The sequence below is a fragment of the Cupressus sempervirens genome, chromosome 7, assembly GCF_028749045.1.
Source record: "Cupressus sempervirens isolate cs-2001-9-10 chromosome 7, ASM2874904v1, whole genome shotgun sequence".
Taxonomy (NCBI): domain Eukaryota; kingdom Viridiplantae; phylum Streptophyta; class Pinopsida; order Cupressales; family Cupressaceae; genus Cupressus; species Cupressus sempervirens.
Window position 1 is genome coordinate 913,892,293 of NC_143124.1, and position 144,179 is coordinate 914,036,471.

Here is a 144,179-nt window from a genome sequence, read left to right on the forward strand (position 1 = left end):
TGTAAGTCAAGATAAATACGTGATTAGATTCCCTAAGTTTAATTTAGCAAGATTACACCTGTATCAAGGCATAAGTGCTAGGATAAACCCTGAGTGTGGTCTTGTGAAACAGTCAAGGATGATACATTTGTAAGTCAAAATGTTGAATAGGTCAAACATAAATGCTTATAACACTATAGACAAACAAATTATACCCACAAGCAGAAATCAAGAAAACATGCCCCATGCCCCCAGTCTTCTAGTCAATGACATCCTTGAAAGACTATTAGGGATGGAACATATAGTAAAGAAATCACCATAGACATCACACAAAGTAGATAAAGATCAGCATAGCTCAGTCGTTTAAGTGTTAAAGTGCGTGTGTGTAAGTCACTTAGCCATTTCTTCAAGACTTGATCCTGATAGTGAGAAATATTGTGACATCGAAGACTATAGGTAAACTATCTGAAAAGTGTTGAAAAACACTTGATGTCAAGGTGGGGGAAGTGTTGAGAAACACTATTTTATGAGTTTTCAAAGAAACCCTAATGCACAAGAATACCTCAATAGGATAAGTAGCTATGCCCCCAAGATAAGGACAAGAAACAATTCCAAGCCAGGAAATGTGTAGCGAAGTAGGTGATTGAGGCTGATAGACATAGGTGCAAGGGTTTCAAGTAGTGTCTGCTTCTAGGTTTTCACCACTTGATAGATTTTTTCAGGACTTTTTTCAAATTTTTTGTATTTTTAAAGTTTTTAATTTTTTTTAGTGACACATCAAAGTGCCTATTGCTAGGTTTTCACTAAGATGATCATTTTTTCAAGACATTTTCTGATTTTTAGGATTTTTTCAGCATCATATATGATTTTTTGGATTTTTTAGAATAATTTAGAGTTACTAGTTCTCAAGCAAGATCACATCATTTTCTCCCAATGTCTAGCAAAGTATAGGACACGATGGAGAAACAAGCCAATGGATAATCAAAGATGCATAAGAAAGGAATGTGAAACAAGTGAAAGTGATCCTCAAGAACTGACTCCTCAAGAGTACCCAAGCTAGGGAAAGAGGTGAAATAGTCATATGAAGCATGTTTTAGATAAGCAATGGAAGTAATGAGAAAGATAGCATGTAGGATAAGCAGTGAAGCCAACAAGTGAGATATCATGAAGTGTGTAGTCCAAAAGAGTAGCCATGTCAAGAGACCTATGAGAACCATGTTTCATTTATTATGATCAAGACCAAGGGGTCAACTAGATAGGATAGCGATGGGATAGAGCAATAAGAATAAAACTCAAGATGGAGGCTATGAGTGAATGGGAGAGCACAATAGAAAATCTCATGGATAAGATAGCTAATATGCAAAGATAGCTCAACATTGTCAAGATCAAACATAGAAGAGGGGATAGATGGATGATGGAAGAATTATGCATGACACCTGTTTGCCAAGTTTTCATCATGGTACTTATCCAAGGTGCCACAAGAAGTAGTTTTCACCATAGGATAAATTTATTTCTCTTTGCTTTTGCTACCAAGGTGCCACAAGAAATGGTTTTCACCAAGGCACATTTTCATTTTTATTTATTTTTTGCTTTTTTTTTTTCTTTTTTCTTTTTGAATATTGAGAAAGAACTCAAGCTGTTTGAATGTAGACAGTGCTCCTATAGAAAAGATAAGTCATGATAAGTGCTCCTATAGAAAAGATAAGTCATGATAAGCCGAGACCATAGAAAGGTATGCTCAAAGATGTTGATAGGGTGATGAAAGAGAAATGGTAGTAGGAAGAGTATATGGAGGATAAGAGTTCATGTATAGAAAGTAAGTGTAAGCTTTAGAGAATTTCATGAGGGTAGCCAAAATATTGGACAAGATCAACATTGACACACACCTTGAAGGGTATTGGAACAATGGAGGAAACATGGATGAAATAGCTTGAGATTTAGATGTATGAGGTGGTAGAAGAGATTTGGAAAAAAGTGGAGTGGAAGGCTTTGGAATATTTTTAGGAAGATTTTTGGAAGAAGATGGAATGGAAGCCTTTGGAAGCTTGAATGTCAACTTTGAAGTATTTTCAATATTCAAGTCTTCTAAAAGAGACTTGGGAATCCATATAGCTTTAGATTTTCCTTTGTATACTTCAAAACACATTTCTTCAATAATGAGTTTAGGAACCCATATTTTCTTTGATTTAGCTTTTTTAATAGTGGACCTTTGCGGTCTCTTTTGTGCATTCTCCTTCTTAGCATTCACATGTCGATTAGATGGGACATAGTGATCTTTCTTTTTCAATGGATTCTTATGTTTATTCTCACTTCCAAAGGACTTGGGATTTGTGGATGAATAAGGATGATATGACTAGTTTAGATGTATAGATGGGTGAAAATTCATCAAGGATGAGTGTCTTTTTTGATCTTGAGGTATTATAGGAGAGCTAGGGAATGAGCTAGGAGTGAATGTAGGAGATGGAGGAACATAAGGCTCCAATATGGATGGAAGGTTTGAATGCTTTAGCTTAGATGGATAAGGACCAAGGATAGATTTAGAAGATGTAAAGGGATAGTGGGAATGAATATCAACATCTTTAGAGTGAGCAAAATGGTCAAAGCCATCAATAGACTCATGAGTACCTTTCATAGGAACAAAATTTTTAATAGAAGCACTTGAAGCTTGAGCACAATTTTGAAGTGGATGTGGAGAAGTAGAACATGAGGGGATGCTTTGATCTGGACAAGTAGCTTTGGATAGCATATGAAGAGAACATTTCTCATAATTTTCAATAAGCTCAAGGGAGATAATGGAAGTGGTATCTTCATCATACTTGGGGGGTGGACAAGATATAGGATATGGAGGGGGAAAATCTTGAAAGAGATGAAAGGGTGCTTGATCTTAATCTTTCTTGACATTTATAGCTTTTTTTTTTTAAAGAGTCCTCTTCACATGGAGCCACTTCTAAGGACAAGGGAGAATGAAGAGTGAATGGAGTAGTGCTTGGATTAGGCATAGTAGTGCATGAAGGTTGAGGATGTTTAGGATTAGTAGCATGGAAAAAGTTTGCAGCCAAGTGAAGGTTAGCTTGAGTTTCTTTTAGAGGTAGCCCTTGAGGATACATGTAGTCAATGTGGAAAGCATTAGGTTCCTTTTCTGATAGAGGCATGTTGGAAAGATTTGAAGTGTTGGGAGATGCATGAGTGTTGGAAGAAGTGGAAAATGTAATGGATCCACTACTAGACATAGGTTCATCAACATAATCTTGCTCAAGAGAAGTATCCTCAGCACATGAGTCACTAGAGGTTCCAAGATCAACAATCTCATCATCAATGAGATCTTGGATTTTATGTTTAAGCTCTATACAATTAGAAGTAGCATGGTCATTAGATCGATGATAGGCACAATAGGTATCCAAGAACAGATTTCCATAGGAGCTAGACTTAGGCAACATGATGAGCTTGGTGCCAAGAAGTGTTTGCAAAATGTCATCATAAGAATGTTCCAAGGGAGTAAAAGTCCTCTCAAAAATATGTCTAGGATGTTCTTTTTGTTTCTCAAGTGAATAGCATGCATCCATGTCTTCATCATATTGGTCAAAGATAGGTTTTTCATGAAAACTTGGCATAGGATCAAAGGAGGTATCACTTTCTTTCTCTCTAAGGAGGTCTTTAGATCTAGAAGATGAAGACATTTGATGGCTTGAAGTAGAGCATGTAGACCTAGAAGAAGAGGATGACCTCAAAGAAGGTGAATTTCATGTAAAGACCTTAAGGAAGATTCATGTAATGATGCAATCTTCTCCTCTAACCTTTTCTCAAGTTTAGACTTCATTTCTGTCATGCACTCAGAGAGATGAAGGTAAGAAAGATCATTTGTCTCTTATAGTTCTTTGTATTGCACATATAGATCTTGAAACTCTTTAGCGGCATGGAGGATATCATGATCATCTAGATTTGGCCGAGGTTTGATAGTACAAGTTTTAGATCCCATAGTTTTAGATGCAAAGCCAAGCATAAAAGATCCTAGAAGATAACTTGATGTTGAAACTATAGGAGATAGAGTGTTCACTTGCCAAGCTAGTAGAGAGAGATTAAAGTGACTTGTCAAACAATATTTCCAAGAAACTTATGACATGAATGACTCAAGTCAATAGCTAGGCAAGATGCCCAAATAGCCAAATAGATAGAGCAAACAGGGTGACAAGTGAACAACTCTCCAACCCAAGAGTGTAGTCAAGAAATCAAGGCAACCATTTCAGTAAAAAGATAACTAGCAAGTGGACATAGACCATGAAGATAGAAAGACCAAGAACACTAAGACCAAAGAGCCACTTTAAGCATGTTCAAAAACTAGAGACATAGCAAATCAAAGTCAAATGATGAAACCTCCCTTAGTAAGTAACACAAGAAAATGTTTGCATTTGACATTTTGACTAGGTTGACAAAGTTTGACAATAATTGATAGCATAACAAATTTGATGTTCAAAAGAAATTTCTTTCCAAACAAGATAGTGACACATGGAGTATTCTTCAAACAATCAAGCAAGGGACAAAGCAACCTTGCATGACACAAGCATATGTGAGGTCTCAAAAGAAATCCCTAGAATTATCTTCATGTGTATGTTCAAAAGATTTTCACAAGTATACCACATTCAAGAACACATCAAGCAATATCTACCTAAAGGAAATGGTTCATTACTCAACAACTTGGCCCACGCTTGATGCTCCTTCGCCTCACACCAAGTGGTTTTCCACAAGAGATATTGGCTTTGTCATGGAAATGCCATAAGCATAACCAAGGGAACATAGATGGTGAGTGTAAAATCTTGAGGTGATTTGGGTAGTCCACTAGGATCGATCCTTGCACCAAGAAGTTGAGCGGCTAAAAAAAGGTAGTTACTAACTTAGGGTGTTTAGATAGGGCTTCCATTCATAGTGTTCCTCTTGCTCCCAATTATGGGACACCTCACCTTGCGATGAGTAATCGATCTCGCGACCACAAGAGTACCTTAAGCATTCTTGCCTAGTGATCTCCCTATGGTCAAAATCCCATAAGCGATCACACTAGGTGAAAACAAACACTAAATATACCAAGGCTTTGTGTCTTTGATAGCCTTGAGTTTATAGTGGGTTGGAAGAGCTGGGTAATCTGCTTGTCCCCACTTGGGTCGTTCCTCTCAGGTTGTCCGAGAGTAGGCCCTCTAAAAGATTCTAAACTACACAAAGAGTGGATCAAATTTTGGAAATCAAGATTTTTGATTCATCACAAGGGTGAAGAGCATACTCTCCTATTCCAATCATTTTCTCCCAAACACACCAGGAAGATTCAGTTACCCCTTGCTTTTGAAACCAAATGGCAAGTCAAGATTTTTGATTCACCACAAGGGTGAAGAGCATACTCTCCTATTACCAAAAGACTCCAATCACAAGTTTTATGTGCCTATGAAAAATGAACAATTAGTCAATGTCACACATGAAAACAAGAAAGCAAGAAAGTTTGGGTTTTTATGCTTTGGGCAGCCCTGCAAATAATGTTAGTAGCCCTTGTGCATTTGAAGTTTTGACATGCGTTCTTTTTATGCAATGTTTCAATTTTTTCACAAGGATGGCAACCTGAAATCACAACTTGTTAGCACCAAAATTTAGTGTGAAATAACATAAAAATCTGCAATAAAAAGTGGTTAATTGCCTCAAATATCCAAGTTATCTTCCAACCAAGTGTATGCAAAGAAAGTGCAAGTTAATCATAAATGCTCTCATTTTTACTCTTTGATTTTGACCTAGTCAATAAGATTGGACTTGTTTGCTATTATTTCGGATCTAAAAATAGAAATAAAAAGAAGATACCCTTGATAAAAATTAGAGAGCTTTCCAAAAATACAAGAAATTCAAAAAAATCTCTTCATTTGTGCCTTAGGGACCCATTTTGTCAAAATAGATCAGATTTATCAAATTAGGTTTTTGATCCCTAATACAACCTCACAAGTCAAAACAAAAAGAGAGTACCCTTCTTAGAATTCAAAAACCTTTCTGAAAATGTAAGTTTTTCTGAAAAATGCACTAATTTGTGATCATAAATGACTTTTTATGAAAAAAAAAGAAAAAATCATAACTCTCACAAATCATGTCACAATGCTCTAAAAATTAGACTGAGACATGTTGGACACATACTAAAACTAAAAATAATAATTTAGAACCAAAATCCAAGTGGTTTAAAAGATATGATCAAATCTTTAAACCAACTAAATTTTTGGCCTTCAAACCAATCTACTTATGGGTTGGCCTTAAAACCAAAGTGATAATTCTACAAAAGCACTTGATTAGATCCAATATGCTGCTGTAAAAAACTAGAGATAATAAATGAAAACAAATGGAGCTAGAAATTTGATTCAAGCCCCACGGTGGGCACCAAAAATGTACACTCAAAAGTGTCCCACTCTAAACTCTTCTATCCGAACGATTCCATGAGTTGGAATGCTCAGATGCCGGCTTAGAGATCCCTATCCATGGAGTGCAAGAAGCTAGTATTCAAGCATGAAGGCTCTCAGCCAAGCCTTAGAAATGTGCTTCTTGCTAGTAAACCATGCAACAGGAAGTTCTTTGAGATAAGAGCAAGAGTGCAAATATCTTCAAGGAATCCCTCAAGTATGCAATGCAAGATGGAAGACTAAACTAGAATGGAAATACAAGATGCAGTTATGCTAGAATATGAATGAGAGTGCTACAATACCATTATTTAAACTATGTGAGATTATTACAAGAATGAAAGCTAAACTAACATGCAACTATGCTAAGAATGCCATATGATCTTATGCTAATATGATGGAATGAGAGAATGTAGACAAGGAGTGAGAAGTTCTCCACAAAGCTCCCAAGAAACTTGTTAGAAAACCTGTAGCATAAAAATATTCAAAAGATGGATGGATGATTTGAGGGGGAAGTTCTCTCCCTTTTAAAGTTGTACGGACGATAGAGATCAAGATAAGATGGTGGATGATCAACGGTAAAATTTGAAAAGAGGAGTGATCCATGTGCACACACAAGTCAACCAATAGAATATAAGTTGACTTGTCATATAAGACAAAAGTCACAAAGCCTTTTCTTTTAATTGCAAAATAGAAAAAGGACTTTATGTGTGCACTTTAAGTGGGTTAGAAGAATGGGGTCTTTTATTTAATTACAAGGGGACATGTTCTTTTAATCAAATAATGAACTTAGGATAGCATAGTCAAACTATGGGTTATAATCAAATAAATTGATTATTAACAATTTGGTCTAGGTAAATGATTAAATTAATTTAGCCAAAATGTTGAAAAGAGGGCTAATAGTCTAGATGACCATTTTTAGGTGATTACAGTTAGTAGCAAATGTAAAAATGTGTGCTATAATGTGCAATCTAATGCATTTATGTGGTGATGTATTGTGGGTCTAATATATGTTTATCTTTGGTGCCATATTTCTAATATTGGGTTTTGTTTAGGAGTATTTGGGGGGTGCCCATTTCATTCAATCTATGAAGGCCATGAGTAACTCAGTGAAGAAAAGAGGTAGAAAGCCTCTTCTAAAAGCTTCTTTAAAGCCAAGAGGGACGAGAAGTGGAGGTATAAAGAAACAACAAGAAGTTATAGAATTGACCAATTATATCAAGGTGTTAGAATCACTTTAGAATAACTTTGGGGGGGGGGGGGGGTGGGTGAATTAGTTATTCAAGGTCCAAATGTCCTATTCAAAATTTTCACTAAGTGTAGTGAGCCCATTCAACCATTCATTCATCCAAGCTTTAACTTTTCTAATCAGCAAGCTACTATAAATCAAAATTCAAGCATAACACATAAGAAATCAGCACATAACACAGTGATTTACATGGAAACCCAATTTGGGAAAAACCACTAGTAACATGCTACTCAATTCTTACTCTTCTGAAGTGATGCCCTGTGAAAGACCTGCCTTGTTAAAGGCTTACAACACACTATCAAATGTGACCTTGTTAGAGGATTTAACCACCCTGTTAGAAGTGGGTCTGGTTAAAGGAATTTGGAACATTCACTTGGAATGCCACCCTATTAAAGGATTTACAAATGGCTATTAAAAAAATCTAAGTCCATAGGATTTCCATATCTAATATAATTTCTAGAGAGTATTATAAAATCTTGACCTAACTACAACATACAACTTATCTTGCAGATTTTAGATCACTTCTTAGCTCATACCCTTGCCTGGCCTTCAATCTTTGCAACTCTTGACAGCTTGCCCTCCTTTCAAACTTAGTCTCCTTGAGTCTTCATGCTCAATGTACCAGTGCAATCATCTCTTCATGACCACTTGTAGAAGTAGAGCCTCTGTGTTCTTCCTTCTCCTAGATGTCTCCCCCTTGACACCCTTCTAACTACTTTGTAGATTTGGCTCTTCAGTAGCAACAGTATCAACAACTCTTTTCTTCTTGGTCTATGACTTCTTAAATAGAAGTATTGCAGTACCTTTTCCCGCTTGATTCTTCCATTCTTTAATTTCAATTCGTATGGATTAGGTAGGATTCATTGCATCTAACCCATATTTTGTTTCCTCTAGAAACTTCTTGAATAATCCTTTAGAATTTGCTCAAAAATAGTTTACATAGGATTTTGTGCCACTAGCTCATCATCCTTATCTTCCAATTCATTCACAAAATTCAATGTAACCACTTTGTCAGCTCAGATTTGGTGAATCTTCATCATTTTAAATAATGCAGCAACTCGACACTATTGAAATACTGATGCTCGACACATACTGTGTTACGCGGCATCAACTATGTTTTTTTGATGCTCGACACCTAAAGATCACTTGACACCAACTAAGAATTTTTTGATGCTTGGCACTTGATCTTCACTTGGCACCTGAAGATCACTTGGCACACACTAGAATTTTCTATTACTCGGCTTCTACTAAGAATTTGCTCAGCTTCAACTAACTTGCTCGACACCCACTAATGATCTTAGTTTAAGCTTTGTATTCTACTTTGTTACAACTTCTTCCTCCAATGTTTCTAAGTGTGACCAACCTCTGTATCCTTGAGTATGTCATCAATACATCATTTAACCATTGTCTTAATTGATCCTTGCACTTCATTACAACATCATAACTCAACCTTTCCCTTAGGTTCTCTTGTTACATCTTGTTGATCAAATCCTCTTCATCAATCAACTAAGTGATAGTACTTGGATATTATAAGAAAATATCATCCCTACAAATAGCAGGTTTGGCATCAATGACAAAACAATGATTGAAAACATTCTTCAACAAAAATCTTCCTCCTTTGCAACAATCTCCCTATTTGGAATTGATGGCAAACCAAAACTAATCAACCATCAGACCAAACTATTCAACCAAATGCTAGCTAGTTTAGAACAGTAAGTCAATATGCCAAAAAGTAATTGTAGCTTTACATCTCCTTCTACTATTCTGATTGCTTCATTTCTACTTCTCCCTCTTTGTTGCTGTATCCTTATTCTTTGTCTTTCACCCTCTGTATTGCTCTGCTTCTACTATTCTGGTCAACATCTCCCTCCATCTTCATTTGATCAATATCTCACAACTTCTCCTATTGATCCTTTTTGTGTTGATCAGTTATAACTATTTCTCCCTCTTTGACAACAATGCCAAAGACATATTAGCATCCTAGTATACAAGTGTAGCTTTTATAGGTTCATTCAATTTCTCCCTTTGTCACCTTGCTTGTGAGTGATTTGGGACTTCAGCACATCAACTATTGTAGGCATGAATCCCAAAGTAAACATCCTTTGCATTAATGTGTAAAATCTTCTACATTCAGCTCATTCGATGTAGGGCATTATTGCTTTTGTTTTAGGTAGCCTTGGCTGGGGGTATCACTCCTAACTTACCTCTAGAATACTCAAAAGCATCTTTAGGTAGTGCTTTTGTGAAGATATTAGCAATCTATTCCTTTGAGCTAACATATTCCATCTTCACTTGTTTGTCTTCCACCAACTCTCTTACATAGTGATACTTGATTGCAATATGCTTAGTTTTAGCATGCATTACTGGATTCTTTGATATATTGATAATGTAATCACCTAAAAATGGTCATCTAGACTATTAGCCCCCTTTTCAGCATTTTGACTAAATTAATTTAATCATTTACCTAAGCCAAATTGCTAATAATCAATTTATTTGATTATAACCTATAGTTTGACTATGCTATCCTAAGTTCATTATTTGATTAAAAGAACATGTCCCCTTTTAATTAAATAAAAGACCCCATTCTTCTAACCCACTTAAAGTGCACACATAAAGTCCTTTTTCTATTTTTCAATTAAAAGAAAAGGCTTTGTGACTTTTGTCTTATATGACAAGTCAACTTATATTCTATTGGTTGACTTGTGTGTGCACATGGATCACTCCTCTTTTCAAATTCCATCGTTGATCATCCACCATCTTCATCTTGATCTCCACCGTCCATACATCTTTAAAAGGGAGAGAGCTTTCCCCCTCAAAGGATCCATCTTTTGAATATTGTCATGCTATAGGTTTTCTAACAAGTTTCTTTGGAGCTTTGTGGAGAACTTCTCATTTCTTGTCTCATTCTCTCATTCCATCATATTAGCATAAGATCATATGGCATTCTTAGCATAGTTGCATTTTAGTTTAGCTTTGATTTCTTGCAATAATCTCACATAGTTTAAATATTTGGTTTTGTAATACTCTCATCCATGTTTAGCATAGTTGCATCTTGCATTTCCATTCAAGTTTAGTCTTCCATCTTGCATTGCATCTTTGAAGAACTCATTGTAGACACTTGCATTCTTGCTCTTGTCTCAAAGAACCTCCCATTGCATGGTTTACTAGCAAGAAGCACATTTCTAAGGCTTGGATAAGAGTCTTCATGCTTGAATACTAGCTTCTTGCACTCCGTGGATAGGGAGCTCTAAGCCTGCATCTAAGCATTCCAACTCATGGAATCGTTTGGATAGAATGGTTTAGAGCGTGACACAATTCGAGTGTACATTTTTGGCGCCCACTGTGGGGCTTGAATCAAGTTTCTAGCCCCATTTGCTTTCATTTCTTATCTCTAATTTTTTACAGTAGCATATTGGATCTAATCAAGTGCTTTTGTAGAAATATCACTTTGGTTTTAAGGCCAACCCATAAGTAGATTGGTTTGAAGGCCAAAAATTTAGTTGGTTTAAAGATTTGATCATATCTTTCAAATTGCTTTGAGTTTCATTCTAATTTTTTTTTTGCAAGTTGTGTATGTATCCAAAATGTTTTAGTCCAATTTTCAAAGCATTTTGACATGATTTGCTAAAGTTATGATATTTTCTTTTATTTTTCATAAAAAGTCATTTCTAGTCGCAAATCAGTGTCTTTTTCAAAAAAACTTACATTTCCAGAAAGGATTTTCAATTATAATAGGGGTTCTTTTTTTGTGTTTTTAATTTTGAGGTCGTATCAAGGATCAAAAACTCGATTTGATAAATTTGGCCTGTTTTGACAAAATTGATCTCTAGAGCGCAAATGAAGAGATTTTTTTAAAATTTCTTGCATTTTTGGAAAGCTCTCTAATTTTTAATAGGGTCTCTTCTTTTCATTTTTATTTTTGGATAGGAAATCATAGCAAACAAGTCCAATCTTGTTGACTAGGTCAAAATCAAAGAGTAAAAATGAGAGCATTTGTGATTAACTTGCACTTTCTTTGCATGCACTTGGTTGGAAGATAAATTGGATTTTTGAGGCAACTCACCACTTTTTATTGCAGATTTTTATGTTATTTCACACTAAATTTTGGTGCTAACAAGTTGTGATTACAGGTTGCCATCCTTATGAAAAAAATTGAAACATTGCATAAAAAGAACGCATGTCAAAGTTTCAAATGCGCAAGGGCTACTAACATTGTTTGCAAGGCTGCCCAAAGCATAAAAACTCAAAATTTCTTGCTTTTTTGTTTTCATGTGTGGCATTGAATAATTTTTCATTTTCTATAGGCACATAAAACTTGTGATTGGAGTCTTTTGGTAATAGGAGAATATGCTCTTCACCCTTGTGGTGAATCAGAAATCTTGACTTGCCATTTGGTTTCAAAAGCAAGGGGTAACTGAATCTTCTTGGTGTGTTTGGGAGAAAATGATTGGAATAGGAGAGTATGCTCTTCACCCTTGTGGTGAACCAAAAATCTTGACTTCAGAAAGTTGATCCACTTTGTGTAGTTAGAATCCTTTAGAGGGCCTGCTCTCAGACAACCTGAGAGGAACAACCCAAGTGGGGACAAGCAAATTACCTGGCTCTTCCAACCCACTATAAACTCAAGGCTATCAAGGATACAAAACTTTGGTAGACGTAGTGTTTATCTTTGCCTAGTGTGATCGCTTATGGGATTTCGACCATAGGGAGATCACTAGGCAAGAATGCTTAAGGTACTCTTGTGATCGTGAGATCGGTTATTCATCGCAAGGTGAGGTGTCCCATAATTGGGAGCAAGAGGAAAACTATGAACGGAAGCCCTATCTAAACACCCTAAGTTAGTAACTACCCTTTTTAGTCGCTCAACTTCTTGGTGCAAGGATTGATCCTAGTGGACTACCCGGATCACCCCAAGATTTACACTCACCATATGTGTTCCCTTGATTATGCTTATGGTATTTCTATGACAAAGCCAATATCTCTTTTGGGCAACCACTTGGTGTGAGGCAAAGGAGCATCAAGGATGGGCCAAGTTGTTGAGTAATGAACCATGACTTTTAGGTAGATATTGCTTGATGTGTTCTCGAATGTGCTAAGACCTGTGGAAATCTTTGGAACATATACACGATGATAGTTATACAGATTTCTTTTAAGACCTCACATATGCTTGTATCATGCAAGGTTGCTTTGTCCCTTACTTGATTGTTTGAAGACTACTCCATGTGTCACTATCTTGCTTGGAAAGAAATTGCTTTTGAACATCAAACTTGCTATGCTATCAACTATTGTACAACTTTTTCAACCAAGTCAAAGCATCAAGTCTTAACATTTTTCTTGTGTTGCTTGCTAAGGGGAGTCTCATCATTTGATTTTTATTTTATATGTCTCTAGTGCTTAAACATGCTTAAAGTGGCTCTTTGGTCTTAGTGCTCTTGGTCTTTTTGTCTTCATGGTCTATGCATGCTTGCTAGTTATCCTTTTGCTAAAATGTTTACCTTGATTTCTTGACTACACTCTTGGGTTGGGAAAGTTGTTCACTTGTCACCCTGCTTGCTCTATTTATTTGGCTATTTGGGCATCTTGCGTATCTATTGACTTGAGTCATTCATGTCGTAAGTTTCTTGGACATATTGTTTGACAAGTCGCTTTAATCTCTCTCTACTATCTTGGCACGTGAACACTCTACCTCCTATAGTTTCAACATCAAGTTATCTTCTAGGCTCTTTTATGCTTGGCTTTGCATCTAAAACTATGGGATCTAAACCTTGTGCTACCAAACTTTAATCAAATCTATATGATCATGATATCCTCCATGTCACTAAAGAGTTTCAAGATCTATATGTGCAATACAAAGAACTAGAAGAGACAAATGATCTTTCTTACCTTCATCTCTCTAAGCACATGACAGAAATGAAGTCTAAACTTGAGAAAAGGTTAGAGGAGAAGATTGCATCATTACATGAATCTTCCTTAAGGTATTTACATGCATGTGAGTCACCTTCTTTGAGGTCATCCTCTTCTTCTAGGTCTACATGCTCTACTTCAAGACATCAAATGTCTTCATCTTCTAGATCTAAAGACCTCTTTAGAGGACAAGCAAGTGATACCTAATTTGAGCCTATTCCAAAATTTCATGATGGACCTATCTTTGACCAAGATAATGATGAAGACATGAATGCATTCTATTCACTTGAGAAACAACAAGAAGATCCTAGACATACTTCTAATAAAACTTTTGCTCCCTTGGAAGATTCTTATGATGACACTTTGCAAAAACTTCTTAGCAATAAGATCATCATGTTACCAAAGTCTAGCTCATATGGAAACCCATTCTTGGATATCTATTATGCTTATCATCAACATAATGAGCATAGTACTTTAGAATGCATTGAGCTAAAACATAAAATCCAAGATCTTATTGATACCTCTAGTGACTCATGTGCTGAGGATACTTCTCTTGAGCAAGATTACATTGATGAACCTATGTCTAGTAGTGGCTCCATTACATCTTCCACTTCCTCCAACACTCATGCATCTTCCAACACTTCAAAGCTTTCCAACATGTCTCCATCAAATAAAGAACCTAATGCTTTCCACACTGACTACACATATCCTCAAGGGCTACCTCTAAAAGAAACTCAAGCTAACCTTCATTTGGCTGCAAACCTTTTCCATGCTACTAATCCTAAACATCCTCAACCTTCATGCACTACTATGCCTAATCCAAGTACTACTCCATTCACTCTTCATTCTCCCTTGTCCTCAGAAGTGGCTCCATGTCAAGAGGACTCTCAAAAATAAAAAGCTATAAATGTCAAGAAAGATCAAGATCAAGAACCCGTTCATCTCTTTCAATATTTTTCCCCTCCATATCCTATATCTTGTCCACCCCCCAAGTATGATGAAGATACCACTTCCATTATCTCCCTTGAGCTTACTGAAAATTATGAGAAAAGTTCTCTTCATATGCTATCCAAAGCTACTTGTCAAGATCAAAGCATCCCCTCGTGTTCTACTTCTCCATATCCACTTCAAAATTTTACTTAAGCTTCAAGTGCTCCTATTAAAAATTTTGCTCCTGTCAAAGCTACTCATGAGTCTATTGATGGCTTTGACCACGTTGCTCACTCTAAAGATGTTGATGTCCCTTTCCACTATCCCTTTCCATCTTCTAAATCTATCCTTGGTCCTTATCCATCTAAGCTAAAGCATTCAAACCTTCCATCCATATTGGGGCCTTATGTTCCTCCATCTCGTACATTCACTCCTAGCTCTTTCCCTAGCTCTCCTATAATACCTCAAGATCAACAAAGACACTCATCCTTGATGACTTTTCACCCATCTATCCACCTAAACCAGTCATATCAGCCTTATTCATCCACAAATCCCAAGTCCTTTGGAAGTGAGAATAAACATAAGAATCCATTGAAAAAGAAAGATCACTATGTCCCATCTAATCGATATGTGAATGCTAAGAAGGAGAATGCACAAAAGAGACTACAAAGGTCCACTATTAAAAAATCTAAATCAAAGAAAATATGGGTTCCTAAACCCATTATTGAAGAAATGTGTTTTGAAGTATCCGAAGGAAAATCTAAAGCTATATGGATTCCCAAGTCTCTTTTAAAAGACTTGAATATTGAAAATACTTCAAAGTTGACATTCAAGCTTCCAAAGGCTTCTATTCCATCTTCTTTCAAAAATTTTTCTAAAAATATTCCAAAGCCTTCCACTTCACTTTTTTCCAAATCTCTTCTACCACCTCATACATCTAAACCTAAAACTACTTCATCCATGATTCCTCCATTGTTCCAATACCCTTCAAGGTGTGTGTCAATGTTGATCTTGTCCAATATTTTAGCTACCCACATGAAATCCTCTAAAGCTTACACCTCCTTTCTATACATGAACTCTTATCCTCCATATATTCTTCCTACTACCATTTCCCTTTCATCACCCTATCAACATCTTTGAGCATACCTTTCTATGGTCTTGGCTTATCATGGCTTATCTTTCCTATAGGAGCACTATCTAAATTCAAAAAGCTTGAGCTCTTTCTAAAAATTCAAAAAAAAAAAAAAAAAAAAAAAAAAAGTGCCTTGGTGAAAACTTCTTCTTGTGGCACCTTGGTAGCAAAAGTAAAGAGAAATAAATTTATCCTATGGTGAAAACTACTTCTTGTGGCACCTCAAATAAGTACCATGATGAAAACCTGGCAAATAGGCATCATGCATAATTCTTCCATCATCCATCTATCCCTTCTTCTCTCTTTGATCTTGACAATGTTGAGCTATCTTTGCATATTGGCTATCTTATCCACCAGATTTTCTATTGTGCTCTCCCATTCACTCATAGCCTCTATCTTGAGCTTTATTCTTATTACTCTATCCCATTGCTATACTATATAGTTGACCCCTTGGTCTTGATCATAATAAATGAAACATGGTTCTCATAGGTCTCTTGACATGGCTACTCTTTTGGACTACACACTTCATGCTATCTCACTTGTTGGCTTTATTTCTTATCCTACATGCTATCTTTCTCATCACTTCCATTACTTATCCAAAACATGCTTCATATGACTATTTCACCTCTTTCCCTAGCTTGGGTACTCTTGAGGAGTCAGTCCTTGAGGATCACTTTTACTTGCTTCATGCTCCTTTTTCATCCATCTTTTCTTATCCGCCGACTTGTTTCTCCATCGTGTCCTATACCTTGCTAGACATTGGGAGAAAATAATGTAATCTTGCTTGAGAACTAGTGATCTCTAAATTATTCTAAAAAATTGAAAAAATCATATATGATCCTAAAAAAAATCCTAAAAATTAGAAAATGTCTTGAAAAAAAGATCTTCTTAGTGAAAACCTAGCAATAGGCACTTTGATGTATCACCAAAAAAATAAAAAATACAAAAATACAAAAAATTGAAAAAAGTCCTGAAAAAATCTGTCAAGTGGTGAAAATTTGGAAACAAGTGCTACTTGAGACCCTTGCACCTCTGTCTATCAGTCTCAATCACCTATTTTGCTACACATTTCCTAGCTTAGAATTATTTCTTGTCCTCGTCTTGGGGGCACAACTGCTTAGCCTATTGAGGTATTCTTGTGAATTAGGGTTTCTTGGACAACTCACAAAATAGTGTTTCTCAACACTACCCCCACCCACTTTGACATCAAGTGTTTTTCAACACTTTACAGATAGTTTACCTACGGTCTCTGATGTCGCGATATTTCTCAGTATCAGAAGCAAGTCTGGAAGAAATGGCCAAGTGACTTACACACACGCACTTTAACACTTAAACGACTGAGCTATGCTGATATTTATCTACTTTGTGTGCTGTCTATGATGATTTTTTTGCCATGTGTTCCCTCCCTAATAGTCTTTCGAGAATGTCATTGACTAGAAGACTGGGGGCATGGGGCATGTCTTCTTGATTTCTGCTTATGGGTATACTTTGTTTGTCTATAGTGTTGTAAGCATTCGTGCTTGTCCTATTCAACACTTTGACTGTTTTGCAAGACCGCACTCAGATTTTATCCTGGCTCTTATGCCTTGATATAGGTGTAATCTTGCTAAATTAAACTTAGGGAATCTAATCGCGTAGTTATCTTGACTTACATGTCTCTGATGCTTAGATTGGATTTCCACATACCTATCTGATATCGATCATATTCATATCCTCATAGTTATACTAGTGATGGTTGTATGATCTCATGATGTCCCTAATAAATGCTCAATGATGAAATTAAAGAGTCTAAATGTTATGCGCTTCTTGCTGGTAAACCAATTTGCATAGTAGCTTGCATTTTAGGTTCATGTCATTTTTTTCTAGTTGCACATTCCTACATGTGGGAAGAGCTCTCTCTCTTCATCTTTTTCATGGACATATCAGTTAGTTGCTTTTATCTTTTGCTTCTATTTGTCTTTTCACCTTCTTAATCTTTCGCTACATTTCTTTGCTAACCTGTCATCACAAGGGGTTAATAAAAAAAAAATCATCACATACGATCTATCCAAGTGTCGTATTTTCACAAAAACATTTAAATCTATACCACCCATATGAGAGACCAATACACATAAGCATATACACATACATGAGCTAAAAACAAAAGCTGAAACATACATTTTGAGACAAGTACACAAGAATATCGATAAACCTAGTATCTCATATATATATCAAATGTGTCATGGTACATATACAAATGTGAGATCCAAAATTTGGATATATGTCTCAAAAATACATAAGGTACAAATCAAAACACAATGTCATGTCTGACTGCCACCCTCTGCGGCTGGTGCTAGCCCTGGTGGAGGAGCCTGTCTCCTATCTAGTGCCTGCACTGCACCTCTGATCTGCCCGCTCACTCTGAATAATCAGGAAGATCCTATCCTGGTGGTACCACACTCCTATAGGCAGCATAATAGTATGCAGCTCAGGCACCATTATGCGCTGCCTCTCGCCTCGCAGCATCCCGCTCTCGGCGTAGCTCATTTTCTCATGCTCACTCGTCCATCAGCTACTGATCCCATACTGCAATGGTCACCCGAAGTGCCTGCATCTCTGCCTCCAAGGCATAGATCCTCGCACCCTGCTCCTCTCCTCCTGCTGGCTGCTCTGCATGTGCCTCTACCCTCACTGCTCGCTGCCTCCTCAAGGGCACCTCCTCCTCTCCTCCTGCTAGCTGCTCTACAAGTGCCTCTACCCTCACCGCTCGCTATCTCCTCAAGGGAACCTCCTCCTCTCCACCATCATCACCATCAGAATCTGAGGACTCCTCTACCGCCTGCCTCGCCTGCGCTCACATCCTCCTCCACCCTACTCGGGAACTCTCCCCCTCCATCTGCCGCCCCCCTCTCCCTCCTCCTCCGCCTCCTCCTCCTCTACTGCCACCTCCACCTCCCACTCCTGCAGGTGCTACATCTAGATGTGTGAATCGGGGGAATGGGTGTCTCTGCATCTCATAAAGATACCTTGAATTAGCCCCTGCATCTGGCACATCTGGGCGATAATCCCAGGGAGTCGCCACTAGTGCTGCGATATCTCGAATTGCTGTATGATAGTCTAGCATTGGCAACCATCCCAATCCCTCATCTATGTGCATCCGAGCATAGGTAGTAGTCTCCACTGACACCACCTGTCGCTCTGCAAACTGCCGCTATACGCGACTGATCACAAACTGCTCCACAATGTCTGTGCTCCAACCCACCAGCAATCTGCTATACCGCATGTAATCTAACTCCCATGAATCTGACCACCGCTGACACTCCTGGTATGGTCACCATGTGAATGTTTTCAGCTCATCAAACATGCATCTGTAATAGGTCACATCTCCACTATGCCTTTGTGGGATGAAACCTTTATAGCAAAAAATGTATGGCTGGCTGCGCTCTCATGGCTGCACCTGTGGTCGGATCACAGTGATGTGCTCCCAAGCCCAGATCTGTGCTAACACTGCTCCGCATGCCCATGATCCACCCTCATGATATACTATCTCATGAAGCTCGTGGTACATCTCTACCAATATCGCAGGCCCCCATGTCATCCTACGTGGTCGAGAGATCATATCATATACCAGCCGACCCCATCCTAGTGGAAAGCCCTTCTGGCCTCGGTCTGTCACCAGGGCCTGGGCTACCAAAGAACATAACAAGCTGGGCAAAGGATAATCATATCCATACTCAGTCATCAATCTCTCCCAACTCAGGTGACGATCCAGAATGGTCACATCCTGGAAAAGCTCCTGCACTAGCGCTCGCCCCTCTGTCGGGGTCGTATCATAGTACACCTGTGCCATCATGAAAACTTAACATCAATACACCTGGCACCCAACATTGAAATGGCTAAATCAACAAACTACTAACCAAGTAACTTACCGGCTCACCGTGACATGACACTCGTAGAATGCGATATATGTTCTCCAAGGTAATCGACGCCTCACCAGTCAGTAAGTGAAAGGTGTTATGCTCACTATGCCACCTCTCTGCCAGCGCAGACAACAAATTGTGGTTTTCCCGAATATGGTGCATCCGTACAACCCACCGCAAGCCCATAGCCACTAGTGCAGTCTGCTCCTCATCGCTCAAATGCTGCACAACGCGCAAACCAACCACCTTGGGAGCTCTAATCTGTAATGCTGAGAATACCTCCTGTCCAGGTAAAACAAGCAAACATTAATAATAGTCACATGATGAAAAAAAGCATTCAGAAAAATAACAAAACTAGATGTACGACACTTTTTACAAAGAGAGTGTGACACTTTTTTGAAACAGTATCGTGCGACACATTTTTAAATAGGAGTGCGACATTTTTATGTCGTGTGACATTTCGCACAATGTTGTGCGACATTTGGGTTTGGCTCGAGCGACACATTTTCTTGAACGGTGCGACACTTTTTTCGAAAAAAAGTGTCGCGCGATAATATTTCTGAGGCCGTGCGATACTTTAAAAGTATCGCATGAATTTTTTTCAAAAAACTTAAAAATGTGCGAAAAACTCACAAAAAGCTCAAAAAAGCAACAAAAAGGTAGTCACTTACCGGCGCCCCATATCGCTCTGGCCGGTTGTGCAACTAGCTGCGCTCGAAACAATGTCGATGAAGAGGAATGTTCGCCTGAGCCATGATGCTATGTGGACCACACAAAATCTCTCAAATCACAAAAAGACAAATGAATAGTGAAAATGACACTTGGACCCCTTTTATAGCCTCCAACCTCATTTTGACCTAATTTTTAAAACTCTTCGAAATTGCGCAAAAATTGCACCCCTAGCTAATTTTGACGTCCTGGATCCATTTTCGGGATTGAAATTGAAATCCGAGTTCATCTTAATGGTCAAAATCAAATTTTAAAATTTTACCTTCTTTTGAGCAGTTAGCTGACCGTTTGAGGTCTAATCTTTGAATCATCGCTGGGGCATCTTCATTTCTTCATGTCTTCATCATTTCTATAATTCATATCTCCTTCTATTCACCTTTTCACATCTAAATCATCTCTCTACTAGATTTGACCTAATTTTTATGCTATATCCTTCAAGGTCAACTCTAGTCAAACTGGGGCATTTTATCGATTTCTTATAAGTCATTCTTGGGTTCTAATCATCTATCTGTTATCTTGGACATTGCTCTATTCTAATTTTCTCATGTCTAGCCAATTTTTGCATCCCCTTACCTCATTTCAATTTCGATCCCGAGGGGGCAGAAATACTCTATTGCTGATTGTTACAGCTATCTATTTCTTAGGAGCATTTGTTTGACCTTATCACTTGCTCTCGATCTATTCGCTTTGCTAGATGTTAGAATTCTTTTCAGATCCTAACATCATCTTCCTAATGTTTAGTACTACCGCTATCAGGCTGTGCATTTAGGACTTGCTATCTATTTTTGCATTTCATTCTTTGGAATCAGATATCTATATCTATCATCGCTTACTTGGCTTCGATTTTCTTTGACGTAATGTGTTCCCAGATTGATCATGCATTAGTCAAAGAGGGGCAAATGTAATCACCTAAAAAATGGTCATCTAGACTATTAGCCCCCTTTTTAGCATTTTGGCTAAATTAATTTAATCATTTACCTAAGCCAAATTGCTAATAATCAATTTATTTGATTATAACCTATAGTTTGACTATGCTATCCTAAGTTCATTATTTGATTAAAAGAACATGTCCCCTTTTAATTAAATAAAAGACCCCATTCTTCTAACCCACTTAAAGTGCACACATAAAGTCCTTTTTCTATTTTGCAATTAAAAGAAAAGGCTTTGTGACTTTTGTCTTATATGACAAGTCAACTTATATTCTATTGGTTGACTTGTGTGTGCACATGGATCACTCCTCTTTTCAAATTCCACCGTTGATCATCCACCATCTTCATCTTGATCTCCATTGTCCATACATCTTTAAAAGGGAGAGAGCTTTCCCCCTCAAAGGATCCATCTTTTGAATATTGTCATGCTGCAGGTTTTCTAACAGGTTTCTTTGGAGCTTTGTGGAGAACTTCTCATTTCTTGTCTCATTCTCTCATTCCATCATATTAGCATAAGATCATATGGCATTCTTAGCATAGTTGCATTTTAGTTTAGCTTTGATTTCTTGCAATAATATCACATAGTTTAAATATTTGGTTTTGTAATACTCTCATCCATGTTTAGCATAGTTGCATCTTGCATTTCCATTCAAGTTTAGTCTTCCATCTTGCATTGCATCTTTGAGGAACTCATTGTAGACACTTGCATTCTTGCTCTTGTCTCAAAGAACCTCCCATTGCATGGTTTACTAGAAAGAAGCACATTTCTAAGGTTTGGCTGAGAGCCTTCATGCTTGAATACTAGCTTCTTGCACTCTGTGGATAGGGAGCTCTAAGCTGGCATCTAAGCATTCCAACTCATGGAATCATTTGGATAGAATGGTTTAGAGCGTGATACAATTCAAGTGTACATATATGAAAGAAAAGTCAAATGATGAGACTCATCTTAGCAAGCAACACAAGAAAATTTTTGCATTTGATGTTTTGGCTTGGTTGATAAAGTTTGACAATAGTTGATAGCATAGCAAGTTTGATGTTCAAAAGCAGTTTCTTTCCAAGCAAGATAGTGACACATGGAGTAGTCTTCGAACAATAAAGAAAAGGACAAAGCATATTTAGGTAGTGCTTTTGTGAAGATATTAGCAATCTATTCCTTTGAGCTAACATATTCCATCTTCACTTGTTTGTCTTCCACCAACTCTCTTACATAGTGAGATTGCAATATGCTTAGTTTTAGCATGCATTACTGGATTCTTTGATATATTGATAACACTTGTATTATCACAATAAAGTATCACATGCTTAGTTACTTCTTCCTTCATACCTTGAAGCAAATGTTTGATCCATACAATATTGGTGCAATTTATGGTAGATACCACATATTCAGCTTCAGTAGTGGACAGTGAGGTGCAAATTTGCTTTTTGCTGATCCATGTAATCAACCTCTTTCCTAAGAAAAGTGCTCTTCCACTGGTGTTTTTTCTATCATCAATGTCACCTCCCCAATATGCATCAGTGTAGGCTCTCAGTTCAAACTTTTCACTCTTCTTATAGTACAAACCAAAGTCATACGTTCCTTTCAAGTATCTTAATATTCTCTTCACTACCATTAAGTGATTTTCTCTTGGATTTGCAAAAAATTTGCTACTATTCCAATAGCTAATGCAATGTCTAGTCTACTATGTACAACATATTGTAGCTTTCAATCATTAACCTATACAACGTCTAATTTACTTCAGCAAACTCATCAGTCTTAGATAGTTTATGGCCTATTGCCATTGGTGTGCTGATTGGTTTTGAGTCTTCTAAGCCAAATGTTTTGAGTAGTTCCTTAATGTATTTGGATTAGGTCACAAAGATTCCTTGTTTCAACTGATGCACTTGTAATCCAACAAAGAATTTAATTTCTCCAAACATTGACATCTCAAATTCATGCTTCATTTGATCAGCAAAATCTTTGCATAAAACATCTTTTCCTCCAAATATTATATCATCAACAAAGATTTATGATATCAAAATGTCTTTACCTTTTTCAGCTTTGATGTACAAGTTGCTATTGTCATCTGTTCTCTCAAATCCTATCTTCACAAGATATTTTTGCAACCTCTCATACCATGCTCTAGGTGCTTGCTTCAATCCATAAAGTGCCTTTTGTAGTTTACAAACCATGTCCTTGTTCTTCTTATCAACAAATCCCTCTAGTTATTCTATGTAAACTTCTTCTTCCAGTATACCATTCTAAAAAGATGACTTCACATTCATTTGGTATACTTAGAAGCCTTTGTATGTAGCATATACAAGTAATGTTTTTACTCCTTCCATTCTTGCAACAGGGGCAAATGTCTCTCCATAATCCAGTCCTTCTTCTTGTGCATAGCCTTTGCAAACTAGTATGACTTTGTTTCTTGTTATCTCACCATTCTGATCAAGTTTGTTTCTAAAAACCCATTTGGTACCAATCACATTATTATTAGTTGGTGTAGGAACTAGAGACCATGTTTTGTTCTTCTCAATCTGATTTATTTCTTCTTCCATGGCTTTATACTAGTCATCATCTTGTAGTGCATCTTTCACTATTTTAGGTTCAACCTTGCTTAATAGACATGATTCACTCTTGAGTCTATTCCTTGTCATTGGTCTGGCATCCTTGTCACCAATGATTTAATCTACAGGGTGATGTCTTCTCACATGCTAATCTTGGCTCGTTCCTTCTTTCCATGTTTGATCCTTTAGCTTCAGAGTCATTTCGTTCTTCTTTATCAGACACTTCATCATTCCTTTCATGTGTACTATTTTTAGAGTTAGAATGTGCATTTTTTGCATTCTATAGCTCAACTTCTGAATGCAGCTCGACATTCACAGGCTAAGACTTAGCAGATACTGAAGTTTGTTGTTGATTCCCAACTTGATTTGTAGCATTGTCTTCAATTGTCATTCCTTCATAGAAGTATACAAAGGATCTATAATCCTCTATTTGCTTTGACTCATCAATTTGAACTTCTACATGCTCGTCAAAATTCACATTTGCACTCTCCACAATCTTGTTAGTGTTAGTGTTCAAACACTTATATGCCTTACTTCTAGTGGAGTATCCAAGGAATATGCCTTCATCACTTTTTGCATCAAACTTTCCATTTCTAGTATATTTTAGAATATAGCATTTACAACCAAATACTTTGAAATATTTAACATTGGGTGACTGACCATACCACAATTCAAAAGGTGTTGCATATGTACCTTTCTTGACTTGAACTCTATTCAGTGTGTAGACTGCAGTACTTACAACTTCTCTCCAATACTTTAGTGCAACATTTTTCTCCATCATCAAGGTTCTAGGATAGTCAATCACTGACCTATTCCTCATTTCAACAATACCATTATGTGGTGGAGTTCTTGGTGCTGATGTTTTCCTTTTGATACCTTTGTCATTGTAGAATATTTCAAACTCTCTTGATGTGAACTCACCTCCTCTGTCTGACCTTGGGCATTTCAGGTTCTTTCTTATTTCCTTCTCAACTCTAGCCAAATACCACTTGAACATTTGAGATGTATTATATTTTTGCTTTAAATACATAGTAGTCATTATCCTGGAATAGTCATCTACAAATAACATTATGCATTTGTCTCCTAGGTAGCTTTTCACTTCTATTGGGCCACATAAATCTATATGGACTAACTCTAGTACCTCTTTGGAAGTGTATGCTTTTCTTTTGAAACTAGACTTAGTCATCTTCCCTAGTTGACATTGTTTGCACATTGTGTTTTCAGGTTTCTTCAACTTGGGAAATCCTCTGACCTTCTTTTTCTTGCTGATGCTAATCAGATTATCAAAATTAACATGACACAACCTTTTATGCCACAACCACACATCATCAAGTCTAACAACAAGACATGTTGCATCCTTCATATCTAGGTAAAATAGATTACTCCTAGTTTGTTCACCTTTTCCTATCAACTTTCCATCAGTGTCATAGATCTTGGCGATTTTGTTTCCAAATTCAACTTTGCAACCTACATTGCCTAACTGTGATACACTCAACAAGTTGTAGTTCAATCCTTCAACATAATATGCATTATCACATGAAATTTTATTTGTTTGTTTAATAGAGCCATTTCCTTTGATTTGACATGGAGCATCATTACAAAATCTAACACTATTTCCATCATATTGAGTAAAGGTAATGAACTTACTTTTATCTCCTATCATGTGATGTGAACATCCACTATCTATGATCCATTTTTCATTCTTGTTCACATAGGTAACCAATGCTATTGCTTCATCTTCATCTAATTCATCCTTCATGGCTACATAGACTACTTCATCATAATTCTCATCAGAATCTTCTTCAACAATGTAGCATCTCTTGCCTTTCTCATTGTAGTCTTTGCTATCATCTTCTCTCTTGTTCCTATACTTGTTTCCTTCTTTGTAGTTCTTCTTCTGTGTACATCTTGCAGCAATATGACCTACTTCATTACAATTGAAACATATGATAGGGAACTTACCTTTGCCTATATGGAATCTCCTAGCTAGTAGTGCTTCTAACTATTCTACATTTTCCTCATCTACATTACTATCACTCAATTCATGTTTTCCTTTTCTTCCCTAATTGCTTGATGTGTCCTCCTCAGTGTCTTTTATTCTCATCTTGGCCTAGAAAGTATATTCAAGGTTCTCAGGTTTGTAATTGTCAAAATTGGATAGCTAAAATGCAGTAAGTCTTCCCATTATTCCTTCAAAGGCTAGTGTGTTTCCTTGTCCACACCTTAGCTCTTGGATGGCTGAAACTCTAATAGCATAGATAGGAAGCAGAGTTCTTAAGTATTTGCTAATGGCTATTTCTTCTTCCAATTGTCCACCTAGACTTCTTATTACACTTACCACTTCTTTCATTCTTGCAACATATTGGGAAACATTTTCACCTTCCTCCATCTTCATGTCATCAAAATTCCCTCTTAGGCTTTCTCTTTTTTCTCTTTGGACATTTTGATCTCCTCCATATATTTTTGATAAGGTTTTCCATGTTTTGAATGCATTGTCACAGTCTTTGATGTCATCATATTCTACATAGTTAAGTGCAAAGGAAATCTCTAACATTGCTTGATTATGCTCCTTTTTTTTGTTCAAATCATCTATAGTAAGAGGTCCTACTAGATTTACATGTTCTATTCCAATTGAGGTTTTTGTATAATCACCTATTGATCCAAGGTGCAATTTCATCAGACTCTGCCATGCAACAAAGTTGTCTTTATTGAGCTTGGGAACTTCTCTCTTAGACATCTTGATCTTTCTGCTTCTAGTACCTTGAAACTAAATCAACATATAGCTCTCATACCAATTGTTACAATTTCTTTAGAATAATTGAAGGGGAGGGGAAGGGGGGGGGGGGGGGGGGGGGGGGGGGGTTGGGGGGGGAGGGGCGTGAATCTATTATTCAAGGTCTAGATGTCTTATTCAAACTTTTCACTAAGTGTAGTGAGCCCATTCGAGCCCATTCGAGCCCATTCAACCATTCATTCATCCAAGCTTTAACTTTTCTAATCAGCAAGCTACTATAAATCAACATGCAAGCATAACACATAAGAAATCAACACATAACACAATGATTTACGTGGAGACCCAATTTGGGAAAAACCACCAGTAACATGCTACTCAATTCTCACTCTTTTGAAGTGATGTCCTATAAAAGGCCTACCCTGTTAAAGGCTTACAACACTGTCAAATGTGACCTTGTTAGAGGATTTAACCACCCTATTAGAAGTGGGTCTGGTTAAAGGACTTTGGAACATTCACTTGGAATGTCACCCTATTAAAGGATTTACAAATGACTATTAAACCAACCTAAGTCCATAGGATTTCCATATCTAATAAAATTGCTAGAGAGTATTAGAAAATCTTGACCTGACTACAACATACAACTTATCTTGCAGATTTTAGATCACTTCTCAGCTCATACCCTTGCCTGGCCTTCAATATCTACAACTCTTGACAACTTGCCCTCCTTTCAAGTGTAGTCTCCTTGAGTCTTCATGCTCAATGTACTAGTGCAATCATCTCTTCATGACCACTTGTAGAAGCATAGCCTCTGTGCTCTTCCTTCTCCTAGATGTCTCCCCCTTGACACCCTTCTAACTACTTCGCAGATTTGGCTCTTCAACAACAACATTATCAGCAACTCTTTGCTTCTTGGTCTGTGACTTCTTAAATAGAAGTCTTGGAGTACCTTTTCCTGCTTGATTTCTTCCATTCTTTAATTTCAATTCATCTGGATTAGGTAGGATTCATTGCATCTAACCCTTATTTTTTTCCTCTAGAAACTTCTTGAATAATCCTTTAGAATTTGATCAAAAATGATTTACATAGGATTCTGTGCCACTAGCTCATCATCCTTATCTTCCAATTCATTCACAAAATTAAATGTAACCACTTTGTTGGCTCAGATTTGGTGAATCTTCATCATTTGAAATAATGTAGCAGCTCGACACTATTGAAATACTGATGTTCAACACATACTATGTTACTCGGCATCAACTACATTTTTCCTGATGCTCAACACCTGAAGATAACTCGACACAAACTAAGAATTTTCTGATGCTTGGCACCTGATCTTCACTCAAGACCCAAAGATCACTCGACGCACACTAGACTTTTCTATTACTTGACTTCTACTAAGAATTTACTCGGCTTCAACTAACTTGCTCGACACCTATTAATGATCTTAGTTTAAGCTTTGTATTCTACCTTGTTACAGCTTCTTCCTCCAATGTTTCTAAGTGTGACCAACCTTTGTATCCTTGAGTATGTCATCAATACATCATTTAACCATTATCTTAATTGATCCTTACACTTCATTACAACATCATAACTCAACCTTTCCCTTAGGTTCTCTTGTTACATATTATTGATCAAATCCTCTTCATCAATCAACTGATCTTATAAGAAAATATCATCCCTATAAATAGAAAGTTTGATATCAATGACAAAAAAATGATTGAAAACATTTTTCAACAACAATCTTCCTCCTTTGCAACAATCTCCCTCTTTGATCTTCAATAATGAGCTTTTCAATCAGATTTCCAACACAAGGCATTGATGAATGGAATGGATAGTTGTGATGAGATGGCTACATGTTCAATACCTTTGCTTGGTGAGCCCATTTCTCTCTCTTTAGAACAATGACAACATTACACCTAGTTTAATTTTATCTAGCCTAGAATTTTCCATTCCCCATAACAATTAGATCTCATTATGACTCCACTACTAAATTCTATGCACTTTTCCCATACTATTCCCCAAGCTCAATAGAATCAAAATATATTTTTGTAGATCCTTCCTTCAAAGAAACAAATTCTCTACACTCTATAATAACATTTCCAACATATCACATTTTCAAGTGCTACTTTTTACAATTCATAGATAATCCTAACTATGGACCTTCAACGAGCCCATTGAACTCCTATAATGATGATCAAAATAAGGAGGCTATGGTCATTTATGACTTTCTAAATACTCACAGCTCATCTGCTACCTTTAATCACAACTAGAACATAATCTATCATGTTCCTTCATATTTAGTTAGCCATCAGAACATGTCGTCACAATTGAATTTGTGATACCTACCCAGTATAGATATGAAGAATAAGATTGTTTTCATGAATGAATCTAATTAATAAGAAATCAATCCACTACCTTGAAACTTGAGGATAAAAAAGGGATCAACCATCATACCATGAAGAACTCCTACATACCATGGTGCTATATCTTGATTATACAACAAAGAAAGATGAATCCAAATATTCAGAAAGTGATTTTTCTAAGTAAATAAAATCATGATATCATTGTTTGAGTTTCTTAGAGCTATTGACACATGCTGAATTCAAATGAAGGAGTTCTAAATCAATGGTAGAATGATATACTTTAGTAAGCTACAAAGACCAACTGTAATATGTTTGAAAATGAAGACACTGGTATATCAATCAAGACAAGAGACCTATGTGTGTATTTAGAAGAAAACCAAATTGGCTAAATGAACTGAAACTAAGTGTTTTCATTAGCCACATTGCTGCAATAGTTTGGTTTTGAGAAACATTTAGACCAAGAAGTGCTATTCTTGGACCCAAAAAACTGATTGACTACAAATCTTTACAACAAAGATGTAAGTGTAGAACCAGAATCAGTGTGCAAAGAACATTAACAAATAAAGTAAACATTCACAAACCAAAAACTAAATTCACATATATGCTTAGACAAAGAAAGCAAACAAGAAGTGTAAACCTCACAAGAGAAAACAATCCATGCTTTCTTGATTCTGTAGATGTGTCCTTTTGCTGTGGATGTATGCTCAAGATGCTCAAAAGTTGCTTCAATGGAGATGGGTAATGGCAAATTGGTAGCTTTGTGAGCTCTCAATTTGGCATTATAAGGGTAATATTGATGTCTTTGGTTCTCAAAATAGCATGGTAACTTTAGCTCAAAGATTGTTGATGAAATGGCTTGGGATGGGATTCAATTTATAGGCTAAGGGGTAGAGGGATGGGGGGCTTAGATGCAAGGATGGATGAAGGCTTAAGGAGGGCTAAGATGCACTCAAAGGGGAGCACATGGATTGTGCTTGTTTAGCACCAATGGGAAGGTGACACTTGTCACAAGGAGGATGAGTGTGAGAGGGTAGGGTAAAGGGTTGGTTAAAGTCATGATGAGTGGGGTTGAGTATGTAAGAGGGATGTAAGAGGAATGAGTGTGGAAGAGGGAAGAGTGTGGAAGATGGGTGTAAGAGTCATGAGTGGGCTTGTAAGAGTTTTTATGTTTTGTAAGAGCACTCATGACTTAGTGGTTGGGTTTTTTTGAGGGGAGACTTTCGTTTGGATTAGGAAAGTCTTAAACTTGTTTAAGGAATGTGACAACATTAGGGGGTGGATTAGACTTGGGTTTAGGATTAGATTAGGGATGTTAGAGATGTGCAAGTGGATGGTATTAATGAGGGTGGGTGAGTTAGTGGCTAAGCTTGGTTAGTATGGGTGGATGGGGTGGATTAGGCTAAATGGAGGATTAGAGATAGGTTAGGGGTTTTTGAATTTGAGGATTTCATTTATCAAATAGATTTATTTAATAAATGGGGATTTTTGGAATTAGATAGAAGAATAGGATTTAATTGATAAATAATAGATTATTTGATTTATCAATTAGGACTATAGATGATTAATTAAATTAATCAACTAGGGGATGACAAAGGATTAATTAAATAGAAATTTAATCAATAATGCCCTTTTTAGATAACTAAATAGGATTACTAAAATAGTGTAATCAAATTTAGGTGTCTACAGTAAGTAACATTGTTTGTTATTGAAACAAAAAAGTTTGTAAGTGTGCCTTGTGCTTGATATCAAAAAATGTAATTAGTTCAAAATTAAAAAGAAATAAGCTAATTGAGGAGCAAAACTTGTCATGGATCAAATTTAAGTTAGAACTCGTCAAACATAATTTGGTTATGGCTTGCATAAAATTATAGAGATTTCTATGTTCATAATAGAAAACATGATTAATTTTTACCATGTTTTAAGAGTTCATTGATAAGGTTTTTGTAGTATGCCACTCAAACTTTGTTAATTCCACCTTTGATTTTGCCATCTATTCTCACCAAAAAACTATAAACTTTTTAAAGAAAGGCACTGTTGATTGCTAGTCGCTTTTATTTAAGGGTTAAAAAGTTGGCTCACATGTTGATATCAATGACCAGGATATGGAAAACCTATATGCATCCAAGCCCATGTCCTTCATTATTTTCACATCTTCCTACAAATCACATAGTCCAAAATAAAACTAGTAACTTCATTAGGAGGCTAAAAACATGAAAAGGAGTAGATTCATGATCTTCCATGGATAGTCCATGGACGGTCTCTCAAAAGTCCCATGTTTTCTTTCATATAAATATTCATTTGAGTAATCATACTTTGGGACTTGGGTCATTCTTAAGGAAGAAGCTAAAATTATTAAGTCAAATTTGAAGAAACTAGATTGCAAAATCAATATGTTGGGACAAATGGTTTGTACATTTGAAACTATAAAAATAAATATCCAAAATCATTAATCCTTGTGAATAATTTCATTTTTCTCAGCATAAAGAGTTGTAATGAGAATTTGATAGTAAAATTCACATGCCGAATTCTATTAATTTTTTAAAAAAGTTACCTCATCCACAATTTCAATAAATTGATGACCATTATCTATATAGATTAGAAAATTACCAAATACTCCATACCTCACTTCATATTTTGATGCAATCTTAGTAAAATTTTTTGCATTCTATTTGGCAATCACAATCCATTTGTCACCATCAACAAGCATTGGAGTAGAAAAATCTAATGTTAGAAAACTGCCATAATTAAAAAAGTTGACATAAGTTTTAGATTAAAACAATTGACATAAGTTCTAGAAAATTTATACACTTAACCATTTCCTTTTCAAGTCATCCTTAAATTGGTCTCCACATCTCCATATTTCAAAGCAAAAAGGTCATAGAGTGTCAAAGCTATAGGGTTCTATAAATAATACCATCTCCCCCATAGAGGAATAATCTATCAAGTTACAGGTGCCCACCCTACTTGTTAGATTCTGATTTGAGAATGCACATGCAGCTACATTCTATATGTATGGACAATAGGAAGGGATAAAAAAATACATTGCATTTACATTTGTTTAATATGTCTATTAAGTTTTTAAAATTATAGACCATCATGAACGGTAGAACTCTAGCTGCTATGGACAAGCAAGCCAACACATAGAAAGTCTTTATTTACTTGCATGTTGAAGACATTACCCTTTCCTATAAGAGACAAAGTTACAATGTTTGTGATGGTCTATAACTTAAAATAATTATTTAAAGACCTCTAAAAATAATGCAAACTTTTTGCATTTTTTCAACTCCACTTGATGTCATATGCATATGAATTGAGATTGCATATTGAACTATGGGCTCCTTCTACATTGCCTAAAACCAAAAGATTCACACAGTTAGTTGTCATGCAATCATAGGTTAATGTTGAGCTTCACTTGGTTTTGAGAATAGTTTAATATTCTCTACTAATCAAAGCCAAAAATGTGAAGGTGAAAACTCATTTGGCCCCATCCCCCCCAACATCTAAATTCCTAGTTAACATCTAAAATATTTAAGAAAGGATTAATCTTTAAAGTACCTAGAAGTTGAGCTACTCTTAGGGGAAGTCCATCTTCATTGTTCACAAGAAATTCATCACAATTCTTTAGTGTTCCTGTACATCTAACACATGTACATCCAAGAACGTCCTCATCACCTCCTCCATAAAATGAATCCAATATTACAAAATACCCCCTAAGAAATAATAGTTCAAGTGAAATAAACACATGAAAAAATGAGAGAGAAAAAGAGGAATCTACATATCAATAGGCATTTCCATCACATCTGTGGCCATGCTATGTGTCAAGTGTGTTTATTATTTTATTATTTGGATTATGGAATATGTATGCAGCTAGATCAATAAACACCTTAAAAAAGATCACTCTATATATATACATACATACATTGCATCTGTATTTTCTTTGCCATTGCTTATAAGAGTTTTTCAAGGTTGGGAACCACTTTAACATCCTTTGCATGGTTTATAGATAATGTCATTATGGAAAAGGCTTCTACAAGGGAATGAGTCTCATGATTATGGCATTTACACAGAAGCAAAAATAGCTTCTTCAACTCTTTACACTCAACTCTTCACTAAAGTTACTCTTCCAGTAGTGAGAATAGTTGCTACAAATTCTTAGGAGCCCAGGGACCTTGAACCTATGCTACATTTTTTGGAGACATGGGATAACTTACTACTAGCTTCAATACTTTATAACATTCTGGATCATATAGTGATGCCCAAGTTAACAATAGTAGTAGATACTTGGGATCCTCATAGGGAGACTGTGCAGATACATGCATGGTTACATCCTTGGCTTCCATTGTTGGGCTAGTGTAAAAGAAAGGAAAAAAAGTTTAAAATTTATTGAACAATAAAAAAAAAAAATTCAATGACCAATCCAACAAAGAATTTCCAAAGCTATAGTGTGAAGTTGGAAATTGTGATAACAAAAAACACAAAATATTGAATTAAAATTGTAGAAACTAAAGAGCAACAAAAATAAATTGTTAAAATCAAGGGAAGAAGGTAAAATATAGCAGTTCAACACTCCAATATTCTATGCACAAAATGGAAATATTGATACTCTATTTTGTAACAAAGAATGCCCTGTTTAAAAGAAAATAAATCCAAAGTTTTATGTAGTGATCTCTAATTAAATGAAATATTTCTCTCTTCATAAACTCCACACAAAAGTTGAATACAAATCATAGTGTTATTTGTTTTTTGTGCTACCATAGATTGCAAATCAAATTCCTAAATTAATTGAAAGAAACAAGAAAGTCTTAGCAACTCCTACACATGTTGTACATGGTTTATTGGACATAAAAAATTGTTTGATATGCATGTGAACTCATGCATTTATTTGTGGACTCTTAACTACTTATTCTGCTAGAAAACTACAATCTAGAGCATAAAACTTATCCTTAACATATGCATGAAAAAAGATTAAAACTGTTGCTAATTATGTGATTGGAAATTTGCATGGTCTTCATGATTTAGCATCATAATATTAATAAAAATTACCATTAATATTTAAAAAAAAAACTTGTACAAGCAACAAATTAGCAAATAAGGGAAATAATCTTTGATCCTCAATTAGATCATTCAAAGAGAATTTTTGGTATGCTTCTTTTATTAAAAAATAAACTTGATTTTGGGTAGCATCATTGCTAAAAAGGTATTCATCTACTCCAAGGACATTCAACGCCTCTTCTCTTTTCTTATTGTAAGAGCTTATAATAGTCAAATAATGCCCAAGTTCCTTGCAAATCTTCATAATGATTTTCCCAGTGCTCCCCAAGCTCAATATTTTACATCTATTCCTTGTCTTTGCATATCTAAAATGCTTAAATAAACACTACATTGGAACCCCAACACAAAGCAAGGGTGTTTCTTATTCTAGGGATTTTTTTAAGGAACGTGAACTACAAATCTCTACGATTTTAAAGAATTGTCATCATATTTACACATTGATAGTCTTAGAGGCACATTCACTTACATTAAAACCTAATCATGAATAGAGATAATTTTCAGTAGCACTGAATATTATAATTTTTTTAATAAATATTTACAATTATAAAAAAATTCTCTTTATATTTCAATTAAGAACAACACTATACCTTTCCCAAGAGAAATCTCCCAAGTGTCAAAGACCAGTTGTAGGAGCCACAAATTTGAATGAGATCAACCATAAATGTACATACAACTATTTTTTGACTACATAGAACTCAAATACTAAATGGCCATACAAATAATATTTGAAAAATGCAAACACTCTTAAAACTAAATGGGTCATGTGCAACATCTTGTCTTAGTTTTAGGTGTCTTTTCTACTATTGGTGAATATGGACCTGAGCAAAGGGATTATGCTTATCTAACTATTAGAATAAGGTAAAATAAATCCAATGTATTTTTTTATTCGCAATCAAAATCAACCTCTAATAGAATAGTTGGTAATTTTTGAACTTAAGGAAGATCTTTTGCTTTATGTTCTCCATCTCGATCCTATAGACACCTAAATTTGATTACACCGCTTTGGTAATCCTATTTAGCTATCTCTAAAGGATCATTAATTAAATTCCTATTTATTTAATCCTTTGCCATTCCCTAGCTGATTAATTTAATTAATCATCTATAGTCCTAATTGATAAATCAAATAACTTATCATTTATCAATTAAATCCTATTCTCCTATCTAGTTCCAAAATCCCCATTTATTAAATAAATCTATTTGATAAATAAAGCCCTCAATATAATAACCCCTAACCTATTCCTAAACCCCCCTTTTTAGCCTAATCCACCCCATCCACCCATACTAACTAAGCTTAGCCACTAACTCACCCACCCTCATCAATGCCATCCACTTGCATATCTCTAACAAGCCTAATCTAATTCTAAATCACCTCTAATCCCCCCTCCCCAAACCTTGTCACGTTCCCTAAGCAAGCTTAAGACTTTCCTAAGCCAAGCAAAGTCAACAATCTCCAAAATATCCCAATCACCCAACTATGAATGCTCTTACAAAGCCATAAAGACTCTTACAAGCCCATTCATTGCTCATACAAGCCATTTATGAAGGGTCTTTACAAAGATATTATCCTTTGAGCCTCCTTTGTTGACTCATCCATCCCCTTTCCTCCATCCACTCACCCTATGACATGTGTCACTCCCTGGTTGGTGCTAAACAAGCACAATCTATGTGCTCCCCTTTGAGTGCATCCTAGCCCTCCTTAAGATTTCATCTCTCCTTGCATCTTAGCCCTCCATCCCTCAAGCCCTTAGCCTATAAATTGAATCCCCTCCCAAGCCATTTAATCACAACCTTTGAGCTAAAGTTATAATGCTAGTTTGAGAAACAAAGCCCTTAACCATACCCTTATAATGCCAAATTAAGAGCTCACAAAGCTACTAATTTTCCATTTCCATCTCCATTGAAGCATAGTTTGAGCATCTTGAGCATACATATCAATCATTTACATAGACTCATCTACCAAGCAAAGAGCTAATTCCTATTGGGAGAGTCCATTCATTTGGCTCACATTCCTAATTAGGGGTTCCTCTTTTGTCTATCTTATATGTTATATTAGTTTTGTTAGTTAATGCTTTGTTCTCTTAATAGATTAGTATTTCTTGTTAACATATTAGTATATACAGATCCATTGCAAGTGAATTGCTAATGGTATTGGGTAAAAAAAATTAGTAGCTTCTAATGGTATTGGGTCAACAAAATTAGTAGCTTCTTGGTCCTTCACCTTTGTATGTACCTTTTTGGGTGCTTCTATCCTTAATGGTATTGTTGATTCCTTTGTTTCTAATGCAAGTGATGCTTTAATGGGTCTGCCAAAAGAATCCTATTTTGGTAGAGTTTGATCTCTTGAATGAAAGGAATGTGTCTAGTAGCATCATCATCTATGCAAGATTGAGGAGACATGTGAAAGATATGTAGCTCGTTGTGTTTGTAGTGGCCTTATTTTTTATTAATTTTCTCAAAAAAAAAAAAAGAAGGCCTAGAAAAATAAGTATGACCAATAGAAAAATAAGAAATTAAAAACCAAAATTTTCCTTTAAATAGAAAAATGAAAATTTAAAATATGATAACAATAATTTTATGAAATTTTCCAAAAAAAAAGAGTATAGACTAGATTGACTTGAAAACTATAGTTTAGGGACTAACAAATAAAATGAAATACATTGCGATAATCCCTAAACTCTCAATGTAAATTATAAAAAGTATTGTTATTCACCAATTTACATTAATACAATTTGGAAAAGCATAGAAAATTGTTATTATGAGTCCTATCTTGTTTCAATTAGACTAGTTTTTATTCCAACCTATACATAACTTTTTAGAAGAAATATAGCTAAATCAAGAACTATATTTATTTAACAAATATTCATATGCATTATTGATGCCATGATAGTGATATCATTATGAATCCAAGGGAAAATTTTTACTGTAATTAACGTTGAAATGGTAAAAAAATTGGATATATATTGAAATTGTCAATTCTAAGGTCTTCAATGTTTGTTTCTAATTTGCATTAATGAATACATTACCTCATTTTTCAACCATAATGTGAATGTTTTAGAATTTAACTAGGGATTGATTGAATAGGATAATTATGGATAGGTTAAGTATTTTGCAATGAGGTTCATAAATATCTCCATTGGCAACAATTAGCTTCCTTAGCATAAAATATATGAGTACTAGGTAAACACATATGATATTGAACGTTTTTAAAATTGAATTATGTAAGTTATTTTTTCTTTGAACAAATATTGAGATTAAATCTTATAACTCATAGTCAAGATAATCATATAGGAAAGGAATATAAATGAAATATTGTTAGAAATATTGATCTAAAACATTGGATGGTTCAAATAAGAATGAAATGGCTGCCAACAAAGGAAGATTCCAAACTTGAGGTTCAATCCCCTAATTGAGTGAGGATTTATATGTAAATTGATCAAGAGAAAAATAATCATATAGTAACACCACACAAAAACTAAAATAGCCCAAGCATATTTCAATATCATTAGACTGTTAACACAATAAATAGATGCAATTATACTTTATGGAACACCACCTAACACAACCCTAAAACCTCATTTTCCCAATAATGGTGAATGAAAAACAAATATTTAAAATGAAAATGAAAAATAACTGGTCACCTCTCTCTAAATAAGCTTATTCACAACTAAAAACATAACAAAAATTAGTAAAGGGATCAATTTGAGTTGTACCATAAAACTAAGGCCATGAAAGATAAGAAGTGAGGTAAGGTGGTTGTTTAGTTCCCTTCTACTGGAATTATTTTGGTAACACTCTCTTCTACACAAGAATGACATGTGAAATATGGTCTATATGATCTACGCAATAACGGTTATGGGCAATAGAATAAATGTCTATGGTTCCACTTTAGACCATTGCTGAAGAACTGCTACATCCATTTTGGGGCTAAAGGTTTATGAGCAACGAACATTCACAACCTTACATGGAGAAATAAAACATGTTTTAGAAGTGACACCAAACACACCTCTAGAAGAATGTATATGCAAGAGACTGCATGACAGAAAAAATAGCTAGACAACTTAGAGGATATTATGGGAGTGACACTAGATGGAATCTAGGAAAGTGTTGCAGTAGGTACTATGACATTGGAATCACTTGCAAGTGTCTATGAGAATTTATAGTCCAAATATTGGGAGGAATACAAGTTTTGCAATTTGTCATGTATTGCATCTACATTTTCTTATAAGAGTGTTTCAAGTATTGGCATAGTCTCGATGTGATGATCCCAAGTATCCATTGCTTATAAAAGTGTTTCAAGGTTTTGAACCACTTCAACATCCTTTGCATGGTTTAGAGGTAGTTTCATTATGGAAGATGCTTCTACAAGGGAATGAGTCTCATGATTATGGCATTTACACAGAAGTATAGCTTGGTTCTTCAACTCCTTACACTCAACTCTTCATTGAAGTTATTCCTCTAGTAATGAGAATAGATGCTACAAATTCCTAGGAGACAAGGGACCCTGAACCTATGCTACATTTTATAGAGACATGGGACAAGTTACTACCATCTTTAGTACTTCATAACATTCTAGATCATATAGTGATGCCCAAATTAAGAACAATAGTAGATACTTGGGATCCTCGTAGGGAGACTATGCCAATACATGTATGGTTACATCCTTGGCTCCCATTGTTGGGCCAATGTATGAAACCTTTATATCCAACCATTTTGGAATATGTATGTAGCAAGGGTAGAACAAAGGCAAGGGCAAAAAGATCACAAGGGCATGGCACAATAATGCAATCACAGAGCTAGGGGATGACCATAGGTTGACTAGAGATTATTACAATATAGTCAAGCTCATTTGATGCCATGGAAAACAAAAAAATAATTTATTAAGTTTAAGATTTCATATAGGGAGGAAGATATTAAAAGTTAGTGTGAAACAATAAAAAGACTGAATAATGAGGAGAATGCATTATAAGCAAAATACCATGGCAACAAAATGTAGAGAAAGGGCAAAAAAATGTAGAGAAAGGGCATGACTAGGCAACTTCTCTACACTCTTGTTCGGAGCTCTCCACAATCTTTCATTTACAAATCTCCACAATTGATCAAATGAGAATGATTAATGTTGTGTTTCTTTTTTTTTAAATTTAAATAATCACATCGATGTCACAATTACAATGCCAATGCTAGTATTGCAACAATATCACAAACAATTGCAAAAAAAAAAGAAAATCACCACAAATTACACTGCCATCGCAAATTTTCGTCGCATTTTGACCCCAAATGTTGTAGTGTGAGATTCACTTGGTATACCTTTGGAGGTATGGATTGTTGGATAGGTTTGGCACTTGTTGTGGGTGCTATTTCAATTATGGATATATTGACAACTATAGATACATGTGATTACCTTTGGATCAGGTGTTTGTGCTTGACATTTTAGTTGGTACAAAATTTTGTGATTCTTTTGTGACAAGTTGGGTGGCTTTCTCTTTGGATGACTTCTATGTATGTTTGGTAGTAGTGGCCTAATAAGAGGTGACATAATTCATGTTTACAAAGTTGGATACTTTGATTTTGTTGAGAGTACCAGGATGGAGCACATGGTGTACTTTGATCCATGATGGTGGATGTACTAGGAGAGATTATTCTTTTCTTCATTTATGTGGCTACAGATTGACCTATGAAATGTATGCAACAAGTGGGAGATTGTTGAGATTATGGGTGTTGCACACATTGCATAATATTGTTATATTGTATTATTTAATTTTATTATGTAATGTTGCACCTAGGAGCACCTAGATGGATGTGCAACATTGAGAGATTCTCATGGGATATACTTGATGAGTTGTATTGTAACATTGTAATAATATTTGATGTAATTATTTAATATTGAGAAAAAAAAATTAAATGTCCAATACTAAATGTGGGGTAAATGGGTTAGGTAGCACATGATTTTAGTACATGGTTTATGTAATACCACTTGGTGGTTTTGTGAGACTTGCTACTATATAAGAAGCCACAAGGGTAGTTGTAGAGACAAGATAGAAGGACAAAAAAGGGTGAAGAAGCAAGAGTTGAGCAGGACACGGCTTGACAGGTTAACCAAGCGAGCATTTGTGAAGGTTGAAATCATGGCATGGGATGTGTGTATTCATGCTTGTTCACATGGATTTCTTGATTGTGGCTATGGCTTTGAAGGTTTCCATGGTTGTATTGCAATAGTATTTTTTGCTAAATAATACATGGCAATGGATGCTTTTGGAGGCTGGGTTTTTCCCTCAATGAGTGTTTCCTAGGGTATATCTTGTGTCATATTTTTGTGGATATGTTTTCTACTCTCTTGCATGTGGATTTTAATTGCATATTCATTTCAGATCTTTAATGGGTTATGTAGAAATGGTTATATTTTTGTTGCAAGTTTCTCTACAATGACATCCTTAATTTTTACACCAACAAAGACATCTTTATCTACCTTAATGCGATTGAACCATCTCCAAAACTAGAACCTAAGAAAGTGCTATGAATAGGTCAAATGTCAACTATCTAAGTCACATGAGGAAAAATAAGGATATTAGAGATTTAGTGACCCAAACCACATCATGGTGGGTCTAAATGTAAAAATACAAGAAACTAGAATTGACATATCTAAGGGTGAAAACCCAACTATGACACCCAACAATGAGATAATTGATACTTTACTTCAATACTTAGAAGAAAGGTCATTCATTTTGATCAAGTCAATCAAAAAGCTTTACATTGGGACAAAGACAAAACCCAAGATTATTCATCTAGCTTAGTCACTAACATCACAAGAAAGGTGCAAATTCATTCAATTCTTCAAGGAAGAACAAATAAATTTTCCATGGTCCTACAAAGACATGCCAAGTTTAGATCCTAATTTGATTCTCCATCATCTTAATATTTCCCTAGAGGTGAAATTGATCAAACATAAGCTTAGAAAGATGCATCCACACATAACACTATTAGTCAAATTAGAGTTGGAGAAACTACTCCAAACCAACTTTATAAGACCATTGGCATATGCTTCATGGATTTAAAATATAGTACCAATTTAAAAAAGGGATTACAACTTACAAATTTGCATTGATTTTTTTGATGTCAATAAGGCGTGTCCAAAGGATGACTTCCCACTGCCCAGTATAGATGTCATCATGGATATAATAGCTGGACATTCCATGTTCTCTCTCATGGATGGGTTCCTTAGGTTACAATCAAATACATATAGCACCCAAAGATAAAGAAAAGATAACCTTCATTTGTGCATGGGGAACATTCTATTGGAATTTTATGCCCTTTTTTCTAAAAAGTGTAGGGGTCACATATCAAAGAGCCATTAAAACTATATTCCATGACATGATGCATACATTCATGGAGGACTATGTGGATGACATTGTAGCCAAATCTCATATATGAGAAGACCACCTTCCAATACTTGGCAAAACATTTACTTGCCTAGAAGCTTTTAAAGTTCAACTAAATCCTAAGAAGTGTGCCTTCAGAGTGTAATCTGGGAAACTCTTGGGTTACATTGTCTCTGCAAAAGGGATAGAAGTAAACCCAAAAAATGTAAAAGCTATTGTTGACATGAAGCCTCCTAAGAATCTGAGCCAATTACATTCCCTCTAAGGAAGACTTCAGTCTGTTAGAATATTTATCTCTTAGTTGGTTGAAAAATGTGTTCCCTTTACTCACCTCCTCCACAATGATGCAGTCTTCAAATGGGATGGTCAGTGTCAAGTAGCTTTTGACCTCCTTAAGACTATTAATGAATCCACCCATGCTGATGCCTCCCACTCAACACAAATCTTTGTTGTTGTATATCTTCCTCACTAATAAATCAATAGGAGCCCTATTGGCATAAGAAAATGACCAAGGAAAAGAAAGATCCATCTTCTATATTAGTCAAACCTTGGTCAATTATGAGCTCAATTATACTTTCATTGAGAAGGCATGTTTGGTAGTAGTTTTTCCTTCCCAAAAACTATGCCATTACTTGTTAACCCATAAAGTAAAGCTCATAGCTAAGATAAACCCTCTAAATTACCTTCTAAGAAAAATAACATTAACAAGAAATCTAGCCAAGTGGGCAATGATCTTGAGTGAGTTTGATATAGAATATGTGGATAGAAAAGCTACCAAAGGATAAGCTATTGTAGATTAGTTAGAAGACACACCCTTCCAAGATTTGAATCCTATCTTAGCAAATTTTTTGGATGCACACATTCTTCATACAAAATCAGTCACATGTAAGCTTTACTTTGATGGTTCTTATACAAATCATCACTCAGGTGTGGGTTTTCTATTCATCACACCTTTAGGTATCACCATTCCAAAGTCCTAAAAACTTTTGTTCCCCTGCACTAATAATGTGGCAGAATATGAAGCATTCATTCTTGGCCTCAAATTAGCACAAGAATGGAAGTTAATGGCAATAGATGTCTATGGAGACTCTCAGTTGGTCATCAATAAGCTTAATAACACATATCAAACTAAAGATGAAAAATTATTGCCTTACAAACATATGGTTGACACACTCAAAGAATGCTTTATTCAAATCACCTTTGAGTAGATTCCTAGAGACAAGAATAGGACAATTGATGCTATGACTACTTTGGCCTCTTTGCTCCTATTACCTACTTGACAACATGAATGCTATGAATTCTTAGTAGAGGAGGTGGCTCAACCTTCATTTACTCAACCTGAATCCCATATCATTTACTTCCTAGACACTCCAAACTCCCCTTGGTATGATCCCATTTCCACCTACTTGTGAGATAACCTTATGTCTATCGATCTATCCAAAAACTAGAGACAAAACTTTATTTGACAAGCATTGTTACACATTGATGGCTAACACATTGTCCTAAAAAGGTCTAGATGAAACTTTGTTTAGATGTCTAGAAAACAACAAGTCTAGATATTCTCTACAAGAAGTCCATGTAGGTATTTGTGGGTCACATTCTAGTGGGTTCACTCTAGCTAAAAAATCCTTAGGATGGGCTATTTTTAGCCCATCATAGAAAATGATTCTATTGATTATGTCAAGAATTGTAAGAAGTGCTAGATTCATGGTAACCTCATTCATACACCAACTTAGGAACTTAACCCATTGGTCACACTATGACCCTTTTATTAGTGGGTTTTTGACTTAATTGACATAATTCATCCACATTCCTCCAGGGGCCATAAATGGATTCTCGTGACAACATAATACTTCACCAAATGGGTTGAGGTTGTTCCACTCACATATGACATCAACAAACAAATTTCCTTGTTTATCCTTAACTGCATCATTTTTTGGATTGGCATACCTCATGCCATCCTAAGAGATATTTTTTTATACTTTAAAAACCAAATAATTGACAAGCTATGTGAAAAATTTCACATCATTCACAATTCTTCTTCAATTTATTATCTCCAAGGAAATGGCTAAGTAGAGGCCACTAATAAAAATATCATCAAAATCCTCAAGAGAATTGTCAAAAACACTGGTCAAAATTGGTATGTACAATTAAATCCCACACTTTGGGCCTATAGAATGATTGTTTGAACACCTACTGGGGTGACCCCCTTTTCTTTGGTCTATGGAAATGAAGCAATTCTCCCTTTGGAGGTTAAAATTCCATCCTTAAGAGTTACCCTACATGATGTTATGATAGACGAAGACTATAGGGTTGCCCACTTAGAACAATTGGAATTCCTAGAGGAAAATCAATGCACCACCCATGAACCCCTCAAAGTGTATCAGATCAAATTATCTAGACATTATAACAAGAAAGTGAAACCAACATGTATTTTAAATAGGAGATATAGTTCTCTAAGAGAATCTTAAAAATTAGGTTGATTGAGAAAAGAGAGGGAAGTAGGAAGCCAATTGGATTGGCCTTACATTATCACAGAGTCTTTTGGGACAAGAACCTACAAGCTTGCCAATCGTGATGGGGAAGAGTTAGCCAAGCCCCTCAATAGCATCCATCTCAAATGGTTTTATGTATAAAGCCTTAAATGACCATCACATATATGGAAAAATACCAAACACAATCAAAAAACATTCATGAAAAATAAAAAAGAAAACTATATAAAAGGGAGTCAAAGATAATACCTTTGATATTTCCCCAAACAACATAAGTCATTCAATACAAAAAAAAAAGGAGCCATGGTAAATCATTCATTTTGTGCCTCTCATGCCATTTTTTCTTCTTTGTGGCTTCTCCATTACTTGCTTCCGCACTATCCAATGCAATTAATAAAGGATAGGAAAAAAGGACAAGGGGTGTTGAACCATAATTAATTATACACATACCTAATTGAGAAATATTTGTGGATTTCAGATCGATGATTTCTTGGCATTAGAAATAACTTACTGTAGAGAAAAACAATTAGAAAGAAGGGAGTGACTTGAAGGAAACATGGAATCTGATTATGTTTTAAGATACAACATGCATGAATTTCAAGAGGATCAATATACAACTCAAACTTGTAAAACATTTCATGGCTCCCATGTGGTCCAAAAAATCCATTTTTAGCCTCTATAAATACCCATGTGACCTTCCCTTTTAGCCTTCTTGCCTATCCCATGTGATCTCAACAATCCAACAAGCCTCACATCCATCCCCTTCATATCTATCTTAGCTAAACAATATGAGATACGTGTGAAAGACTAACATGCATGCCACTATCTATGTACCAACTTGATAAAAAACATCAAAACCATAAAAAACATTAAAAAACACATAAAAAACATAGTGCATAAATAATTTTTATATATTTCAATCCGATGATCCATTGATTTCATGTCAAGCTAGTGTCCGTCTATAATTACTGCTCCTTCGGGATGGGTTTTTGTACCTTGACCAATTTTATATGAAATCAATGGTGAGGTCCTATATTGAAAAACATTTAAATATTTTATGGTAGAATCCATTTTCCTATTATCTCTTAACAAAGATGTCAATACCATCCATTTTGTTGTAGAGATTTAGAAGTAATGTCGTTATGTCTTGAAACATATCTCTAAGCTTGGCAAAATTTGGCATAATGTGGATCATAAAAGAGGGTTTCCTACATCCATCTTCACACCCTTCTCTTCATTAATGTAAACCAAGAAGGATTTTTAGACTTATTTATGTTGCAGAGGCCACAATTGATCAATACTCTTCATCAAATATATCAATGTTATCCTAAAATGACCTTGTGACCCCACACACCATTTCTACAGTTTGGAACATGATTGAAGGTTTGGAAAATTAGGCATCACTTAGATTACCATAGAGATCAATCATAGTTTTTCATCACTATCTAGATAGGTTGCAATTTTGCATACACAACAAAAATGTTGCTAGCAACCTACAAGGCTAGCCTACATCCCAATTGCAGGAAGCAAAGCTAGAGGATGAATACCTAGAGGAGTCTAACCCTTGACCCTTGGCATGAACAGGATCCCAAAATAAGTAAGCATTGAGTTTGAGAGGCTGCCTTTATCACAAATTTAGGTCCATATGCCTTCTTAAGCCCTTAAATGCCTCTTTAGGTCCAAAGCACCTTTTTTAAGGCCCTCCAACACCTTTTTAGGCCATCCAACACCTTTTTCAAGGCCACAATGTCCTATTCAGACCCCATAGTGCCTTTCTATGCCCTCCAATGCCTTTTTTAGGTCCAAGCACCCTTTTCGGGCCCCATAATGCCAAAATGGCTTTTTTCTAGCCTTCTCGCACCTTTTTTAGGCCTAAAATTTTTTTAGCAAAGGACCAAAATTCCTATTGAGGTCCCCACTTAACTCTTTGGGCTTGTACACACCTTAAAAACTAAAATTACCTTTACTAGCCCAAAATGTCAATCTTAGCCTACCCCTAGAGAATAATCACTATTTCCCTACTTAGAAAGAGAGGACCATTCATCTAGATCTTGGCTCTAACTTGTTTCCAAAGGATATCAATATACACATAATTTCTCAATCAACTTTTGCCTATAATTCATGAGTTAGCACTTCATACTTTTTCAACCTAGTGCACCTCAGACTTCTAAATGTAGCACAAGTGCACACATCTTTCATTTATAGCCCACTACTAATTCTTTTTTTTGGCATTCAAATCAACTCTTGGCAACAATAGGTTATAACACACAAGTGAAGGTCAACCTTCCTCTAGATGTCCCTTGTTTAAACATATTTGTCAATTTTGACAACTTTCCGTCTAGTTCTTGAAAAATACCAAAAAACTCAAAAAAATACCAAAAATATCCAAAACAACCTCAAAATACTAAAACATTAAAAACAACCTCAAAATACCATTTAAAAAAAAAACTCTCAAAAATACCAGAAACATTAGACACTTTAAAAAAAATCTAGTAGAGTTGCCTACAATTCTACTCTCGTAGGGTTCCCAACATTGTACATAGATGCACAAAGCACCCAAGATACCCTTTTGTTTGCAATAAAACTCTTTTAAATTTATCATGGGGGCAATGGTACAATTATAATGCATGCAAAACCTAGAGAGACACTCATTATGACCTTCCTCATGAAGGTGGCATGGTGGGATTTTTGGCTGGGGGCATTTCCTCGGGCATCATCCCAGAAGATGAAGCTCCTAGTGTTGATCCTCGATGCACCCAAAAAATATCCATTGGTATTAGGAACTTCCCACTGCACAGCTGAGCATTCAACAACTAAGTAAATTGCTTATTGCAAAATTGCGACTCTTGTCATTTCTTGAACAAGATTGACTAATAATATAGCCCCACGTAATATGTGGCTTCCTGATACGTTGTAGTCCTTTGTATATCTATGAACACATTGTCCACTAGTTTATTTATACTTGATGCAATAATTTCCCATTGGGGCACATCACACTCATGTTGTATTTATTTGACTACCATCGTCCAATGCTCCACACCAACTTTAGCCTCACCAAGCTGCTGTTAATATTACCTCACCTTTTCCTTACTCATTGTCAAACACTCTTGTAGCTACAATGACATTGTGTTCATTTTTTACACTGCATCCTTCAAAGACACTGACCACACTTGTAGTAGCACCAACTCATTCTATGCACTCTCCAAACCTACTTGCACCATCCTTAAAGCATCCTGGAATCTTTGCACCTGTGCTCTCTCAGCCCAAACCCCCATCTCATTTGCTTCTGCTCGTGATCTTTCCACTCGTAGTTATAATTCCAAAGTTTACACTCAAGCTCATTCTTCATTCAAGGCCACTTTGAGACATGTTAGTTTGGGATTTTTTAGAGTCACCATTTCTTTTGTTTCTTTTTCTGATTCACTCCTAGTTTCATTGTTTATTTTGAACCATTTGTTCATCCTTTTGTCAATTTATTACTTTGAGATGCAATAAACAATTTCTAGTGGCCCATTAATAAGCCTTTTACTAATAATACCTCTCTTTCTCTCTCTCTTTGCCTATTATTGACCAATTTTGACCCATAAAACCTCCATGACAAATGTATTGTTTTTATTATGTTAAAGGTTCAAAGTTTCTTTAAGTAATCCTAAACCACTTTGTACCAGTTTCAAATGGTACAGAGTATTTCTGAACCTCTTTGTACTCGTTTCATCAGGTTCAACAGTTCAATGGTTCCTTCCGTTCAACTTATCTTTGTTTCTCATACAACACTTTCTGGTGGGCCCTTACTAGACATGCTATGAAGTTCGATTAAAAATTGCACTACAGCTAGATACCATTTTGGAACTAACACACTTGTGTATAACTTGATCGTTTGAGGAAAGGTGATAGATAATTAATGTTTTGAGATAGGACCATCATTAATAATTACACCAAGAATTTGATTAAAGGAATAAAAGTAAAGATTTAGTGTGTACAAGGCAAAATATCACTTGAGCTTCTTTTCTTGTATTTATTGCTAGATGTCGTAGTAGTCCCATCCTCCCTTTTCTCAGGACATGTAAGGATTCATTATGCTTATCTCATAATTGATGCCTTGTTCCTCTTTTGAATTTTATATGAGGTAAATCATCCATTGTAAAAAGAAGCACAAGTTTCCTTAGGTGATTTAAACGCTAGCTACAAAAGTTTGGAGAGAGAATCAACTTTCATAGTTGCTCCAATTATTGTTCCTTAGGTAATAGGAGATCTTCAATAATTAGTAGTGTGAAAGGTACTAATACGTCTTCAGTGCAGAAAATATGTTCCAAAAGTAAAGCCAAGATGTCAACACCAGCGGGCTCTAATGAAGCCATTTAGGTTGATAGCGAACCTGACAAATAACTAGTTGGCAAAATTATTGACAATCATCAACGAGTCCAAATGACTGTGGGCACATATCCTTAGAGAATAGAAATTATGAATACTCCAACCAAGAGCAATTAACCTCAAAATTTTTTTGTTTCTACTCCAAATTGGTTAGTCACTTCAATTAATAAGAAATGAAGCTTGGCACATGTTTACCTTCTTGTAGATGATATTTTGAGCAATTACACTACTAGGACTCCAAAACCTAAGAGAACTAAGAGTACTGCCAAGATAGTGTTTGAAAATGTAATAGGTAAAAGCATTATGGAAGTGGCTACATATAATCATAAGGAGGGTATAGATGAGCTTGATCTGAGAACCTTTGAAGTTACTCACAAGAACTTAGGAGAAATCAACTGTGAAACAAAAGTGCATTGGGTGGAATCATCAACCAAGCAAATTATTTTGCAATCTCAAAAAGATGGAATTGAGAAGAAAAAGTTGAAGGAAAAAATTAATGCAATGGCTAAATATATAAGATCACTAAAAGGACAAAGTTTAACATCTGATGATCAATCATGACTCACATTTGATCCAAGTGCACTTGAGAATCAACAATTGATGGATGATTTGAACAAGGGGAAAGTTGTGATCACTATTGTCAATGATTTGATAGATCAAGTGGTAAGCCTAGTTGTTAAGTTCATATGAGCTTTGCACAAAATCTTCACTCTTGTTGAGGTCATTCTCAATGAATCTCATCTTCAAGTAACAATCTGGAAAGTAGAAGCTAAAAGGTTGTTAGTCATGGTCACCCAATTGGTAGAGGTAGAAGAATATGGTTCAAGGAAATTCCTAGAGGAGAATCTGTTGCAACACATCATTGCAGGGTTGGTTCATGTTTTATGGAAAAATATAGCTTGGAGTGTGTCTAATTATGGTTTAGCCATCTCTTGTATGCAATCTTTTGAGAAAGAGTTCAAAACTACACTAAAGAGTGTGAAAAAGGACTTTTAGACAATCAGTTCAACCAACTCTGCACCTTTCAAAGAAGGAAGTTCTAATGTTGAGACATTAATCAAGAAGTATGAAGAACCCCTAAACCTGATTTAAAATAATGTTGATCTTACCACATCCGATCTTACTAAAATAGCCAAGGTTGAGGAAATGATAGACATGTGCAATCAACAACTTCCTGAGTAGCTAGACAGTGTGACCAAGATGAAACTGGATAAGGACACATGAAAGAATTGCCTTCAAAGTATAAAGAGTCCAAATGTGACTAAAATTTTTGAGTTAATGGGTAGGTAAAAAGGATGGAAATTGGCACGAGGATCAATCACCCCAGAAGATGATGATGAAGAAGAGGAGCCACTTAAGAAAAAAGTAAATGACTTGCTTTAAATAGTTTATTGCTTTATGTTCATTTGAGATAAACTCTTAATAATTACTTTTTGGGTCTGCATACCCATGGATTGATTATTTCAACTACTTTCTTAAACTATCTAAGAATTGAGCTTTAATGGAGATTCTCAGATAATTCTCTATATATGCATGAAACTTAGCAGTAGTAGGGGTTGGCAATTTTTGATTGATATCAAACTAATTTTTTTTAGTTTAGTACTTACTTTTGATTTTTTTACAAGTATTTTGAATTGTTAGTAATATACAAAAATGGAATGCTTTTTGAATGAATGAAAGGTCCCATAAATTATTCGAAGATTTTATGCTTTGGGTTATTATTTGTTGGTTTATTCTTGAATCAATATTGAATTGTGGAGTTACTTTGTGTTACTAGATCCATGAATAATGTAGATTCTACATATTTAGTCAATCTGTTATTGTTTCTCTTGAATGCATGTGCTGATGGAAAAGCTATGTATTTCCATTGTTATATGTGTTGATCATTTTACTTAATTTTTATTTATCTGATTTTTCCCTCTATCTAAGAATAGATAGGATGCCTTATTGCTTTCTGGTTAAAAGTAATTCACATGTAATAGTACCTTTGTGGAACATCTCACAAGGGAGATGAACCTTAGTAAAATTTAGAGAAGAGTTAGAGAATAAAAATTCTTCAACTGTTGGAATTTTTTTTTGTCTTAAGAATTGAGCACAAAGAGTTTTAATCATTTATTTTCTAGAAAAGACAAATCCATTTACCAATAAATTTTTGGCAACTTCGATGGGGAGTTGAGTAGAGAAGATCCAGTGTTTCATTAAGCTTGAAAAGGATATCATGCACCAACATGGTACTCCCACATTATGATACTTTTCCCGTTCTATAGACTAATATAAGCTTTAACAATACTCAAGAAGATATCATATTTGATTTGAATATAGTAGCTTGGAGAGAAAGAGTAAGTGATAAAAAATACTCACAAGTTGCTAGATTCTTAGAAAGGGAAAAAGAAATTGGTGAATGACTTAGAGGAATCCATGAAATTCAAGAAGTTGTTGTGGTAAATAGATTAACCCAAGAACCAACAAGAAATTGAATAAAAACAAGATTGAGAAAGTTAGCTGGGAGAAGATACACGAGGATAAACAAGGATAAGGGTTTAACTAATGATGACTTTGAAGCTTTGAGATCAATTGATTTCAAACCTGATTATACTCTAAGAAGGAGAAAGAAATTTTGGTCAGTTAGTAGACCTGTATCTTGCCACCTTTAGTATAACCTTCCCTTGTTTTATAGGATCTTTTTATCCCTGGTACTATCATTCCTTTCTTCCTAAGTATTCAACCTTTAAATACTGTCAACCCAAACATGGCCTTTTGGGGTCAATAAAATGGACCTTTCTACCTTGGAGAAATTCTTGGAGCCATGCCTAAGGGCACAAGGGAATTTTTTCCTAAATTTAATGGAGATGGAAAAACCCTAGGTAAAGATCATCTGAGTTCCTTTAAAGCAACATGCAAAACTATAGATTTTCCTATTGAAAATTTCATGGTTTGACTCTTCATTCAAACTTTTACTAATGCTTCTACTAATTGATTTAATCATATTGCACATGCTTCCTTAACAAATTGGAATTCCATGATTCATGTATTTAAAACATGGTTCAAAACTCCCAACGATGGAAATTCCCTTCTCATCCAATTAGAAAAACTCAGAAAAGAAATGCACAAGCCTACGAGGGAATCTTTGGCTAAATAAAATAAGATTTTAGAAAGAATTCCTGCAACCTCAAGACCTAGTGATGAGAATTAGAAAGGATTATTTTTAGGTGCCACACCCCCATATATTTCCTTTGGAATGAGGAGATATGTACCTTCCAATTTAGCAATGGCTCAAAGTTTAGCTATTGGATTAGAGGATGATTTGATAATTATAGGGAAGTGGAGGAAAGATGTGCAAACATCTAGTGCTCAAACCTCTATGAGAATAGATCCTATGGTTCAAAGGTTAGTGAATGATGTTATCACCCTAAAGAAACAACAAATCAGACCTAATATTTATCCAAACCTATACCAAAATTAGGTTGGGTAGAATAACTTTCCTATACAAGGTAAAGGTGCTTATCAGTTACCTAGCTCACAAAATAAGTTGTAGCTAGGAGCTCCTCCTAGGAAAGAGGTAACGTGTTCTTTTCACCTTACCACAAATCATGATGGTGAAACATGTATTGACTGGCTAAGGCATTTGCAAATGACAAAAATTGAAGGTCAACATAGGATTATTACTAAATTGGGGAATCTAGTCTGTTTGATGCAAGCACTTCGACAACTTTCTTTCTATAGTACAAGTTTGATTCTAAAAAATGTGGGGATATCATGTTAGCCACAAATGATCTATCCTATTCTATATTAACAAGAAGTCAAAGAGCCCCAAAGTTCACCTCTGGAGCAAGTTCAAATTCATAAGGTGTGAAAGGGAAAGACCCATCTCAATCTAATAAAGATACCCCTAAAGGCGCTGAAAATACTTTTCCTCAAAAGATGTAAATCCAAATTTGTCTTCCTCTTTTAATATTGTTCAGTTTTGTAAATCTTCTTCTATTACTATATCTAATGCCAATTATTTGAAATCCAATCCCAAAGAATTAGACAAACTAGTTAAATTTATTAAAGGTGAACCTTGTAATAATTCCAAGCTTATAGGAGAAACCTTTAATCCTATTGAACCTCCTTCTACAACTCTTGAACATGCCTCAAAGCAACCTGTAGATGATGAAATTTCAATGGTTATTGAATTGGATAAACATGATAAAATGCCCAATCCATCCTACATCTCATTTTTACTAATTGGACAAAAAACTCAATAATTGTATTATTGATTCTGGCACACCAAACAACATTATGCCTTCTTCTATTGCTAAAGCTTTAGGACTAACCCTTACCAAGAATTTTGGAAAATGTTATTCTATGGATAGTAAGTAGATTCTTCTAATAGGTCAAGTAAAGGAAGCAGAGGTAGTATTGGCAGCGTACCCTAACAAGAGATTGAAGTTAACCATTTTAGTAGCTGAGATACTAGCAAGCTATGAAATGTTGCTCAACTGAACCTTTTGTAAAGACATGGGAGGAGACATTAAAATGGACTGGTCTAAAGTAGTGATTCCAATTGGTGATAAGAAGGTTTTCCTGGCTCCTAAACTAAAAAATAAATATACGGTACTCCCTTCTAAGGATCCAAAATCTCACATCTTGTATGAAGAATGTCAATTTGGTAACTAGTTTATCCAATTTGATGAAGAAATAAGTCCTTCAAAATAAGAGGAAATGTGGAGTATGGAGTTTGATGGGAGTTGTTCTAGTGCTAGTTCAAGAGCTAGAGTCATACTAATTTTTCCTAAAGGAGATATGTCGACATATTCATTCAAATTAGACTTTTCTAACACCAATAATACTTTTTAATATGAAGTTCTTCTTTTTGGATTGCATGGAGCAAAATTGAAAGGGATAAAATTGCTTATAGTGAAAGGGGATGTTGAACTGATTATAAAGTAAGTTCGGGGTCTTAATGCTATAAAGAATGATTGGTTGAAGCAATAAAAAAACCTAGTATGGGATAATATCAAGTTTCCAGAGGCATGTAATATCAAAGCAATCCCTAAAAGCGAGAATTCTCGAGTAGACTCTTTAGCGATATTAGCCTCATTACTTCTTCCACATCTAGAATTTGATCAAAGGTAGGACTAGATTAAGATGGTTTATCGTCCTAGTGTACTTGATAATGTAAATCACTGGTAGGTATTTGATCATGAAAAGAAATAGAACAATTAATGTCTTCCATATGGTGCTTTGTTAATTCCTATTTTGAAGGTTCTTCAAAAATACTAAATGAAAATCACTTGGGGCCCAATGATGAATAAGAGACAGTTCAACTAAAAGGAAATAAAATCCCTCATGGCCTAGTTTCCCTTGAGAATATGTTTTTGTGGAAGAATGAAGGTCTTATATCAAAGAAAGACCCTGATCGTAAGGTAAATAAAGAGTATGATAAGATTGATGTTGGAAGTGGGAATGACCCAAAATGGATCTCTATTGGAAAAACATATTCTTCAAAAGAAAAGGATAAGCTGAAATCATTGTTGATAGACTTTAAAGATGTTTTTGCATGGAGTTATGATGATTTGAGAGATTTTAGGAATGGAGAATATAGGCATCATATCCCGTTGAAGCAGGAAGCTACTCCTTTCAGATATAAATTGAGAAACTACAATCCTAAGGTGTTCAAAGCCATCCTAAGAGAAGTTGAGTAGATGTTAAAAGCTCAAGTTACTTACCCCATTCACCACTCTACTTAGGTAGCTAATATAGTACTAGTACAAAAGAAGAATGGGGAAATTAGAATCTGTGTAGACTTCCATAATCTAAATCAGGCTAGTCTTAAAGATAATTATGCCCTCCTATGATCAAACATTTGCTTCAAACAATGGTTGGCATTGAGATGATGTCAATGTTGGACAGTTTTTCTAGGTTACAACCAGATCAACATAGCTGAGGAAGATCAACACAAGACTGCCTTTATAGCTCTCCGGGGCCCTCTCACATATAATATAATGCGTTTTGCTCTTATTAAAACTGGTTCTACTTTTCAGCGGGCCATGAATTATTATTTTAAAGATCCAAGGGACAAAATCATTGTAATTTATCTTAATGACTTGACTGTGTTCTTAAGATCACTTGAAGGATTTATGTACTATACTTCAGAGATACAAAGAACATGGTATTTCCCTGAATCCTTAAAAATCAATTTTCTTTGTTGAGGAGAGAAAATTGTTAGGACACATTGTGTTGAGAAGAGGAGTTTGAATAGATCTTGAAAGGATAAAGGCTATTCAATAGTTAAGTCTTCCAGTGAATAGAAGTGGTGTGAAGTCCTTTTTTGGATGGGTTAATTTTCTTTGAGCCTTTGTACCAGACTTTGTTGAACTTACCAAAGACATAATAAAAATGATGAGTGAGAGGGAAATGTTCAGATGGAATGGAGATAGGAAGAAAGAATTTGAGGAGATTAAGAGATCCATTTCTCTCGCTCCTGCATTAGTGACTCTTGATTTTAAGAAAGAATTCATCATTTATTTCTATGCCTTTGAACATACAATGATAGGTATCCTTACACAAAGGAATGATCAAGGTACAGAGTCACTTATTGCATTTATGAGCATGCCCTTAAAAAAACATGAATTGAAGTACCCACTCATTGAAAAAAAAGTTTTTGCTATGGTAAAAGTAGTTAAACATTTCACGCTCAATTGTTTATGTTCCCGAGGTTGATGTGAAGAGTATCTTGACTCAGCAAGATGTGGGGTTGAATAAGAGGAATACATGGGTGGCTAAGCTACAAGAATGTGATATTGATATAAAGCCAATGAAGTTAGTAAGAGGAAAAGGCTTATGTAAGTTAATTGATGAGGGCACTACCATTCCACTATAAGAGGAAGAACAACCACAAGTATTATTGATAAGTCTCATTGATTCATGGTTTTCCCAGGTGGCTTATTACTTGACTTATGGAGATTTCCTATAGGGAATGATGCCCAAGGAGAAAATAGATTTGAAACTAAAAGTTGTGAAGTATGTAATAGCTCAAGATATTTTGTATAAAATATGTTTGGATGAAACTTAAGATGTGTAGACAGAACTCAATACAAGAAATTGGTCAAGGCTTTCATGATGAAGTGTGTGCAAGTCATTTCTGTTCTTCTGTCACTGCTTATAAAATCTTTAGAAATTTCTTCTATTGTCTTGAGATGTTTCAAGATGCTTATCTATATGTTAAGGATTCTGAAAAATGTAAACTGTTTATGGGTAAACCTCAACTAGCTACTTTGCATCTTAGACCAATGATTGTTGACGAACCTTTTAAGTAGCGAGGAATTGATTTTACTGGACCTATAAATCTAGCCCCTAGTGTAGGAAACATTTATATCCTAATGGTAACTAATTATTTCACTAAATGGGTTGAAGCCATTCTGACCAAAAAAGAAAATACTCAGGTGACTTGCGAGTTCTTGACAAATGATATTCTAGTGAGGTTCAACATACCTATGAAAATTGTTACTAATAACACCACTTATTTTCCTATGGAGAAATGAGTATGTTCTATTATGAACATGGAATCACTTTGGCATATGCTTTATATCATTTCCCCCAAGGAAATGACCATGCTGAGTCAAGTAACAAAAAATTGGTGTCAATCATGAGAAACTTGGTAAGTGATAATGGCAAAGATTGGCATAGGAAATTGTATGAGCTAGTTTGAGTAGATAGGATTTCTCCTAAGAGGGAAATAGACATGTATCCATTTGAACTAGTTAATGAGATTAATGCACACATTTCTTTACAAACCTTGCAACTTCAAAATTGCAAAAAAAATAGAAGATTCTTTTTTTCATTCATCCTTGGAAAAAAGGATTATGTACCTGACAAAACTAGAGGAGCAAAGGAACAAAATGGTTGACAAAATAATAGAACACCAAATGAGAGTGAAAAAGATCTTCGACAGGAATGCAAGACCAAGAAAGTTCATGCTAGGTGATGAAGTTCTTTTGTGGGATAAAGAAATGAGAAGAAAGGGAGTCACAACAAATTTGAATCCTTGTGGAAAGGTCCCTTCAGAGTACATGAAGTAATTGGACCTAATGTTGTGAGATTGTCTTATTTGGATGGTAAAATCCTGCCATATACCTATAACCGGTAGGATCTCAAATTATTTAAGTATTGAAGGTTTTCCCTTTCTTTTTATATATTTGGCTTAGGTTCCTATTTTTGTTCTTGCTTTTTGTTTTCATTTTTGATTCCTTTCTTTAGGTCTTCTTACCCAAGATTATGAGTTCCTTAGTTTTCAATTGAAAATTAGTCCCCATGCAGAGCCGATGTTAGTTTGGGATTTTTCTAACTTGTCATTTCTTTTGTTTCTTTTTCTGATTCACTCCTACTTTCATTATTTATTTTGAACCATTGGTTCTTCCTTTTGTTAGTTTATTAATTTGAGATTCAATAAACAATTTCTAGTGGCCCACTAGTGAACCTTTCCCTAATGGTACCTCTCTCTCTCTTTTCCTATTATTGAATAAGTTTGACTTGTAAAACCTCCATGACAAATGTATTATTTTTATCATGTCAAAAGGTTCAAAGTTTCTTTAAGTAATTCTAAACCACTTTGTACTAGTTTCAAATGGTATGAAGTAGTTCTGAACCTGTTTTACCCCTTGAATCAAGTTCAATAGTTCAATTGGTTCCTTCGGCTCAACTTATTTTTGGTTCTCATACAACACTTTTTGGTGGGCCCTCACTAGACGTGTAACAAAGTTCAAATAAAAATTGTGCTATAGCTAGATGTCATTCTAGAACTAACACACTCATGTATAACTTGATGATTTGTGGAAAGGTGATGGATAATTAATGTTTTGAGATAGGACCATCATTAACAATCTCACCAAGATTTTGATTAAAGGAATAAAAGTAAAGATTTGGCATGTGTGAGGGAAAAATATCTCTTGAGCTTCTTGTCTTGTATTTAATTCTAGATGTCATAGTAGTCTCATCTTCCCCTTTCTCATGACATGTAAGGTTTCATTATGATCATCTCATAATTGATGCTTTTCTCCTATTTCCAAATCTATATGAGGTAAATCATCCTTTTTAAAAAGAAGCATAAATTTCCTTAGGTGATTTAAATGCTAGTTGTAGAAGTCTGGAGAAAAAATTAGCTTTCATATTTTCTCTAGTTGCTATTCATCAAGTAATAGGATATCTTCAAGAATTAGAAGTGTGAAAGGTACCGATACTTCTTCAATACATAAAACTTGTTCCAAGAGTAAAGCCAAGATGTCAACATTAGTGGGATCTAATGAAACCATTTAGGTTGATAGTGAACCTGACAAAGAATTGGTTGGTGAACTTATTGACAATCATCAACAAGTCCAGATGACAATGGGCACAACTCCTCATAGAGTATAAATTATGAATGCTCTAGCCAAGAGTGATGAACCTCAAAATGTTTTTGTTTCCACTCCAAATTGATTAGTCACTTTAGTAAATAAGAAATGAAGCTTGGTACATATTTTATTTTTTGTAGATGATATTGTGAGCAAGTACATTACTAGGACTCCAAAACCTAAGAGAACTGAGAGCACCACTAGGATAGTGTTTGGAAATGTAATAGGTAAAGGAATAATAGAAGTGGCTACATATAATCACAAGGAGGGTATAAATGAGCTTGATCTAAGTAACTTTGAAGTTACTTGCATAGACTTAGGATTAATCAACTATGAAACAAAAGAGGATTGGGTGGAATCATCGACAAGCAAATTGTTTTACAATCTCAAAAAGATGGAATTGAGAAGAAAAAGTTAAAGGAAGAAATAAATATAATGACTGAATATATAAGCTCACTGAAAGGACAAAGTTCAACATCCAATGATCAAACATGACTCACACTTGATCCAAGTGCACCTAACAATCAACAATTGATGGATGATTTGAAAAAGGGGAAAGTTGTGATCTCTCTTGTCAATAATTGGCTAGATCAAGTGGTAAGCTTGGTTGCTAAGTTCATATGAGATTTGCACAAAATATTCACTCTTTCTGAGGTCATTCTCAATGAATCTTGTCTTCAATAGACAATTTGGAAAATAGAAGTTGAAAGGTTGTTAGCCATGGTCACCTAATTGGTAGAGGTAGACTAATATGGTTCAAGTGAATTCCTATAGGAGAATCCGTTACAACATGTCAATGTAGGTTTGATTCATGTTTTGTAGAAAACACACACCTTGGAGGGTGTCTAATCATCGATTATCCATCTCTTGTATGAAATATTTTGAAAAAGAGTTCAAAACTACACTAGAAAGTGTGAATAGGGACTTTTAGACAATCAGTTCAACCAATTATGCACCTTTCAAAGAAGGAGGTTCTGATGTTGAGACATTAATCAAGAAATTTGAAGAACCCTTGAACCTAATTAAAAATAATTTTGATCTTACCATATTTGATCTTACTAAAATATCGAAGGTTAAGGCAATGATAGACAAGTGCAATCAACAACTTCCCGAGTACCTAGACAGTGTGACCAAGATGAAATAGGATAACAACACATGGATGAACTCGCTTCAATGTATAAAGAGTTCAAATATGACTGTGATGTCTAATTTCATGGGTGTGTACATAGGATGGAAATTGGCACAAGGATCAATCAGCTCAGAACATGACAAAGAAGAAGAGGAGCCACTTAAGCAACAAGTAAATGACTCACTTTAAAAAGTTTATTGTTTTATGTTCATTGAGATAAGATCATAATAGTTAGTTTTTGGGTTTGCTTACCTATAGATTGGTTATTTCAACTACTTCATTAAACTATTTGAGAATTGAGCTTTAATAGAGATTCTCAGACATTGCTCTATATATGCATGAAACTCAATAGTAGTAGGGGTTGGCTGGTTTTAATTGATATGAGACTAAAAACTTTAGTTTAGTACTTACTTTTGATTTTCTACAAGTATTTTGAATCATCAATAACATACAAAAATGGAATTATTTTAGAACATATGAAGGGTCCTATAAACTATTCAAAGATTTTATGCTTTAGGTTATTCTTTGTTGGTTTATTCTTGAATCAATATTGAATTGTGGAGTTACTTTCTATTACTAAATCCATAAATAATACATATTCTACATATTTAGTTAACCTATTATTGTTTCTCTTGAATGCATATGTTGATGGAAAAACTATGTATCTCCATTGTTATATGTCTTGATCATTGTAATTCATTTTTATTTATTTGATTTTTCCCTCTATCCAAGAATAGATGGGATGAATTATTGATTTTTGGTTGAAAGTAATTTACATTTAAAAGTACTTCTATGGAACATCTGACAAAGGAGTTGAACCTTAGTAAAATTTAGAGAGGAATTTTATCTATCAAGCCTAACAAAAATGCAGCTTATTGTTATGCATTCTCCACCTAGACTCTCTCTATGGTTAGCACTTTTCGTAGCTCCTCCACTTCCTGTTCTAATGTGCTACATCCTCAGGATTTGACTTTTGCTTAGTCACACCCAATAATCCCATCTCCTCACTTTTTGACCCTTGTATCAAGATCCCAAGGCTAATCGACTGACTTGCTATGCTAGCTACCTCACCTATAGTAACATTATCTATCTTCCACCACACTTTTCCTACAACTTTTCTAGGAGATTTCATCTTTGCAACATCTGTGGATAATTCTTTGGTGCATTTTATTACCACTAGTGGGATACCTTTCACCCACATCACAGGATCAGCACCCAACTCCTCCTACAATATGTGGTGTGCTGCACTCCCTAACAATATTAACAAAGTTGATAAGGGAGGTTCTTCTACCTTGACTTCTAAGCCCACTAGATGCACCTATGTTGGCTCCATCTGACTTGACTTGCCATGCTCATGGCCCAATGCCTAAAGCTTAGGCTAATTCACTAGTTCCTTGAATGTACAATAGACATGCTTTGTCCTCCACCCTTGCCTCACCCATTCTCCATGACCCACATTCCCCATCTTTGCCTCCTATTGTGATTGGTCTGGTGATCCCACCATGCTAACAACCTTACACTCACTTGTCCTCTCCAACAATTGAACCTAACATAGCTGCAATAATTATTAATTTACCATGCTTCATTTCACATGCTCATGCTCATCTATTTATGGCCATCACTCAATGGGCATTAGACTTTTTCTACCTTGTCACACATTCACTCTATGTAGCTTGTTGCACCAGAACTGGGTACAATCACTGCTAAAATATGAAATTAATTTTCTATAGTGCACCTACTCACCCACTACCTACACACATCTTCCAATGCATCCACCATGAACCCCACTCCAAAATTGACATTGTTGCACACAAAAACTAGTATAATGATCCGTAACTATTGGATTTTTCACTATCATGTGTTTCTAGTACCTTAATGATGTACTTGACTAGGGAAGTCGGGATGACAACATGATATTTTATTTTCCTTCTACTTCCACTATTTTGATCCAGTGATCCTCTGATTTTATGTATTATTGGTGTCCACTTATAAGTGCCTCCTCCTAGTTGGAAGGGCAAGTGTACATCAATTTTTTTTACATAAAATCTCAAGTGAGGTCTCTTATCTAAAATTTGTATATCTGTGTGTGTACCAAGATTATCTCTATGTTTTTTTAAAAGAGAGGCTTCTGTTATTGGTTACCATACTTTCCAAATTTTTTTTTTGCAATGCTTAGAATGATAAACCATTCATATTACCATAGTTGAGCTAGTGTTAATTGTTGGAGGAGGGGTGAATTAGTTATCCAAGGTCTGTATGTATAAATAAAACTTCTCACAACTTAGTGAACCCATAAAACATTCATATTCATGCATGCATCCATAAGATTATGCAATCACTAAAAACTTTATAGGTTACTGTTAAATCAACTTGCAGAAATGTAAAGTAGGAAACATAATAGATTCATCAACACACTTGACACAATGATTTATGTGGAAATCCAATTTGGAAAAAACCACCAGTAACATGCTACTCCTTTTCACTCTTCTGAAGTGATGCCCTGTGAAGGGCCAACCTTGTTAAAGGTTATAACACACACTGTTAAATGTGGCCTAGTTAAGGGATTTCAACCACCTTGTTAGAAGTGAGCCTTGTTAGAGGACTTTAGGCCATTACTTGGAATGCCACCTGATTAAAGGATTTACAAATGACTATTAGGTCAACCTTAATCCAAAGGATTTACCCTAAACTGATACAATTTTTAGAGAGTAATAGTAGATCTTTGATCTAATACAACTTACAACTTCTCTTGCAAATTATAGATCTCTATTCAGTCCTTAATTTTGCTTGGCCTTCATACTTTGCAACTCTAATAGCTTTTTCACCCTTCAAGTATTCATCTTCTTTAAGCCTTCTTGCTTAACATGCCATTATAGACTCTTCTCTTAGGCCACTTGATGAAGCAAAACCCTTGACTCCTTGTCTCCCTTAGGTTTTCGAATATAACAACTTTGCTTCATGACTAGACATTCCTATAAGTAGGAAATTAAGATATTTCCCACTTATTTTCCATCATCCAAATTAGAGTTCAGATGGATTAGGTAGGATATAATGTATCTACCCCATATTTCATATGTCTTCTACAACCTTCTCCTAGAATCCATTTTAATTTTCCTAAAATGGTTTACCTCAAATTCTGTGCCACTAGCTCATCAACCTTATCTTCCACCTGGTTCACAAAATCCAAGAAAATAAACTTGTCAACTTAGATTCAATGAATCTTTGATCTTTTAAATAATGTAGCAGCTTGGCATTATCAATCTTCTGATGCTTGGCACATACTACATTGCTCAACATCCACTGTGAAATTACTCGGCACCTACTAAAGTTTACTGATGCTTGGCATCAACTAAACTTTAATCGACAACAACTATTTTTTGTGACATACACTACAATGAGCTTTTACTTGGCTCCAACTAATTTTCTACTCGGCTTGCACTAACTTTTCTTGGAACCTACTATCCACCCAGTCAAGCTTGGAAGACAAGCTTTGTGTAACTTGTTCTTCTATACTTTCTAAGTGTAACTGACCTTTGTAACCTTAAGTAGATTATCAATACATCATGTCATCACTGCCTTAACTAATCCTTGTACTTCATTACATAATCATAACTCAACCTTTCGTCTAGGTGCTATTGTTACCTTTAATTGATCAAATACTCTTCATAAATCAACTAAGTGATAGTACTTGAATCTTATAAGCAATTGTCTTACCAGTAAATAGCAGATTTGACATCAGTGACAAAACAATGATTGAAACACATAGTATTTTTCAACAATCTCCTTCTTCCAATCATCTTTCTCAACAATGATCTTTTCAATCAAATCTCAACATTAATTGTACTATATCCTCTTTTTTTAGGTGCTTAATGATGATATTAAATATGAATCTCTTTACAAAATGTGAGAGTTAGCTGCATCCATGTAGGTATTTCATATGGGGTCACTTAAAACAATGTTTGGCACACAAATGGGGAATAAATAAGGACTATTGCTCAAAATCATCCAAAGGATTAGTAGCAAAATTGAGAAAAGGTAGAAAATAAATGACAACACCACCACCATCACAATGTGTTTTCATTGCTTAAGTATTGCGGACTTTGTTTTTCACCGACACATTGTCACATTTAGTCACACTTCATTACATCATTATCTCACATTATTCATTTCCTTTGATTACACTACATTATTCCAAGCACCATTTTGCAGCCTTTGAATCTCAAAAGTTTGGGTTATACTTTCCTCTCATCAACATCATTTTTCATCACTGTTCATGTTCCCATTTCTAGAAGTCATTTCCACTTTCATTATCCTTAAATATCATTACAGTTAGTCACATTTCAGTCACCCATTACTTCACATTAATCATTATTTTCATCATGAATGCCTCGTGAACTCTTTGTGTCCTTTGAAGCTCAAACATTCAAGTTGCACTTTCATCTCATTACAATCATTTTTCACCACCCCTTATATCATTTCATATCATATCATTCATCATTTCATTTCTTTCAATCATTCCATTTCATTTTTATTTCTTCATGTTAAATCATTTCATTTTCATTTCATTATCTCATTTTCATTCCATCATATTAATAATTTCATTGACCCCTTTCATCTCATTTCCATTTCATTTCCGTAAATCATTTCATTTTTATTTCATTATCTCATTTTCATTTCATTATATTAACTCATTTTCATTCCATCGTATTAATATTTAATCCATTTCGTTTCACTTTCATTTTATTCAATCATCTTCATTTTATCCAATCATCTTCATTTTATCATGTTAGTTCATTTCATTCATTAAACCATTTCATTTCACTTTTATTTTTACATTATTTCATTCCATTTTCACATTTCATTCAACTATATCCATTGTACTTCATTTCCATTACATCTTCATTTCATCATATTAACTCATTTCATTATCTCATTTTCATTACATCATTTCATTTCACTTTTATTTGTTCATTTCATTCCATTTTTCACCTTTCATTAAACTATATCCATTCTATTTCATTCCCATTACATCCTCATTTCATCATATTACATCATTTCATTTCTTTTCTTTCACATCCATTTCATTTCATTCATTCACTCATTTTTTATACTTCATTACATTCATGCTCATTTCATCTCATGTTCATTTCATCATATTACATCATTTTAATTTCATTTCATCAAATCATTTTTTTAAATTTTCATCATATTACATCTTGTTCATTTAATATCATCACATTATTTTCATTTTATCACCTCATTCCATCTTGTCACATTTATATTTCATCAATCATTATCCATTTTCAATCCCTGCATGTCATCATATTAAATTATTTAATTTTGATTCATTATCAAATTTTCATATAATTAAACCATGTCCATTTCCATATGTTACTATTACATTTTCATTCATCCATATTCTTATATTTCATTTCATACATGCAACCATTTCATTTTTTTTTTGTTATCCATCCATCTACTACATATTATTTCTCTACACTAAGCATTTATTCATCTACACATCAAACACATTAGACATCCATATTACATCCACATACAAGAACATCATAAATACAAAACAACATATGCATATCACACAAAACATCCATCACATTGATGCATATCACCATTTTTTCCAAAGTTTATGTTCATATCTTTTACCTTAAGGTTTTGAGTCAAGTCAAGTGTCAAAGTAACAAGTCAAAGTCTAGATTTCCTATAGGATGATCTTGCTTCTCATCATTCCTTTGAGTTAACTAATGCCAAAATCATATGTGCAATGTATTAGTCCAAAGCTAGGTGATTAGGGTTTTGGAGGGTTTTTGTTATGCTTTATCCCAATGAGAAGAAGGTCTAGATATTCTATTTATTCATATTTTCTTGTTCCTAATAATTTTGAAGGAAAAGATCCATGTTGAGAAGCAATTCTTCATGAAATCATTCCTGAAATCTCTGAGAAACCCTAACTCTATGATCAAGTATTCCATTAAGGACATAACATAGGTATAATGAAGAAATTACAGCCATATACAAAGAAAATACAATAGAGAAACATTAAAGATTGAGGCTTAAAGATAAAATGCAGATTGTGAGAATGAGATACAAGTGGAATCAGTTAAATTTGATGCAAAATGAACATTCAAAAACACAGGAATGGTGAAAGAACATGGTCAAAGTCGGTGAAGGCCAAAGTTGAAATTCAAATCAACAAATCAAAACACATATGAACATCCACATCGTCAAGTCAAATAGTCAAGTCACCTTGGAAATAAGTCATGATTGTTAGATGTTTTAAGATCAATGGATAATATTTTAAGATGAAATTATAAACTATATGATGATGCATCTTGTTGACCGTTAGATCGAAATAAGATCCATGATCATCGTTATGTTGTTATGTAAAGTTGCTCGATCATTATTTATAGCAACATAGTGATGGATCAACATGTGTCTAGTGGGCCATCAACTTTCATAAGGTAAAGTCAAAACTCAATTGCAAACCAAAACAAGTCCATGTCAAATCTTTCCAGCATAAAATGATCTCACCTATCAGCCACAATGTGCCTAGCTGGAGAAAGAGGGACCCACATCGTAAAACAAAGAGATTGATATTATTTTGTGACCATCATGAGATTGGAATAAGATCTATGCATGTCACTTTGTCGCTATGTAAAGTTTCTTGATTGTTAATTATAGCACAAAAGTGACATGAGGACATGTGTACACAGAGGCCCCACCAAGGAAATGTAATGGAAAGACATAAAGAGGTTTCTCATGATATAATCCTGATCATAGGTTCTAAGATCAATGATTGGAGTTTAAACTAGCAATGAATGTTGGAATATGAATCATGCATATTTGGTGCGAAATGATAGAAGATGAAGAAAACATTGTTATCACAGGGTTTTCTGAAGATTGCAAGAAGCTGAAAAGTTGTGGAGTGTTTTCAAGAATATCTCTAATTCAGAGCCATTGATGGAGAAGATGCCACTTGGTCATATTATTGGATAACATCATATTTCATCCTCATTTTATTTTCTATTTATGACTGTTTCTCTGCCAGAATTAGAAATGATAACAATTAGCTATAAATGTAACCTCATTTGATAATGAAAGGCTCCGAAAACCTAATGGAAAATTGGTCTATAATTCCATTTACCCTATTTTCTTGTCATGTTTTGTTTTCCATGTATAGATTAGTTCTACATTAAGAGTTGAAGGACAATTATATGTGATCTTGTGGTAATCAAGGTGGATTCCATTTCATTTTGATATTTGTAGTTAATGTGATTTGATTTTCTTCTATCATATATGATTCTACTTCCTCTCTTGTTTATTTCTTTTCATATTAAGTTAGATAGTTCATTGGGAATCAAAGGATAGATGTGTATGAATCTATTGGTAACTTGTTGAATTATATTTCATTCAAGTCTAGTAGTCAAAGCAATTCCATTTTTCCTTATGTGCATTTTTTCTTCCATTCCTCTTCGCATTTAGATGATTAACACTGCATTCAAAATAGAAGTTAAGGGTCAAGAACCTCAAGATAGTCTATTATAATCATTCCATTGGGTGTGATAGGTTGACCAAATCTATCTTGCCTGAATTGTTTGTGCCAACAAATAATTTGGTTATCCTTTATTGCTCTTAGGTTAAGAGCTTATAATGTCAAGACTTCTGATCTGACAAAAACATATTCATTGCATATCATTTCAAATTATAGGGAGTTGTACCTAATTAATTCAGAGGGAAGTGATAAAATACATACACTAACCCATTTTTTGGTAAGCATCCTTTTGTCTCTTCAAGCATTGGGTACTGAAGAGTCAAGATTATAAAATCTAATAGGAGGACAAACTATTAACCAACAATTTTTGGCTACACTACTGGGGAGAATTCAAATGAAAATTTTGATGAATTTCTTTTCATAATCAGTTACACTCAAAATCTATATTTGAGTTGCAAAGAAAAGACTTGTGGTATTTAGGTGTTTTTCATAAGGACTTGATACTAGTTTACATCCTCAACCTATAGAAGAATGGAGCAAATTCAAAGTTGAAGACTAGTAAGATAATTTTGAAAAAAATCATTTATCTAAACATTTAATAGACTCTAGATTCCAAATATACTAGGAGTGCTAAGGAGAAAGAAAAGATTGACTCAATATATGAAGAACTCAAGAAGGCTAATTTTCCTATCCTAGAAGACCTTTGCAGAAGAGGAAGGACATGTGAAAGGAAATTTGTATCATCTATAGTTGTTCCTCCTAATAGAACATAGAGAAGTCAATCTTTTGCTCCTTCAGTTGTCAAAAATTCCATTCCTCCTAATTTTGATGCTTTGTTGTTGATTGGTAAAAAACTTCTAGTTTCTATTACTTTTCAAGCAAATCAGAATATTGTACTAGTAGTTATGGCACAACCATGGGGAAATTATATTGGTCCTCTTTCCCTTGGGGCTAGTAATGATCTACCAAGAGCATCAAGGAAGAACTTTCCAAGATTTGATGGAGATGGCTCTACTTCTGCAAAACAACACTTGAGTGCTTTCCATAAGGCTTCTGGTGTAGTAAATCCTCAACATGAGGATGTGGTAGTCAGAATGTTTGTAGATACACTGGTGGATAATGCTGCTGATTGGTTTCAAGATCTACCTCCAGGATGCATCACAAATTGGAATACCATGAAACAAAGGTTTGAGGAAAGATACAAAAGCACAGAAGATATACAAACCCTATTATTACAATTGGCACATATAAAGAAAGAAACCTCAATTTCTATGAGAGATTTCAATGCAAAATTCAATAAAATTCTCAAAAGAATTACTCTTGCAAGTGCACCTACTAATGATAATAAGAAAACTTTCTAGATTAGCTCCATGCCACTTGATCTAGGATACCAAATTAGAAGAGAAAATGTAACCAACTTCCAAGTTGCTCAAACACTAGCTGTGGAGATGGAGGATGACATGATAGCCTCTGCTAAGTGGAAAAGAGAGTTTCAATCTGGAACTATGAGCAATTAAGCTAGTACTTCCAATACTATAGAAGCCATGCTTCAAAACTTTTCTAATGAGCTCATCTCATTGAAGAAACAAATCAATAGACCTTCTTATCAACCACATCAAGAAGGTTAGATAAATACAAATGGAGTTAAAGCATTGAAAATACCACCTATTCAATAGAGCTAGCAATTGAACTTGCTCCCAAAAGAAAAAATATGTGTGCTTTTCACCTAAGAGCAAATCATGATGGAGATACATGTGTTGATATGATTAGATATAGATAGATGGTGGATAATAAAGAAAAAACAATTGAATATCTTGAAAGTGTGGATGATCATGCTCCTTGTGGTGACTCTAAAAATTATTTCTTGGAGTATGAATTAGATTCAAAAATAGGAGGTGACTGTTTTACTACTCTAGAAGGACCTTAGTTAATAGTAATGACCAGAGGTCACAAAAATAGAAATCAGAACAACAATTTAGTCCCCATCAAGAATAATGCATCATCAAACAAAAATGATAAAGATAAAGGCATGGTAACTTCAACTTCATAGAAGGAACACAAAGGAAAATCATTTGATTCTTTTGACATAATTCAATAACTTGAAGAGACAAGAATTTAGATATCTCCATTGGATTACTTGAAAGTTAATCTTGATCAATTAAAAAGGTTAGTTGAACATTGCGATAAAGATAAATAACAAGTTAGTATTAATGCTAATATTAATTATCTTAGTAAAGCTAGTACTTTTGGATCTTCTTTGACTGATGAAGATTTTGTACTCCCTAAGTTGTTTCAAGAAGAGCAATCTATTGTCTTAGCCACATGCATAAAGAAAAAGCTAGATCCTTTTTATATTTCTTTGTTTATCAATGGAAATATATTGAGTAATTGCATCATAGATTCAGGAGCCTTTGACAATGTAATGCATGCCTCTGTAGCCAAACCTTTAGGTCTTCCATTAACTAAAATTTTTGCTAGATCTACTCAATGGATGCTAAACAAGTGCTATTGCTAGGACACATTAAAGATGCTCAAGTTTCCCTTGTTGCTCACCCCTCTAAGAGATTGAAACTTACTATTCTATTAGCAGGTATTCTTGCAAGCTATCGATTTCTCTTGAGTAGAAGTTTTTGCAAAGATATGGGGGAGAAATAAAATAAAATTGGTCTAGTGACACTATACAAGTTGGAGACAAAAAGGTGATGCTAAAACCAGAAGAGAAAGAAAAATTCATTGTTTTGAAATTAGATGATCCTAGATCTCAAATCTTGTATCATGAAATGTAATTTGACAATTATATGTTTTTCTTTGGTACACCTAAGATATTAGAAGAATCAAAAGAAAATAAAGGTGATCAATTGTGGACCCTGGAATTTGATAGTAGTTGTGCAAATGCTAGTTTGGGTGCAAGTGTGGTGTTGATATCACCTGATGGAGAAATGACTTGTTTTGCTTATAAGTTAGATTTCAAAAATAGTAATAATACTACATAATATGAAGCTCTCCTTGTTGGTATAATGGCAACAAAAAAAAGGGTGTCAAGATGCTTAAAGCACAAGGAGATGTCGAGTTGGTAGTAAGACAAGTCAGGAATCAATATGCAATGAAGAATTCAAGATTGAGAAAATATTGTAGTAAGGTGTGGGATGAAATTGAGGGTTTTCATGCCTTCTCAATTACATCAATACTTAGAGAATTCAATTCAAGAGTTGATTCCTTGGAAGTCTCTGCATCATTGCTCTTACCACACCCTGACTTCAAAAATCAAACCTATAAAGTAGAAGTTCTATTCATGCCTAATGTCCTTGAAAATGAGTAGTCATGGTAGGTATTTGAATATGATAAACAAAAACTCAAATTCATAAAAAGGGAAGATCCTTTTGAATGTTTGTATTTTGAAGGAAGCACTAATGCAAAAGGTGGTGATTTAGTGGCAGGAGATTAAAAGAAGACATCATGTGATGTATTTCAGTTGAAAGGTAATAAGATTCCACCTCATTTAATGTCTTTAGAGAAATTCTTTGATATGCATGACACATATATAAAGAGAGAAAAAAATAAGAAGGGAAAGACCTATGGTGAATATGATGGAATCAACATAGGGATGAAAGTCAACCCCAAGATGATAAACATAGGCAAGTGTTGCACACTAGAAGAGAGAGTAGAAATCAAGAAATTGCTCATTGAATTTCAAGATGTATTTTCTTGGAGTTATGAAGACCTAAATAATTTCATGGATGGGAAGTTAAAATATGAAATCCCTATTATACCAGATGCAACACCATTTAGGTAGAAGCAGAGAAATTATAATCCTATAGTTGAAGGGGCAATCTTCAAGGAAATTGACAAAATGTTGCAGGCTAGGGTTATATACCCTATTCATCATTCCACTTGGGTGGCTAATATTGTACTAGTAAGGAAAAATAATGGAGAAATTAGAATTTGTGTAGATTTCAGAAACTTAAATCAAGCCTCACTAAAGGATAATTTTTCTCTCCCTAATATGGATCATCTTTTACAAACTGTTGTAGGATTAGAGATGATGTCCATGTTGGATGGATTTTTAGGATATAATCAAATCTAGGTAAATGAAGTTGATTAGTTCAAGACTACATTTACCACACTATGGGGCACATTTGCATACAATAGAATGTCTTTTGGCTTAATCAATGTGGGAGCAACTTTTTAATTTGTGGAATGAATTTGTCTTTTCAAGGTTTGAAAGATAAAACTATTGTCATATATCTTGATGATTTGACAATCTTTTCTATTGGTGTTTGAAAACGCTGGAGGGTTTTCAATTATCCCCATGAGAATATGACATATCTAGGGGCAACTAACTCCCATTCTTAACATATCATTTATGACATAGGGCCAACTATAAGGCTTGACCCTTCTACTTCAAGCTTTGCTAAACCTAGGTGGGTAGACCTCAGATTCAAATGATACCGTACCAGTGCAAAAACATATCCCTGAATCTATTAAGTAGATTTTACCCTTATTTCTCCTAATGACTCATGAAATGACATCAATCTATAGTAGCTAAATGTAGATCTATGAATCTCAGAAGCTGACTGAGGGTATTACATTTAGGTCCTTCAACATGAAAGGGTAAAACATGTTTGATTAATAATGTTGATTTAAACAAACCTTCAGATATGTCATAGTAAGACTTAATGATCATGTAACCAATCAGTGCCTTATCTATTGGGAAAATCCATGAATCAAATGCATGCATATGGATATCTGATACTTATGTATATATTCAGATAAATGATCTATCTATTTACCTTGTAAATAAACATCGATGCTCAATCCAAACCTCATTCTTACATGATGTCCTTCTCAATGAACCTGCAACCCTGTTGATTCCCTTAAGCATTTACATAACTCCTTGAGTCATAAGCAACAAAAAAACAACATACAACCTTAAGGGACTGCAACTATGACCTAAGCTCTTTGTTTAAAGATCATAAAACATTGACAATTCACTAAGACTAGAGACGAGAATCAGAATGAAACTAATGAAATTCTTCTACTCTTTGTATTAATTTCCTTGAAACAATACAACAAAATGCATGAAATGAAAACATGAAAACACCTAACAGATCTAAACTATCTATATATTCCTTCCTACTGCTGTTCACATGAGAGAATTATGCTGAAAAAATGGTGTCTCAGTATTGGGAATACATCAAAACTAAAACCAGAATATGGTCACACAGTAATGTGCAAAATTTTCTCCAAAGAACTAGAACCAATTGGTTTCTCAGCGACAAAAATTGGAACCCCTACAATGAGAAAGAAAGGGATTGATATAGAGGAAAGAATTCTCAGATTGAATCTCCAACTGACAGGTTTCCATTTAGAAATCCTTCCCAAGAAGATGAAAAACCTCTTTCTACCCTCTCTCCTTAACTGAATATCTAATTTGGTTTCATCATTTCTATAATTGATTTGAAAATATCCTTTTTTGAATGATGAAAACTTGTCAAGTCATCAAAATATCTGAAAACTCACTGAAATGCTTGGCAAAATTTGAGTTTTACAAAGTGAATGTGAGAAAAGTGAACTCCAACTGCACTCTTACCAATTTTTACTGATCCTCTAATTGGATTTTTAGTTTTTACCCATTCCACTAAGAAAGCCCCAAATTTCATGTTTCTGGCTATAACTCAAACCAGGAAACACCTGTTCAAAAAAAAAAACTCCATAATCGAAAAGTTCATCTTTTCACAATTTCGACGATATATAATATTGCTATATGAGCCTTCCAGAAATGCCCAAAAATTTGGTTTGAAAAATGTCCTTCTGTTATGAAACTCTGGCTTGTCTACAACATTTGATTTTAAATTTTGAAAAATTTAAAAATCTAAGGTCAAAACTTTATATTAAAAAGAATTGCACGGGCATCCATTTTGCACAAAATAATTTAAGAATTATTTTTTATTTGCCTTCACAACTTTCCTTGCCCTTTGAATCTAAGGTCAAACTTGGTTTGAATAGCTTGATGACACATGTTGAGATAAGATTGGTTGCCTTGTTGCTCTGTCATCGCTCAGTCGCTGCTCAGTCACCCCCTACCTCATCATCGCCACCTCATTGCCACATGGCACTCCATTATTAGTCAAAAATCACATTTGCCTTGTCAGTACTATCTAAACCCGCTGCCACATGTCATCACCACATCAATCCTCGCCATGTAGCTATGGTAGTTCTCGTGCATCTTTCGCTTGGCGAGATAGTGAGGACCGCCGGATCAAGACACATGTCAACATTTGGTGACCTCTGAGATTTCTTGCTGCCACATCATCTTGCTTCAAAATTTGTGCCATGTGGCACCTTGTGGTTGGTTGAGAACCCCACATCATTGCTATGTTGTTTTACTTCCACTGCCTGACTGCCACTTGGCGCTCACTAGTTTGTCGATGGCACTGTGCGGATCCCACGTTGCTTTATCAACACCTCACCAAATTTTGAGGATTTTTTGGCTGGTCGCTATGTCGCTAACTAGAAATCCTTGGATTTTTTGGCTAGCGACATAGCGACTAGCTGAATTTTTGCTTTTTCGGCGCCTTTGAATTGGGATGATGTCATTAGGTTCTTGGGAATATTCATTCAAAATTTTACATTGCCTCCATGTTGGTCAGATGAGTGGGCCCCTACATGAGCTGTAGCCTTTCCAAAAGGCTCTTCTCTTAATACATTACATGTTGAGTGTGAAAATGTATTTAAAGAAATATAAAGTTTCACCACGGGCAATGTAGGAGAATGGCTTTATGGTCTAGTGTCTTCTTCTTCTTTTCTGCATGGGATTCCTGCTCATGGCTTTGTACTATTTCCTTGCTGTGTTAGTTTTTCATAGTGTGGGACTCCCTTCAACATGCCTTTTCTCCTTTGTTCACATTGCATGTGGCTTCCAGCCGGCTCCCTCTTGATTCGTCGTGGACTGCCTTTCTATGTGGACTGGTCCTTTGTTTTGATGCACTAGATTCTCTATGGCGATTGCTTGATTGGCTGTGTCTTCATTTTAAAAATGCCCCTTATTGCTGGATCATGGGCTTCCTTATCTTCAGACAAGGAGATCCTGCCTGCTCCCACCATGCCAAGAGCCTCCATTTTTACACTGCGGCTTATTTTTTAAATCATGGATACTCTTTTAATATGCAGATTCTCCTTGTTGGATTGGCACCGTCCCCACTCTCTTGCTTGCAGATTTCCTTTTAACGATGGCATTGGCATGATGAATCCTCTTTAAAATATGTGGGTTGCTTCAAAATGTGGGCTCTCTATTCCAAAAACTTGCGTAAACTGCTCCTTTGGTTTTTATATGTGTATATAGCCAATTTTTCTTTAACCTGCAGCTAGTCCCATGTCTTTGACTATAGATTCTCCCTCTAGTCCATCGCTTTCTCTCCTTTGATAATCGACTTTTGTTCTATGTGCTACTTTAAGGGTATCTTTCCATTATGTGTGGGCTTTTTTCTAATGCCTGGCATGATTTCCTTCATCAAATTCCCCCTTTTTTATGCCTCCTCTGCTTCTACATGAGGCTCACCTTTTTAACATTGTGGCTACTTCATATTTCATTGACTGCATTTTGTTGACCCCTATTTGCGCAGGCTTTCTGCTTGATGCAACTTTTAATCTTCTTTATTTGTGGCTTCCCAGCCTTTGTTGTGTGCTCCTTCTTCTCACATGCTAAATGCTTCCTACTTTAATCCTCCTCTTGAACATGCATGGACAACCTAAATATTTCTGACAACCAAGAAGTAGTTGCTCCTTTATTATGCTTTGTTCTTCAATATACTACGTGTTCTGCTTTACCTCAATGCGTGGGTTTATTTTATACAACTTCTCAAACTCTTTGTGGGCATCTTTATTGTCTTCATGATAGTGAGCATCATTGTTCCATTGCTGAAGTCCATCAGCACTATAAGCATTTTTTGCATCCAAATAAAATAGTTGGAATTCTGGCCTCATCTTTTGGAGAATTGCAACTAATAATGGATCTTGCTGCCAGTGCTACATCTCTTGGCCTTGTGACAAACTCGGTCAAGAGGTATTCCAACAATAAATCATTCCATATTTTTGGAGCACAAGTTGTGGACTTGTTCCCAAATAAACATAGAACAAGCTTGATAAGAAATGAATTGCATGTATATTTCTCTATGTCTATAGTGGCATTAGCTTCCTATTATTGGCATGATTTCTTCTCCTCTTCACAAGCAGTTCCTTTGGTCTTCTTAACCCCCAGCTTCCTCTTTGATTTGGTTTGTTGCCAAACATCTCATATCGCTTGCATTCATAATCTCCATGTATATTCTTCAAATATCAAATAAAAGTATAAGTATATTAACAACCTTAATGAATTCATTCCCTTCAACATAACCTTGCCATCCATAGAATCATATTGGTTTGGTGGAAACAATCGGACCCCAAAGTGGGTCTGGCTAAAAAAAAAATTTGTTTTCGAACAACTGAACCATCAAACTAACTCACTGATCTATTGAACTGATTAGAATCACATTTGATCATTGATTGATCGTTAAAAACTCATTTTATCACTTTTTGCAACTTGTCATTTTTATGCTAGGAGGTCTCTTGACTGGCCTTAAAAATTGATCCAAACACTTGATCAAGCTTTGAAAACTAGCATATTGAAATTTGTTTCGCATTCTTGCACCCTATTGAATCTTGTCTTATGAAAAATTCAGAGTCAAAAGATATTCACTATCAAAGTTGACCTTTCAAAACTTCCTGCAAGAAAATGTGTCTGAAAACACTAAATTGGGTTCAGAATCAACTTGAAAAACTAGGTAAACTGACACTTGGGAAGACAAAAATTGGGGCATTAGTTCTCTGTCACGAGGAGAGTATAAATTTCCAATTTAGGCTCATGAAGAATAATAGGACACAAATGGCGAGCGATCAAAGTAGGTTACTTGGAATTAGTAGATTGGAAACATTGACAGAAAACATTTTTTGCAAATGGAATTGACCTAAGAAAGTATGCAAATGGATTCGTCAAGATATGAAAATTGGCACACTTAAAGAATCTTCAGAGGAAAAGACAGTGGTACAATCCATTTGACCTTACCTATCATAGATTAGGAGTTATGACATCACGAACAGAGGTTCTAACAAATTTGCATATGTTGACACCAATAAAAAGTTATAAATTGCGTTGGAATCACGTTTGAAAACTGATCAAATAGATTCTTCATAAGCTAAAACTTGTAAAATAACAAGTCTCTAACACCTAAAATGCAACACAAAAGGAATTTTCACATTTTGGTCAATTGGGTCAAAATTATTAATCATCAAACAGGGCTTCCTAGAATTCAAAAATAATTGCAAAAATATGAAAACAGTAACTGACCAATTTGAGGGGTTCGAAACCTAGTCAAACGGACTCGAAATGACTCAAAATATGAAACATAGGTGCTTGGATATGGACACTAGACACTCCCAAAGTGGTGAATCAAAAAACATTTTTGAGTGCGAGATATTCAATGACAAACTGGGCTATTGTACACATTTTGACATGGGCAAAATTGCGAATTTTGACACTAGCTCAAAATGGGACTTCACCGAATGATTTGAGATGGAAAAATAACATTGTGGATCACATGCATATATACAATGAAAGGTGTTAAGCCACTCAAACATCATCTAGGCCTCAAATTGACAAACAACCACATATGCATAAAAAGCACTTTAGGGCACTGATTCTTCAAAATCTTCAAAATGTGACTGAAAATGGACCATGCAATTTTCAGTCCCAACATTTTCTAAGAGGAGAAAATATCATATCAAGGATCTAGAAAAGGTGTTACAAAGATGTAAAGAGCATGGTATCTCTCTTAACCTAAATAAATCAGTATTTTGTGTTACAGAAGGCAAGTTGCTTGGTCATATTGTATCTCAAGAAGGAGTGAAGATTGATCCAAATAGGGTTAAAGTTATTTAGCAATTAAGTTTACCATTGAGAAAAATAGGAGTGAAGTCCTTCTTTCGCTAGGTAAATTTCTTGAGAAGATTTGTTCCTAATTTCTCTAAAATAGTTAAACGTATAGTTGATATGATGAAAGGCAATAACTTTCAAATGGAGCGATGTTAGAAAAAGGGCTATTGAAGATATCAAGGATGCCATTGCTAAAGCCCCTATACTTGTCCATCCTAATTACACTAAGGAATTCATCATTTACTATTATGCCTCAAAACATACTATGTCAACCATATTGATGTAAGAAAATAAAGAGAGAATACAAGACCAAATAGCCTTCATGAGTATACCATTGAAAAATCAAGAATTGAGATATTCTCAAATGGAAAAACATGCATATGCAGTGGTGAGAGCCCTCAAGAATTTTAGATTTTATGTGTTGCATTCTCATTCAATAATATATGTGCCAGATCTCGCAGTGAAAAGTATTTTGACACAACAAGATGTTGGTTGCAATAATAGAGGAGTGTGGATAGCCAAAGTTCAAGAATATGATATAGAAATAAAATCAGCCAAACTTGTAAGAGGAAATGAACTTTGTAAAGCCTTAGTAGAATATCAACAAAGAAAAGAAGAAGATACTCCAAAAGTTCTTATAGTAAGTCTTCAAGATCCCTGGTTCTCAAACATTGCTTATTTTCTAACATATGGTGAATGCCCAGATGGATTAACTACTAAGAAAAGGAGAGATCTAAAAACTAAAGCCTTGAAATATGTAATTCATGGTGATGTCTTGTATAAGAGAGCTATTGAAAAAACATTTTAGAGATGTGTGGATAAAGAACATGAGGTGAAGTTGTTAAGATCTTTTCATGATGAAGCATGTGGAAGACATTTTTCTAGCACTATCATTGCATTCAAAATTTTGAGACAATGTTATTATTGGCCTGGTATGTTTAAATATGCATATAAGTGGGTGGCTAATTGTGAAAAATGCAAGATGTTTACTGGTAAACCTCAGCTGGCTGCCTTACCTCTTAGGCCAATAGTAATTGAAGCTCCTTTCCATCAATGTGGTTTAGATTTTATAGGTCCAATTAATTCTCCCTCTAGTCAAGGAAATTCATACATACTAATTGCCTTAGATTATTTTAGTAAATGGGTTGAAGCTAAGCTAATGAAGAAGACTTCCTTAGAAGTGGCATGTGAGTTCCTCAAAGAACATATTCTAGTTAGGTTTGGAGCTCATATGAAGTTAGTAATGGATAATGCATCTTATTTTTCCTCGTTAGATTTCATTGAGTTTTGCTATGATAATGGTATTCAAGTTGGACATTCCTCTGATTATTTTCCTCAAGAAAATGGGTAGGCTAAGTCTAGTAATAAAAATATGATTAATATTTTGAAGAAATTGGTCTTAGATAATTAGGATGGTTGGCATAAGAAAATTCATGATGCTTTATGGGATGATAGGACAACACCTAAAAGGGCTATAGGTATTTCACTATTTGTATTGGTCTATGGAGTAGAAGCTAATTTGTCATTACATTTAGAACTTGTTGTATGTAAATTAAAGACTATCATTCAAGAATATGTTTTCAAAGATGGATTAGAGAAGAGAATAATGTATCTTACCAATCTGTAAGAAGAAAGAGAAGAGATGGTTGACAAAATTACTGAACATCAAGGAAGGATAAAGAAATTGTTTAATAAAAGGGCAAGGCCTAGAAAGTTTATGGAAGGTGATTTGGTGTTGTTATGGGATAAGAGACATGAGCCAAGAGGTATGCATTCCAAGTTTCAATCCTTGTGGAAAGGGCCTTTTCAGATTATTCAAATGAATCAAGATAATTCCTTCAAGTTGGGATATCCTATAGGGGAAACCTTGCCATGTTCTTATAATGGGTAGGACCTGAAGTTGTGTTAGGTGCAAAATTGAAAGTAAGTGACCCCTACATAGTAGTTAGATAAGTAGGTTTTCCTTCCTTGTTGTTTGTTTTAGCTTAGTTGTTGCTTTCTAGGTTTTTTTTTGTTAGTTTCCTAGTTTAGCTTGTTCTTTTTTGTCAAGTTGTCACCTTTTATGTGGAACCAGAGATTGCTAGAATCCTTTTAAGCATTAGCATGGTTAAATCCCTAGACAGAGCCAACTGTTGCCCAAGTTTCAGTTCATATATTTTGCCTTAAAGTTTTGAGTCAAGTCAAGTGTCAAAGTAATGAGTCTGAGTCTAGATTGCCTATAGGATGATATTGCTTCTCATGATTACTTTGAGTTAACTAATTCAAGAATCATATGAGCAATGCACCAGTACAAAGCTAGGTGATTAGGGTTTTGGAGGGATTTTGTTATGCTTTATCCCAATGAGAAGAAGGTTTGGATATTCTATTTATTCATATTTTCTTGTTCCTAATAATGTTGAAGGAAAAGATCCATGTTGAGAAGTAGTTCTTCATGAAAGCATTCCTAAAATCTATGAGAAACCTTAACCCTATGATCAAGTGTTCTATTAAAGACATAAAATAGGTAAAATGAAGAAATTATAGGCATATATAGAGAAAATATAGTAGAGAAACATTGAAGACTAAGGCTTAAAGACAAAATGTAGGTCGTGAGAATGAGATACAAGAGAAATTAGTTGAATTCAAAGCAAAATGAACATTCAAAAATACAAAAATGGTGAAAGAACATAGTCAAAGGTGTTGAAGGCCAAAGTTGAAAATCAAATCAATGAATCAAAACAAATCTAAATGTCTACATTGTCAAGTCAAATAGTCAAGCCACCTTGGAAATAAGTCACGATTGCCAGATGTTTTGAGATCAATAGATAATGTTTTAAGATGAAATTATATACTATCTAATGATGCATCTTGTTGACTGTCAAATCAAAATAAGATCCACGATCATCATTATGTCACTATGTAAAGTTGCTTGATCATTATTTATAGTGACATAGCGATGGATCAACACGTGTCTAGTGGGCCATCACCTTTCATAAGGTATAGTTAGAACTTAGCCACAAACCAAAAAAAGTCCATGTCAGATCCTTCATGCATGAAATGACATCACCTATCAGCCACAATGCACCTAGCTGGAGAAAGAGGGACCCACACCATAAAACAAAGAGACTAACATCATTTTGTTACCACCGTGATATTGGAATAAGATCTATGCATGTCACTTTATTGCTATGTAAAGTTGTTCGATCATTAATTATAGCAACAAAGAAACATGAAGACATATGTACACAGAGGCCCCACTAAGGAAATATAAAGGAAAGAAATAAAGAGGTTTCTCATGATATAATCTTGATCTTAGGTTCTAAGATCAACGATGGAAACTTAAACTAGTAGTGAACGTTGGACTATGAATCATGCATATTTGGCTTGAAATGATAGAAGATGAAGAAAATAATGTTATCACACAATTTTTCGAAGATTACAAGAAGCTAAAAAGTCATGGGGTGTTTTCAAGAATATCTCTAATTCAGAGTCATCGATGGAGAAGATGCCACTTGCTCATATTATTGGATAACATCATATTTTATCCTCATTTTATTTTCTATTTATGACTGTTGCTCTGCCAGAATTAAAAATGATTACAAATAGTTATAAATGTAACCTCATTTGATAATGAAAGGGTTGAAAAAACTAATAGTGAATTGGTCTATAATTCCATTTACCCTATTTTCTTGTCATGTTTTGTTGTCCCTGCATAGATTAGTTCTACATTAAGATTTGAAGGATAATTATATGTGATCCTTTGATAATCAAGGTGGATTCCATTTCATTTTGATATTTTTAGTTGAGGTGATTCCATTTACTTCTTTCATATATGATTTTTCTTCCTCTCTTGTTCATTTCATTTCATATTATGTTAGATAGTTCATTGGGAATTGAAGGATAGCTTGTTGAATTCTATTTCATTCAAGTCTAGTAGTCAAAGAAATTCCATTTACCCTCATGTGCATTTCTTCTTCCATTCCTCTTCACATTTAGATTATTAACACTACATTCAAAATAAAATTTAAGGGGTTAGAACCTCAAGATAGTCTATTACAGTTATTCCATTGGGTGTGATAGGTTGTCCAAATCTATCTTGCCTGAATTGTTTGTGCCAATAAACAATTTGCTTATCCTTTACTAGTCTCAGGTTAAGAGCTTATAATGTCAAGACTTCTTATCTCACAAAAAAAATTTTCATTACATATCATAGGGAGTTATACCTAATTAATTTAGAGGGTAGTGATAAAATATATACACTAACCCATTTGTTGGTAAACATCCTTTTGTCTCACCAAGCATTGGGTATCGAAGAGTGAAGATTATAAAATCTAATAAGAGGACAAACTGTTAACCAACAACCATAAAGCATATAAAGTCCATGATACAAAAATACAAAAGTCCAACATAACACAAATGAGAAAAAATTGATCTAAATGCTCATATATCAAAAGTTCACCCTCAATATGTAATCATCATCCTTTCGGCGGGTAATCATCATCTCCCCAAGTGACATGTGAAATGTGTTGTGGTTTAAGTACCATGCTTAACCACAACTTTCAATAATACCCTGTTCACCTATAACCATAACATCTGAAGCAAATATGAGAACCTACATCTATCTATCACTTATCGATCCTTGGCCGACAATCTATCAATCGACTCTAATGACAAAGGATATAAATCGTGCACCATGAGATTTTTCCCACACACCTATTTACACAAAAATCAAACCAATTACATCAATCAAGCCATCATAGTGATTATCCTACACAAATCTAGGTCAACAATATAGCAACTAAGCTAATCATTCGATCGGGAATCAATTTTTTGATAGCCTCCACATCTTGAGATGGACACGATGTTTCCTCCACTTCTTTATCTTAAGGCAAGAACATATATCTATCTAACCTATTCGATTGATCCCACATCTCACTTTGTGATTACACTGCTATATTGTTTAGGTTATTATATGAACAAGTTCACAGGTCGACAACAACCTTCTTGTTATCCATTGGACATCAAGATTATGTATCAACCCATGATCAAACATTCATCATGTTCACATTTACCTAGTGGGACCATTTGATATCCGACATACACTACATTTGACCAACCAACCATTTCTCCTCATTGAAACTCAAAAGTACTATTTTATCATTCAAGTACACTATAACATTTCACGGGTGCACTAAAACATGCATAAGCACTATTTGATCCATCACATGTGCTATTACAAAACACAGGTGCTATTCCATTACACAGATGAACTACAATACATGTGTGTGCTATAAAACATTAAATATGCGCTAGACTATTGCTAATTTTTACAATTTTGATCACACTTATCCACAAAAAAAAATGCACTATTGTAACTTATGTATGCACTTTAAGAGATTATGTATGCACTAAAATAATTAAAAGGACTATACTTATTTATGTATGCACTACTACTCTACATTATGCATTATTTTGATAAATTAGGGCACAAATAAATGTATTATTTTGGCCTACAGATATGCTATGTCACATTATGTATGCGCTACAATATTGCGAATGCACTCCAAAAATCATTAAATACACTAAAACATGCAATACAAGCATATACTGGTTAAAATCATGCAAAAATTAAAAAATTCCTACAAAATCCAAAAAAATTGAAATCACAGAGCTTCTCGATGACTTACTGAGGTACCATAGTCATCTGGACGCTTGTATCTATGACCCCTCTTGAATTTGTGCTCTCGCAATGGGAAAACCATCTTCATTGGACTAAAGTTCACAGTGGAGGAAAGTAAAAAGGGAGTGTAAACAAATGAATAGAGTAAATAGTCTTTTGACCTATCCAACCCTAACTTGGGGCATTGTAGGATTTAGGTTTTCCCCTCTTTCACCTTATTTAATGCCATTAGAACTATTTTTTGACATAGGCATTTTTCCATCAAATTCAATGATATCCCTCCTACCCAATGCTTTAGTCATCATTTCCATAGTAGTTTATTTTTTCATAAATAAAATTTGGACTCTCCATATATTGAAAATCACTTTTTTTTTTCAACTTTATTTTTGAGGGGGAAATATACCTATATCAAATCGGGGCATCAAAGTTTTTTAAACATAAAAAATATTCTACCCTAGCCAAACTTCAACAGAAATAAACTAGGGCATCCAAGCAAACTTTTCTAAACACAGGATTTTAAACATCACAATATCAGGATCAGACATCAAATCATCAACAATCACGAACTGTATGAACTTCAAATTAGCACAACATCAATGATTAGATACTCAACAATCAAAATTTTGCCTAGATATTAGAAAATCATGACATTCTTTGAACTAAAATTCTCTACATATTAACTCAAAGAGGGACATTTGTAGACACCCTAAAATTTGTAGGACTTTGGAAACATAATTTACATCAAATCAATAAATATCAAAGGAAAAATAAGAGGAAAATGAGGAAAAACAACCTACTAAGTTATTTGGGCAATTAATTGCCTAATTTCCTAAGCATTTTACAATTCAAAATTCTAAAATCATTTCAAAAGGGCAATTTAATTCAAAAGGGGAAATCAAAAATCAAATAAAAAGAGAAAAACACAAATTGAAGAAAATGCAAAATAAAATAAAATAAATACAGTCATTATCCCCTCAAAAAATGAATATCCATCTTTTTGGAATTAAAAAGAAAAGAAAAAGCCCTTTTATCCTCACAAATAAGTTTGTTGCATTTTTCCTTTTGGGAGTTTATGAGATATTTTCAAACTTTCCATTACCCTGGATAAAAAAGTAATTCTTGCAGCCTCACCCCAGCCCTTCCTAAAATCCTATAAAGAGGAGGGAAAAACAAGAGAAAAGGGCCCAAGCCTTATGCATCATTACTATAGGTGTACTAGAGCTAGTATTTGATAATCTATTTAGCATCATTATTATAGAGGTTTTTAGCATCATTTTAGCATTTGTAAAGCATTATCTAGCATTATCTAGCATTATCTAGCATTGTTTAGTCTCATGCATACACATATCTATATTATTTTCACGTTCTCATCTTGATATATCTTGTATTTCACATAATCTCATATAGTCTTTCATAGATATACTCAAATGGCATAATCCCATTCTAGAACTATCACTAAGATGTTGATCTATGAGTGATTTTAGAAATTGTGGTTAGAGAAACATGAGATGTTCAAGGATTGCTTATTTAATAGTTGTTTCTTGGGTCCAGATTAGCTCACTACTATTCTCGCTATATTTCATACCAAGGTCTCATGAATATGTGTTTCTCTTGTGTATATTAGTTTTCACAAATCTATTGCAAATGTATTAACACTGCGATAATGTTTGGTATGTATGTTCTAAATGCAATAATCCTCTTATATTTATATAAAGAGAATAGATCATGAATAGACATGTCCCTTCATAGGACATGTTTATTCATTAATCAAGTAATTGCTATAATAACTACTTTAATCACACACACACACACACACACACACACACACACACACACACACACACACACACATTATATTAAGTTTTCTTATATAAATTATATCTTATATACAATAGGTTTATCTGTCTAAAGCTATCAAACATCAACACCCCCTCTTAGCTTAGAAGGATATTTGCAAAAGAATAAATATTACTTCAAAATAATATTAAAAATAATAATTTTAATGATATCTCCTTTGATATCTCATTAGATTTTCACCATTTGATATCATGAGTATTGGTCTTCTAGAATATCAATACATGATATCCACCAAGTAGCCAAATAAGGTTTGATATCACATCTGATATCAAGAGTATTGGTCTCCCAGAATATAGACATTCAATATTCACCAATCACTCAAAAGGGCTTTGATATTACATCTTATATCAGGAGTATTAGTATCCCAGATATCAATGATATTGACCAAGAACTCAAAATAAGGTTTGACATCACATCTAATATCAAGATTAAGAGTATTGGTCTCCCAAAATATCAATGATATTCACCAAGTACTCAAAATAAGGTTTGATATCGCATTTGAAATCAAGAGTATTGGCCTCCCAAAATATCAATGACATTCACCAAATACTATTTGAGTAATGGCCTTCCAAAATATTGAGATGCAAGACATTCACCATATACTCAATTTGTTTGATCTCATTATACAACTTATTGTAAGATCATTACCTTACAATAAATTCTGCAAATACAAGTGACATCATTTAGAAGTCATCACTTCTTTATGATGTACATAGGGGGTAGGCCCATTTAAATCACATAGTCACAAGGTATATTAATGAATCACATACCTCTTGACTACTATAATTTATTGATCACTAGAGAATCCATCTCAACATGGTTTACTCCCTTTGAATCAATAAGATTGAAATCACTGAAGGTTGACTGAATTCACATCCTTTGTCTGCTCCCTTTCTTTCAAGGTTGTCTCTAATGAAATGTTAGGCTCTCTCTAAATCTCAATCTCCCTCTTCTTGCAATAACATTCTCAGAGGAAAAGATCAAGGCGCATAACTCTTATATTATGTAACACAATACAACAATAAGAGATTAAGTACAATAAGAGATTCATGATATTATAATTGTAAAATATTTCTCTCTTGTAGTTAAAGGGTGATGTTAGAATTATGAATCCCCATAGGTTTTGGGACTAATTTTGGTATTTGAGAGTTCCCCCTCATCAAGGATTTACTTCACATACTTTTATATTGTACTATCTTCACTTTTTGTTCTATCTTTACTAATATAAAAAGAAATTCTCTATTATCCATTATTCATGAATCAAGATACCCCTTAATAATGAATAATATTCATAATAATGATAATGGTATTAACATTGATAATAATGGTGTCTACATCTTGAAAATAGCATTATTATTTTATTATTACTTATAATTAAGATATGATTATTCCCCATTGTTGATTAAATTAAAGTTAGTTTACATACCAAATTATTTATTATGGCAATTCCACACACACACACACACACACATATATATATGATATAAAAATGGCGTTAAAATATACATGCCCACATTGGTAGGTGGGTCCCACTTGTGCCCATGACAGTTGTAGCCACTTACCTTTTTTGTCCTCGTATGCCCAACATGGTCACTTTCCTTAATGCTCTTGACTCCACACGCAGTGCCCACAAGGATAATAGTTATCGAAGGAGGAAGTTACAATTTTATTATGTGTTTCCTTATCCTTATTGTTAACCATTTCAGCTTACATGTCTCCACTATTTTTTTTTGAAAAAAGAGGGGTAAAAACTTTATTGAAACTTAGAACAAAGCAGTACAAAACAAGATAGGGCCAAAGCCCCAAAAGAATCAAAAGCCTACATCATCTCTCTCTGACTCCATTGATATCCTCTATCAAAATCCTCTCCAATTCCTGACATAATTCCCCTGGTAATTGCTCCCACTCATCAATCCTCCAACCATCGAAGTTCCCAGAAGCCCATTTAGCCAAACTATCCGTCGCATTATTCCACTCCCTTGGGATATGGGAGTATGACACTGAATCCATCATAGCACTAATCTGTAAGATCTGTTGCACTATTAAAGACAATTGCCAACTAACATTCAAACTCTTCCTCTCAAGGAGAAGATTCACCAAAACCTGAGAATCAGATTCGCAAATCACCTTACGCCACCCAAGGGCATACGCTCGCTTCAAAGCATAAAGAATAGCCAAACCTTCCATACTGTTAACAGTCTGCATTCCTTTATTGAATGAGAAAATAAAAGCCACCAAACCAGAAGAATCCCTACCAATCCCACCTATTCCAGCCGGCCCCGGATTTCCCCTGGACGAACCATTAGTATTAATTTTGAGAATGCCAGCAGGAGGAGCCATCCATTTCCCCATCCTTTGCACTTTTTGCTTCGTTTTTCTACCCCTCCTAACACAGGAAGACACTGGAGATATTCCTTTTATTCCGAGCCTATCAACCATCGCAGCATCATCACACTTAAGTGGCAACATTATCTCACTCTTAGCCAAGACTGTTTCCTGAATCATTCCCAAAATTCTATTCCAAACTTGATGAATTTCCAAAGTTTCTCCCCAGAAAATTCTATGATTACGTTCCAGCCAGACTTGCCATAGCAAAAAGATAGGCCCAGCGTACCAAACCTCTTGCAAGAAGGGGGCCATAGAAGGAGGCCTCCCCAAACTCATCCAAAAATCTGCCAGGGAGGAGGCATGAATGCACGGGTGTTTCCAAACATTCCACCAAAGATGCCATAACTGCAGGGTGAAAGAGCACCGGAAGAACAAATGAGAAGAGTCTTCCTCCTCGCTACTGCAAAGGACACATCTCGAAGGGCCTGAGAAACCCCTTTTGCGAATATTGTCCCAGGTCAGGCATCTGTTCCGGACCAGAGTCCAAATGAAACAGTTACATTTAGGCCAAGAAAACCTACTCCAAGCTTTCTTCCACCATGGAACCTCCTCCCCCACCAGCTGTTGGGAGAGCAACTCCTGATACCCGGAGGAAACAGTATAAGCACCCTTGGGATTAGGGGACCAAGCCAACACATCATCTCCCATCAGAGCACTACAACTTCTCCTAGAAAGAATGTATAGGAGCTCAGCACGCTCCACTTCAAAACCAGGAATAGGCCATTCCCTGGGGTTCTTCCAACTTGCCTCCACCAGTTGGCCATGAAGGGAAAAAGACTTAAAGTCTCGCACCCTTGACCAACCAGCATCACAAAATCTCTGAGCCAAAATGTGCAAATGAGGATATTGAGTGACAATGGGAGGATAGCCATCCCAAGCATCATACCAGAACTGTGCCTCTGAGCCACCTTTACAAATCCAAAATAAGCCACCCTTAATAAGAGCAGCTCCTCTCTTGAGAGTATTCCAAATCATCGAACCTTTCCCACCCAGACTATACTGTGGGATATCTTTTTGAGGGATACCAGGAAGATATTTCTGAGTCAAAATTCTGGCCCAAACCTGGTCTTGTTCCACACACCAACGCCAATATAATTTGGCAGCCAGGGCAGTACCAGTAAGCAGCGATTGTCGTAAACCAAGACCACCAAATTGTTTTGGTCTACAGACAACCTCCCAGCTAACAAGGCTCCATTTAGGCGAAGATAAATTACCAGCCCACAAAAATTGTCTTGCAAGGGAGTCCAAGTCCTTGACAAAGCTCATCGGTGCCACCTGAACCATACTCCTATAAAGCAGAAGAGCCTGAATCACAGATTGAAGAAGCTGGACCCGACCAGCAAAGGAAAGCCAGTGGTGGGTCCAATGAGTAACTTTGACACGGAACTTGTCCAAAATATCCTGCCAGGATTCTCGAGACTGCCTACCACTTGAGATCGGAATGCCAAGGTAGAGCAAAGGAAGACTTCCGATTTGGAATCTAAGAATACGAGTGATTCGCCTTTGGATAGAAAGCGGAGTGTTGAAGAAAAAAATAGATGATTTTCCTTCATTAATCAACTGTCCTGAAGCAGCCAGATAAACATCCAAAACCTTACGAATATTAGAAGCTTCACAGATGGTAGCCATGCCCATCAAAGCTGTATCATCCACAAACTGTAGGTGAGATTGCACAGGAAGACTTCCTCCCCATTGCCATCCCTGAAGGATGCCCCTTTCAACATTCTTTTTTATCAAACGACCCAAACCTTCAGCCAAAAGAAGAAACAAATAGGGAGAAAGGGGGTCACCTTGCCGTAATCCCCGAGAAGCACCAAAAAGATCAGAGTGTTCTCCATTAATCAAGACTGAAAAAGAGGTTGAATTCACACAACTCATAACCCACTGGATCCATTCCTCCGCAAAACCAAAAGCTCTCAAAACTTTTTGGAGAAATGACCAACGGACTCTATCATATGCCTTAGCCATATCCAGCTTAATGAACATTGCCTTATCTTTAGATTTGGCCATGGAATGAATAGTCTCAGTTGCCACGACCACACCATCCAATAGCTGGCGACCCATCACAAATCCACTTTGTTCCTCAGAAATTAACAAGGGAAGCCACTTTTTTAATCTGTCGGCGATCAGCTTAGATATGATTTTATAAACAACATTGCAAAGGGAGATAGGGCGGAATTGACTTAACCGGTCAGCCCTTTCCCCTTTGGGAATGAGAGCAAGGAAGGTAGAGTTCAGGGCCCGAAGCATTTGCTTGTTCGTCTGAGATTCTTGAACAACTGCCAATAAATCTAACTTGATAATATCCCAAAATTCTTGGAAGAATTCAATCGGAAAGCCATCAGGACCCGGAGCTTTCCCTTTCTTCATCTGGAAAATAGTCCTCTCTAACTCCTCCAAAGATATGGCACTCATAAGATGCTCTTTCATTTCCAAAGAGACTAGAGAAGGGATACAAGAAAGGACTTGTGCCTCCTCAACTGAGACCTCCAGCTGTTCCTCCCTAAATAAAGAAGCAAAATATTGTACAGCTTCGCTGAAAATATCTTGAGATGAAGAGAGAACCTCACCACTATCAGTCACCAAAGTAGATATGAAATTACCATGACGCCTGGCCCTCACAGAATTGAAGAAGAAAGCAGTATTCTTATCACCTGCTTGAAGCCAGTCAATCCTAGCTTTCTGTTTCCAATAGATTTCCTCTCTCAGCTCCCACTCCTCCAAGGTTTTCAGAGCACTACCCTCTTCCCGCAATAAATACTCTGACACCCCATCCTCCCTAATCAACCTGGTAATATCATTCAACTTAGCTTGGGCCACATATTTTTCCTGAAACATATTTCCAAAGCTATATCTGTTCCATCGTTTAAGCTGATACTTGACATATTGAAGGAGTTTAGCAAAAATATACATAGCTGTACCAAAGGCAGGTCTGCCAACCCTCCACCACTCAGCCACACAACCATATAGATCTGGGTCCCTCAACCACATGAGCTGGAATTTAAAAGGAGACTTCTGAGGTGGCCGATTCGAAGAGATAGCTAACTTAATGGGCTAATGATCCAACCCTCTCCAATCTAATATCTCAGATTTGGATGACCACAATCCACCCACCCAAAAATAGGACACCATGAACCGGTCTAATCGTTCAGCAATGCAACTATCTCCTGTCCTTCTATTATTCCAGGTGAACTGGCCATTACTAGGCTTAATATCCACGAGATTGAGAGCCGAGATATTATCCTGTAGAAGCACAGAAGATGGCTCAAGTCTTGCAATACCCCCCCATTTTTCAGAGAGATCCAAAATAGCATTAAAGTCACCAGCAATAATCCATGGCAGATAAGGAAAAAGGCCACGAACAAAATGAATATTATTCCATGTAAGAGTCTTACCTTGGAATTCAATTGGAGCATAAACATTGGAAAAAAGAACCGACTCACCCGACTCATGGCATAGAGAGACCAAGGATAAGGAGGACCTAAATGAAATCCACCATAGAGGCTAGATTTTGCGTGGGTTCCATAAGCATGCCACACCCCCAGAAGATCCCTGAGCTGCAATGCACTGATATTGCCCGTTCTTCCATAATTTAGGAGCTATACTCATCATACCTTCAACCGAAACCTTGGTCTCCTGCAGAAAAAGAACATCAGGAGAATGACTTCTAACCAATTCTCGAACAGATTTTTGTCTAGGGCCGTTGTTCAAGCCCCTTGCATTCCATGAAATAACAATCATTTTGGGGGGGCCGGGAAATGGGAGTCCAAAGTCTTGACAGATCCTGACTCCACCAAATTCTCCCCAATCATCTTAATCTTCTCTATGTCCTTCTTGCGCCCACCTTTGCCACTTTTCTCACAGACCCCCTTCTTGGCATCCTTCTGAAGAATACCCAAATGAGGAGAAGATTTACCACGCTTTTCCATTTCAGAGACAACGTTTCGGATTGGAAGGGCAACCCCCACTTCTCCTTGACCCAATCCAGCATTTGATCCCAAAAGCACCTAAACCTCTGCCTGCCCCTCTGTGACCATAGGCATTGCGGGTTCCACCTGTGGAGCAGGTAGGGGAATGGTAGAACCAATCTCCAAGTCAGACTCCACACCAATATGGTCCATACTGGTAGGACCTGTAATGCCTTCATGCTGTCCCAATTCATCCAGGACCTCAAATCTGTTAAAGGTATCCTCCTCTTGTCTCTCCATCAGAGTTCTCTTCTGTCCTCTATTACGGTTCCTAGCCTTAACCTGAACAAAACCCTCAGCATCCTTACCCCCGCCAGAGGTTGGCTTCTTCCCCTTATCAACACTTGGAATGATGCAAGAAGGAGCTGGAGGTTGCTGATCCATTGGTTTAGCCTTCGGACACCTACGCAGTAGGTGGCCGTACTCATGACACAGACGACATCGAAAAGGAAGGGTCTCATAATCCAACTGCTGCACCCAAGAATGTGAACCTGCATGCATCTCTATCGCATCTGGCAATGGTCTGCTCAAATCGAGCTCCACACAAATTCGAGCAAAGGTCATCACCCGCTTTCCCAGGGTTTGAGTTGAAGGCCCCACTGGTTTCCCCAACATCGATGCGAGCATATAAAGAACATCTTCCCGACAACACTCAATTGGAAATCTGGGAAGCCTAACCCACACTGGGACCCGATTTGGAAGCTCCTCAGAGGGGTTAAAACCTGCATGCCAAGGTTTGACGAATAGCCCAACCTGGTTGTAAAAATAGGGTCCGCCTTCAAAAACCCTATTCCGATCAGCCATGCAGGTGAATGTAACCATAAAAAAGTTATTTGCAAGCAGCGTGACCTCCATTTCCCCCTCTGGTTCCCAGACTCTTCGGGCCCAGTTCTCCAAAAATTGAAGGGATACTCTTAAGCCTAGGAATTTGCAATACAGCGAGTGCTTTGTATAATATTCGACGTCTTCCACAATCATTTCATATGGGATCAACAATTTAGGTCTTTCTTTGCATCGTTCAAGGCACCCGTTAATCTTCGTGATGCGAGATCCTCCAGACGGATTTGATTCTGTAGCCCCTGAGCTCTGAGAATATAGAACATTATCAAACATCCTTGCCCCTTGATTTGGCAGATGCATGTCCTCCACATCATGTAAAGTGGTGTCAGGTGTAACCATAGATGGACCTGGAATGGTCGTCGCTGTGGACCGCAGAACAGGCACCCCACGATTCAGTGCCCCACAGCCCGCATGCAAATGAAAAATTCGGTCAGCCTTCCAAGGACCCCCAATCCGCAACCAACCCTCCTCTACGTAGGCAAACAACCGCCCACCGCCGCTACACGCACAGAAAACAGAGGAACGAGCTAGGGCACGGCTGCCCTAGCTTGGCACCAAAACGCAGACGCACGCCATCCACAATAGATCATCCCACATGTCTCCACTATTAAAGATTGTATAAGGATTGTGTTTGACGTGGATGTCTCTGCCACATAGTATATTGTTGGCTCATGCATCTTCTTATGGGTTGTCCTTTTTTTTTTTTGAAAAAGAAAAAGAATAGTTTGTTTTATCTTCTCATGCCATCACTATTGGAACACAATGATAATCCATCTTAAGATGGCGATATTGTTTGTGTAGTAATGATTTCCTTTTATAATATATGGTCCACAATGATCAATTTTTTTTATCATTCATTTAGTAAAACCATTTATCACATGTATCACATGTTTGATAAATGACATTTACTTCTTTTATCCATTCTCTAATTGATCCTTTTGGACTTGACTTGGGAATTATATTATTCCTTTTGCAACCAACTATTTACAATGAATAACGATAAATGATTATAAGATAAAATGTTTACTAATGGAACTCTACATTATGGTTTCGAAAATAAATGTAACACTTGAAATTCCTTAGATTGCTTCAAGACTATAATAAATAAATACTATGTTACTTTTGATATATTTTTTTTAGGAACAAAGACATGTGACATAAAAATGTCTTCTCCATGTAACTATCTAAAGTTCTATACTCTCATTTTTTTGGCCTGTGATATGCATAAGTTTCTCATATAAGACAATCCATATGGTTTATTTCAGATTATTTTTTGAATTCTTTATTCATCCTAATGTACCAAGAAATCACTGCACATTAAAAATCATCTGATTCCCCTTAACTTCTTCCAATTTTTATAGTTTTCTCTATTGTCACGTAGTCCACAGACTCAGACATGACTCATAATATTTTTTATTTCTTTATTTTTATTTTTCCTTCATATTGCATGAATTTTTCTCCATACCATTTCTATTCTCTCTCACATTTATAATCTGGCTTTGATCCCATGTTAGTTTCATTAGATCTATTACAAATGTATTAACACCACCATAATGTTTGGTATATATGTTCCAAATGCAATCATTGTAGTGCCTCTCATGTTTGTAGTCTCTACCTTGTTATATTTTGATCTGAGAAATACTTGTTACTCATGTTATTTTTACATTTAAAATGATCTGATGGTTAGATGTTATACTTTAATTTCCAGTATCATAGGTGTTAGATTACTATGTTGTTCAGTTGATCATATCTACATGATGATACCTTTTTAAGATGACAATATGTTTTATGATGATATCTGGTTATTTGGTATTTGAACATATCCTTTGATTATGTTTATATGTTGGATTTAATGCTATGGTTATGTATTTCATTCTTGCCTTATTATGCTTTATGTGAAAGTGAGTGTTGTAAATGGATTATTTCAATGTGATTCGATAAATGGTTAAATTAGGTTATTTAATGCATTTATTACTTTGACTATGTTTTTATATGCACTTGCACTTGATCATGTATTTTATTGTGTAGGATTTATATCCCTAGCAGTGGCAGATGGAGTTAGTGATCCAGCTATTCATATTTAACCAATGTTGTCCCTAAATGGTTGACGTATCCTATTTAAATTATTCAAATTAAACCTTTTGATGATTTAATAAATCCACTCATTTGCATAATGTGATTAGACTTGTGAGTATGTCTATGCATTTAGAGGTTCAAATTTGTCATGAAGTTATTAAGAAATTCTGCAATTTTGGATTAAGGGATTTTTGAGCTTTATTTTAATTAACTTTAATTCCCAACAACTTTGTTGTAGTTGAATTCTAGTTACTCAGAATAGCCTATTTTTGTTTGGGTTGAATTAGGGTTTAACTAGGTGACATAATTATTTGTCCTAATTGATTATTCACTTGAAAAGTGAATAAGTATCCAAAAATGAATTTTATTCCTCACTTCTCACTTTCTGAAATAAGAAAATTGAGAGCAATTTCTAAATCTTCTTCTATAGGATTGTGTTTATGTTCATTTTAGGAGCTATGGGTGTTGGATCTTTGCGAGATCGATCTCATTGGATTCAGCTTGGGGAGACCTTGGACTGCCATGACTTTTGACACCTTTCGCTTGGTTATTTATTTTATTGTGTTGTTTCCCATTTTTTCCCTTTTGGCTGTCAAGTAGGGCTCTCCCATTTTTATGTTTCAGCTCCATTCCTGCTTCCATTTCTGGTAGCTATATGTTAGGAGGTTGAGAACTAGTGTTGCCCTTCATTTTTTATTGCTAGTACTACCCAATTGGTCGGGTACAAATATTTCCTTGATTTTCAAGATAAGGGTTTTGGGTTTCACACCATTATGCTTGTCATTTTTGTATCCAATGTTCAAACTTGTTTTTTATTAGATCTTTGTGGCTTATTCATCCTTGGGGTGAATGGGTTTTATTTTCATTGATTTTCATCAACGTTGGATTTTTGAGGTTTTTGCCTCGATTTGCATGCCACCTAGTTTTCTTCGACTTTCTTGGCATGATGTTGGTTGTGGACTTGGATTATTTGTAGGATTTCAATCCAACCACTATTTCACTTTTATGTTGCATTGGGATGCATGTCACATCCGTACTCCTAAGCTTATATTGAGTTGAGTGTTCTTTTGTTTGTGTTCTCATCTAGCCCTTATTTTATAATCTTCATGATGGTGGTGCACCCACACACAAGCATGCACACATGTATTTTTCAGGTGCTTGTGAGGTCCAAACTCTTGGTTGTATTTTGATGGAGTTATGTGCATTGGGATTGGGTTGGGAATATACATGCCTATGGGCACTCATCATGTGATGAGCATGAGTATGCAGGGTAGCATGGAGGGGGCTTCTCTCTTGCAACTTAGTGACTATTTTCCCAGAGGGTTGCCATGAAGAAGTTTTAAAAAAGTGATAACTAAAAAAATTAATTAGGTAATAAATTTAAGAGAATAAAATTTTATGTGAGCACCTGGTTAAGTCCGAAGACATAAGATTGTGCTCCTTCCTGGGGGAGTTGAGCTACTAGCACTAGCTTGGGCTACCCAATGCTAAGCTACCTACCTCCAACGAGCCCCTACATAGTGACCCATAAAGTGTTTGACCAAGACTTGATTGACTTGCATTATCTAGTGATCTTGGTTGCAATCCTCTTTATTGTCTAGCATGAGTGTTAGCCATGGATGTCTGCTTTATGTGCGTTTGTGGTTGGATCACTATCTCCGTCAACATGACGAGACTAGACCTATGGGTTTCATGTGGTTGGGAGGCGTAGCTACCTATACCACTACTAGGGACTGGTGTATAAAGATAATTTATTATTCTAGTGTGACCGGTGCTTGAGGTCCACTTGGTATTTTGAGTTTCTGAAGTATGTTTCCTTAGTATTTATGCTTTCATTGGAATGCTTGGATATCATGTTTAGATGGTATTAGTTTATTTGATGCATTCCTTATTTATGATGTTTAGCACATGGTTAGATGATGTGACTTACTTAGTTGAAATATATATTGCTTTATTGGTTTAGCTTGTTAGATGTTCTCGTTCTTATGATGTTATTACATTGTATTAGTGTTACCCTCACAAGAAAATTCTCACTATTCAATTGGCAATTTGGGATGTTACATGCGGGGATGGCTAGGGCCTTCAAGGTCTCATGATGCTATTATGGTTGGGTGGAACCATGCAAGAGTTTAGCTATTTTTTTGTATTGTGATGTTGCTTTCCACATGTTTTCATTTACTACTATGGTTTAGATGGTTAATTGTATTTTTATCTTTTTACTCTTGTTTTTGAGTATCCAAGCCTCAAATTTTGGATCTAATACTCCCTGATGTGGAGGTTCTAACTCTTATCCTTCCTTCTAAATATTTGATGAAATGTTTCTTGCATCCCTAGGTGACAGTGCTTCAGCATTGGGCGCTACTAAAAAGTATCGCATGCCTAAAGGAAATCTATCATACGATACTAGAAAGTATCACATGCCTTAGTGAATTCTATCATATGATACTGTAAAGTGTCACATGACCATAGTAACTTTATCACCTAGACCGTAAAAGTATCATATGACAAAGGGATAAATGTCATACAATACTAGTGAAGTATCACCTAGGTTGTTTGGAAATGTTGCCTAGGTTTGTGAGAAAACTTGCTCAAGTGACCAACAGGCACTTTTTGACTTGATACAAAGGTTTCAAGAGGTGATTGGGTATCCTCTAAGGAGTTCTTGAACCCTAGTGTTTGATCTTTTGAATTCAAGAATTTTTAGATTCGAATGTGTTTGTGAGCTTTGTAGCTTTGTTGTTTTTGGTTACTAGTGGTGCTTGGAGATTCGTTGGTGGTTGGATGTTTGTCTAGTCTTTCATTGTGATCTTTGTGATCCCTATATGTTGATTGTCATGTGCATCCATACTTGTTTTTTTTTTTTTTTTAAATCTTGCCTTTTATTTATCCTTGTTCCAAGGATCTTTGGATGTTGCATTACAATAATGCTCTTAGATTTATATAAAGAGAATAGATCATGAATAGACATCTTCCTTCATGGGACATGTCAATTCATTAATCAAATAATTAATATAATAACAACTTTAATCACACACACAGGTGCACCCACACTCACACACATAATATTAAGTTTTCTTATATAAATTATATCTTTTATATAATAGGTCTCCCATATATCAGTGATATTCACCAAGTACTCAAAATAAGGTTTGATATCAAATCTGATATCAAGAGTATAGGTCTCCCAGAATATCAATGATATTCACCAAGTACTTAAAATAAGGTTTTATATCACATCTGATATCAAGAGTATTTGCCTCCCAAAATATCAATGACATTCACCAAATACTCTTTGAGCAATGGCCTTCTAGAATGTTGAAATGCAAGACATTCACCATATACTCAATTTGTTTGATCTCATAATACAACTTATTGTAAGATCATCACCTTATAGAAACTTCTACAAATACAAGTGACATCATTTAGAAGTCGTCACTTCCTCATGATGTACATAGTGGGTAGGCCCATTAAAATTACTTAGTCACGAGGTATATTCATGAATTAAAGAACTCTGGATTTCTGCAATTTATTGATTACTAGAGAATCCATCTCAACATGGACTAAGATCACTAAAGGTTGACTGAATCACATCCTTTTTTTTCTCCCTCTCTTTTAAGGTTTTCTCTAATGAAGTATCAGGCTCCCTCTGAATCTCAATCTCTCTCTTTCTACAGTAACATTCTCAAAGGAAATGATCAATGCACATAGCTCTTTAGTACGTAATAAAATACACCAATAAGAGATTAAGTACAAAAATAAAGGTAGTTCTCAAGATATAATGATCATAAAACATTTATCTCTTGTAATTAAAGGATGATGCTAGAATTATGAATCCCCATAGGTTTTGGGACTAATTTTAGTATTATAGAGTTCCTCCTCATCAAGGGTCTACTTCACATACTTTTATATTGTACTATCTTCACTTTTTGTTCTATCTTTAATAACATGAGAATAAATTCTCTATTATCCATTTTTCATGAATTAGGACACCCCTTATAATGAATAATTTTAATAATAATGACAATGGTATTAACATAATAATAATGGTGTCTATATCTTGAAAATGTCATTTTTATTTTATTATTAGTTATAATTAAGATATGATTATTTTCCATTGTTGATTAAATTAATGCTATTTTATATACAAAATTATTTATTATGTCAATTTCACACACACAGACACACACACACACACACACACACACACACACACACACACACACACACACACACACACACACACACACACACACACACACACACACACACATGTAGACACTTAAAATTTACCTAAACACTATATTAATTTATTTAATATTTTCTTTGACATTATAATTGATTATTTATTAATTAATTATATCTATCATATTCTTCTACTTATTTAATTAAATAAGTTCATTTCCTTAATGTATTTAAATTTAATTTGAATACTTCCTCTAATGTACTAAATTTATTTAATGCATAGTGCTCCATAAATCCCCTTTTAAATAAATTCTATTTATTTAATTCCCTCCATTCCATTAAATTCTATAATCCTATGATTAAATTAAATCTTATTTAATTTAGTCCTAATCCCATCCTAAAACCTAGTCTACACCCATCACTCTCATCTTTCGAAGCCAACCCACTACTTAATCCCACTTTATTATCCTAAACCTCTCTTAATCACCTTCTTAGCAACTAAGTGGTTGCTCATACATGTGTGAGCAATACATGATCCAATAAAGCTTCCACTTTATTTACTCCTCTTACACCTCTTACACATTTGTCCCCCACTCCTTCCCCCAAGGTTGCTCACACATGTGCGAGCACACCTTGAGCCTCTCAAACATTAAAGACTCTTTTTGAATTTTGCATGGCTTGTCCTTCAGCCCATGTGTCTTCTTTGTGGCACCTATGTGGATGCCACATAGATGCCACCTTCCCAAGGACTCTCTCAAACCTATAAATAGAGCCCTTGGCTCAAGTATTTTCCATCTCCCTCATTTGCATTGTTATCATGCTAATTTGATTCTAAAGCTTTTTAGAGATTTTGTGCTTATAAATAACATTTGGTAGTTGTTTTCATTACTTAGATTTCTAGTTGGCATTAGCTTTCATGGTAGTATGATGTTCTAAGTTTCTTTCTTGTATTGCATTTCTATCTCACATATTAGAATCCTTTGAGGTTTGGCTCATTCATAGCTATTTCCTCAAGGTAGTCTCCATACATCTAGTATTAGATTCATCTCATTTTGCACATCATTTATTACTCAAGGGATTCAATAGTTGTGTTTTGGGAGAGCACATCTACATCCCTTACACTTGAGCACACCAACAAGGCCTCTTATGAGTGCCCTTGTTGAGATGCTTTGAGGTTATGTGAGGACTTTTATTTGTAGTTGCATAAGTAGTTAAACTCAAGTAGACTTAGTGGTTTTATCAATCTTATTTGAATCTTGAATGCATATGCTACTAATATTTTCTTGTTTACGCATGCTCCCGATAGGTTAGGTTTTCCCATATACATTTTGGCATGCTTGGTGGGACCCACATCCCTATTTTACCTTCAAAAAAATCATTAAAAAGCTGTAACCTTTTGTTAAAATTTTCACATTGTCATCTGTGCTAAGAACAATATCGTCTATGAAAAACCATTGTCTCTACATATCAGTGTCTCCACATACCATCATCTTCATTTTCTTTAAATCCACTCGTCACTACATTAAACCTAAGTTTAAGAGTCTCTATTATTTATTTTGTTATCTATGTGGTGGGCAGATATTAAACTTACTGTGAAACCCAAATTTTCATCTACAATTTTTATAGAGAATTGTCGTCTACATTCCATAATTCAACGTTTGCGTTGTGTGTCAAATACATTGTTATCTCCGAGTTTTAGCATCTACAAATTTTATTTCTCACTTGTACCTGATAAGTTACCACTAGACTGCTAACCGTACACCCTTGTCTTCTATCATCTATGAGTTTTGGTGTTTGTGCCTTTTTGTTGTCTATGTTCAACATCTATGCATTTTTGTAGTCTGTGCCTAGTGTCTTTCGTCTCTAATTTTTGGTAGATTAAATTAAATTTTAAACACTTAATTTGTTGACTGATTGCTTGGCAGGGATTTCTAACAAGTGTGTATTGCAGGAAAAAAGCTTTAGAGGTTTTATAAATTTATAGTGATTTTAATCACTTGGAAAATTTATAATGATTTTGATCACTTATAGGATTAGATAGTGAATGAACTTGTATAAGATAATCATTTGTCTTTGGAATCTATGTTGCAAAATAATACCTAAAAGGTCAAACACACTCTTGAATCCATTAAGGTGAAAACATTACATCCAATCTTGAGTGCCTTAAGAGGAATTTACACACATTTCATTGGAATGAATGATGCTCAAATACACTCTTGAATGCCATTAAGGAATGAACAAGTTTTTCATTTGAATGCATGTTTAGGATAGTCAAACAAAATCTTGAATGCCTTAAGAAAATTGAAATGCTTTCATTAGAATGAATGTTTAGATAGCAAATACACTCTTGAATGCCTAAGGTCAATGAAGCTTGCTATGAAATATTTGGATTTGGTGCTTAAAATAAATTCATTCAATCTTGAATGACTTAAAGGAATTAGTTTCATTTTCAACAATTTTCTTATGTTCACGATAGATTTACTTTTGTTGAAGAATCCTCACTTTTCATTATGTTGATGATGTTGTCAAATTGGAAAGAACAATGCATGCTTCAACACGAGTGTCTTCGAGAGTAGACTACAAAACTTAAAGCTCCATTGAGAAAGAATAAGTGTCTTTTAACCTCGAGGCCACTTACGTATTCTCTCTTCTCGTGCCTTTGGGTGATTTTGAGTGCACAAGAAATAAGTGGTCTTATTTTTTTTAATTTTTGGAGGCCTACTTGGGGATTTCATCACCTCTTGAGACAACCTCAACTCTAGCATTTTGGCAGAGTATAAATATCAGGAGGTGAATCAAAAGACACCTCTCTTGGAAGAAAAAAATTGTTACTCTTGGCTAATCCCCAAAGAACTTTATACCTTTGGGAAGTGAAGGTGGAGATTTGGGTTATCATCTCCCCCCAACTATGTGGCACTATTTTCTTTCATCTACAGATTTGAGTCTCACATGCCTTACGTATATCGAAGAATCCCTTTAGATAATCTGGGTACATCCTAGTGACAACCTTATTAGGATTGTTGATGTGTTTAGTGTACTTGATTGTTTAAACATACAAAACCAATACCAAACATCAAAAAAATTCAAAAATGAGTGAAATGGTGAGCTAAACATTCAGTAAGTGAAATAGTTGTAAGTGAGTCCTTTTGACCTACTGTTATTTTTTGAGAGTTCTTGCATTTGGTCCACCATTTGAAAGTCTTTGAGTCTTTTGGTCACAAGATTATTTGTAAGATTTTGAAATTGGATTTTTTTTTTCTTGCCATGACCAAAAAATTCAAACCTAAGAAATTGAAATTGTCCAAACCGGTTGCGTACAAGGAAAGGAAGAACCTAGCACACAGTGATAAACAATTCTGATATGCTATCAAGGGCATCAAGAAAGAAGAAGCCAAACAAGACCATTATGATAGAATCAAATACAATGCTAAACTTTGAAATTGGTCTCCTTTTCCTGGAGTGAACCCAAGATTTTTGTTTCCAGTAAGAGAAGATTGAGTTAACCACATAGTGACCATAACACTTTCATTTTCCACAACCCCATTTCCCAAACTTCTAGTCTTCTATTTGCAAAATTTCTTCTAGAGAGCTTGATCATTTGAACCTTAATCTTTTGGACATAAGGACATCTTAGTCACAAATCTTCTGAGATTACAACACTAGACTTTTATCTATAATCAAACATTTATCATAATTACACTCACTCATTTGGGATCACAAGTCCATCTCCAAAGAGCAGGTAATCAATTTGGTGTCCTATCTTGCCTAAAGATCACTTGACCATCTTTGATATGAGAAAAATATTTTTATCCTATAATCACACTTCATTTACTAAATCAACAAGGTCTTTTGTTTACATTTAGGTTGTTAGCCCTTTTATCACATAAGGTTCATCTTCTCTACCACACATTCTTCTCTTTCTTCCATAATCTGCCACCTATTAGTTTGGTCACTATTGTATGGTACATACACGATCCAATAGATTCACATTTAATCCCATGTCTCATTTTTTAGAATCATTAAGGCAACAAGATATGGAGAATCCTTTTCCTCCACAAACAACCTCATTGGGGAGCACATTTCCCTCTAGTTCAAACTTTGGCATGCCTAGCTTAACATCCACACAAGAACCAGAAGATCCTTTCCACAATACAACTTTGGGAAGTAATTCACATGATGACAAAGAAGTACACCAAGAGGAAGATCCTATTGATAACAATAATATCCCTAGTGATGTCTAAACATTTCTTGCAGATCCATACAATTTGGAAATGATGGAAAAGTCTATTAGGGCAAATAAGACTAAGATCTTCCTATACTTGGTTAAAGATGGTGTTAATTTCCCTATAAGTTTTGATGAGAGCACCTTGTTTAGACAGATTATGAAGGGTGCTTCTCTCGTGTTACCAACTTCAAACACAACCCAAACATCTGGCAAAGAGAAGGAGCCCATGGTGAGAACTAGTTTTGTACCTACACCAAGTGTCTCAACACAATCGACATTCCAATTAAGTGTACAACATATCCAACAAATCATTAGTGCTATGCCCCACACTACTAATGCTAGTATTATGTAGTCAACCTTGACAAGTCCAACTATAAGATGCTTAAACATTGGACAAGTGCCTACTCAACATATGGAAATTCCAACACAACCAATGTATTCCTCTTATTTGCAAATGCCAACAAGCATGGTGAAGGCATCTGTGCCAATTCCAATGACTGCATATCAATACATTGGCCAAAGTGGAGTACTTCCACCACCTCACAATATGTTTGGAACTCCTTACAACTTGGGAGGTGGGTTTATAAATTGTCAACAGTCATAAATGTAACCAAACCAAGATCTAGCCCAATAGTTGCATGAAATTAAAAACTTGGTCCATACCATGAGTAATAAAGGGGTGAAGGATTTCTCTTTTGAGGAAATTTTCCCCTTTCCATTTGAAAAATCTATTAACATGATCCCGTTTCCACCAAATTTTGAGATTCCTAAATTTGAAAAATACAGAGAAGAAACATGTCCTATCACACATCTCAAAGAATTCTCCATTTTGTGTCAAGAAGTAGCCTATAGTGAGAATCATCTTAAGAGGCTCTTCACATGAAGTATTGGAGGCCCCTCACTAGAGTAGCTAATGAACTTACCCAAGGGTTCTGTTACTTCCTTCAATGATTTAATGGGGAATTTTGTAGCACAATACTCTTACAACATTGAACATCATGCCTCATTAAGTGATATGTGCAACACAAAACAATGAAATAGTGAAACATTTTCAAACTTTCTACAATAGTGGAGGCATCTTGCTAATCACATGCTATATAAAATTGAGGATTCCCACCTTGTGGATATATTTATCAAAAACTTGATACCAGAGATGTCTTTCCACATGAAGATGGCTAGTCCTAAGGACTTTGCCACCTTAGTTGAGAAAGGAAGGAACATTGAAAATGGACTCCTAGAAAAGGGTTCCATTAAACATTACAAGTCTTCATCCTCGAAAAATGATATGAACAACAACAACATACCCAAGTTCTAGTCTAAAAACAAAGGTGTCACACATGATGGTGTCACCGATGTTAAAAGTGTACAAAACCTTCAAGGAGGGAACAACAGCAATTCAAACCATGACAATTAGAATCAAAACAATCAGTAATCTCATAATCAAACACAATTTTTCCCTTGCAACAAAAATAATACCAATAGTAATTACAACTGTGACTATGATCAAAATCAGAAGTTCACTAACTTTCGTGAACCCTTAGATGTCATATTCCAAAAACTTGTGGATCATAATTTGATGATGTTTCCAAACACAAGGCCCTTTGATGAGAATCAACCCAAATAAAAGTGGTATAGGGAAAATGAATATTGCAAATATCATCACATCAAAGGAAAACACACAAAAAAGTGTATGAAACTCAAGGTCTTCATTCAAAATCTTGTTGATGATGGAGAAATTGAGGTAGAAGGAGGACCACCCTATAAAAATGCTAAATTGAAGATATTTCAAAAGCCATTTCCTGACCACAATAATGAAAATAACAATAATGGAAACAAAAATATGAACAATGTAAATTGATCTTCCACATCAAATGAATTACACTATGACTATTCTACTAACCACATATCAGGGTTTGACTCCTTGTGTGGTAAAATAGAAATTGATGATATATGTGGTTTTGACTCCATGTGTGGTTGTATTGAAGAGGTAGACACTCATGTGGATACCCTTGTCCTACAAGAAGCTGATTATGGTGAAACCACTCAATAGGGAAGAATTACTTTGTAAGCCACCACTCCCAACCCTACTAATCCATGAGTTCCACATGTGCTTGCTGCACCATCCACCTCACAAAGACCCACTTCTCGCTATGATGTATTGTCCAAGTTAGGCAAGACTCCTGCACAAATATCCATTCTAGAACTCCTCACCACCTCACCCATCCACAAAGAGATTTTGGAGACTTCTCTTTTAGAGTCTCATGTTCTTGAAAACATTAATGCATCCTAATTCACCACCATGATTGGAAACCTTGCCGCACAACAACACCTTGTCTTCATAGACAAAGATTTCCAAGGTCCTAGTCTGCACTACAATTTGTCGCTCCACATTGAAGTCCTTATAGATAATGGATCCAGTTTGAACTTTTGTACATTGAAGATAATTTTTTTCTTGGGGCTTCTAGAGGACCTCCTCGATATCAATAAAAGGACAACAATCAAAGCATATGATGAAAGAGAAAGAGAATCAAAAGGAGTTATCATGCTACCTCTAAAGTTTGGGGCAGCTATCATAAACACTGAATGCCATGTCCTAGACTTGGACTTTCCATATAAAATTTTGCTTAGTTGACCATGGATACACACACTCAAAGTGGTACCATCTACATATCATCAATGCTTGAAATTTCCCCACCAAGGAAGAGAGGTCACAATTCCAAGTGATCCTTTGCCTTTTGCCTTTTGTAAAAGATTGGAAGGTGCACCAACAAATTTTTGTCCATTTAGTGAGTTTGCTAAGGCTATACCTAAACCTCTCACCATAATAGAATCACCTTCCACAATAGTGCTAGAGTTATCCAATAATAATTCTAGTTCCTAAAAAGGAAAAGAGAAGGTCGAAGATACTAAGGTCAATACTACGGGAAAGAAGGTTACTTTTGCTGATATAGGAATGGGAGAGTATAAGTTTGAAAATGCCTTGTGTGTTGGACAGCTACCACTCTCCTCCTATTCCTTTGGAAAACCTTCACAACTACCACCTTCTATAAATAAGGATACTATGCATGTTAACAAAACAATATTTGAACATTGGGGTTCACTTAGTGATGAACACATAGAATCTAATATCCTAGATTGGCTATATTTCGATGGAAAACATGAACCTGCAGAATTCCCCTAAGATAAGTATGTTAAGGCCCCTCCCATCATTAAAAACATGGGATATCATGGTACCGACTTTGGACCAAAATAAGATGGAATCAAACAACCCCTTGAGGCTAATAGCTATCCTAAAGGATGTGGTTTGGGCTCTGTTACCATTTTTGCCCCCCTGCCAAAATTTGAATTTAAATGCTTGCCCCGCCGAAAGGTCACCTTCCATCTTTCGTATTATTTTAATGCCTAGGAAATACCAAATAAAATGATTAAAACCTCATGATTTGTTTCCACTGGCCACAACTCTCTCCGCCGTCAGATCTTGTGAGATCAATGGATGTTGCTACCTCGCTATGAAAAGTTGTGAGGTTGTTTTTGTTAGCAACATAGCGAGTACCGAGAATTATGGAAAGCAGGACCAAAATGTGAAGGGGAGGTGGTCAAGATTCATTTTTTGGCCGACCTTTTTAGCCACGTGCACCTGGTAAGTACTGTCAGAGCAAGAGAGGGACTCGGTGAAAGTAGCCAGAAGTTAGCACTAGAATAAAGGTCTTTTCGATGCCTCACTGTCTCGCTATCAAAAAAATTGTTCATCTCGCTATTAGCAACATATCGAGGCACCATGAAGTGAACATGATGGGGCCACAAGTGATGTGGAAGGATGACTGTGATTGAAATAGGGTTTTGTTCTGCTAGTTGTGCAGATTTTTTGATGTCATTGGTACCTTGGACCCATGCCCCTTCCATAAACACATGAGGATTTCTGATCATCAGATCAGTCTTGATCTACGATCATCGCTATCTTGCTATAGGAGTTGCGCAAAGGTTATGCATGGTGAGATAGCGACTCAACGACACATGTTCTTGTGGGGCCAGAAGTATTAAGGGCAAAGCACAGTAATATGGAAAGTCTTTCATGATTGTTAGATCAAGAAAAATCAATAGTTGTTGCTAACTCACTATGGAAAGGTGCTCAAAATTTATGTATAGCAAGGTAGCGAGTGCTTGCCATGTAGATTGTGGGTCCTATTTCCCTTGGCGGGCCGCAAAAGTGAAGACTTACTAGATAGGTTGAAAAAGACTAGGTTCTTATTGGTTGGTACACTAATAGGTTGGGTGTACCTTTAGAGCCATCAGATGGTGGCAGATCGATGTTTTTCGTTATGTCACTATGAGGAAATGATCGATCTTTAACTATAGCGACATAGCAACAAGGGACCCACCATATTTCTCTTCAGTGATGCATCAAATGTCTTCCACATGATCGATCTTGAATCAGTGATGATCGCTATCTCACTATGGAAAGTTGTAAGTTGTTTACTCATAGCGACATAGTGAGTATGGACCCACCACTTCTTTAGGGTACTCTGTGCAGTTTCTCCATCTTTGATTTGGTTTCAGATCGATGGTCATCACTATCTCACCATGAAGAGTTGCTTGGAGGATATGTATAGTGAGATAGCGATTCGGTGACATGCGTCCTTGCAGGCCTAGGGAGATAATGCTACAGTTGGCATTAATAGTTAGAGGCTGGAAGTTGGGAGACTGCCACGGTCAGGGTTCTAAGGAGGTGGCATAGTTAGTTAAAAGATATGGTCAACTGCGTGGAGACTCTACAGAGTGGCAAAATAAATGAAGATCATTGGTCCACGTGGCTCATCTTGGTGGTAGAGCTCAGTTGACTTGCTGACCCTACTGATTCATGAACCAAAAATGAAGGGAGTTGAATTTTCCCATGTGATCTGATCCCTGTGATTGATGCCAACCTCTCTTGGATGAAGGCTAGACTTAGTGAACGAGGGAGAACACTCCACCATCTACGATCTGATCCATCTACTTGGTCAAACAATTTAATGATGTCATTCTATCTTCTTAGGGCCCTATTCCAACAAAGATCAGATTTCATTGTATTTATGTCTATGCCAAGGTTAAATTTGCCCTAGATCTGCATGATTATTTTCTGTAGGACTCAATGGAAGTGGTTGTAGAGTAATTTTAGTTGGGAAATATCTCAGTTATGCCTAAGCTATAAAGGAAATTTTTGTAGATTTTGTTAAGGTCGACTCTTCTCTGACTTTTCTGATATTGCTCTACAATTTCATGTGTAAATTCCCTTTGCCTCTGAACTGTATAAGATTCTACCTTATCTCCTCCTACCATTGATGTAAAGTGCAAGAACTATTTGCCTCTCATTAGTGTATTGTAGAGATCTACAATCTTGCATGACTGTATCTCTTTTGGCCTATGAATGGTATATAAGTGAATCCTCTCTTTCCTTGTGTCATTCATTTGAGTTTTATGATCTGCATGTGATTGTCAAATTAAAGAAAGTTTGAATGTGTATATCTTTTGGTGTCATGATGGTTCAATAGGGCATGTATGGGTAGAGATTGGTTTGAACACTCTATTTTGGTGCATCACCCCCTTAGATTAGAATAGGTAGATTTTCTTTCATGCATTCCTTCTCCCTTTTCCTCTCCAAGAGTAGTTAGGTGCACCCTAATAGTAAAGGAAGCCGGCCTTCTCCAGAGACTCAACCTCATAGTTCAAGTCCCATAGCTTGGAGGTTGTTTCCATGTTTCACAAGGTTTTCCTTAGGTAAAAACTTTGGACAAGGGTGCAAACCTCTGTGACAACAGTTGTTGGCATGCCCAATGGGACTCTATTCAAAAAATTTCAAGTCTACTAGTGTCAAAAGGAAGATTTCAAGATTAATACTGAAGAGATAGTACTGGCTTTAGTGTTCAAGCCTTTAAGAATCTCACTCTTCAAGTACTTGGTGACTTTGAGCTTCAAATACATATGGTTCCAGACCAAAGTTGCAGTAATTCATGCCCAAAGCCAAAACAAGGGCATTTTCTAGAGGTAAATTTCAGTACCAAGAGCTTTCATTTTCAAATCTTAGAAGAAGGAAGACTAGAGTATCTTTATCACCAGTTAGGAGTGCGATAGTAACAAATACACTTACAAGATCTATCTCTACCCCTCCTACTATTAGATCTCAGCCTATATTGCCATCAACACATATCAATAGATCACTTGTCTATATGGCATAGCCTAGAGCCCATACTTTTGCCACCTTTAATGGTGGAAGTCCTCTTTTATTGGCTCAAATACATGACATACCAATAGCTACACTCAAAAGTATACCGAAGTTTACTGGTGAAACTTCTATCTCTCCCTCAGAACATATTCAAGAGGTTGCAAATGTTTGAAACATCCATGGTATTACAGAGGATGATGTTGCAATTAGGCTTCTAGCCTCATCCTTGAAAGGAAAAGCACTACAATGGTATAGAGGTTTGGCTCATGGTTTTATAACAGATTGGGATGGATTAGGAGCAGGACTCTATGAACACTTTTAGGACAAAAGTGACCATTTGTGACTTTTAGAACAGTTGACTACTATAAAAAGAGCCCCCCATGAATGTATGACTGATTTCAACTATAGATTTCAAAAGACATGGGATAGAATACTTACTTCGGTAAAACCTACTCCTGGTAATGCCTTCTTGCATTACCTCAGAGCTTTTAATAGTGACATCGCCACTACAGTCTAGACTATGGGAGGAGATACCTTTCCTAATGCCTATGACATAGCAATAAGGTCAAAGAACATCCTAATACAAGGAGGTAAGTTAGCTCCAAGGCCTCCCATGCCTTTCTTTCTTGATGTTCCAAATCACCAACCAACAATGGCTCCTCTTCCCACAACTTCCACATCACAATCCCTTGCTCTAGTCCCTCAACCTTCCACATCTTCGAATGGAATAGATGAAATCAAGGAGATTATGCAATCTATGATGCTGAACATAGATAAAAGATTGCAAGGCCAAGAGAAGAAGCTAGAGGATAGCTTCTTTGTGATACAGAAAGTGAGCAACAAGGTGGTGACTTTAGAGAGACAGCAAGCTCAAGGTAGTAAGGCTCATCAATTGCAACATCAAACTCTAAATAGTGGTAGGCCTCCAAATTAGAATTATGGGAACAATTCTTTTGATCAGAATGGGTAGAGTAGTCATGCTTCAACCTCAAATGTAAACCAAAGTAGGACCATAGTTCCTCAAAACAACATGGCCCAAGATCAGGATTTTTGTCCCTCCTGTAACTACTCCTATGCTCATTGCATGTGTCAGAAGGCTGAATCTTATTTGGCTTTGACCATCCAAGAGCTTGCAGCAGGACAATCATCAAAGGAGGACCAATTTAAAGAGGCCTCGTATATGCAAGGACAAAGAGATTGCTCCTTTATCAATCATAAGGTGGAGGAACATTGTAATGTAAACTAGGATTCCATTGCTCACAACACTAGGAGTAAGAGAAAAGCTATTGAAGATGCTACCCCTCCTCTTCCCAATCAGGCCTCAACTTCAAATGCAATACCCCATGAACAAGCAGTAAATGATCAATCAAATACCCTTCAGCAGCAAAGGCAAAAAAATGGCAGAAAAGATTTAAGTGATCCTCAGTTTGTTCCATCTCAACCCCCTACAAGTGCATCTCCCAAGGCTTCAACCAAAGCACCTACTATGCCATTTAGTGTGGTAGAACAAATGAAGAAGACAAATGTGAATATTTCCATGTGGGATGCCGTTGCTACTATACCTATGCAAAAGAGGTTGCTGCAGCAAGAATTGAAAAGTATTGAACCAAAGAATCAACTACCCAGCATGGAAAGTGCCACAAGCCTAGTACAACCATCAAGGGAGGAAGAAACAAGTAAAAAGGTTAGACCCCCTCCATTTTTTGTTTCTTTAATTATAGGGGATAGACTAGTCCACAATTGCATGGTTGATTCAGGGGCTAATAGTTCAGTGATGCCTAGGTGTGTTGCTGATGCTTTGGGAATGAAATATGAGCCCATTGTTAGGGATGTGTTACAGTTGGATGGTAGTACTGTCAAGACTATAGGGATCCTTAGGAATGTGGAAATGGCCCTACATGCATGCCCTGGTTGTACTGTAACTCAAGATATATCCATTGTTGAAGTCAAGCCACATTTTTCCATCTGTCTGTCAAGAGACTTCACTACCCAAATTGGTGGTTACATATCTTTTGATTGGTCATATATGTTTTTTAGAACAAGATATGGGGCCAAAGCTTCAATTAGAGCAGAGCCTCTAGCCCTTTATCATACTGAACCCTACACCCCTACTCTCATCAACATGAATTGCACTATCCTAGAAATGGATAAGAATGACATAGTAAATGAGCCTATTACTCCCCTAGTAGAGATTCCTGATTTTCTTTTAGATGAATGGGCTAATGCATAACAATCTGATCCTATGTTAGAAACCCTTGAGACATGCCTTAGTACATATTGTATATTAGAGAGGGATTCTCTAGTTCCCAATCTTGTGGAGAATAAAGAAGATATGAGTGGGATATGGAGTATGTACTTTGATGGCTCAAGAAATAAGAATGGATCAGGGGCTGGCGTGATGTTGATTTCTCCTGCACAAGTAAGGTACTACTTCTCCTTTAGGCTCTAGTTTAGTTGCACTAATAATGTGGCTGAGTATGAATCCTTGATTCAGGGTCTCCTACTTGCTCAGAAAAGAGAAATTCAAGCCTTAAGTGTATATGGAGATAGTGAGTTGGTGGTTAATCAAGTGAGAAATCATAATATCACCAAGAATGGTTTGCTCAAGTCTTATAAACATAGCGTATGGGATCTGCTTGAGGGTTTCAATGCATTTAATATTCAAAGCATCCCTAGAAAAGAAAATAGACATGTTGATAGAATTGTAGCAATAGGTGCATCTCATGATGTGCCAAGGAATCTTGAGGAGGAGAAGAAGCAACAAATCAAAATGATAGTAAGGCCTGCCATCCCTGAAAACAACATCCATTGGCAAGTGTTTGAATCTGATGAACAATTGTAAGCTTCTTGCAGAATGAAGCAGGATTTTCAGATAGAAACCAGTCAAGATTGCAGGATTAGTATGGTGACCAAATCATTAACCTTAGTTCAAATAAGCTACCTAGGGGTCTCATTACTTTAGAGAGTGTTTTCAATCCTGATGACCAAGCAAGAGGTAGAGTCATGAACCTAGTTGCTGATGAAGATGATCACACCCCAGTCATGGTTGCTGATGGAAAATCCTTAAACATGGGGAAGGTATGTTCTAAGATTGAGCAAGAAATTTTTATTCATCTATGTCAAGAATTTAATGATATATTTTCCTAGACATATGATTATTTAAAGGGTTTTGACCCAAGGTTATTTCAGCATACCATAGATTCAATTGATAATGTCAAACTAGTAAGACAAAAATAGAGGCTAGTGAATCCCAAAATTGAACCCTTAATGAGAAAAGAGCTATCCAAATTGATTAAGGCCAATATAATTTTCCCCATCAAACACTCATCATGGGTAGCAAATCTTGTTCTTGTTAGGAAGAAGAATGGAGAAATTAGATTGTGTGTGGACTTTAGGGACCTTAACCAAGCTTCCCTTAAATATCACCATCCTCTCCCTTCCATGGAGTAGATTTTGTCCAAGGTCAGTGGTTCAAAGAGGTTTTCATTTCTTGATGGATTTTCTGGCTACAATCAAGTACTAGTCAAAGAGTCTGATAGGTACAAGATTACCTTCACTACCAAATGGGGTACCTATGCTTATTGTAAGATGCCATTTGGGCTAACCAATGCAAGTGCTACATTTTAGAAGGCAATGGAGATGGCCTTTAAAAGCATGATTGAAAAGTTTGTATTAGTTTACCTTGATGATATCACAGTGTATTCAAAGAATGTAGAAGATCATTTTGATCATTTAAGGTAGGTGTTCTCAAGGTGTAGAGAGTTTGGGGTATCCCTTAACCTGAGCAAGTGTGTCTTTGCTACCAATCAAGGAAAATTATTAGGACACATTGTATCTGAGGATGGTTTAACCATTGATCTAGAAAGAACAAAATAAATACTTGCTCTCCCTCTTCCTAAACATAAGAAAGGGTTGCAAAGTTTCCTTGGTAGGATAAATTTTGTGAGAAGATTTATCCCTAATCTTGCCACCATGGTAAAATCCCTTATGGCTATGCTCAAGAAAAGTATGGTATTTGCATGGACCAAGGAAGGGAAGGAAATTTTTAAAGAAATTAAGGTAGCCATAGCCTCGGCCCCCACTCCCATTAATCCAAATTTTAAAAAGGATTTAATCCTTTATACCCTAGGTGGTGAGTCAAGCATTTCCACTGTCTTGACTCAAGCAAATGATAAATATGAAAAGCAACCCATAGCCTTCTTTAGTGAATGGCTTAAAGAGTATGAAGACAAATAAAGCTATGTAGAAAAGCAATCTCTTGCAGACATCAAAACTTTAAAGAAGTTTAAACACCTCCTGTCTCATAACAAGATTCATTTGTTAGTACCCCATGCTAGTGTGAAAGATTTCCTTTTGAGCAAAGATATTAGTGAGAACAGAGCTAGCTAGATAACTAAAGTAATGGAATATGATGTTGACATCCAAATCACCAAGCTAGGAAGAGGGAAAGGGTTGTGTAAATAGATGATGTCATTGTGATATTGCTATCAGGATTTAACTGTGTAATTTTGAGTCAAACTCATTGACCCATATTTCAAGAGTAGTGATTCAACATGAATCCATCTCTCATGAGAATAAATGGAACACTTAGCACTCATTGGATCTAGGTGATGCTCACAGGGGTGAAGCACTGGGACTTCTCAGGAGGCCACCCTACTTATCAGATGATATCATCTCAGGAATTAGATGAGGAAGTTGTTATGATACTAACAGAGCAATAAGAGGCAACAAATGATGGCCCAAGGAACTGCATGGATGATATGAAGAATTTCTTATTAGGTAATGGATATCCTCAAGGGTTAGATAGAACTAAAAGAAGACGATATAGATTACAATCAATCCCTTATGTCATAATTGATGGTATCCTTTTCAAGAGAGATTTTAATGGAGCCCTATTAAGATGCATTGGCATAGACCAAGCTAAAAGAATGATCAAAGAAATTCATGATGGTCCTGATGGTGGTCACTTCTTAGCAAGGACAACTGCAATGAAGGTCATGAGGGCTGGTTACTACTGGCTGTCCTTGTTCCATGATTGTCATAGGTATGTGAGGAAATGTGAAAAACACACTTTCTTTTCTGGTAAGAAAAAGCTTGCAACTCTTCCTCTTCATCCCATTCAGGTGGACCAGCCTTTTGCTTAATGGGGATTAGATTTCATAGGCCCTATCAATCCTCCTTCTAATTTTGGTCACAAATGGATTTTAGTTGCTACGAATTACTTTACCAGATGGATAGAGGCAGTTGCATTGAACTACGCCATAGAACCTTTAGTTGTTGAGTTCCTTGATAGAATTGTGACTAGGTTTGGTGTCCCTTCAACCACTATTCAGATAATGAAAAATCTTTTGTGGGAGCTCAGATTTGTGCATGGGCGGTTGACCATAATATCTACTTGAGCACATCCTCAAACTACTATCCTCAGGGTAATGGTTTGGCTGAGTCCTCTAACAAAAACTTGATTAGGATTATGAAAAGAACTATAAAGGATAACTAGGGGTGTTGGCATCAAAAGTCGAGGACTGCACTATGGGCTGATAGAATAATACCTAAGAGGTCAATAGGAAACTCACCATTTATGTTGGTATATGGCAGAGAGGCAAGGCTTTCAATTTCATTAGAATTCCCATCCTTAGAACTAGCTCATCAGCTGGTACTAATTGAAGATGATGCCATGATAGTAAGAATGGTAGAGCTGATGGAGCTGGAAGAGAAAAGAAGTCAGGCCATACAAACCCTAGAAACACATCAATAGTAGGTAAAAAAGAGTTTTGACAAGAAGGCTAGGGTCAGAACCTTTAGAGAGGGTGACTTAGTTTTAAAGTGGGATGCAGACAAGGCAAAACTAAGGAGACACTCAAAATTTGATGCACTATGGAGCGGTCCCTATTTGATTTTCAGTTGCAAGTAGGCCAATATTTTTCAATTAAGCAAGCCTGTTGGTCAAATTTTGCCTATCCCAGTGAATGGATTCCATCTCAAGCCATGTCTCTGATAAGGATTGAAGTTTCATGTACATATGTAGCTTATGTTTTGTTTCCTATAGTTTCCTTTTTTGCAAGAAGTCCACAAGCATAGGCTATCTCTCTATGAGGCAACCAATTTTTTGAAGTTTTGAAGGTTGTAGAGATAGGGTTTTCCAAATGTTTTGCTATTGGAGAGGTAGGGCTAGGGTTTCGCAGTGCATAGATCCACATTTTTTGTGACTTCATAGCCCAATGGATGTAGAAGGCCACTGGTCACACACATAGCAGGATTGCATCCCCTCTGAGTTGCTAGAAATGTTACCATTTTTGTCTCCCCCAAAAAAATTTGAATTTTAATGCTTGCCCCGCCCAACGGTCACCTTCCATCTTTTGTATTATTTTAATGCTTGGGAAATACCAAATAAAATGATTAAAACCTTGTGATTTTTTCGCTGGCCGCAACTCTCCTTGCGGTCAGATCTTGTGAGATCAATGGATGTCACTACTTCGCTATGAAAATTTGCAAGGTTATTTCCATTAGCGACATAGTGAGTACCGAGAACTATGGAAAGTGAGACCAGAATGTGAAGGGGCGACAGTTGAGATTCATTTTCTGGCTGACCTTTTTAGCTATGTGCACCTGGTAAGTACCATTAGAGTAGGAAAGGGACCCGATGAAAGTAGCTAGAAGTTAGCGCCAGAATGAAGGTCTTTATGACACCTCGCTATCTTGCTATCAAAAAATCTATTCATCTCGCCATTAGCGACATAGCAAGGTGCTGTGAAGTGAACATGATGGGGCCACATGTGATATGGAAGGATGACTATGATTGAAATAGGGTTTTGTTCTACCAGTTGTGCAAATTTTCTAATGTCATCGGTACCCTGGACCCATGCCCCTTCTGTAAACACATGAGGATTTTTGATCGTCAGATCAATCTTGATCTATGATCATCGCTATCTCACTATGGGGAGTTGCTCGAAGGTTATGCATGGTGAGATAGTGACTTAGTGACACGTGTTCTCGTGGGGCCAGAAGTATTAAGGGAAAAGTGCAATTTTATGGAAAGTCTTTCATGATGTTAGATCAAGAAAAATCAATGGTTGTCGCTAACTCGCTATGGAAAGGTGCTCGAAAGTTATGTATAGCAAGGTAGCGAGCATTGCCATGTGGATTGTGGGTCCTGTTTCCCTTGGTGGGTTGCAAAAGTGAAGACTTACCAGACAGGTTGAAAAAGGCTAGGTTCCTATTGGTTGGTACACTGATAGATTGGGTGTACCTTTAGGGCCGTCAGATGGTGGCAGATCGATGTTTCTCGTTATGTCACTATGAGGAAATGATCGATCTTTAACTATGCAACATAGCGACAAGGGACCCACCATATTTCTCTTCAGTGATGCATCAAATATATTCCACATGATCGATCTTGAATCAACTATTATCACTATCTCGCTATGGAAAGTTGCAAGTTGTTTACTAATAGTGACATAGCGAGTATGGACCCACCACTTCTTCAGGGTACTTTGTGCAGTTTCTCCATTTTTGATTTGGTCTCAGATCGACGATTGTTGCTATCTCACCATGAAGAGTTTCTCGAAGGATATGTATAGCAAGATAACGATTCAATGACATGTGTCCTTGTGGACCTAGGGAGATAACACTACAGTTGGTATTAATAGTTAGAGGCTAGCAATTGGGAGAACACCACGGTTAGGGTTCTGAGGAGGTGGCATAGTTAGTTAGAAGATATGGTCAACTGCATGGAGACTCTATGGAGTGGAAAAAAAAATGAAGATCATTGGTCCACATGGCTCATCCTAGTGGCAGAGCTCAGTTGCCTTGCTGGCCCTACTGATTCATGAACCAAAAACGAAGGGAGTTGAATTTTCCCGCTCAATCTGATCCCTATGATCAATGCCAACCACTCTTGGATGAAGCCTGGACTCAATGAATGAGGGAGAACACTCCACCACCTATGATCCAATCCATCTACTTGGTCAGACAATTTAATGGTGCCGTTTGTGTCTTCTCAGGGCCCTATTCCAAAAAAGATCAAATTTCATTGCATTTATGTCTGTGTCAAGGTTAGATTTTCCCTAGATCTACATGATTATTTTCTGTAGGACTTAATGGTAGTGGTTGTAGAGTAATTTTAGTTGGGAAGTATCTCAGTTATACCTGAGCTATAAAGGCAATTTTTGTAGATTTTGTTAAGGTCGACTCTTCTTTGACTTCTCTAATATTGCTCTGCAATTTCATGTGTAAATTCCCTTTGCCTCTGAACTATATGACATTCTGCCTTATCTCCTCTTGCCATTGATGTAAAGTGCAAGAACTATTTGCCTCTCATTGGTGTATTGTAGAGATCTAGAGATCTGCAATCTTGCATGACTGTATCTCTTTTGGCCTATGAATGGTATATAAGTGAATCCTCTCTTTCCTTGTGTCATTCATTTGGGTTTTCTGATTTGCATGTGATTGTCAGATTAAAGCAAGTCTGAATGTGTATATCTTTTGGTGTCATGATGGTTCAATAGTGCATGTATGGGCAGAGATTGGTTTGAACACTCTATTTTGGTGCATCACCCCCTTAGATTAGAATAGGTAGATTTTCTTTCATGCATTCCTTCTCCCTTTTCCTCTCCAAGAGTAGTTAGGTGCACCTTGATAGTAAAGGAAGTCAACCTTCTCTGGAGACTCAACCTCATAGTTCAAGTCCCAAAATTTGGAGGTTGTTTCCATGTTTCACAAGGTTGTCCTTAGGTAAAAACTTTGGACAAGGGTGCAAACCTTTGTGACAACAGGCTCCATTAAACCCAAGGTGTCTTTTTTTGACAAGTATTGTATCGTTGAACCCGATTCTAAGATTGAAGAGGAGGAATTCTTTGAAATACCCTTCTAATACATTGAGGATGACCTAGATAACCATGTCCATTCCATTACCATAGCTAACCTTTCATCCACTGACTTACCTCTTACCAACCATGACATGATAGATTAGGACCTTTAAGACAAACCACCAGCTCTTGATATCTGTGACTCTGATGAAGTAGTGATGGCACTCTATGGCCTTAAGAATCTCCAAGATTATGAACATGAGATCCAATACAATGAGGAAGCCTACTTTCATAGCCAAGTCAACTCTCTTAGTCACAAAAGTGAAAGGAAAAATAAAAATAGAAAAATAGAAGAAACACCCTCTAGTGAAAACTCTTTTAGAGCACTTTTGGAAGAAGAAAAAGATAAAATAAAGGACACATCTTTTAGTGAAAAAATCCTAGAGGCACCAAAAGAGGGAGAGGTTGAATTTCCATTTAGATCTTTACCACCATAAAAGTCATCTATATTGAATGAAGACACAATTTCAGTCAATTTGAGTACAAAGGATAATCCACTAATCACCTACATTGCAGCTACCTTAAGTCCTGAAGAACAAAAGGCAATGATTGAGTTCTTAAAAAAGGGCAAAGTCAATTTTGCATGGACATACAAAGATATGCCTGGTTTAGACACAAATTTGGTTGTGCATCACTTAACAATAGATCCCAAGATTAAACTTGTGAAGCAAAAGTTGCACAAAATGGTTCCTAAGGTAGCACTTTTAGTCAAAACAAAACTATAGAAAATGCTAGAGGCAAAGTTTATCCACCCTATTGATTATCCTAAGTGGGTTTCCAATATTGTTCCTATAGGAAAAGCATCTGGGGTCATCCATGTCTATTCAAATTTTTGAGATTTAAATCTCACATGTCCTAAGGATGATTTTCCACTTCCTAACATAGACATCATAGTGGATTTGATTGTTGGACATGAGATGTTGTCTTTAATGGATGGTTTATTTGGTTACAATCAAATCAAAATTGTAGAAGAAGATCAACATAAAATGACATTTACCACCCCACGAGGGATCTTTTGTTACCAAGTCATGCCTTTTGGCTTGAAGAATGTCAATGCCACTTATCAACACATAATGCCTACAATATTCCATGACCTTCTACATGTCATAATGGAGGACTATGTTGATGACATCCTAAGAAAATCAAAGACATGTAATTCCCAGATTGATGTCCTCACCACCATTTTTGAAAGGTTAGAGAAATATAAAGTGCTCCTTGATCCAAAGAAATGTGTTTTTGGGGTCAAATCAGGTAAGTTGTTAGGCTACATTGTGTCAAGAAAAGGTATTGAGGTAGATCTTGCCAAAGTAAAAGCCATCATGGAAATGCCTCCACCTACCACATTGAAACAACTCTATTGTTTTTAGGGAAAGTTACAATCCATCAGACAATTTGTGTCCCAGTTGGCAGATAAGGTCCATCCACTTCAACATTTGCTTCATAAAGATACTAAGTTTCAATGGGATTACCTATGTCAGAAAGCATTTGAACAAGTTAAGGCATACTTGGCTAATCCTCTAGTTCTAGTCCCTCCAATTGCAGGACGATCATTGATTCTATACATTTTAGCAACTTCAGTTGCCTTAGGTGCTCTTTTGGCACAACTAATGACAATGGTAATGAGAAAGCTATATACTATCTCAGTCCAACATTAGTTGGCTATGAGTTGAATTACACTGCTATTGAGCGAGCTTGTTTGGCAATAGTCTTTTGCACGCAGAAACTATGCCATTATATGCTTAATGACACTACGCATCTCATTGCCAAGATAGATCCACTCAAATATTTTCTATCAGCAGCCTCCCTCACTAGTCGAGCTACAAAATGGGTCTTAATTTTAAGTGAATTTGACATTGTCTATAAGGATTGCAAGGCCATTAAAGGACAAGTAATTGTGGACCAGCTTGCTGAAACTCCTCTTCAAGGAGACCATCCCATTATAGTAGACTTTCCAAATGACACAATTATGATTGCTACCCCTAGTACACAATGGAAGCTAATTTTTGATGGTTCCTTCACACAAAAGGGATCAGGGGTAGGAATTTTGTTTGTTACACCACAAGTAGACCTCATTCCTAAGTCTTATAAAATTTCATTCTCTTGCACAAACAATATAGCTGAGTATGAAGGATTAGTCACAGGGCTATGTCAAGCTATCAAATGGAATATCAAGAGTCTTCTTGTCTTTGGAGACTTGCAATTGGTCATTAAACAAGTCACAGATGAATACCACACAAAAAGGATGAAAAGTTGTTGCCATATTGCCTTATAGTTAAAGGTCTTAAACAACACTTCGTAGAGATAGTCTTTTAGCAGATATGAAGGGCTAATAACAAAGCCGCATATGCTATGGCTACCATTGCCTCCATGATTGCCATGCCTGAATATAGTCCTAAATGTGAGTTTCTTGTTGAGAATATTTTAATTCCTGCTTATGAGCAAACTGATTCAGAGTTGGTGTGTGAGATTGTCAATCCTATGTCTCCATCGTAGGTTGATATTTTTTCCTATCTATGTCACAAAATGGTTCCCCTCACCCTCTCCCCGAATCAAAGCAAAACCTTCATCCATCCCACTGCCCGATATACTATCCTAGGTGATACACTTTTCTGAAAACACTTTGATGGAACCCTCCTCTGATGTCTCAATTTAGATGAAGCTAGAATAATGTTAGAAGATGTCCACCAAAGAATTTTTGGTGCCCATTCTAGTGGCCTCACATTAGCAAAAATGCTTCTTAGAATGGGTTACTATTGGCCTATTATGGAAGTAGATGCCTATCATTTTGTGAAGAGATGTGTTCCTTGTTAGTAGGCGCATGGCGATTTGATGCACTGACCTACCCAAGACCTTCAACCCACCATCACCCCATGGCCCTTTTCCTGTTAGGGATTCAATCTTGTTGGTCAAGAATATCCAAATTTTGCAAATGGCCACAAGTATATTATTGCCAACACTGAGTACTTCACAAAGTGGGTCAAGGCTATCCCATTAACCAAACCACCGAAAAATAGGTTTCAAAGTTCATCTTGAACTACATTATCTTTAATTTTAGTAGACCTTAAGACATCATGACTAATAATGGAATGCCTTTCAAAAATTAGGAAGTTGCCACATTGTGTAGAAAATTCAAAATCACCCAGCAATTTTCCACCAAATACTACCCTCAAGGCAATGGCCAAGCTAAAGCTACCAATGAAACCATTTTGAAAATCTTAAAGATGACTGGCACCTACAAATTGCTCTTGCCCTTTGGGCCTACCGCACCTCCATCTGTACCCCTACAGGAGCCAATCCATTTTCTCTTGTTTATGGTTTTGAAGCTGTCTTACCCATCGAAATTGAGCTCCCTTCCCTCAGAATCTCTCTCAAGAATCTGATGTTTGAAGAAGAATACCGATTTGCTCGCTTGCGAGAGCTGCAACTCCTAGATGAAAGATGCCTCAATGCCCTAAACCACCTTCACGGGTATCAAAATCACCTACAGCTTCAGTTTCACAAAAAAGTCAGGCCTCGAGAATTTGAGGTGGGTGACTTAGCTTTGCAGCATAACATGAAGAACCTCCAGAATCATGAGAAGAAAGGAAAATTTGAACCTAATTGGCTTGGTCCATTTATCATTATGGCCAAAAATGGTTCTAGGGCATATTAGATTGCCACTTCAGAGGGAGATCCGCTCCTTGAACTTGTAAATATCCAACACCTCAAGCGGTTCTATGCTCGAGTCTTGTAGTTCATGTACAATGTTGTTATAGTTCCACAAAATAAAAAAAAATAAAAAGAAAAATTAGAAAACTCCAAAAACATTCATAAAATGTTCTTTAAGAAAAGACTAAAAAGAAGAAAAAGTTCCTGAAAAAAGTATTTTGGTCCATTTTCTATAAGATTCATCTCACTTCACCTCTTTTCCACCATTTCATCCCACCTTTGTGGAGAAGTCCTATTTGACTTGCACTTTTCATGCATCCAATAAAAAGACCTCTTGTATGCGAGGCTTCACTTCACTCCCATTTTTTCAAAAGACCTCTTGTCTACGAGGCATTTTTCCATTAAGTGCTTGTCCCAATCCCATTACACTAAGCTTTTTTCCACAATAGTGACTACAACAAAACTTAAACAAAATCACCTTTGAGACTTAACAATTTGAGAAACTTGTTCTTTTCATAGCCCTTGCCAAGAAACATTTGCAATAACCAACGTCAAACAAAAAAAACTTTCATAGGATGAATCCTTCCTATACGTGGCACTATGACATTCACCTTTAGGCCTTAATGTTCTTGGTAGGAACTATGGATTGAATGACTACTTGGTCATGCAGTCTCTTTTTGGTTGATTTCATTTTGTGTGTTAGTGGAAGCCTTTTATGGTGTGCCTTGATCTTCCATATTTTGGTGACATTTGAATTGCTCTCATTGACTACACATGTTGTTTGTGGTATGATCTATTTTTGATGTTGTAGTAAATAGGTGTCAGTTTCAAGTTATGTTTATGCGTTGTGCAATGGGGGTAGCAGGTTAGTACACTTTCCACCAAGATCCCTAAAAATACTTTGAGTGTGCCTAGACCTCTCCAAGGTGCATACAACATTTGTTCCATCATGACTATGCAAACTAAACTTATTATCCTGAAGTCTCTGTAGTATTGTGCATCTAGTCCACGTGAAGGAGCCTTGTCATTTATGCTTCTATAGAATATAATGCATAAACTCCTTTGCAAAATCAAACTAAGGCGTGATCTCCCATATAAACACAACTAAATCCCTTAGTATCATGTAGTTAGGATTCATGTAGTATAGGGTTTCATTGCACCTCACTTGAGACAAGGGTTCTATTTATTCCCCCTCCTATGCTATGCTACTTGGTTCCTATGAGTGAGGATTTTTGACACATCTATTCATTAGGTTCATTCATGTTACATTTTCATATTTACATTTTAAGTTCAGTCCTTTCACATTGCATTCATTAGTGTCTTTTCTACTGACATTTTAGGATACATTCATTATCATGTTAATTAGGCATTTTTAGATTTCATCCTTAGTTCATTATATTAATTCATTAGGTGCATAATTATAATCATCATATTTAGTGGCATATAAAACATCCCACAAAACATTTCATACATCCATACATATCATATCACATAATGCATACATCTCATATTCACCATAGAACCTACATCATTCACACATTAGGCATCATATATATAAATCATAGGCAACATAACACACATCCTGCATCACAATGTTAGTATCCACATCATAGAAATCACACGCATAAACAATAATCATGTTGGAAAATGAAGATGGGATAACTGAGAGGGGAGGGGTGAATCAGTTACCCCAAAAACATATTCAACAATCTCAAAGATGCCTTAAACTTAGTTGCTGCTGCTACTTGGTAAACACATAAATTGCTGCTTAAAACTAGATAGATGTTTTAGTTAATTTATTCAGCATTTACTGAAATAAGCAACCATGCAAGAGAAAGCAAACATGAACACAGTAGACACCAGATTTATGTGGAAACCCAATATGGGAAGAAACCACCAGCAACTAGTCACCAATTTTCACTCTTCTAAAGTGAGCCCTGTTAGGAGCCAACCCTGTTAAAGGTTACAAAACACACTGTTAGGTGTGACCCTGTTAGAGGATTTAATCACCCTGTTAGGAGTGGCCTTGTAAGAGGTCTTTAGAACAATTCAACTGAATTGCCACCCTGTTAAAGGATTTATGGAATGGCTGTTAAACCAACTCTGTTAGGAGATTTTGGAATCACTGTTACAATGGTTAGAAAGCAACAATGAATGATCTGAAAATACATGCAACTTATCTTGCTGAATACATATCTCAGTTTAGCTCCACAAGATCCTTATTGATTAAATATATCTTTGCAGCTCCAAGATTTCCTTCTGCTTAACTCTGCTTAGGCACACACAAATCTCTTCATTGCATTTCCTTGCATTATTCGTATATACTCTTTTTCATACCATTGTTGGAAAATGAAGATGGGATAACTGAGAGGGGAGGGGTGAATCAGTTACCCCAAAAACATATTCAACAGTCCCAAAGATGCCTTAAACTTAGTTGCTGCTGCTACTTGGTAAACACATAAATTGCTGCTTAAAACTGGATAGATGTTTTAGTTAATTTATTAAGCATTTACTGAAATAAGCAACCATGCAAGAGAAAGCAAACATGAACACAGTAGACACCAGATTTACGTGGAAACCCAATATGGGAAAAAACCACCAGCAACTAGTCACCAATTTTCACTCTTCTGAAGTGAGCCCTGTTAGGAGCCAACCCTGTTAAAAGTTACAAAACACACTGTTAGGTGTGACCCTGTTAGAGGATTTAATCACCCTATTAGGAGTGGCCTTGTAAGAGGTCTTTAGAACAATTCAACTGAATTGCCACCCTGTTAAAGGATTTATGGAATGGCTGTTAAACCAACTCTGTTAGGAGATTTTGGAATCACTGTTACAATGGTTAGAAAGCAACAATGAATGATCTGAAAATACATGCAACTTATCTTGCTGAATACAGATCTCAGTTTAGCTCCACAAGATCCTTACTGATTAAATATATCTTTGCAGCTCCAAGATTTCCTTCTGCTTAACTCTGCTTAGGCACACACAAATCTCTTCATTGCATTTCCTTGCATTATTCGTATATACTCTTTTTCCACACTTTTCCGCATCTTGATCCTCTCTTTATATACTATACATGATACCAGGTGGGCCCAACCAACTTGACAAAACATATTCCAAAAGTCAGCTTGAACTAATAATCAAAACAAAATTCTTCACTGGCTGACTCTGCTAAAAAAAAACTGCTTCCTGTGTTAACCGGTAGAACTCGATAAAAACTACACTTACCGGGGAATTCGATAAACCTGCCACTTCCTTTGGAAACTGACTGGACTCGGTAAAAGCTGTCTTCGATTACCGAGTGAGCTCGGTGAAAACTAAGCTTTCCTTAGCTTATCGTGCGAACTTGGTTAATACTAACCGTTCGCTACAAAATCCTTTGATACCCGAGTGATCTCGGTAAGAACTAAACTTTCCTTAGCTTACCGAGCGAACTCGGTTATTATTAACTCACCGTGTGACATACAAGAACGCTCGGTATACACTGCAAAAAGGCTTTACTGACCGACTGAGCTCGGTAGACTCTGTAAACTGTTTTCCTGACCGATAGAACTCGGTAGACTCTGTCTGATAACTGATATGACATTTGTGTAACATCAAAGACAATACACAATTACTTAATTGTATCCAACAAATCATCCATATACACATATGCCCATCAAATCATGTCATGTATATAACATAAGAATAGTCAATGTCCGTGTACAGTCCATATACAAAAGAATCATGTAGTATCACCATGTACAAATGCATCATCAAAAACTGACTACATCTGCACCTCTGTGTCAAAACTACTAGCTGTAAGAATCATGAAGCTAGTTGTGAGGGCCTAGCCCCTCCTGTATCCCCTCCTCACGAAACCCTCCCCTGTCTCATTGACTACTCTAACTGCTCGCGACCCCAAAAATCTGGCTGTCATTGATCGACAAGTGTGGCATCATGATATAGTGACTTGTAATATGCCACCTCCCACATGGCCTATGTCTCTACTTGGTGGGCTGCCATAGCCTCTTACATCACAGCCATGGCTACCCTAGGTTGTACTACCTATCTAGCCACATCTCGTTGCTTGTGATACTCATCTAGCTATGCCTAGTGTGTCTCTCGTTCTACTCATAGCCTGACCACCTCTCATTACAAGGTCTCTATCTCTACCAACTCATCCACCTCCTCTTGCATCCCAAAATCACTAAAATCTCTAGCATCTATCCTTTCTTGTAGGCTATCAAGGCCTCCTAGGCACTGTCCGCCCTAGCTTGCTGAGCCTGAAGCTCTACTTGTAATGCTACCAAGGCCTATTGGGCACTGTCTGCCCATACCCGCTCCACTTGTACTTCACCCCAGAGTCAAGAAACCTCTATATAGAGACTATCCCACTCTGGCCTGACCATATCTACATCATGTGCACTTGGTGGTCCCTGTCCCTGTGTATTTGTGGCCCTTACGGTGGCCTTGTTGCTACTGGTACTCTCCTTGAGCGAGATTTGCACCCCAGTAGACCCTATTGTGCCCCAAGTACTGGCGGTGGCACCATTGCTGCCTGTTCACCATCCCCCTCCCCCTATGCCTGCTCAGCTAGTGGTGGTGCTCTAGGTATTGTCAATCGGACTGTTTGATGAGCTGCCCACCACTGTGTGTAGCTTGGTGTCATCCTTGCATCCCCTCAGTCCTGTTTGTGGATCTAAGGCACTAGCTACATTGACTTCCAGAATATCCTCATCAACCTCAGACTACTCCCATGACCCCATAGCCTACCATACTCTCGAGATACCACTGGGTATACAAATCTATCCAAGATTGCATCCTATGTCCTCCCAAATTGTCACTACACCCTAGAAGGCATACACCTCATAACAACATGCACGGTCTACCTGATTAGTCAACAATTTGTCTGTGTCTATGGGATGTATCTCTGATCCTCACTATCATCCTCTCTTCCAGCTACTAGAACACTTCCCCATCACTCCACACTATCATAGGGTGTCCACTTGAACATAATTATCTCATCAATGCATCTCCTCTAGAAACTAATAGACTCCATGGAGGTATACTAAATCAGAGGCCTATACTGGTACGCAAATGGCTCACCAAGTTGCTAAGTCTCCCATTTGGTAATGGGTCATGTGACACCTATATGGTCCCATGACCATACCATGAGTAGTGTCAACCCTAGCCCCATGGTCTACTATGCGCTGTAGGTGCACATATGTAGGTCATGATATAACTTGACTAGGATGGTTTGACCCCAACAAAAGACCACACCATCATCCTGTAATAGTGTGCTAAGCACTCGTGTCCACTCAATAGGAAATACATGCCTGATATGGTCTAATACCATCCTCCATATCAATGAAACGAGGTACACAACAATTTGGGGCAATCTCTACTCCAATGCATCTCTCCATGTCAACCATGACCTCTGTATCGACAACCTCTACTATAGGCGCTCGAAGGACTCTCGCAGATAGAGATCAACACCCTCTAGCACATATTCGGGGTACATCCCATGGATCAACACTTGTAAATTTTTTTGCACATCAAGCAAGCTAACTATTGCCTCTCCAGTAAGTAGATGGAAACTCAATGTCTGTGTGTGCCACTGCTCAATCAAAGCTGATAGTTATGCTGAATGTGCTCTCAAATCTGGCCACTTTGTACATGCTCAAGCCTGCATAGTCTAACATGTCCCCACTCAACCTTAGTCAATCTATCTCCTAGCACCATGGTTGGCGGATAGTGCTCATGTGATTGAAATACCATAGTCTCGATCTACGAAAATTTGATATCTAAGAAAATTTCTACCATTTGATATCGCATTCAATATCATGAGTATTGGTCTTCCAAAATATCAACATGTGATGTTCCCCAAGTACCCAAATAAGGTTTGATATCACATATGATATCAAGAGTATTGGTCTCCCAAATATCAATGATATCCACCAAGTACTCAAAATAAGGTTTGATATCACATCTGATATCAAGAGTATTGGTCTCCCAAAACATCAATGATATTCACCAAGTACTTAAAAAAAGATTTGAAGTCACATTTGATATCAATATTATTGGCCTCCCAAAATATCAATGATAATGAGCAAATACTCTTTGAGTAATGACCTTACAAAATGTTGAGATGCAAGACATTCACCATATACTCAATTTGTTTGATCTCATCATACAAGTTAATGTAAGATTGTTACTTTATAGTAACTTATGTAAATACAAGTGACATCATTTAGAAGTCATCACTTCCTCATGATGTACATAGGAAATACACACACTAAAACCACAGTCATGTGGTATATTAATGAATCACAAATCTCTTGACTGCTACAATTTATTGATCACTGGAGAATCCATCTCAACATGGTTTACTCCCTCTAAATCAATAAGATTAAGATCACTGAAGGTTGACTAAATCACATCCTATATCTACTCACTCTATTTCAAGGTTGTCTCTAATGAAATGTTAGACTACCTCTAAATCTCAATCTCCCTCTTCCTACAGTAACATTCTCAGAGGAAAAGATCAAGGCACATAGCTCTTATAGTACTAACGAAATACATCAATAAGATATTAAGTACAAAAATAAAGGTAGTTCTCAAGATATAATAATCATAAAACATTTATCTCTTGTAGTTAAAGGATGATGTCAGAATTATGAATTTCTATAGGTTTTGGGACTAATTTTAGTATTAGAGTTCCTCCTCATCAAGGTTGTACTTCACATACTTTTATATTTTACTATCTTCATTTTTTGTTCTATCTTTATTAATATGAGAAGAAATTATCTATTATCTGTTATTCATGAATTAGGATGCTTCTTAATAATGAATAATTTTAATAATAATGACAACGGTATTAACATTAATTAGCTGATAGGCTATTATAGGTGGACATTTCACCAAAACCTGTCAGTTCATACATACCATATACAAGATACCATTAGCAGGTTGAAAATTGCTCAATAACCAATCAATGAAAATCTATTATCAATCTTCAATACTGACCATATTTATTCGGTGATTTCAGATTTGTAGATGGAGATTTCACCCCAAATATGTCAAGGCACAAAATCGCATACCATTTACCATTGTGAGCTACTTTCCCATCAATGATTTGTTGTGATGATTTTTGATATCCAAATCAAATCAAATTAGATCTGATATTTGGATCTAATCAGATCTTTGATCAAATCAAAATCAAACTATGAATCAAATCTTTGATCAAATCAAAATCAAATTATGACTAGAGTGCATGTTATTTGTAGCTCACCTGATCTACAAGTAGGTCTTAACTAGATTCATTTACTGAGTCATTGCTCACTGAGTTTGGTCACAAGATGGCTGGCTTGCCTTGTCTCATCTTTGGGGGGCTCTGATCAAAGGCCCTTGAATTGGACTATTTGATGAGGAGAGAAAATTGGCTACATTGAGTAGGTACATTTTTGCTTTGATATAGATGGTACAAATTCAATCTTGGGCTATTCGTCTTCATTCTTGTGCCCTATAGTGCAAGAAAGTTTGAGGGAAAATGAAGTGCAAATTGGGCATAGTATAATATTTCTCAATAGTTGTTTTGTGGCATTAAAAAATCTTTAATTGATGCCCTTTCTTATTTTTCTAAAACTTAGCTCCAGAAGCCACACCGCATTTTGTACATATTTATTTCAGTAGTAGTTGTATTTCACTCCCTCCCACTTCTATTTCTTTCCTACAATTTTATGTCTCTTCTCTCTCATCAATGTCTTTGAGAGTGTTCTTTTACTTCTTTTATTAAATGCATTTTTTGTTGTTAAAAATTTTGTCAAATCCATTTTCTAATACATGGTCATAAAATTATTTACCTTGAGACAAGAAGCCAGCTTATCTGTCAACTCGAAATGCGGTGGGAGGAGTGGTTGGAGCTGCACCCTTGTTCTGCTCTCCGCTACTTGCCATGTCAATATTAGAGCAATGAGGCTACATCTAATCAAAATTGGGTGCCATCCAAGGATAGATTCCTATGACCTTACATGCAAGACATGGTGCCTCTTCCTGGCACTTGTATCTGACATTTTATTTGCAACCCAAGTTGAAAGAGGAATATACTTTCAAAGACTCAAAAGGAGGTGAAGTTGCAGAAAATTGTTCAAGAAATTATGGAGTTTTAAGGTAAAATCAAAAGGGAACAAAGTAGTTATTACCTGAACAGGGTACACAAAGTGATACAACCATGTTGTGGTGGCACTAAATGTGATAGGAGACTATGCCAGTATCTCCCGAAAGGGACAATTACCTGAATTCCATTTTTTTGTAAAATAGATCTACAACTAACCTGGAATACACTTTGCTTCAAAAAATAATTAGAGATTGCATATTGCATATTGCATATTGTAATTTTTATAGATGTTCAAAATAAGATTGAATGTGTTTCAAATTGAGCATATAATTTTGAACTTTTCAATTGTATTCTGATAATGATGTAGGTCTGGGAATGAAGAGCAAAGGAAAGAATGATATAATGCAATGTACAAGAAATTTGACAATAGGAAAGTGTTTAATGGAGTTTTTGTTCCATTATCCAAAATGTGCATAATTACACGAAATGACTTATCAGTTCATTTGTTCAATCTCTAGTCTAAATAAAGAGTATAAAATAATTACCCTTTGAACATGTATGCTATACAAAACTTAGAAATAATTTTTTTTTGTGTCTTGAAAATGATGGATTAGTGTGAAGTGGATTACAATGCAAGTGTTAAAAGTTTCAATCTCCTCGTAAATAATTGGAGAATTTAAAGCCTCTTTAAATAGATTGGTGTGTAACTGATGGAGTTTGAAACAATGAGATTGGACAGCGATGAAAGTGGAGAGGATGAGTGTTGATCGTAGACTGGTTTCTGCTAGGGCTTCCATGCCCTAGCTTATTCAACTCTGTTGACCTGCGCATTAGTGGTTGGAGGACGTCAACTTTGTTGACCTATGCTTTAGTGGTGGGAGGCCGTTGGTTTTGTTCGTTGATGGTTATCGACTGGCCGCGTGTGGGGTTTTTTGGGTAGCAGAGGCTCTTTCAGACTTGCAGGTGGTTTATTTGTCTTCAAGCTACGTTGTGTACCAGCCTTGGTGGGAGCTAAGGTGCTTGGAGTTTGTGGGGCTTTTGCCCTAGTCTATCCTTATTTTTTTGGTATTTTGGTTTGGGGGTGAATGGGAGATCGGGTATCCCCTCCTCTCAGCTTCCCACTGGTGATGTAGAGATGGGGGAACCATTTTCTTCACTACATGTCAATAATAAGGACTTGAATGGTAAACCTCATTTGGGGGATGGTGAATCCTCTCCAAAAGGAGTGCCTCGAGTAAAGAAAATTAATTGATGTTTTCAAAGAGCTGAGGATCGACCAATTTTGATTATCCAACCTGAACAAGTCTCAGAAGATGTTGAATACTTGAGTAATCATGCCCTTATCTGTAAGTTTTTGGGTCTTCACCTTTCCTTGCCTATACTGGAATCCTGGGCTTGCTAGATGTGGAACCCAAAAGGAGATATGGAAATTCTGTTAGCAGCTAATAACTACTTTACGGTTATCTTTTCAAGTATAACAGACATGAATAAAGCATTTGAAGGTGGCCCTTATTTCTTCAATCAGGTGGGGCTTTTCATCAAGCCTTAGCACATGGGCTTCAACTCTGCTGAGGAAATCCCCTCTTAGGTTCTGGTGTGGGTCTGCTTACCGAGGCTACCTTTGGAATTATGGAGGGAAGATATTCTTCACTCAATCTCGTTGTTTCTTGGAAAACCTGTGGGTTCAACTACACAGATGCAAGATCGCAAGGTAATTTATTTTGCTCGTACTTGTGTAGAAGTTGATTTAAATAACCCATTGCAAGATTCTATGGAAATTTGCATGGGATCATCTTCTTTGATCCAACAGCTAGATTATGAGACCCTACCATTCAGATGCAGGAATTTGCCATGAATATGGGCATTTATAATGTAAATGCCCTAGGAACAAGTTCCCCACCTTGGCCGCTTCCAAATCCCCTGAGGAGGACAAGGGGAAGCTACTTCATCTATTGGACTTGTTGATAGTGAGGGGTTTACTCAGGTCAAGTCTTGTAACAAAGGCAAAGGAAAGAAGAGAACCTGGATGGATAGGCGAACAGATGACACCTTTAACAGGATTGATGCTCTTAGGGAATTGGCACAAGAAGAGGGTACCCTAGTTGATTATGGCTGGGGATTTTAATGTTGTCACTAGCCTGGAGGAAAAATGAGGTAGGCTAGCTAGGTTGGACCCGTCTTCAAATTTCTCAAGGATATGATTGGTTCCTTGAATCTCATTGATGTGAAGTCAACCAATGGCATCTTTACATGGAATAATTAAAGATGTGGGGGTGAGGCTATTTTAGAAAGGCTTGATAGATTTTTGGTTTCTTACTATTGGATGAACAACAGATGGATCACTAATTCTGAAATTCTTGATTGGAGGGGCTTTGACCACTAGCCTATCAAGCTATCCATCACCTCATATAGTGTCACCAAATGTCCCTCCTTCAAATTTTAGTTGATGTGGCTCAAAGACTTGTCTTTACCTGACCTTATGGTAGACTGGTGGTATGAGGGGAAGCTTGCCCATGGAACGGCTATGTATACTTTTAGTAAGAGGCTCCAACATGTAAAGTACATGCTCAAGAGATGAAATAAACATCATTTTGGGAACCTCCATGTTCAGAAGGTTGCTACTCAGACCAAAATGGATAACATTAATCATCAAATTAAAGATCAGGGGTTGACTTCTGATTTGAGTAAAGCTAAGTCCTCAGCTCTAGAGGGATTGGAGGAATGAGAGCTTTGGGAGGAGATTTTTTGGAAGTAGAAATCCCATGTTGATTGGCTATAGGAAGTGTAGACACCTAAATTTGATTACATCAATAAGTAATCATATTTAGTCATCTCCTAAGACATTATTGATTAAATATTTACTATTTAATTAACTAATCATCATCCCCTAGTTAATTAATTAATTTAATTAACTATAGTCCAATTGATAAAATCAAATGATCACCCAAAATCAATTTATCAATTAAATCCCAATTCTTCTATTAAATTGAATAAGTCATTAATTATATTCAATTTAATTCCATACTCCCATTTTATTGAATAAAACATTTAATAAAATATCTAAAATCCTAAAACCCTATCCTAACCCCTAATCCAACCCATTCACACATACTAACCTCACTTAGCCTCCTACCTAACCCATCCCATCAAAGCTAAATCAATTACCCCCTAACCCCCCTTTCTAAGCTAATCCTAATCTCCCTCCTAAACATGTGACAACTTTAAGTAAGGGTTAAGACTTGTTTACCCAAGACAACCTTTTTGATGTCCTTATATGCCCACCGTGGTCATTTTCATTAATGCTCTTTACTCCACACGTAGTGTCCACAAGGATATTACTTACCAAAGGCGGAAGTTACAACTTGATTATGTGTTGCCTTATCCTTGTTGTTAACCATTTCACCTTTCATATCTCCATTATTAAAGATTGTATAAGGATTGTGTTTGACGTGGATGTCTTCGAAATGTAGTATATTGCTAGCCCATGCATCTGCTTATGGGTTGTCATTTTCTCTTATTTAAAAAAAAAAACAAATAGTTCGTTTTATCTTCCCTTCTCATCAATATTGGAATGCAATGATAATCCATCTTAAGATGGAGATATTGTTTGTGTGGTAATAATTTCCTTTTATACTCTATGGTCCATAGTGATCAAATTTTTTTGTCATTCATTTTGCAGAACCATTTATCGCATGTTTGACAAGGGGCGCAAGCGCCAAAGTTCCTGCCTTCATGATTTTATGGTTGATTGAAGTAGGTTTTGGTTAAAATATAATGTATTTAGTTTAATAAAATAACAAATAAATAGTAATGACAAATAGAATATTATAGTGGTAAGCTAAATTAAATTACAGAGTATAGTCAGTATATTAATTAAAATAGTAAAAGAATATATAAATAATATTATAGTATCATGGTAAATTAAAATTAGATGACATCGTAAAGAACATTTATGAGACCAAAGATATTTATGAACTAATTATATATAAGATATAGATAAAATTATATAATTTTTAAAAAAAAGAGTTAAATTGATTAATTTTAATGATGAAATTGTTTGATATATCTTGTTTAAGCGATAAATTCATCTAATTGAAGAAGGTGGACAATATTCTTAAGCTTAAATCTAATGCATAAAAATAAATAAACATAAATTAATTTAAAAATAACATTTATGCTTTAAAAAAACCAAACACACTTATCATAAATAAAGTTGATAATATACAAAGCTAAACAATTTGGACTTTATTAAAATTGATACAAAATTAGTATTATGTATTTTAAAGTATAAATTAAAAATATCAATATAATAAAAATTATATATATAAATAAAAAATAAACAATAAATCTCTTAAAAGCATTGGTTTAGATATGTCAAAATAAAAGAAACTAAATTCAAATTTAAACTTATATATAAATTAAAATTAAAATAAATATGAAATTAAGCTATATAAAAAATAATTTTTGAAATTTGACAATTTAAAAGAGTTAAAATGTCTATATTTGATTAAAATACCTATACTTGATTAAAATATCTATATTTAATAGCATTTTACAAATTACAAAAATAAACATCAATTAAAAGTGATTGTCTTTTTAAAAAAAAGTTTGTCCACTAATTACAAATGTGGAAAAGGTAAAATTGAAATTAATGCATTCATGAGGTGTTAGGAAAATGATTATTTTTTAATAAAATTTATCCACTTGTCACAAGAAAAGAAAAGATAATGTTGCAATTAATGCTTGCATTAATAGAGGTGTTGGAAAAAATAGTTGTATTTTTGTTGAAGAAAATTAAATTTTTTCATTGCCTTTTTCCTCATCAGCCAATAAGGTTTTCAAAAAATTGTATTTTTCAATTCCAAAAAATCATGCAAATTACAAAACCTTTTGCAAACATTACTATATGAATGAAATCTAAAATTTGATTGGTGCGGCTAGTAATACAATGGACTAAGCGAAAGCATAAGTTACCTGCCGTAGGCATGAACTAATAAATGGCGTTTACTTCTTTTAACCATTCTCTGATCGATCCCTTGGACTTGACTTGGGAGTTGTATTATTCCTTTTGCAACCAACTATTTACAATGCATAACGATAAAGGATTATAAGCCAAAATGTCTACTAATTGAACTTTACATTATGGTTTTGAAAATCAATGCAAAACTTGGACTTTCTTAGACAACTTCAAGACTATAATAAACAACCATTCTGTTACTTCTGATATATTTTGTTTAGGAACATGGACATGTGACTTAAAAATGTCTTCTCCCTGTAACTACCTAAAGTTTTATACTCTCATTTTCTGGGTCTATGATATGTATAACCAATCCATATAGTTTGTTTCACATATTTTTTGATGTCTTTATTCATCCTAATGTCCCAAGAAATTGCCACACATTAAAAAGCATCCAATTCCCCTTCACTTCTTCCATTTTTTCTAGTCTTCTCTATTGTTGTGTAGTCCATAGAATCAAGCATGACTCATAATATTTTTTATTTGTATTTTAATATTTTCTTCATATTGCATAAATATTTCTTCATATCATTTATATTCTCTCACATATTTATAATCTAGCTCTGATATCATGTTGGTTTCTCCATATCTATTGCAAATGTATTAAGACTACCATAATGTTTGGCATGTATGTTCCAAATGCAATAATCCTCTTAGATTTATATAGAGAGAATAGTTCATGAATAGACATGTCCCTTCATAGGACATGTCTATTCATGAATCAAATAATTAATACAATACCAACTTTAATCTTACACACTCACGCACACACACACACAATTTTCTTATATACAATTGGTTTATCTGACTGAAGCTATCAAACATCTACACTCCCTCTTAGCTTAGAAGGATAACTGCATGAGAATAAATATTACTTCAACAGAATATTAAAAATAATAATTTTAAGAATATCTCGTTTGCTATCTGAGAAGATTTCCACCATTTGATATCACATTCGTTATCATGAGTATTGATCTTCTAGAATATCAAGACACAATATTCACCAAGTACCCAAATAAGGTTTGATATATTACTCAAAAGGGATTTGATATTACATCTCATATCAAGAGTATTGGTCTCCCAGATATCAGTGATATTTACCCTGTACTCAAAATAAGGTTTGATATCACATCTTATATCAAGAGTATTGGTCTCCCAAAATATGAATGATATTCACCAAGTACTCAAAATAAGGTTTGATATCACATCTGATATCAATAGTATTGGCCTCCCAAAATATCAATGACATTCACCAAATACTCTTTGAGCAATGGCCTTCGAGAATATTTTGATGCAAGACATTCAACATATACTTAATTTTTTTGATCTCATAATACAAGTTATTGTAAGATCGCCACCTTATTGTAAGATCGAAATCAAGAAGTTTGAGGGTAGGTAATTGTACTACCTTCTTCAAATGTTCAAAATTGTGATTTTCTTTCTCTATCCAAGAGAACTTGCATTTTATCCCTCCTTTCATGGTGTATAGGATTAGAGCACACATGCAACTAAATCCCCTTATGAATTTCCTATAAAATATTGCTCGGCCATGGAAACTCCTAACATCATCAACTGATCTAGGGGTGGGCCAGTCAAGTATAACCTCCACATTTGAAGGATCTATCTTCAAACATCCACTAAAAACAATAAAACTAAGGTAAACCAATTCAATTTTCATGAACTCACATTTGTCTAAGTTGATCATCAACTTTTCATCATGCAATCTCTTCAACATTTGTTCAAGGTGCTTCAAATGCTCCTCCTTGGTCTTCCTAAACAAAGTATGTTATCAAGGTAAACAACCACAATTCTACCAATAAATTCTGCCAATACCTCGTTAATTAGGCACATAAATATGTTAGGTACATTGCTAAGACTAAATGGTACAACTATTCATTCATAGAGGCCCTCATTGGTCATGCTTGACACTTCAACTTTTGATAAACACAAATTAGAGCAGAAGTGGAGACAATTGCACAATGTGTTGGCATTTCTATATGAAGAGTTGCAGGCCAAATTACTAGGGAAGTCAAGATTCCCTAACCCTAGTTTGACTTTCAAAAATTACCTCATGGATGTTTATCCATGGTCATATTCATTTGTGGGATGGAAAATGATGCATTTGTGTATATGTTCTAGATGGTTGTGGTTTATCATGTTTAGGGGTCAAGCTCTGGTGTATGTTTTGATTTTGCATATGTAATTGCAGAAGAGATGATTTGATAGCTTCTAGACTATTGCTCTTATCCCCATTTCAAGTAAATATATTTTTTTGGTTCAAATGATTTTGGCTCAAAATGTCAGTTTCTTTTTAAAAAAATTGAAGTTTGATACCTTAAGACTTCATTGGGCGATTTTCCCATCTCTACATGGATGCCCATAATTAATAGTTCATGTAGCTATGATGAATTCTTGAAGGCTTTTCTATGATCAATCATGTGTGCTTTCACGAACTAATTTGATGAGGGTGGGTGATTGCATTTCAAGTTTCTTTATTGCAAGGTTAAGAGATCCAAGTAGAATGGTTATATGGGGCCAACTTTATTATCATTAGGGTGCACGGTCTCATGGTAAAGGCTTTCTTACTTCCCACATTTGCTCTAGATAGGGTGTTAGCTCTAGAGATCTTTAGTCAACTCTCCTTAATTTAAGAAAGAATGGGTGTAGGAAAGAGTAAAGCAATGATGTACAAACCACCAATAACTCTTAGAGGCCTCGCCATGAATAAGAGAAAGTCTAAAAAATTTTTGAGGTCAAAGAAGGCTCAACTTGGTCTAATGTTTGTTGATACTTATTGGAATTTAAACTTAGATGGTTGTTTGAAGAGATTTAAACCTCTTGTCCATCACCCATGACCATATTGGGAGGCAAAGATAAGCCCCATACTACTTGTTGCGAATATATTCATCAACCTTTCTTCAACCCATGTTGAGAATTACCCTATGTGGTTGGAATCCTACGAGGTTAGGTGTCATTTTAACCCTAAATTCAAAATCACTTCATAATTTAGAGACAAATTGAGAGATGAAGGATGGTTTGAAGATCTCTAAACCTATAGATAGGAAACTAGGTTGGCTTTCACTGACCTATTGGATGATAACATTGATTCTGATATCGAGAAGGAATGGGAAAACCATCATAATGAAGGTTCCTTGCCTAAAAGCCAAGAAGAAGAAAAACATATTCCCTCTATTCCAAGTAATCTAGTACAACAAGATACAACAATATTAATTGTTGAAAATCCTTTGGAGGAGGCTAAACCTCCATTAGTGAAAGAGAAAACCAAGGAAGCAAAGGTTTCTAAAGGAGCACATCCCACTTAGCTCCTTAATCTTGTAAAACCAAAGAAAGGGAGATCATTGTAGCCTGATAATCTCTTAGTAGCAAAGAAGAGAAGAAAAACTTTGAAATTTACGCTAAAGGAATCTTCTAAGGTAAAAGAGTTGGACTAGGGCACACTTATAGTGCAAAAGGTAATTCTACAAGCTCCGCGCACATCCCTTTGGAAAGTTTTCCTCCTAGCCTCCTCTCTTCTCAACCTCTAGTTTCCCCATCACCTCGCCCCTTTGTTTCTACTTACTTGAGTTTTCATTCCCCTTGCTCCTTGATTATTCTTGCAATCAACTTACTTCTTCCTTGGAGGAGCCAAGTTTATCCCACCTTTCAACTTGAATTCCCCATTGGTAACTACTCCTAGTACCCATCTTGGGGTACATCCCCTTCAATTCCCTCTACTTGCTGCCATATTGCTGGGCAAGAAGATATTGCTACTACCATTTTGAACTCCTATTTTGATGATGATAATAAACCACCTTTAGAAAATGTCTATGTACAATGATAACGACAACATCTTCATCGGTGTCACACAAATACCCACTATTCAAGGCAAAACTTTTGGTCAAATTCAACTTGTTGAATCATGCCATCTCCATGAACCTCAATCATGCAAGACCACAAGACCAAGTGGAGCTCATGAGAGAAACTTTCAAGGTCGCGTCAATATTTTATATAACTAAGCTTTTAAGGTTGCATTATTAAATATGATGTCGTATCAACATATTGTTTATCAAACTATCCAAAAAGGCACAAAAAAATGAGACGCATACTTGTGCACGTCATGTTTTATTGATGTGTTGTTGTGGCATCACATGATTTGTTGTTTTCTAGATCTAAGGAATACATTAATTCAATTATGGATAGTCATTATCAATGATAACTTTTAAGTCACAACTATTGGTGAAATATTGTTAAAAATATTGGACATTGGGAACATAACTCATTTTTCAAACCATGGTGAGTACTATATCCATTTGTCTTTCACCTTTTGCTAATCCATGTATGTTTGGCCCTAACTCTAAGTTGGTTGATTGTGCGCACAACTATTGTGATTTTTGAGTGAGATGAACCCCTAATTATCTCCAATTTTATGCAAAATGAGCTTGCTTCAAGCTCCATTTCTGCCCTTGCTGCATTTTCTTGTTTAGTTGCTATGTTTTAACCATGGAACATATCCTCCATATTTAACATACAGCAGGGACTCCAGCTCCATTAGAGCTCTTCTTGTTTGAGTAGTACTAAATTCCTATGAAAACCCTAAATGACTCCAGCTCCATTAGAGCTCTTCTTGTTTGAGTAGTACTAAATTCCTATGAAAACCCTAAATGTTTTGCCCAGCTAAAGAGAAAATGCATGAACAAATAAAAATGAAACACTTGAGGCAATGTTAATGAACCCCGCTCCCCTGAAAACAAAAACCCAAAAAAGGAACCATTGTTTATCACAGCACCCTTCATAAAAATTATAAAGTGAGAAAGATCTAACTGCTGATTGTTTAACTTTCTACAACATATTTGATTTATTTAAGACCCACTTTTTGTAAGAAATATGTCAAAGCAACTACTAAAGCTGTATTCAAACTGGAGAACTATTTCTCTCGACAATATTCAAATTACTTTTTAAAATGATAGTAGAACTTTCCTTATTGGAAAGCATGTGGTACAAATTCTATCATACATTCTCCATGATTGGAAGTACAAATTTTGAGTGATATGCGAAAAAAAAAAAATATTTCTAAGCTATCCAATTGCATTATTCTCTGATACACAGGGCATGAACTCTCCCTAGCTTTTTAACAGAGTTGACATATCCTGTTTGATGATTCTTTCCACAGTAATTCATAACCCGGATATTTGAGGTGGATGTGCAATACAGCCTTGTACTTATATCAGGATGTACATCATATTTTTCAGACAGAATCTTTGCTGGAAACACCACCTTACAAAAAATACAAGACGATCTTCAGTATTCTCATACAACAGATGGGAGTGAGACTTCCACACAAGATTAACATTTTGCATATTACAAAATCAGAAAATCTGTATCCAGACTAAGTGGCAAGTAATTGTTTGTAGACAGAACGGTTATATGGGGCCAACTTTATTATCATTAGGGTGCATGGTCTCATGGAAAAGGCTTTCTTACTTCCCACATTTGTTCTAGATAGGGTGTTAGCCCTAGAGATCTTTAGTCAACTCTCCTTAATTTAAGAAAGAATGGGTGTAGAGAAAAGTAAAGCAATGATGTGCAAACCACCAATATCTTTTAGAGGCCTCGCCATGAATAAGAGAAAGTCTGAAAATATTTTGAGGTCGAAGAGGGCTCAGCTTGGTCTCACGTTTCTTTATACTTATTGGAGTTTAAACTTAGATGGTTGTTTGAAGAAGAGATTTAAACCTCTTGTCCATCGCCCATGACCATATTGGGAGGCAAAGATAAGCCCCATACTACTTGCTGCAAATATATTCATCAACGTTTCTTCAACCCATGTCGAGAATCGCCCTCTGTAGTTGGAACCCTACGAGGTTAGGTGTCATTTTAACCCCAAATTCAAAATCACTTCACAACTTAGAGACAAATTGAGAGATGAAGGATGGTCTGAAGGAAAAATTGAAGATCTCTAAACCTACAGATAGGAGACTAGGTAGGCTTTCGCTGACCTATTGGATGTCGACATTGATTCTGATATCGAGGACTGCGAGAACCATCATAATGAAGGTTCCTTGCCTAAAAAAACAAAACAACTGCAAACCTCTGTATTCCTTCGAAAATCTCGTCCTTTACATGCCTCCCTAACATCCAACTAACCTACATGCCTCCTGCAAAACAAATGTACTTACTATTAGAATACAACAAAAAAGATAAACATTAAAAAGAATGCATCACATTAAGATGTGCAATATATATCTTGTCGAGTTACCTGTAATACTCTTATTTTAAGGCATCAAAACTTCAATTGCTAAGGTGAATTACCTACAGGTGTAAAATTCAGTTGCATAAAGCAGGGTGTTAATTGATACTAATTTTTAAGTCATGTTAACTCAGAATCGTAAGAAGTTACAAACGAAATGCAACCAGGATCATTCTGTAAAAATGTAATTATGAAAAGCTTCAGAATCTCAGATACTAGTCAATTGATAATGTTCTAATTTCATGGTGTACAAAATTTTCACAATTTATTTCTCGTGAAACCCACCAATAATCTTTAACAAATTAGAATTGGATGCACATACATCTAAATTGTAATGTATGGCTAGGGGCAATGACCAAAGTAGCTATCTCATACTAGAACTCCTAAATTTTGACTGGGAATTCAGGGAACACTGGCAGTTGGTATGTTTAATAACTCTTTTACAAAGAGGATATTTTCAGCGCTGAAGCACATTTGTGCTCAAGGGTGTTGTAAAATATCCTTTCTATTGCAGTGCAGCTGAGAGGATCCCTTGACAGATCTTTGCACAATAAGAACTACTACGAAAAATCCTTTGTATATCCTTTCTATATGACCTGCATATTGAAAGGAAGGATGAAACACTTAAACAAGCGGATAAAATCAAGAGTTGATAAGGTACCCTAACTTCATTACTTACTTTACTACCTAAAACGTTAGTTATACAACAACATAGCTTCATGGTTCTCTGATTCTCAGTCATAATACAACTGAACTCTATAAATAAAGTCATAAAACCAGTCGCCTGAGAGATACAGTCCAGGTGAAATAAATCAACACACAAGAACATAGACAGTACACCACTGTTAAATCAGCCTACTTTTGTTGGCATCACATCACTATAAAGCATGATTACAGTAAAATACTGGTAAAAGGACACCATTATTGTGAAATTTAAGGATTTACAGCACAGGCAATGTAACAAAAATAGTACATAGACAAGAAACAAAATTCCATGATGGTAAACTCCATGACAAGTTCTTTGAAACACTAGTACAGCTGAAACTTGACAAAACTCACTCTCCATCAATGACTTGGTAAAGATATCTGTCACTTGATCCTCTATACCAACATAGCCAATATAAAATCTTCTGAAGCTGCAATAGATCATGAACCTTGTGATACTTCTGCTCAATATGCTTAGTCCTCAAATGAAAGGCAAGATTCTTAGCAGTCTAAAGATCACTCTAATTGTCACAACTCACAACATATCATCATCACATCTTTTAGCATATAAAAGTGATCTAACATCTATTGCAACCACACTGCTTCATTGGATACTTAAGCAAGTCCAGTGTAGCCTGCTATTTTGTTTCTAGGAAGACTCTGAGATTGAAGAATCTCCCAACATGAACAGATAACCTAAGTACACCTCTTGCCATCAGGATTCCTAACCAATCTAATCCGTGTAGCCATCTAGAATGTGGCTATCCCTCCTCCCTTAAAAAGTCCAAAATCCATAAATTTGGCCACCAATCCAATACAAAAATTCATAGAAAGTTTGGGTAAGTTACAACAAACTCCCTACTAGACACTGATATTTTGTGGGATTGACCTCTTTTATTTATGTATTCTTTGTCAACGTTATAATAGGACTATATGGAGGTTTGACAACTGTTGCATCCTCCATCCTATATCTTGTCAACAATTGTTTCACATATTTTGACTTCATGAAAACAAATGTATGCTACTTTAACCAATCTTGTAAAACCAAAATATAGTCAAGCAACCCGAAATCTGAACTCAAGCTATAATGCTGACTGTTTTTTTTTTCATAATCAAATCAACATTATTAGCTGTCAAAATTAGATCATTGACAAAGAGGAAAAAAAAAAGAGATTTCCCAATCAATCTTCTTAACACAGATTGGGCTCCTTTTCAAAGGTTTGAAAATTCAATTCCTAACGATATTGACCAATCTTCTCATACATGCAGGAGGTAACCTACTTCAAGCCATATAATAACTTAATCTACAAACCAAATGTTCCCCTCCATCTTTCATGAATCCGAGTGATTGGTACATGAAAATCTTTTCCTTCAAATCACCATGAGGAAACACTTTTTGCATCTAACTGATGGACATGCCACTTACACTTTAGTGAAATGTCCAGAACCCAATTTTGTGGTCGAATCACCATGGAACAATTTCTTTAACCACTCAAGCCATTTAATCGCATTACACTTTTGTACAAAGAGAGATGGGACGTAGAGCCCAAGGAACCAGCATAGATTGACGAAGATGCTACAGTTATATAGGTAGAGCTCCTTGGTATTAGTTTCGCAAAGATTGACCATGTGGAGAACAGTGCCAGAAATTCTATTAATGAGGAGTTTAGGCCTCAGAAATGATTAGAGGTCTCACTTCGCTCCTTTTTTAATTGCAATTATCATTATGAAATCTGGACAGTAATATAAATTTTAAATTCAACATTTTCATTGTTCAAACTTCAATGTTAAATTATTAATGTCCAATTCAAAGTTTAGTAGTATTTTAGCATCGCATCCCCACATCCTCTGGCTTAAAAACCCTGTGGAACAATGGTTATTCCTAAAATGCAACATATGTTTCTTATTTTATAACTAGAAGCAACTGCTAGCTTATTTAATTGCTAACCCTATCCTGACAATCCATTCACTAAATAGCTACAAATAAAAATGGGAGCATGACAAATCCTCCATTCCCAAATTTGTTTGCACTCAAGCAAAACAATGTTGGGTGATCTACGATGTGAAACGATTCTCAACCAGCATTTTATATCACTATAATATGCTTGCTAGTGTTGCCACATCTTAAGCTTTTGTTGCATCAAGGATTCCTTATAATGACTCAACTAATTCAACATATTTCCTGTAAGACATACAAACACAACTCATCAACAGGAGTTAAATTCTGCGTCTTAAAGTCATCTTCTTGTGCAGATGCCCATTCAACTAGAGAATTGTATATCCCATTTCCATCAAGCTTTTCTTTCCAACCTACTACTGTTGTTCTTTCTTCTATAGAGAACCTTGACGTAGAAAGGGACTAGGTCAATCTCTTCTCTCTTAAGAAGCTAAATACTCTTTGATTTCAGTCTCAAAGAAAGCAACATGTGGAGCCCACCTTAGTGTTATTGCACAAAACCTTCTATAGCTAAAAGTCCATTATTTTGGTCTTGAATTTGGTTTTGAGGAACAGCATCTAATTTCATTACATTTTTCTCTATGGTTCATCGTTCTGATTTTATATTTTGTCATATACTTTATTGAACATCTTCACCAATCAGATCTGTCAGTTCAGCAATGTGAAGAGTACCATCATTGGTGTTTTGCATTTGAAGGAATTTCTTTATCCCTATAATATCCATCTGAATGTTTTCTCATTTTTTCGTTGTTGTTAGGTCTACCCTTGGTACTCATCATATCCTCCTCTTCAAATTCATCATCCAAAGAATTTCTTTCTTTCTCAAACTCATCCATTTCCTCAAAGTGGCCGAAAAATATTTGCAAGGAAGTGAATGTGGTCTATGTTATTGAGTACCTAGTTTCTACAAGTCACGTGGAATGCATTAAGAGCAGAAGCAGGAGCAGGAGCGCCTAAAGAGAACCCCAATTACCATAAATTCCCTGTGAGTACACTGTTCACAGACCCATAGGAAGCCCAAGGCAACCAAGATGCACCATAGCCATCCTTGAAACTCCCACAAGCATGATTTTTTAAAAATACTTTTTTTTAAAGAAAAACGCCTAAAAAGTATCCTATACCTAATATTGCCCCTATCATTGTAAGCACAACTTTATTTCATACAAGAGTACCCTTGCTAAGCCATTTTTTGCATTTTGAATGGTAGCTGGGTTTGTTTGTTTTTCAAAAGAGATCGATTGCTGAGGACCAAGCAGGTGGAGATAAGTTGCATAAATGAGATCTATTAATCTGAGGTAAGCATTTTAACTGATTCTTTTAGTTTTTGATCAAATCGTTTCACAGTTCTTTAAAAATTAGAATAAAAGAAACAAGTTTCAAGATTTTGGTGTTTGTTTTGAACTTTTGAAAGTTTATGCATATTATAGCTTGGATTTAGTTCATTTTTCAATAATTTAAAATTCCATATAACAGCCAATTCAAATTGCAATCTCTTAGGTGTGATCAACAGATAAGGTTTAGTGGGTATTGAAACAAACAAACAATTTAAATACAATCAAGCATCTACTTATGGAAATATGTTACGATGCTTGATTACTTTGGGGAAGTAGGACTTTTATCTGGAATAGGAATGAGCGAAGGGTCCAATTTAATAGCTCAAACAATCCTTTGAAAGCTCACTCGTATTATAGTGGGTGCAAAATTAGAAAATGTGAAGGGAAAAATAATACGAGGTTGCCAAAAGAAAAATTATGGCATTCATTATGGAACAAGAACTTGACGTTTGACTGGAAAAAAAAATTTAAAATGTCCCTTTTAGCGAGGAAAACATCAATAAAAACTCCTGATACGACAGTGGCCTCCTAGCTCCTTTCATATTCAAGAAGAAGATCCCTTTCCTTAATGCAAAAGTGGCACATCTGTTAAGGCATTTTAAAGCAAAACAAGAGACGTTACAAAGGAAAAAGTTGCATGCTCCATTTATGCCAATGGTAAAGAGGCCCATTTGTTAAGGCATTTCAAAAGAAAACAAGAGACACTGCAAAGGAAAAAGTTCAATGTTCCATTTATGGCATATGCCAATGGTCTTCCTCTCAGCTTGGTGAGATCACCATATTGCTAGGAAATGGTGATGGTGATAATAATGCACCTCCTAGTTTCACAAGTCAAAAGTATGAAAAGATGCACA

The 144,179-nt window shown here is 35.8% G+C and overlaps 1 protein-coding gene and 1 long non-coding RNA gene across 2 annotated transcripts; both read right to left on the reverse strand.

The window, feature by feature from the left end:
• Positions 1–17,904: 17,904 nt before the first annotated feature.
• On the reverse strand, positions 17,905–89,894 carry LOC149550491 (uncharacterized). Its single transcript, XM_089794480.1, has 8 exons — positions 89,745–89,894; positions 89,505–89,601; positions 89,080–89,360; positions 85,417–88,959; positions 19,513–19,785; positions 18,610–18,794; positions 18,145–18,379; positions 17,905–17,991 (listed from the first exon to the last, which is right to left on the reverse strand). The coding sequence occupies exons 1-8, from the start codon at positions 89,892–89,894 to the stop codon at positions 17,905–17,907; spliced, it is 4,851 nt and encodes a 1,616-aa protein (XP_089650606.1).
• A 48,075-nt stretch (positions 89,895–137,969) lies between these two features.
• On the reverse strand, positions 137,970–140,649 carry LOC149550492 (uncharacterized). Its single transcript, XR_016354527.1, has 2 exons — positions 140,389–140,649; positions 137,970–139,237 (listed from the first exon to the last, which is right to left on the reverse strand). It is a non-coding gene; the product is annotated as an uncharacterized LOC149550492 (long non-coding RNA).
• Between the last annotated feature and the right edge of the window lie 3,530 nt (positions 140,650–144,179).

Excerpts from the sequence above, each read along its gene's own strand:
- LOC149550491 (XM_089794480.1), bottom strand. The coding sequence starts at position 89,894 with ATGGAAAAGCGTGGTAAATCTTCTCCTCATTTGGGTATTCTTCAGAAG. Across the intron at positions 88,960-89,079 it reads TCATGGTGTCCTATTTTTGG|CTCATGTGGTTGAGGGACCC; the intron begins GTGGGTGGATTG and ends TTTAAATTCCAG. Across the intron at positions 19,786-85,416 it reads TGATAGAGGATATCAATGGA|GAGGTATTCTCAGCATTACA; the intron begins GTCAGAGAGAGA and ends TTACCTGGACAG.